Consider the following 121,896-nt stretch of genomic DNA (forward strand, 5'->3'; position numbering starts at 1 on the left):
CTAGATGTAAAAAATAGTTGCTTTGCGCCCTCTGCATGGCTTACAAATGTAAGGAAATGCAACGCTTTAGCGTCACAAGTATCATTAGAGCAGGGCAGGCAAAAACGAAACCAAAATGCGCAGCAGAATTTTCATATACAGACTGTTGAGAAAATAAACGCGCGCAGTAGAATGCTTCTCTCAGCTACACAAGTCGATTGTTCGAGTTCGAATATCGCACAGATATGACATTTTGTCGTGAGAATGTTTTATTCAACACCAGGTTTTCTTCTATAGCGTTACCAAACTGAAAAACAAATCAGGCTGTGCTCGCTTCTTGGGAGTCCCACAGTTTCACTTTGTGCTCCGGCGGCCACTAGGAAAGCGAAACAATCGTTTATCGCTTTATGTTTAGGTTTATAGGCTTTGACGTCCGAAATCAAGTCCGGCTATGCGGTACGCCATAATGGAAGGCTCCGGATAATTTCGACCACCTCGGGTTCTTTGAAGTGCACTGATATGGCATAGTGCACGGGCCTCGTAGCATTTCGCCTCCAGTGAAATGCGACCGCCGCGGCCGTTCTTTTTTTCTCGGCATTGGTTTTGTAGAGCCAGGTGAATTTTAATTTTTGAGGAAATAGAAGGCACAGTAACTGCCTAGCTCACTTCTAGGTGGACGTGGGTTGAGGGAAGGGAGGAAGGTGTGAATGAAAGGAGAGATGAAGCAGCTGTTGTGGAGGGTTCAGGAATAATTTCGACCACCTGCGGATCTTTAACGTGCTCTGAAATCGCACAGCACACGGGCACCTTTTTGCATTTCGCCTCCATCAAAACGCAGCCGCCGTCTGGCTGGGTTTGAAGCCAAGTACTCGGCTCAGCGCCGAGCATGATAACCACTGAACCAGTGCTATTCAGATGTGCCCACGAGGGCAGTAGTGAATGTTCATCGTGTAATGAATTTAATTTCAATAAATTTTAATAATACCCTCTCGGCGCATCAATTAACGAGTGTTTCTATTTTCTAGTCGCTTCCGGAGTACCAACCTCAACTGTAGGAAGCTAGCTCAGCCTGCTTTTCTTCAATGCGTTAGCATTAGAACAGTGCTGCGAACGAAAACCCGTCTGTCGGCTCGTATAGAGGCGGCGTGCACTGCATGCCCCGCAAGCTTTCGGTCGGCCCACGTGGCTCTTCCATGGCGTTAGGTGCTCGGCCACAGACGGACATGTGTAGTGCGTCCCAAGAGCCTTGTTGTGTTTTGTGCGCTGTAAAACTGATGCTAATGCGTTGCTGTTGCATGAATCCCATTGATCACACTTCATTCTTTTTATTTAATTTGGTGGAATTACAGTGAAACATGTGAATTATTCCAGTAGTGAAGCAAGGGGAAGGGGAGTCAGTAGAGGGAAAGGGAGAGGGGGCCTACATGCGCATTAGCCCAGGGCCCCCATTTTTCTTAATCCGGCCCTGCTCGTTGCCGCCAGAAGTGGGCGAACTTTTTGATAGCGTATACGAAGATGAAGACTTCATAGGTTTTAAGTACAAATAAAATGTTGTTATGGACATAATGCAGAGCAGTTTCGTTTTTTCTTTTTTTCTAAAACGTGGGCGGGTATAACGTGAGTGTTGCCATTTTCGATCGCTTAGCGTTGCTAAACAATTTGTCACAGGTACAGTGAATTTCGCGATGCTCGCGCAAGCGTGTTTCATTCTCACTAGCGTAACCGGTTAAATTGAGGTGCGTCTTATACACGGGTGCGTCTTATATACCAACTTTTTCAATGACAGCCTGCATATATGGCGGGTGCATCTTATACAAGGGTGCGTCTTATACACCGGAAAATACGGTACGTCTCCTCTTCACGTCCATTTCTTATGCCGCGTTCTTTGCCTTTTCCATTAAGTACAATGAACTAATTAGTTCAATAGCATATCATGGCAGATATTTCCTTCCGGCAGGTATCACAGAGAAAACAAAGCTTTCAATTTATTTCAGTCATTGTTTTCATTCTAAAAAATCTGGGTGATAAAAAGACATTAGAACATGCGGCGCGGAGAATGCCCGGTCTAGTGCAGTATGCGGCAGTTCGCGTTGCTTCGTCCCTTAACAACAAATTCAAAATATCGACTGTTTGCGTGCTTTGCTTTTCCTTGAATGTTTTGTGTTATTGCTGGAATGGAAACTTGGAAGAATATGAGCGCTTACAATTTCACAAAATGCTGTACAGTAATGCAACAAGCGCCTCAAGCTTAGCTCACATTACAAAAGGCAGATGTTTCAAAAACAAATGTCACGTGTGGCATAAGTGATGGACCGCTGATAAAGACTCCTCAAAACGCGATAACCCTACCCTCTTGTTTCGCTGCTACTGAAGCGCCTGAACACATAGAGTTTATGTGTTCCCACAGAATACCATTACGTCGAACAGCCCACAGCTTTTGTAACAGTTTTGAGAGAATAAGGCGTCCAAGAATGCGGTTTCTATGCTGTCATGTGGGTTTAAGGGCAAGAATTGCAGTTTGTATTAGAAGTATGACAATCCATGATTTGCAGCAAGCAGACCGAGAGTCATAGATCGTTGAAACCACGGACAGGCGTCAAATTTTAACGCTGCCTAGGCACCTCGAAGCTTCATAGCAGATGGAAGGTACAATCAGCAACGAATGAAACGCGAACAAGAAAACTGAAGTGCCAACAAAAAAGTAAGAACATATTAGCTCCTGGAGAGGAAATAGAAGCGAGGTTGACGACACTTCTAAATGACACTCATCGCGCCTTCGTAGTGAAATTATCCTTAGCTGGTATTGCGGAATTTGTGAAACAACCAATCACAACAAACAGAACTTTGTAATGGGGTCACAAGTGGGCTTTCACCCCGTGAGGAGGTTTTAGGGTTGCTTGACGGCGGAACGAGTCATTGGTCCGTCAATGCAATGGCTTGGTCCAGGACCCTTTTCCCGAGCAGTTCACCCCAGAAAAACCGAGCACCACAGGCCGGGGGAAATCTTGTACCCATTAGAAAAGCGGTGAGTACCCGGTGGCACTGGGGATCGAACCCAGCGCCTCCGGAATGCGAGGCGGATGCTCTACCACAAGACCATCGCTTTGTCGCGCTTGTCTGCGGCACAGACTTTGCGCTTATATGAGCACATGGTTTCCCGACACTGCAGTGACGTCGAAATGTCCCCACTAGCATACATAACCAATCCATCCCGAACAATGCACCCAATGCAATATCCGTCGCCGACATCCACAAGAAGGAAACCGCGGCTGTGAACGTGCGCCATCATGGCAACGAGAAAACGACAACGTGAACGCCAACCAAGCCAGCGTCGAGGAGAGTGGCCAGGCGAACCCCGTTACTGCTTCTAAAACGTGTCGAAAGAGGGCTTCTAGTGGTACAATACAGGCAGCTCTTGTGACGTATAGCAAAATCCGCCAGGGGTTGCGACAAGCACTTGTATACGTTTCAACGTACCCTCGAACGGAGCACGTTGAGACCGCAACAACGTAGGCACCCGACGTTTTGAGCAACTTGCGGTTGCAGAGGAGTGTGCCAGTAGCAATACAACGCAAAAAGAACTTCTTACAGCCAAGTTTTGGTTTGGTTTATTGGGGTTTAACGTCCCGAAGCAACTAAGGCTATGAGGGACGCCGTCGTGAAGGGCCCCGGAAATTTCGACCACCTGGGGTTCTTTAACGTGCACTGACATCGCACAGCACACGGGCCTCTAGAATTTCGCCTTCATCGAAATTCGGCCCCCGCGGCCGGGATCGAACCCGCGTCTTTCGGGTCAGCAGCCGAGCGCCGTGACCACTGAGCCACCGCGGCGGGGTCTTACAACCAAGTAAATGGCCTGCCATAGTGTTTTCTAATCTTGGTTATCAATCCACGAGCATAGCATCAATTGTAGCGACGACACATGCACGCGCAGTGCGATACTACATGTTCGCGCGTTTTCGGATTACGTTAAAGTTCTGTCGCGGTTAGAGTTTTCTCCATGCTTGGCTTACGGCAAACGTATAGGAGCAACGCAAGAAGCAGTCAAGACGCTCTTCTCTCCACGGCGAAAGTTTTACATTGGTGCGAACGACGACAGCAACAACGATAACAAACCAAACATTAAGAGCACATAACAAAAGCCGCCCTGATTTTTTTCTCCCAGAAGCATACGGCACGACGCAGGGGAGTCGTATAGCGCTCGAGCTGATCCGTATTTATGCTTTTTTCTTCTCCCTACATGTCTCGCTAACAGATGCACGTGCGTGTCATGCATGAACATCTTTACGAGACACACCGGTCACGACCGCCAGCCTCCGCGAATCAAGTTGGAGAGCCCGACCGCCAGACTGACCAATGGTCTTCTCCTCCGGTCGGCCCGGGGCGCCTGGGACACCTCAGGAGCCTCCCTGTCCAATAAAAAATTAGCGCCGGCGGGACCAGCGCTACGTCGGCAGCAGCCTTTGTTCGCGTCGCGGCAAGGAACGAGCGAGGAGCGGGTAAAAGATAGCGGACAATGTCTCGAAAAGCGTTCTGTGTCGTAACGTATATGGGTGCACGTGGAGCGGCTTGTCTGGAGTGGTTCCTTCGGCAGACCTGGCGGAGAATGAGGGGGCGGACAAGCGGCAGAGGGGAGGAGGTGAGGGAAGAGGTTGAGAGGGAGGCTCATAGAAGACCGCCAAAATATGCGCATCACAGCCGATGCATCAGCGAAAGGGGACGCATCTACATAATGAGCGGTGCTTTACGCGGTTGCATTACAACGTTTCGCAGGTGAAGGAACACGGGGGCCAAGAAGCTGAGGAGTGATGTTGGCGGCGGCGGCGTAGGGACGGGCCCAAATTACGATCTGACACCAGAGGGAGCTTGGCGGGGGTTTCGGAAGACGTGGCTGGCGCTGCACGCTTGGAGGGAGCTGGCTTGAACCAGCATCTGGCTCCTCGAAAGCTGATACGTTTCTCGTGACTGATGACTTGCAGCCTCAACAGGCCCCTTTTTTATTTACAGGCTATGGCTTTCTGCACCCGCCCCCATTTACATGTGGAGTTTTAGCTCTTTTCTTGTCTATTGCTATTTATACAAGGTGTAGTAAGAGTTCGGCACCTATACCCCATTCCCATCTGCCTCTCAGTAACCACCCAATCACCTTTATTTTGTGGTGTTAGCAAATTCCTATTAGATTAAATCCCCGGCTTCCAAACGGTACCTCACGACCAATTCCTTCTATTTTAAAACACTATACTTTGCTAGCTTGTTTGTGCTTCGTAGCAGCGAAAAAACAGGAAAAGGGGGTCTATATCGCATTGCCTTCTTGTCGTTCTGCGTCTTTTTCAGCGTTTTTTTTTTTTGGCGCTTCTGTAATCTATATACTCTTCGAATTTGATTCGCAACCGAAAAAAAAATTGAAATATCGCTGGTACTTAATTTTAGCTTAATCTCGTATGGTAATCGTATCAAATGGCTTGTTCAGCTGAGCCCTTTTAGCAGGAAGGAAAAAAAAAGTGGCAGATTTTTGTTTCGTGTGGGATATAGTTACACGAAATAACTGGCATGAAAGAGATTAAAGAAAACAGCGCTTACTGGTACACGAACTTGCCCCCCCCCCCCCCCTTTTTTCTTTTTGTTCTGTAAGCACTGCTCAGTGGAGTCGTTGAACGTCTCCAGTGCACATGCCGACTTCTCAAAACTCGCGTGCCCGCGTGTTCATACTGCTCCTGATGAAAAAATCTTTAGAATCCCTCTGATATCGACTTTCATTTCTTGAAATGCGGTGAAAATAAAACCGGTGGTGTACTAGGGTAAACGAGTAGATACTAACAGAAGCAATAACTAATACAAGGAGGCTAGGGTTGAGATGTAGTGGCAGTTTTCAGTTTCTTGAAATAACGTGGTCGTGACCCGTGGAAAGATGGAATAATCCGGACATCGAACAATTCACGTATCCCATGTCCGAATCGGCAATCAGCACTCGCATAGTTCAAGCCCGTGAGGTTGGCTTGTTTGCGATGTTGGGTAAATAGGAGTAAATGTTGTCAGTGAATGACGGGTCTAAGTAGTGAAATGAATGTAAATTTTGCACTAGGTAAAACGTTTTCTAATGGTGGTTTTAGGCCGGCTAACGGATGCTCAAAGTCAGTGGTCACACTGGTCGGATATCTGTCATACATTGGCTCAATGTTGGCCTTTACGATCCCTTGGCTGTATTACCCTACCTCAGCTGTTACACAGACGGGACATACGTTCTATAAAATTAGCAGCACAACAGACGGGACATCGAAGAAGACACATACCAGCGCTTCTTATTCAATGTGCCTTCTGTTGCGCTGTTCACTTTCTGCTAATTCATCATGTGTTTGGAGCGACACTGACTAGAGATTTGTAATACTTGTGCCAGCTGCTATATTCGCAGAACATTGGTAAAACTTGGCCCTACATTCGCTGTTACATACATAGCCGAACGTACAATTTCTTAGCGCTTCGTCGAACGCTTATAAAGAGCTGGAGTAGGTGCCAGTCTATACCAGGATCGGGACAATGTCCCTGCTATGTTATCGTGCTATTCGGGCTCTGTTCTGCTGCAAATCCGATGATGCTGATAATGCGCAGTTATGCTTACGGGTAGCTTTCACTTTAAACGTTATTTTTTTCTGAAGGGTTGGGGGTTCACCTGTGTTCAAACACTTTTTACGAGGGAAGGAAAGAAGAGTAATGTTGGAAATCTTGTTATTGTTCACGCAAATGATCTATAACGAAAATGGTAAGTTTGGCTGCTCTGCAAAAGACAAATCTTGCTTCACTGCAAAGCCTGCATCACCAGAAATTGCGAAACAGCCTATCTAATGCCTTGTCTCCGGTCTTTCCACCAGCCTCGCATGCACTGAAAACCGCGAAGCTGTCACTGCTGCTGACTATGTATACAAGATAAGTGCTGTTGTTTTCTGCGTAAAAACGTTGTCGATGACAAAAGAGCTTTGCATGGAGCTTGACAAGTTCATATACAGCGAAAATCGACGAAGAAATTTTAATGAAATGTCTGGAGGGTTCAACTTGCTGCATCACAGAATCCTATAGTGACGCCGAATCAAATGATTCCAGGTAAATTTTCCCTCCCTCCCTCTCTCACTCACTCACTCACTCACTCACTCACTCACTCACTCACTCACTCACTCACTCACTCACTCACTCACTCACTCACTCACTCACTCACTCAGTCACTCAGTCACTCAGTCACTCAGTCACTCAGTCACTCACTCACTCACTCACTCACTCACTCACTCACTCACTCACTCACTCACTCACTCACTCACTCACTCACTCACTCCCAGACTTTACACTGAATTTTTACCGCTGAATTTTCTCTCCGCCCTCACTCCCAGCATTTATACTCGATTTTTATTGGAACATTTCTATCGCTTATGAAGAAGAATGAGAGATGAAAACTTTAAGGAAAGCTTGACGTGCTTTCTCTTTCCATCGTGTGCGCAGTGCACACAGCAGGCAACGAAACATCTCCTCTCTGGGCTGTCACAAACCGGTTCAGGGAGCACATGCTACATCATGCTTGCGGCAGGTGCGCACAACAGTCCACCTGGCAATAAGGCGACGTCCAGGGAGCGCTTCTTGGAAAGGTCTATACAGCAGGTACAGGGTGAATCACACTTAGAGGGAACACGGTTCCGCATGGTGGCTCACACGCGGGGCACTATTGCGACCAAGCCGGTGGCAAACCCGTGCAGATGGACATGTGACACGAAGCACCATGTCGAGGTCCCTCTTTTCGTGCGTCACTCCGCAATGATTCATGAACGGGTTAGATGCAATGGCACTCCGCAGGTACGTGGCCACGCGGAGCCATGTTCCCTCTAAGTGTGATTGACCCTGTACATGCCACGAGAGAATGCATGCGTCTTATTCGTATTAAGAACCGCCCGTTCTTCGCAAATAAGCTGCATAATGATCGAAACTATACGAGCTCGAGAGTAAATAAATAGACAGTAAGTGAGTCATTCGAGTGTACTACATGCAAAAGTGCAAGTTTTTTAGCATAGCAGTCGTTTCTCTTTTTAGAGGGGAGAGAGGATCGACAATCATGTTTTGTTTCCTTGCACGTCGATGGGAACTTCTAGCAGGTGAAGAAGATGATCTGGATGGTACCACTGTGGAGGGGCTCGAATATTGATTTGGGACTTGGGCGGGAAGAGTAGCTGTAGAATTTAGGTACACTAGCCAGAAGCCATGTGAAGTTATCCATAGAATAAGAAGTTTAGCTGAATTTATTAATATTTATTTTCAAAACACCAACACTTTTCCCGCTCCTTTGATTCCAAAAAATCTCTTTCATTTTTTCCTTTCTCAGGAACACTGCCCTATTAGCGACGAACCAAGTCTGTGTCGTCGTGCACGGCAAGGTACAGGAGTTCAGCAGGCAGCCAAGGCTGTCACTTGTTTCGGAGCGTTAGCATGAAACACAAAGTCATTGAAGTGGGACCAGTGGATAGTAGCATTGGTACACAGATTGTGGCCACCTTATTGGCGTAGAATGTTCGAAGTGGTATCAAACGATTCAGTGCGTTACGTACGTAGCTTAAGATTACTAGTCTAATCAAAGCGTAGCTTTTCACAGGGATTCGCACCAATGACCTTTGGTTCCTTAAACCGTGCCTTCTTGAAACTTCAAACGTCCATTACGGCCAAACTAATCGACATAGGGCCTTCGAAGTGGTGCCAAACGATTTGTCTTCTTGCTCTGTATACGTTGAGACCAAAAAGTACATATCCAGATGTAACGAAAACTTTGTACCGGATATAGCGCAGGTGCCTAATAGCGCAATATTCGTTCGATATTGCTAACGCTCCATACTCATACGCTGCCATAGCGTTTTGCTCTTTTTAATTTGCAAATGGCGCCAGAAAAAAAAATAAAAGGACAGGGACTATAAAGGAATAAGCAAAAAATTAAAAGGAGTGGAGTTAAAAGTAATGGTCGGTTTCAAGGCAGGCTTGCAGGCCAGTTTGGAGCAGGTTAGTGCACAAACAGTCCTCCTAAACCAGAAATAAGAATCTGTCTCAGCACAAGCCAACTTATTGGAGACGCCGAGCACGTAGAGCTGAAGTCTAAGGGCAAGTCCTTAATACTCTAACTTGAATGATTTCATTTTTAAACTTGTTAGAGGTAACTTTCTTGGGCCTTGCAAAAAAAAAAAAAAAAAGGCCCTATACGATGACGAGAGGGCGCCTTTTAGACCTGTGTACAGTCTTTGTCAAAAGTAACCAGGCTCCATGGTTTGCTTCTCATTCGTATAACAGAACCCGCACGGCTTCCCTAAAGATCAAAAAGTTCTTTGAGGGTAAGAGCAGGGGTTCTTCTCACCAAACAGAGATTTAGAGCTTGAGGGCTGGCATAAGAGCTTTAATATACCACTCAGAAGAAAAACGTGCAGCCTGGTTACTTTGGAGAAAGACTGTACATGGTTGGCTCGATTGAGCCTTAGCTCGTATTGCTTCTGTTGATCAGCCTCAGAAAGTTGTTCACCAGCGTATCAACTTACGCTCAGCAGGGAAGCCAACTTAGTCCCCGAAGTTTATCTCCTTCGCGCACCTCTCCCGCAACGCACCCTTGCGCTCCGTCGCATTTAGGACAGGAGCCATGGGTGCCGCGCGGCAGAAACGGGCGGGAAAATTTCCGCGCGCTCACCGTGTAGCTTTGTGCGGCGCTTTCTCGCGCGCGAAGCCGTCACGGGGGCAGCACGCAAGCCACCGAGAGTGCGCGCGCGCGCATCCCTCATATAACACGCTCCCGGCTCCGGGTGTACATCCATGCCGGCGCCAAAGAATGCGCAGCAACAGCAGCAGCAGCGAGGCTTTCCTTTCTTTTTGTTTTTTCTTATTTGCGCGAGCTGTTACACGCTTGAGCGAGAACCCGCGCCTATGTAGGCAACGGTGTCAGGGGAAACTAGCCGCCGGCAAACGCACCAGGCAGCCACAAGCAGATAAACGAATGAAAGAAAAACGAAGTCATGTGGCAGCTTCTCTCAGGTACCATGGGAAGGGAGGAACAGAAAAACTGCGGGGGCGGTAGGATGCACAAATCAGGCGAACGCAGAAAAACACAGAAAAATAAAACTGGTAGCAAAGCACGTGGATGCTCCGGGAGCGCGGCAAAGTTGGCTAATGTGCTAAGGTTGCGTGGTGCCTGCCTGTAACATCTAAAACGCTCTAGCCCGCGCGTTATGTGCTCATGCTTCAGACATTTATACGCGAAGACCTATCTCTGTTTTTTTTTTTCGTTCTTTTTCATACTATGGTAACATGCATCTGAGCTCCCTCACATGCGTTGTGACGGACAGAATGTTACACGACCACTTTCCTCTGCAGCTGGACTATGACAGCAGAAAGCAACAAACAAACGAACAAACAAACAAACAAACAAACAAACAAACAAACAAACAAACAAACAAACAAACAAACAAACAAAAAGACAGAAAGACAGAAAGAAATTCGCCCGTGAAATCTAGATCTCAAACACGCAACCTGCAGAATGTTACGCGATCAGCATCGCCCATCTTTCAGCTCTAACTGCTTGCCTATTGAAGATATCCACGACAATAACGCCACATTGCGGCAGCGTATCGAAATGGTCCATGAGGGACTGGCTTATACGGAAATCCATGGCCTGAGTGGTTCCCTGGCACACTCGGACGCTGTTGTCAGTGTTTTGCGGTAAAAAAAAAGGTGCTGTTGTGTGGATGTTTGCACCGTAACGGGATAGCAGGGCTGGTAAGGGTCAACTCAACCGTCTGGTCCAGCGACGCAAAAAGAGCTTTAGAAACTGGAATTTTCTACTGTGCTGGGGAGAAGCTCGCAGGATTTTCGCGAACGTAAGGTGGCATGCTACTGATAAACGGAACGTAGATTATTTCCGTCTAAAAGCTAGCTTCATCATTGGTGCCGTAATAAGTGTCGTAATAAGTGCTGACACTGAACACGAGGCCGCGGGTTTTATTATGACCGCGGAGGCTGCAATACGATGCATGAGAGACAAGCACTGTTTTGTACGGATATTTCGTTGTAGTTAAAGAGAACCTAGACGCTATAGAGACTACCCGGGTGTCTTCAGCTACGACATCCTGATACACTTTAATATAATTGTACAGGCAAGCAACCGAGCACGCAGCTTTTGTCAGGCGCACGAAATCTATTTCTAGAAACATTAGTCGTGACTATAAGTGAATATGTAAATATCAGGCGTTCTTCGATAACAAACGTCCATGAACAGACTTGTCTAACGGGCGCATTTCAAGCGCCAACACTTTTCTGGATGACTGCCTTAATAATAAAGGCCCTCATTACAGCATACGTGCGTGATGTGGCACATTCTTATCCCATATCTATAGGCTGATGGGATTAAGAAGTTTGCGGGAATATGGTGGGTGCATTTGGCAAAGGAAAGGGTTTATTGGAGAGACATGGGAGAGGCCTTTGCCCTGCAGTGGGAGTAGTCAGGCTGATGAGGATGATGATTATGATAGGCTGATGTAAAAATTTCACTTGAATTCAGCCTCATTCTGTTTCCTTTTACTTTTGTTAGAATCAAGCGCCCTCGCTGTCATTGCAAGGAGTCACTCAGAGAGGAGTACAGTAAGGATCGAATAGAATCGGAGAGGAAGAATTGCTGCATCATACCGTCCTTACATCCATAGCATGCGTACCTTCCGCATGTTACGAGCATCCTCAGCGCTCAAAGCGCGGTTGTCACGGGAGGAGACCTCGTTCATCTCGCTTTTTTAGTGCACACCCGATTATAAATATATTTTCATCCTTAAAGTAGGCCGTAATTAATAAATTTCATGGGCACGGATTAGCACAAAAGGGAAGAGTTTATCAGAAGTCAAAACTAGAGCGACAGTGATTGCCAAACTTTTTGGAATGCAGTGTGCTATCAATACCGACGAACTTCTATTTGCCCCTGTGTCCCTTTAATAGTATCCACTTAAGGAAGAAGTGGTGTCCTTTGTGCACTCATCTTCAAACGTAACCACCTCTCATTGCACTGCGTTTATCGTTTCATATGAAATGGCGTTGAATTCACTACTTAAGAGATCATAAGCCCTTGCCGTAACGTTCACTGACTTGATGCATCAGGCATTTAGCAGCCGTCGAGTTAGCAACGGCTACTACCAAACAAATTCATTAAGAACGCCCTAAGAAGAACTTATAATAAGGAAGTAATTACTCATTGGCTGGTTTGGTGGTTTGATTTATGGGGTTTAACGTCCCAAAGCGACTAAGGCTATGAGAGACGCTGTAGTGGAGGGCTCCGGAAATTTCGACCACCTGGGGTTCTTTAACGTGCACTGACATCGCACAGTACACGGGCCTCTAGAATTTCTCCTCCAAAGAAATTCTAGCCGCCGCGGCCGGGATCGAACCCGCGTCTTTTGGGTCAGCAGCCGAGCACCATAACCGCTGAGCCACCGCGGCGGCAATTACTCATTGGCATTCATCCAAGCGCAGCCATACGGCTACAAAGAAAAGCTATACAGCGTCCACAGAAACTTGGTAGTTAAAGGAAAATGCGTCCTGGTCCGGGGTTCGAACCCGGGGCAGTAGCATTACTTACCGCGAGCTCGGGGGCGGTAGCAGAACAACCGCATTATGCTCATTATACATGCAAAGAATGACCACTTCCTTGATTTCGAATCTTCATGTTTGCCTTGCCTTTCGTTCCTCCTTAGCAACCAGTGTATAATACCAACTAAGCTATGCTGTCTTGTTAGTTATGCGCTTATTGCAGAAAGAGTGAATGTAACGGCGGTCGTAAAGGGGCAGACGCATTTGATTACAGAACCATGCCATTTGCAGTACAGCCTGTGTGATAAATATTCGACAAGGTTCTTTTCGAGAGTGAAACAAAGGGTTGTTAACAAGTAATAACAAGTAATCAGAATCAGCAAGTTAGGGCACTTTATTCTCAGTATACTGTTTTACAGCTTAATAAGCGGGCAGGAGCAGGACAGAACTCAAAGTTAGTAAACATCTTCGGTACGTTCGATTTTTTTTTTTTTAGGGTATATAGCACGGAATAAATTTGTTTTCACGTCAGTTGTCTTTGCATGCGTCCAAAAAATTAGTAGGAGACTTATGACAGCGTACAGTCCCGCATTTTAAGATGCGCTGACTCAACGTCTCATCTCCAACGATCGCGACGTTAGCATCCATATAGTAGGTCAAAAGGTGCGGAAATGCAACATTTCAAGCAATCGCGTTTGCAACCAAACTGTGCAGAAGAGTAGAGATCTGATCTAATTGATAAATGTCTGGAACGAAACGCCAGCTGAAAAAAAAAATTGAGTTTCGACTGCAGTTTCGTCTTCACCAAAGGTATGCTTTGGGCCAGTTGGTACGACATACTTGTAGAGAAAAACCGCGTCTTCAAACAGGACGAAGAGGAGAACTGCACAGCAACTGTCCTGTGCAATTCTCGTCTTCGTCCTGTTTGAAGTAGCGGTTTTTCCCTAAAAGCATTGTGTCTTCACCTTCAGCTTCACTTTCGGCGCCGCTTTTGCCGCAGCTTCAGGACGACATTCTCCCGAGTATGCCGCGAACAGTCAAAACGCGGACAGTAAACGAAGTCGCTTAGGATGGAGACCAGCCTTACAACTGCGCTTTAATACCAAACCACAACACTCTCGACATAAGGGATGGATCGCGAGAGAACTCTACCGTCGCGGTGTCGCAGTCTAAACATAGCACCACCACCGCCACCACCCCGTTCACAGAGGCCGCGCTGGAAACGGAAATTCGGTGTAGAGGTGCGAATTCCGTGTCGCCGAGAGCGCTCCGCGGGTCGCCCCACAGTGTCGTCGCCGGTACCCCATGCCGTTCGCGGGCCAGAGAAAGCCCGACACACAGAGTGGAAGAGAGAGAGAGAGAGTGAAAGAGAGCGATGTGCCGGCGGGATGCACTTTTCCCGCTGCGAGCGTCGTGGCACAGGTACGAACGCACATACGCACCGTTTCCGCCAGCCCGGGCGCCCTGGGGAATCTAGTTCATCCGCGCAGCCAGGTCCGCGGTGCGGGTGAAGTCAGGGCACCGTGCCTGCGCACGGGCGCCCGAGAGAGGGCGCGTTTCGACTCGCGGACGTCGTATATCAGCACGTGTCGCGCAATCGGCTTCGGCCGATCTCGGGAAGAACCAGTGCGCGATAGCGGTGGCTCCATAAATCTGACGCGCCAGGCGACGAAAAATCACGGCTAAACTGTTTCGAGAGTTATTACTTCCGGCCTGCGGGATGCGCAGTGTATACGTTGTTTGCGCAGAGGCCTCGACCAGCGGAGGGTGCTTATGATCTCTTCGTAGTAAACGGGAACCAACAAAACCGCTGTTGCAAAACGTTCGAGGATTATTACTGAATGTGAGCGTCAGGCGTTTCTAAACGGTACCTGACGTTATCATTAGTTGGCTTCAGCGGCGAGCGCCATCCATCACAATTTCGTCAGTAAATGTCAAAGTCAAGCTAGTTTACGTCACCTTTGCAAGTTAGGTAAACATGAATGAGGACCACAAACATTTTTATCTAATGCAAAAAGTAATTAATCTATTGCAGAAAAGCGCGTGGAGATGAACTATTGATCTCCATAGTTATACCCGCATTTGCGCGTCCTATGCTTCAGCCGTATTATGTCATGAAGGCTCACGGGCGTGAGCAGAAGCTTGATCATATCAAAAGAGCTACTACTGGGGCTAGTTGGAAATACATACTTAAAGGACTTAAAGGACATACTCGTCCTGTGTATTAGTCCTTTTTCCGTGGTTTTTAGCACTCACCAATTCCTTTAAGTTGATCATATCGCACAAAGGACACTATAATGTAATCACACCGTTGGCACTCGAATATTGCAAGCCGCAAACACTTCTTTCGCGTTTCAACACCAGCAGAGAGGCAATGAAAAATTTCTATTGCGCTGGTTTTGCACCGATAACTGACTCAGGCTTTCCGGCAAATGCAACTTGCGGGTCGTCAAGGGTGGTTCGGAACATAAAGTTTAGGTAAGTTAACATAACTGGAAGTGCAGAAGCTAGAAGATGCAGCATGATGCACGGAGCCTGAAATGAAATTAACAACTGTGTACGAGTGCTGAGGCTTTGACTTTCCTTTATTCATTAAAAATCACTTTCCAAATGGATGACAGCCAGCCAATTTTATCCTTCAGGAACGAAGTCCTTGACATGTGAGCAACACAGAATGTTTACAGTGCCAGGGTGCTTGTGTGAATGAAAGACAAATGGGCTAATACACAAGCCATAAACAGAAAAAGAAAAAACTTCGGAAAGAGAGGCTGTGGCCTATTACTTAGTAAGCAAAAACATGCTAAGAGTACAGTGCGCAGAGTCATTCTCGTATTCAGTCACCAGAACAATCCCCTCCACGGTCGCTCAAGTTCTCCCGCATCTCTGTATTAAAAGATCCTGAAACACAAAGCTTTGTCTCTGTTCAAATCCTTGACCTGATCTTCTTTTCGAAAGACATCGCCCAAGATCCGCAAGACAAAGCTGGACTACAAAGCTTCTTCAATGCACATCGCCCCATAGAAAAGCTATAAAATCCAAAACTTTTCACCGTTTGCCAGGGCAGATAAGTGACTGGAATAACCAAACATCAACCGCAGACAAAACGCCCACTTCTAAAAGCCCATCCGAAAAACATTCCTATGCCATCATCATCATCATAATCACCAGCATCATCATCACAACTATCTCATGCACTTTCACTGCAGGAAGAACTCAGTCCTCCCTCCTAAGGAACCATTCGTTATCTGCTCTCCAGATTAAATGGCCAGCCCATGGCCATTCCATCACCTTAATTTAGCCATTGAATAACATTGAGCCGAGTGCGTTGCTCAATGAATTGTCCTCTCTTCCCATTTCTTAACGTTACACGTATCAAATTCCATTTCCATAGCCCTCAGCGGTCTCCGCAATTCAGTTTAGAGCATTTTCGTCAAACTCCAAATTTCGTCACATATAAAGTGTCAAACGCGATTATAGATCCGCATAATTTGCCTGTACGTCCACGCTTGCATGCGCCCGTACGTTAACGTGTGTTTGTCCGTAGCTAGCGGGAAGTTAAGGTCGACGTATACTTTGCAATGGAAACAGACGCGACTCCAAGCACGCGGCGCGCCTCATTACACGTTCGCACATCGCAAAACAGCCGAGGTTGTAAGGAGTGCATAGATGGATATCAAGCCACTTAAAAGTACGTGTCGGCTTCCCACACGAACTCTCTAACCCCCCCCCCCCCCCCCCCCCCCCCGGTCCTCTCACCGCGAAACTCGCACCTTGAGAGAGTCAGTCAAAGCGGCATCGGCATCATCCCGCTATACACGCAGGACACGCACGCACACAGAGCTCGGTCGCCTGCACGAGGAACGCGCGTATCATAAAACCGTTGCATATGCAATCCGATAGCAGAGCGCGCCCTGGCGCCAAGCGCGCGCACACTCATCAAGTGCCCGTTCGGCGTTTGAATAATATCGGAATCCGGGGCATTATTCAAGAGAAAAAATCTCCAATTCGGACGCGCTGCCCGGGGGCACCGATGCAGCCTCCGCATGAATGTGCGTGGCGGCGTGCGCGGGGCGTGTGTGGAGAGCCCCCCGCCTTCTGCTTGTTCCCCTCACTGCAGTCAATTTATAAATTATTAAGCTCGCCATGTAACGCTTCTGCGGCGCGCCGACCCGGCCGCCCAGAGCAGACGCTGCCGCTTTTATGGCTGGTGCTTCGGCCGTGCGCTCGCTCGCTGCGGTGGCGAGTAGATACACTCTGTAATAGCGCACGCTATCCAAGCTTCCGCAAATGGATGGTGTGTGAAGTCTCGCTGGTGGATGATGGAGGCTCGACTGTGGCGCCCCGGCGGCTGTTGGTAGTGTGTTAGTGCGTGGCCGGTTGTGTGTTTCCGGGGCGACAGAACACGATGGATGCTTTGAGAAACTGTGATTGCTCAAACAAGGTGAGTGATATGCTTCCGAATCGTGACTTTCTGGGGGAGATGTAGTACTCTCCTTCGAGGGAATAGATAATTGTGCACGTGTTTATGTTGTCGCGGCCTTGACCTTTACGAAGTTTGCCTCTTGAAGTGGGGCAGGGTTTGGTAGATTAGTGGTGCTTTATGGTTGGTTTGTTTTGGTTTTTTGGGGTTTAAAGTCCCAAAGCGACTCAGGCTATGAGGGACGCCGTAGTGAAGGGCTCCGCAAATTTTGACCACCTGGGGTTACGTGCACTGACATCGCACAGCACACGGGCCTCTGGAATTTCGCCTCGATTCAAATTCAGCTGCCGCGGCCGGGATCGAACCCGCGTCTTTCGGGTCAGCAGCCGAGCGCCGTAACCACTGAGCCACCACGGCGGGGCTGGTGCTTTACGTGAGTGCACGGTTATGGGCAGGGTCAAAAGCTGACTGCATTAGGTTCATATGCTCATGTGACCCCCGCAATTAACTGGCGAAGGTTGTGTTTGCACGTGTGATGAGCGGTTATTTAACAACTGAACAGCGTGCACCGATGTTGATGCAGTCAGCTGATATGACTTCGAGAAGACTCAAAATACGCAGTGTGTAGGGAATTTCTGCCATTGGGGGTGCCGAACGCTGTTCTCGTGGTCGAGCAGGAAGAATTGAAAGGTCAGAGCTCCAGGAACATGTGGAGGCCAGTATATCGTCCCTCGGGTGCTGTCATTGCTCTCTATGTACAGGTATAACACTTATGTTTAGGCATAGCACCGACCAATGAAAAAGAAAGGAAGTGGCTAACGCTTTCATATCATCATTCAACACTGGTACTACTTTGCTTTGTAATGGTGATGATTTTAATAACTCTTTGTTAGCCTCGGTCTAGATTCGCAAGAGTTAATCGCTTGTCGTTGCCGAGCATCACTGTGAATCACAAAAGAGTCTAGGCACTCACTTTCGTGAGTATAAAAACGTGTTTTTACTGTTATTTCGAGCTTTACAAAAAAAAAAAATCTTCGGGGACAACTACTTTTGATGTTATTTTAAGTATAAAACAGTATTTTGGTTGTTTTTCGCAGATTTCTACTAATTGCTGCTGTATAATATCTGTTAAGTAAAGCAAAATGAAGGAGAAAGCTTGTACACGACCGGCTTGCACGAATACTTAGTATAATAATTTTCAACTAGGATTCTTTCCATTCTTGCTTGTGTATATGCTTCTGAAGCGAAGGAGAAGCGGCTTTCTTACACGTGTTTGGAGCGGGCCTAACCGCAGGCGCAGTTCAAGGAAATCCCACGAGTTTGACAACACTCTTACGCTGCACGGAATAGGACTGGTGAACACCGCGTGAATAACTTGCTTACTGAATTCACACATGCGCGAAATTGTACACTCATAAAGACTGCTCACGTTGTTCTATATGCCCGCTTTAGCCACAGACACGCCCGAAATCCGTAGCCTTTAATTCGTGTTGTTACTTTCAAGGGGCGTACACAGCAATACTTGACTATGATGATGATGATGGTTACCCACCAGCGCCATCTGGTGACGGCCCCTGTGCAGTCCTATAGAAACCTATCTTCGGCTTCAACGATCAATTGCATAGAAACCTTCGAGTTTTCTTCTATTTTGAAATTCATTTTTGGCCGTGGAGGCCCCAGCCTTTTTTGCGTTCGAAATAAAAGACACTTTATTGTTCGTAAAAGTCCGATAATTGATTTTATAGTTGTGCGTTGAGGCGCAAGCAAATAGCTTTGCTCTTTTGGTTTTAATTTCACCTTACTCGCTGCAAAACTCAGTATAAGATTGGTTTATACTTAAAGGCAACGGCTTCCTTACGAACAACGTCCAGCAGGTTTTCCCCCTTGAGTAGTAACTATCTCATTAAGCTATGTACTGCTAAAATTTCAGGCTCAAATGAAAGTTTCTAATGTCACCTCTTTCAGGAGAACATCTGTTCTCGCTATAGTACCCAGAAGCCGCGATAGCATGGGAAAAGAAATATGAAGCGACGGCAGAATAACCAACAACTTCTCCACACAGTCTAAGACGGCTTTGTTCAGACGCAAAGGCATCGGTTATATAAAGCTCAGCCTATATAAAAATCTAATGTATAGAGACTGAAGACACTGTGCAGACGCACTGACGTGGATTTCTTTGCAGTGCAATTTTTTATTGCGCTAGCTCTAAAAACCCCAATATCAGACTCCGCAGATGTTTGTTATGTGCGAAGCCTCTCGCAGATGGCCCACCTGATATGGTGGGAGGTGGCAACCACTTCGCCCTGTTGTGGAGAACCTCTTAGCCAGCTTTATGGCCAGCTATGCAAAACACGATGGCAGAACACTATGGCCGCGAGTGGGTTTCGAACCCACGGCGACACGGACAGATCACCTTCTCTGGCCACTGCATTAGACCACTACGTCATCGCCGCTGCCGAACACCCCACGTGTTTCACTACCAGACTCTCGCGCTGCGCTTTGGATGTCATCGGATGTGCTCTGGATGCGCAGTGGATCCAGAACACACTTCAATCTCACTGTCCTCTCAAACCGAGCCTCGAACCGAAACCGAATTGGGAACCGAAGTGGGAACCGAAGTGCAAGCTCACCTAATTCGCATGTGGCCTAACCACGCTAAATCATTCGTCATTTTCTTTCTTTTCCCTGGAAGTCAAAATGCCTCCTGCGTCGCATTTTCATCTCAATGCTTTCGTTCGGTTACGCACACTATAGGGTCGGGTATCCGTCCACGGACTCAGTTGGTTTCTACGTGATAAAACTGCAGAGTAGGCTTTGAGGCTGTCCCGTATCCAGAAATTTTGGACAAGCGTGTTTTTCAAGATAAATTGTTTATGAACGCAATTGACTCCTATATCGTAAGATTCCACTACAACAATAAATATATCCGCACATCTCCCGATCGGCAGGCGTGCATTTGTTTGCTATTAACGTTTCTGACATCGTCAAAAACATTCCCCATTGTTTTTTTCTTGTTATGGCAGTATTAACTACTCGATGCGAACGATTGACAAACATTAACAGGAAGACTTTCTGCGCAGTGGAAGAATGGACCATTATTTTCAATATTTCTAATAACAGCACCAGCCAATATTCCACAATTGCCTCACAATTACAACTGCTGTCCAAGAATCCTGGAATTGACACCATAGCAAAGGGCGCCGGATTAATTGCGACCAGCTGCATGGGGTTTATTAACACGCTCTTAAAAGTCAGCACAACAAGCAGAAGACATTAGGCGACACGCGCCCTTTGCTATGGTACGTCACTGAATTCCAAGCCTGCCGCAACAATATGAACCCATGCCGCACTACTACCGTAATGCAGTGAAGGTAGGGTGCCACTTCATTCAGCATACAGGCAGAATTGAGTTCTGCGTGCGATATAAATACGTAGTCTTTGCCAAATGTAACCAGGCTGCACGGTTAGCTTCTCGGTCGTATATTAAAGCTATTATGCCAGCCCCTAAGCTTCAAATCTGTGCTGTAAGGAGAAGTCCTGTCCTCACTTTCAAAGAATTTTCTTTATATTTAGGGAAGCGTTGAGGACTCCATTATATGAATGAGAAGCAAACCATGGAACCTGGTTATTTTTGGCAAAGACCAAAAGAAAAAAAAGACAGAGAGGAAAAAGACGAAGTAGAACATTGCACAGTTAAGCGCCAAAGACAGCACTGCGGGGGATTGGCCGCCTGTGTCTTGGCCAGTCCACCGCAGTGGGTACGCGCCATTATTTTGATGGTTTGGTTTGGTTTATGGGGTTTAACGTCCCAAAGCGACTAAGGCTATGAGAGACGCCGTAGTGGAGGGCTCCGGAAATTTCGACCACCTGGGGTTCTTCAACGTGCACTGACATCGCACAGTACACGGGCCTCGAATTTCTCCTCCAAAGAAATTCAACCGCCACGGCCGGGATCGAACCCGCGTCTTTCGGGACAGCAGCCGAACACAGCAGCCGAATAATGGGCGGCGGCCCATTATTTTGAGGACAACAACAGCAATAGGACAAAAGATACCGATATAACACAGCGCTGCGTTCTGTCATCCTCTCTTGTCCTGTCTTTCGCACTGTAACTATGGGAGATCGTCACCAACTCGCCCAACAGCTTGCTTTATAGAACATTGCGGGGATGAATGCTCTAACCCGGTTCTTTTTACCCCATATACAGCTTCATGCCATGAAGCCAGGCCCATTTTGCCTCATTTGTACCATGTGCATGGTTATATCGCTAATTTCTAAACTACACAAGAGTGACATTAGTGCTAAAAGCTAGACCGCTAAAAGCTAAAAGCTAGATAGTAATGAAGTGTTAAAAAATAAGCTACTTTCGAGTGATCACCGCCGACACCAGCAAAGGCGATGGAGCAGCTTATACTTTTGAAACAGACGGTACTTATAGGAGCATAAACTGATATCCGACGTTGGCCGGCGCGTGGATTTGTGTTCTGCGCATGCGCAACGGTGCAGAGCGCCAATTTATCGTTTCGCTTCCCGGCTCGTCTCGAAGCTCTTTAAAAGGTGATTTGGCTCCAATACATCTAAGAATGCAACCTGAAATGTAACGTACATCCCTAAGTAAATGGTAAATGATTTGGGCGCATGTGATTGCTGGTCAAAGAGGGGAAAATAGTGGCTGTGTCTCAACTCAGCTGAGCAAGGATATACAGAGCTAAAGCTCTGTTAAGCACGGTTAGACACGGTTTAGCTCTGGTTCATCTTCATTGTTTCAAGATTTCAGCGTGAGCAAATCATGTGATGTATCACGTGCCACAAGTGCAAGAGCGAGCGTGCAGAGCGGCGGTCGACGGCGGACGTGGCTGCCAAGCGCAAGATGAATCACGTGACACATCACATGCTACAACTGCCGAGGAGGAGCAGCCGGGAAGCAGCCAGCGCAGTGGCGGACGTGACTGCCAAGCGCGTAGCTGTGGCGACGACGAAGATGAAGGTCGAGGCACCTGCCACGAGCGATTTTGCACATGCGACGCGCCTCCCGTTAAAGGTCAAATCAAAGAGCCAGATGACCTTCAGGCTCAGCATGGGAGGAGTAGAGCTTTCGCTCTAGAAATGACGAGAGAAAAATTGATTTCGAGTGAGCGTTTATACAGCGACGTTTGCTCAAGAGCATCTCAGAATGCAACATAAGAGGTTACTCCATCAAAGGATAATTTATGAATAAAGTGCGTGTTTCTCGTGCTTCGTAAAAAAATAGCAGATGGTTTAGCATGGCTAAGTGCGGAATTGTATGCGGTCGCACTAGTTAGGGAGAGAGCTTAAGGTCCTAACGTGCTAAAGGCATTTGACCTAAAGGCCTTCTACCTAAAGCCCTTTACACAGAAGGAATTTACCATGAAGGTCTTCACCATAAAGCCTTGATCCTAGAGACCTTTGGCCGCCGCGGTGGCTCAGCGATTATGGCGCTCGGCTGGTGACCGGAAAGACGCGGGTTCGATCCCGGCCGCGGCGATCGAATTTCGATGGAGGCTAAATTATAGAGGCCCGTGCACTGTGCGCTCTCAGTGCACGTCAAAGAACCCCAGGCGGTCGAATTTTCCGGAGACCTTCACTACGGCGTCCCTCAAAGCCTGAGTTGCTTTGGGGCGTTGAACCAAACTAAATGCCTCTGGGTAAAGGCATGGGTAAATACCTAAAGGTAATCATCCAGGTGAAGGACTGCCAGGTGCACACACCTGCCGCCTGATTTGGGCCGTCTACTTTGTGGCAGGCGGTCCCCATCCCCACAACCCGGTGGGCAGGTGGGCTGCCTGCTACAAAGCAGGCTTTAGGGGCGTACGTACGTACAGACCTTGTCAAAAGTATACAGCCCAAGGGGTCTGCTTTAGAGGTCTGCAGCGCGACTCCTCTTGCATATCCAGGGACCGTAATTTCTCGAAGGCGGGAGAAACTTATGTTCTTGACCCTCACAAACTTAGGACTGTCAAATGTCCTAAAGACCTCCGCTACACGGCTTGGAAGCGAACTCCTTGGGCCATATATTTTTGACAAAGACTGTACATATGTATGCCCGAAATAGGAAAATGCGCCTAGCAATGCTCCCGCTTTAAAACAAAACAAAAAAAGCGGATTTTAACAGCTCTCTTATGCATTTGAAATCACAACAATAATTCATCGTTCCACAGAAGCGCCAGGAACAGAGGCTTTCCACTGTGATCAGATCCGTTCTCAGAAATATTCTCGAATTTTCGCGCATGGACAGAACAGAAGGACGCGCACTTGCAAATCTCTGGTTGAAAACATCATGCATGTTTGCCGATTCCTGTGGGATCTGTAGGTGCAAGTCAATGCTGATATTGCGAAAAAAAAAAAGAATTTCGTAGTCCAAAAAACTGCTGGCGACACAAGCTTTGTCCTCTGTACAACTAGTCATCACATGCCGTGCCACACGAACATGTGTTACATGCCAGTTAGTCAGCAGAATGTCTCGCGGTAACGAAATTTTCCCCTTAACGAAACCTTTTTCTGTTCGTGCAGATTTTCTGGGTGCGAGGTACATATTCAATCTTCCACTACTGTCAAGCAGTATGTTACGTTGCTCCTCAAGTGGTATAAAAGAAAAGGTAGGATTGCGCAAATGGTACAGGACAGGTGAAGGGTCCTGCGCCATTCGGGCAGTCCTACCTTTTATCTGGAGTGAATCAACTAACCCGCAAGAAAGCTCTGCTACCTCGTATAAAAGAATGTCGCTTGTCGCATATATTCTCAGACTCCGATTGCCTTTACAACGAACTCCATAGTTTCTCGGCGAAGTTGAAAACGGAAAGAAATCACAATACACGCAACTTTCCAATTAATCAACAAAGTCCATGTCAAAGTCTAGCAAATAATGTTGGACACTAGTTAAGAAATAAGGCAACAAATTATATTTGCAGTATTCCCAGCATTGCCCAACTACGAAATACGGCTGCAAATTATAAAACGATAACTTCATTTACGACAGCAACAAAAAAGAAGTCACAAAAAGGCTGTGGCGAAGAATTATGGCCTGCTCGTCCCGCGACACTGGGGCGGCAGATTCAAGCGACCGCCCACTTCGTCGCAACCGCGTAGGGCCGAACACACACGCATGCACACACACACAGCTCCGCAGTCGTACGCAGCCAGCCCCCTTCGGGGACGGAGGAATTCCGCCTAAAAGCGAAATGGCTGAGCAGCAAAAAGGACCCCCATCATTATGCATATATACGCGGCCGCGCGCAACTCTCGAGAAGCCAGACGCATCGGGAGAGGTGCAAGCGCTTCTTTCTTAGATTCTTCTTTCTTTTCCTCAAGTTTTCTTCGCAGTTTGCGAAGCTTATTCGTTCGTGCGAGCTTTCTCTCGTCTCTCTCTCTCTCTATCTTTCAGTCAAGCGCGAGCACTCGCATGTGTACAAGGGACGTGTGCAAAGACAGACAGACAGACACGAAAGCTCACGTACACTCACGAAGGAACACATACACACATACACACATACACGAGTGCACATAGAGGTACCTGAAGACGAAGCAGGCAGGCGGGAGGCGACACGGTGTGCGAACAGCAAGAGCCGACGGGTGAAGAGGAAAGAGGGGGAGAGCTGCTGCAAGAGGAGACGACGCCCAGTGCGACTCCACCCAAACGAGCAGCAGCGCCACGACAAATCGCCGAAAGATAGCGCGCGAGGCGGAGGCCGGACTGCCTTCCTCTCCCTCTCAGCTCTGCTCGCACGCGCTATGGACACGCGCAGAGAGCGGCCCAGGCCGGGGAGAGGGAGGGCCTGGAGCCGGCAGGTGAACCACCGGGCCGAACACGGAGCGGCGGCGGGCTCCGACACTTGTGCGACCTTCACAACCTTTGCCATCACTTGACTAGTTCGAGCAGGAGATGAAGGGTTCCGATATATAAAGTAAATAAACATAAGACGTCTACACCGTGGCTGAAGGCACGGGAAACACAGCAGAAAGACGTGCAAGTGCGCTCATCCCCGCTCAAGATTGAATCACGTTTTTTTCTTCCCCTCTAAGCAGGGGGGGCCTTACGATGAGAACCCTGGGATTTTGCTTATGTCAGATGTAGCATCGATAGGACAACCGCGGCTACCCCCCCCCCCCCCCCCCAATTAAAATTATTAGCGAAGTACTTTCATAACACATACATTCCAGAAGTGGCTACATAATCGATCGACCCCCCCCCCCCCCCCCCCCTCCAGTTTGTGCCCTAAATACCAGCTGTAAACTTCCTTATTTCGTCACCAAAGCACCTCCAGTTGCCGACCAGGACAAATGGTTAAGCGCGTCATATCCTGGCTGCATCACGCAGGACTTGGAGTTCCATTTTAAACCTTTTGTTGTCTCTGAACGCTGCTGATGAGGCATGTGGTTTTCGTAGAGCAAGCTGGCTTTTACAGCCACAGCATTAGTACGCAATCTTTCAACACAGGAATGACGATACCAAAGAAGCGCGACTTTCGGTATTAGCGAGTTGACGGGAACAACATGAGAAGCGGCGCTGTTGGACTGAAAAGGGCAATGCCGGACTATGGAATATGCAGCTCAACTCAGTAGAATGCACTTAAATCTTCAAGGGAGAAATAAGCCTCTCAGTGTTCGTTCAGGAACTATACGTTGCTCCGTGTCGTAGTTTAGGCTAAAAATAGATTCGCATGCTGATAAGACACGTGACAAACAACTGGTGTTAATACCGGTAAAGTAAAAATGATTGGTTTACATTTAATTATTTGTTATTTGTGTATCTAATTATGAATACTGTAAGTCTCCTCCAGGCCCATGCAGATTAAACAGGAACGAACCGATTTCCCACTGGACTGGGCGTTAATGAACGTTTGTCGCACAAAATATGTTGCGTTATGATGAAAAAGAGAAAAAGAAAACATTAAAAGAGTTCGACTTGTTTTTCAAGCATATCAGCGTTCTGAGAAATCCCATCCCCATTCCAATACCAATTCTACGCATAGATTGATTTTGTCTAGGGTGGAAAGCAGCTCAAAACCACATAAAGGACGCGCTGACTAACAACTGAAGTTTATTGCTCTGTTATTTCGGCAAATATGCAGAAAGCATCAAAAACAACAAGAATAAAGCCAGACAGCCAGACATCGGAAAGAGGAAGCAATCAGGAAAACTAGAGTCACCCAGCTCCCGATAGGCAACGCAACTCCTTTTCCAGAAGGGTTCTGGAAGGTGCATACTGACACAGTGGCCCTTTAGGCTCGCGATATTTGCGGCTTCAGTGATTTCGCGCGTGATTTTGTCACCGCACCTCCGCAGCACGCTTGTGTTCCTAGTATATCTTGATCGTAACATTCTTAGTAAAAGATTACCAGAACTACAATGTGACAGAGCGGATTTCAGGCCTTCTGGGCGTTCAATGCCGCGATTTTAAATGCACACCTAGGTTCAGTAACACAAGCGTAGTGCCCAGGTGCGGTGATAAAAACACGCGAGAGATCACTGACGCCGCAAAAATCGTGAGCCTGAAAGACCGCTGAGTCGATCAGTACAGCATCCATAGCCTTTCTGGGTAAAGATCGGGAGCTAGGTGACTCTAGTTGCCTTGATTGGTTATTGTTTTCGATGTCTGGCAATCGGGCCTTGTTCTTGTTGGTTTTGGTGCTTTCTGTATACTTTACGAGGTGTCAGAGGTGGGAGCATCTCGCATTTTCTTTCTGTGTCCTATGTGCGCTTTTGTGGTGTTTTCCGTCCTATGTGAATGACCAACTAGCTATAAATGTGTTACTCGACTGATTTTAGAAGTAGGAAGAGTTTCACACACGTGCAGTGCCCTGCTAAACTACAGTGTAGTATATATCTATGCAGAAGCCGTTGGAATTTTGTTTATTAACCGTAGAAGATTCGTTTCCATGCTACATACCTGTAATGAAGCCACATTTTAAAAGCACGCTGATTACAACCGCGCTTCAAAAGGGAAAGAAAGCTAAAATAACAGGAATAAATGGGAAGCCAAACATAAAGGGCTTGCCCTGCCCAATCACATAAATATAGAATAATTCGTCCGCTCATGGCAGGCAGCCCACATTCGCGTAAATGGAGAAACCAATACGCCGTACGCAGAGAGATCTAACCACGAGGTCATCACGAACGTGAATACGAAATGGAAGGAGAACTAGAGGGAGAAAGTAAAAGCACGGATATTACTGGAGAGCCCGTGTGGCCTGCCTACATTGGATCGACGCAGGAGCAATTAGGAGTATACAGCTGCACTGCGCACATCTGTCTTACATTAGGCCCCTTAAACAATAACACATGAGCCGGTGACATTTGGTCCGATATGGGCCCCCACTGAGGAACAGCAGGACTTTTTACATCGCACCAATTCAGGCAGCGTATATGTAAGCTACTTACATTTCCTCAACATCCAATAAGGCTTCGACTCTTGTCAACTGCACAAGCCCCAGCGAATACGGCCGACAGCGTTGAAGCCAACTAAAAAAACATTTATTGATACTCATGTGCAAAGGCAGCACTGGGATATGAGGCACGCCACCGCGAAAGGCTCCTGATCCCTTTTGACAATCTTCTATGTTTTGCTGTCCGCCGAAGTCTCAGTACACGGCCTACTTTGCACTTCGCCTCCATCCAAATGCAGCCGCCTAGGCCGGGATCGAACCCGCAACCTTGGCCCAAGCAGCCGGACGCCACAGCCACTGAGCCATCTCGTCGGCCCAGAAGAAGTACAAAGCGGAGCTCTAAAGCGTGAATCGCACGTGGTCCCGTAAACTTAACATTTCTCAAGCGTTCAGCGGCGCTATTGTACGACCGCGTGCGTCTATTCAGATGTGACAAAACCACGTTTGCACTGCGGTTCTGCGCAGAGAGGCAAAGCAAATGTAAAAAAAAATGTTCACCTTGCGCAAACCGTCGCACTGCCGCTACACGTCCGGCTCTCGGTTGGAAACTCTCCGTCAGGCGACATGAAACCATCGCAGGCACTGGGGTATGCATATCATTACAGGGAGTGGCAGGCGCGTGATTTCACACGCACATACACACTTTCGTTCTCTCTCAGACACACGCGCAGACTAGGATTCACGTTTCCTGCTAAGCATTCAGAGCGTCAGCAGAGCCGCAAATGAAACGGCATGAGGCGGAGATGGGAGACGAGGGGCATGGGATGGAAGGAGGGTGCGGAGAGGGGGGAGGGGTTCGGGGGCATCGGCGAGGACTGGCCCTGCTTGAGATTTCGGAGCACGCAGCCGGGGTGATTGGGTCGCCGTCATTAACGGTCAATTAGGCACTCTTTACCTTTGCTCGCGCGACCCGGACTGCTTGCACCGGTATGCCGATAATTGCTGCGCGACAGAGCTCATGTTTTCGTCATAATATATGTAGGCACAGCTTCGCGAATCGCTCTGACTGGCGCTGGCATGCCGACTCGGTTTTCTCTTTGTGTTTCTTTACCACGGACTCCGCGTTTTCTCGCCGTTATGTAAGGTGGGGTGGACAGAACGAACGTGTAATTAGGAAATAACGGTTACAGACTAATCAGACAGTTGGAGGACAGAATGATAAATTCGGCTCCGCACGTTCCAGACATTCAAACAGACGCTTCTTAATTATTGGTACACATATAAGAACCAAGAAGTGAATGCGAGTCTGGAGCAACGCTGGCTTGGTGGAGGCAGATATGAGCTTGTTAATATACAATGTATCGGTTTACTAGCCTGAGGGATCCGTACAAGGGTGTAACTATTCTTTCACACATAATTATAACTTCTCTACGTATATATATTCGAAACTTTTTTTCGTGAGATATTATTGTAATCTTCTCTAAAGTGTTTCAACCTTTGGGCTCAAGCAATTCAGATAAAGAACGGCAGGGAGGGACATGCACAGGGATTGAAGCGCAAATTCGTTTCACGCACTCTATAGGACGACTTTTGCCACAGCTCACGCCAAATTTCGCGCGTAGACAAGCTTCAATGATCTCCTACAAATCGGTAACGGAAATCCGCTTTGTTCTGTGAATTGTTAGGTGACTTTCATCACCGTAGTAGACGTATAAGATAACCAACAAAACCAAGCAAACGTTTCAAATAGGTATGTAAACCTACTCCAGTGGCCCGTTTGTGCACACGCATACACTATGGGATACGTATGTGGGTATACTGTGCGCATTTAAAAAATTAGAATTTGGCGTTTAACATCAAAATTAGTTGTTATAACGAGAGCTCTATAGAGCATGCATTTGAAACAATTGCATTCACGTTAGCTAACACTGGGGCACAGATACATGAGTTCATGGCTGCTGTTTATAATATAGTACAAAAGAGGAACACGTCCGCATCTGTAACTGTCCAAGTTAGATTATTCTGAATGCATGCTTGCATGCTCAGAAAAGGTCAGAGGCTGTAAGGTGAAGACGACTCCTTTAAATTGCCTGTGGCTTTCATTGCGGCTTTTTAAACTACCATGACTACAATGTGCAATCTTTCAAAAGTGCTGTGCAAGTCTAAGAACAAAAATAATACTTAATTGTGTTAAATTTATTGAAGAAGTGAACAACGCACTGTTAGAATAACTTCACATGCGTGACCCAGTAGCCGATTCAGAGGCAGAATCAACACTATCGGCCCAATAGTAGCCAAACGAAATAAGAAACCTTGTCTTCCCAGCATTCCCGTGGGAGATGAAGAGCTCTCGCATAGACGGTGGCTCCAAATTTAAATCTAGGTAATACTGAGAAGCTCTAAGCGACGCTGCAACTGACAAGCGCTCTGCGCTTATGCGCATACTCTCATCCAATTCCCCACTGCGGTCCTGCAAGGGACGCTCTCGGGGATATTGCTTAGAAACTGCGGAGCGGTACCTGGTCGTCTCACTATATGGTTTAAGGGGTTTAACGTCCCAAAGCGACTCAGGCTATGAGGGACTCGGCAGTGGAGGTTCCAGATAATTCGACCACCTGTGGTTCTTTTAACGTGCACTGACAGCGCACACAACATGAACCTCTAGCATTTCTCCTCCGTCGAAATGTGACCTCCACGGCCAGGATCGAACCGCGTCTTTCGGGACAGGGGGCCGAGCACCATAACCACTGAGCCTCACTATAGTCGTTCCACGTTGACAAAAGACAAACCTTTCCTTCCTTTTGTATGTTCCCTAAAAACTTCGATTCCCTGAAACTTAGGCAAAACTCATCTATTTGGTAAGTTGCGCTATTCCATCAATCACTCGCCGGGGGCACCTGTCTAATCGAAAAGTCGACCGTCGATACTGAAAAGCAAATCAAGACATTACGATGAAAGAGCGGGTGTTCAAGACAGCGAAAAAATTATCGCCGGCCAGTAGACTTACGCCCCTAATGTCGCACTGCGTACTATTCATAAGAGAAGGCGCACCCCTTCCCCATGGCTGCTAATAGGCAAAGGATGGCGGTTCTTTCCAGGAAACGACATTTAGGACATCAGTTGCGAAGAAACAGCTGCGAAGCCCCGTGATTATGCGTAGACCGAAGCCCGCTATTTCCCCTTAAATATGTGCTTTCTTTTTTGCTGTAACTCTTGTCATTTTTCTTCTTATTTTTCACTGAAACAAAGTTCTGAGCTTCTCACTTTTCGAGCGTGCTTGGAGAGCGAGTAACATCGATAGGTGCCGCTAACGACAGCTATCGATGACGCTGTGATATATAGCATACGTTCATTTAAGCTGTCCCCTGAACGTAAGATAATCGAACATCAAGAGTCAAAAGGTAAGCCTTATAAAACTGGATTATCTGTAAGGTGGCCAGTAGAACTCCGTCATGCAGTAGCCGCAGTTTTATAAAGGACGAGAATGCATATGCGCCTCTTCACGTTATTGAAGCTTGGCTATGTCCCGGTTTTGACCGGTTCCTTAAAGGACAACTGCACCTCTTTGAGAATTTCGTGATAATCAAGGATTCAAATCTATATAGTCTGCTGGTAAAGCATGTCAAGTGTTTTTGTATTAGCATTTAAAACAGTGACGTAATCAGCGATTGAATTTTGCGCTTCTCCACAAAGCAAAAAAGGAATGCGGGGAAGTTCATAGAGACGTCACGGAAGGTGTTATTCAAATTACCGCCGCTGTCAGCTGCACCCTGCCGTGCCTATAGCTGAATGCTGCCAAACAACGCTCGGCGGATTCTTCGGTGGCGCAGGTTTTTTTTCCTTCAAAGCTGGTGTTTATACGTTGGATATGTACAGATACCTTCAATGACGTCATCATGCATCCCCCACTTGGCGTTGTGCGCAGCGGAGAAGCTTGAAGGCCGTCACGATTTTAATCGGTGATTACGTCACCATTTCAAATTCTAGCCCAAAAGGCCTTCGCATGCTTTACCTCCAAGTTTCACACAGTCGGCCCTTTTAAGCTAGTCGATTTCTAAAAACTATGCAGTTGCCCTTTAATCGACATTACGCAATAACATCCGGAAACCACTGTGTTTTCTACAGGGAACATCAGACCCCTGCACTTTCGTTACAACATAACTGGTTACGTTTCATCGGTGTCCTGAAAACAATGCATGGAGCGGCTCCGATCTAGGGCTGGAGTTAGGTGAGGCAAACCTATACGCAGTCAGTGTAACTGGTGAAGAAGCTGTACCCATGTGTGTGAGAAAGCCGAGAACTGGCGACGATGGTATCCTCGCGTCCACCTCAGAGCCGCGCAACATACAACGTATGCTGGGAATTCCAGGGCATTGGCCACAGCCGATCAACCTGATATTACCGTGTTTCAGCCAAAGTCTTTAGAGCTCTCCCGGCGTCGGTGAACACGTAGAGTACCTTGACCAGACCTTTGATATATAGCCTGCGTCTTTGGACGTTCGCCAACACCGCTATCTGCAGAACAGTCCGACACCGGCACCTCAGGCGCCGCGATCGTCTCTAACTATGTCGTTCAAGGGAGGGCGGCGGGAGGAGTTCGTTCAAAGGATCTCGCTCTGGATCTTACGCAGAAAGCAGCCTGCCGGTACAGGCACTCTCGGGGCAGTCTGCGGCTCTGTGCAGTGCACAGCAGCACGCAGTGAGGTGCTGCGGAAAAAAAAAAAAAACCCGACGATACGGCTCGCGAACGCAAAGAACAGGGCGCAGCGAAGCAGCAGCTGACCGCCCCGCTGCCCGCTTGAAAGCCAATCGAAAGGCCACTTGAGGCACTAATGACCCCAAAGGACCACTGGCCGTCCAATCGTCCGCACAGTCGAAAAGCGTCGTGACTGGTCAGCGCTCGGATATTATTACGTCGACCATTAATCTGCGCCCGACGGATTTGACAAGACAGTGAGGAAGCGTGCGCGGTGAGCGCACGGCCAGCCTGCTTGCTTGCTTTCCACCGCCTAGCTTTCATTTTCTGCGTCTCTTCCTTTTGTTCCTGTGCCGACTCTTCAAAGTCGCGTACGCGCGGAGAGTAGCGGCGGCGGCGGCACTTAGGCCTAAGATGGCCGGTAATTGCCCCGCTTCAACTCGATTTCACTGGCAGTGAAACGAACACGTAATGCCGGGGGTCTCCGGACACCGGGCGCCGCGGCGCGCCGGGCGGGAGTCATTAATAACCCGCAAGATATCATTTGGACCACACCTTTTGGCAATGACATCTTGTCCCGATGAGTAATCGTTCTTGAATAGCCAACTAAGAATGTATAACAGCCGCGACGCGATCCATCTCCCGGGATTCGCGTGCGCTCTCATCCTAGCTCCGCGAGTCTGGGGCGCAGTGCGAGAGAGGAGCGCTAACAAACTGCACTCACGAATATCGCGGCTGCCGATCACGCCGACGGTCATCCACGCACGCTCGGTTCAGGGCTAGGCATTTCTGTGGGTATCCGTCACCGCAACATCAGTGCTTGCACGGCTTTCAAGAAGCGGGTTGTAATGAAGAGCTCACGGAGACAGAGCTTGGTCTTGCCGCGCGGATTTCAGAGAATTCAATTGCCTGCACGAGTAAGCTAAACTGGGCTAGTCGGAGCAATTGCATCTTCGAAAAACGTAGCGCGAAACACAAGACACAGGTAAGGTGAAGACAGGACACGAGCGCTCGTGTCCTGTCTTCACCTTACCTGTGTCTTGTGTTTCGCGCTACGTTTTTCGAAGATGCCTGCACGGAGGCGGCAGCGACTTCGTTGCAACTTCTCTCGGCGACGGCTAGGCAGTGACCCCATACTTAACTTAAGTTAGCCTACCTGGTCTCGCGAAGAGCGGTCTACAAAGTGTATGCCACACTATGGCTTCCTGGATTTTCGGATCAGCTGCATGCTTCCGGCGTTTCGTCACCGCAAATGTGGCAGTTAAGACCGGGAGGCATACCAAGCGCAGCAACACGTTGGAAGTGGCTAAACAGCATTCTCGACGGCAGTGACCTCCTCATTGCATTCTCAGAGAAACATATGGCTTAATTCTGTCTCCTTATTGAGCGTTATACAAAATTAAGCGCCGCACTTAGTGCAGTGACAAACAATTGCAATTAGACGTTGTTCGCAAATATTGTGATCATGGCCAAAGTGAAATCACAGCAGCTCATTTTACTTTCCCAACAGGATACACTGCTCTGTATCATGAACATCAAAATTTTTCGAATCGTTCTTTTACGTTCTTATTTTATATCACTGACGCAGGCTGTGATATGTACTTGCTATCATGTAAACATTGACGCTCGATGTTTTCTTCGAATCCTGGGTAACTTGGATCGCCTACATGCTTTGCTTTTCTCTTATTGTTTGTCTGCTCTCCTTACCCTTTTTCATCCTCTTCCTTCGTTTTGGCCACTATGTTTACCTGTACTTTTGGCAAACTAGCAATTAGACGAGTATGCGCTCTTACTAAATTCAATGTTTTGCACAGATCTGTTTTCTTCTTACATCTATTTGGTTGTCTGAAGGCAAGATAACCGCTGGTCATTTGGGGTAAAGGAGTGAATTCCAAGAGAAGGCAAGGCTGGCGGGGGGCGGCACAAAGTTAAGTGGGCGGGTGAGATCACGAATTTTGCGGGGACACGGTTGGCAAGGACAGGGTTAACTGGAGAGGTATGGAAGAGGCCTTTGCCCTGCAGTGGGCGTATTCAGCCTGGTGATGATGATGGTGATGATGATGATGATGATGATTTTTTATGGTCCGAGGGAATCTCGGGCCAAAAAGCGCCATGGCACAAAGTATTTCGTCTACTCAAAGTAGGTTTGGTTTGATTCTAGGGTTTCACGTAACAACGCGACTCAGGCTATGAGGGACGCTGTAGTAGAGGGCTCCGGATAATTTCGACCGCCTGGGGTTCTTCAACGTGCACTGACATCGCACAGTACACGGGCCTCTAGAATTTCGCCTCCATCGAAATGCGACGGCCGCGGCTGGGATCGAACACGCGTCTTTCGGGTGAGCAGCCGAGCACCATAACCACTCAGCCACCGCGGTGGCTCTACTACTAAGGTGGGATCGGGGGATAATTTCCCAAGCTTTTCAACCCATATAAGCCGAGCCCAAGGGCAAGGGACAGTTATACCCGTTGTATCATCGGTGGGTATCCGTATCCCCTGCAATGCGAGGCGGATGCTCAAACCACTAAGCGATCGCAGCCACTAAAATTAGTTATTCTGCAGACTAGCTAATTTTGGTTAATCTCCAGCAGGTCGGTCAGACAGCATATTTTCTGTATATTAGGTAAATTCTGCGCTCGATGTTATGCGACGTTACTCCCCGAGACAAGGTTGGGCTCAGTGCCTTCATGCCATGTTCTTCGCTGAAAGCAGTATTCGCTTGCTGAACATATAGCACAGCATATACTAACGTATGCTCGAATAGACAGAGGGTAAATGGAAGCAAAATGTCAGCCGCAACCCAATGGTCACACGAGAGGCCGTTACTCTTTGGCATCACCCGAAAAACACCCAGTAGGTTGATGCGCTTCAGACTATCCTTATCTCGCCTTAGCGGGTACGCAGCCAAGGGAACGAACATCACCGCAGCTGCACCATAGTTTTACTTGTACATAACCGAGCCGAAAGGGTTGCGCGCGCCTCGAACTCGGCTAGCAAGTCGTGCACGCGCTGGTGTCGTCGCGTCCTGTTTCGGTAGGAAAGCTGCCAGATATACGACTTGACCCCCGTGGGTCGCGAAAACGAAACTGCGTCGAAAACAGGAATAAAGAAAGAAAAAAATGGCAGAGAATACCGAGCTGAAAGCGCGCACGCTTTCTATTTCTTTCTCTTTCCTTTTTTTTACTAAGGGTCTCGACGCGTCGACGCGAAAGCCTTAGCGTGCGACAGCCGCTTTTCCAGCCACCGCGTGCTGCGGGGCTTCGTCGTCCAGACAGAAAAAGGTGAAATGCCAACTCGAAACGCACTCAAGATGGAATATTCACACCTCTGCACGGCAACACGCACAGACTCGCGCGCGCGCGCGCCCGCTCACATACATGTTCCATGTAGACGCCCGGTGTGGCACTGGGCTGGAAAAGCCTAATAAAAACAAAAATTACCCGAAAACAACAGCAACAAAAACGAAAGTTGCACACCGTAAAGGGGGAGGAGAGCGCGTGGAAGGAGGGGGGGGGGGGGGGGGGGGGTGAAGAGACACACCCTGACGAAAGCTTGCAAGGCGAAGTAGCAGGAAAGCAGCGAGCTTCTTGAAGAAGGAGCGTCGCGGGGAGGGCCAGCAGCGGTCGTCGTCGCCGCCGCAGAGGACACGGCTACAGGCGCGACGGCCTGGCACCGAGGCGGCGGCGCCGAGACGGGTGCATTCGTGTGAATCGACGACGACGCTGCTTGGCGTGTGAAAACCTGCGCCAACGACGCACAGCCTTAAAAACAGGCCGCGCGTTTCACCACCAACACCACTGCCAGTGACAGAGCTCGTGCAGCCACGTCAAAGCGGCGTCGGTCGCGGTAAAGCCTGGTAGCATCTTGTGCTGTTTTTCGGCTATTGCCATGTTTTTATTTCTCTCTTTGAGTTGCGTTTTCTTCGTTTGTTTTTCATTCTTTATGCTTAGAAAGCAATTTCATATTTTCCCTTCTTGGGCAGCTGCCGAGCAGCCAGCACACCATGGCGGGATCACGCCCTTATAACTACACAGCAAAAAAAAAAAAAAAAAGAACTGACTAAATATAAGAGGCATGAGAAGATCCTAAAGGTACGAAAAAGAGAGCCAAGCTGACGCACATCGTGTAGAGGTCAGTGCCAAAGCATGCCGACTTTCGCTGAGCATGTTGGAACCGCGATCTTTAATGTTCCCCCATGTGCGGTCGTTCGTTAGTTTACTTGCATACGGTCTCCACGGCTGCTGTCGCTCTCTTCACTGAATTCATTGACACCCATGTAAAAACAAACTGGATGTACAGTCGCGACCGAGACTACGTGCAACGTACAGGCAACGGTGCATGGGAGCGCGCTTCACGAGACACTGCGGACCTCGCTTTTCGTGTGGAGAATCGAACAGTGCTACTTATCTTATCCCATTACCACGCAAAAACCCTCAGTGCATGAACCGGATGCTGCTATCGTGTTGCAGGTTACACTGAATGCCACAGTACTTGCACGTGGTATCAGAAAACGGCGAAAAATTCGGCAAATGCAGCGGAGATAGAATTTGCACGAGGAATGTGCCTACTTAGAGCCTGTGATATAAGCACAGTAGTAGAACTTTTTGACGGGTTAGTTGGTACATTGTCTTGAAAGAATGTCGTACGCCAAAAAAGGACGAAACAGGAAGGAAAAAACACAGAACAGGAAAGAGGCGCAACTTCCAACTTTAATAACAGGAAAGGAAACCAGGCGCTCTTTTATAGCCGCTGAGCTGCATGAGGGTGCGTGAACTAAAAAACACAAATGCGGTGGTGGACGAGTGATAACAACACTACAACACAGCACAACAAGTCATAGGGAGGTCGCTATTACAAAAGGCATGTTGATAACTCATGCGAGCGTGAATGATAGCACAGGTTGAACGATTATGAATAAGGAACCTTATTCATACCATATTATTCATACCAGGTCATACCTTACCTGCATGGGTTTTCGCACAATTTGAAAAAAGTGGCTTCCAGGCACGGAGTGCGGCTGGTTTTTTCAGCCCCCTGCAAACTGGCAAGCATATGTCCGATGGTGTCAGGAAAGCGGGTCAAAAAGGCCTGCACTGTCAAACATCAAACAGTGTTCACAAAATGTACCACTAATGTGGTATACGAGATCCCTTTGACGTGTGGCAAAGTATATGTGGGGCAAACGGGACAGTGCTTCAATGAGCGTGCTCGACAGCACAATGTGACACTAAAAAGCAAGACGGGAAGCAATCTAGCTTTACATTGTAGCAGGTGTAAAGATTGTTTTCCGAAATTTCAAGAGACCAGGTTTCTAGCCAGGGCAAGAGAAAAAATCGAAAGAGAAGTCATTGAGGCTTTTTTATATTGATCAAAGAAAAGACAACTGCGTTAGCACGCCTTCGGTTCTCCTCACCAGAAACGAACTAGCTTTTTTGGACGGTTTTGTTTAGATGCCCTTTGCAAAGTCCGCCTGCTTCCTTCAATCGGTTTCATGATTGTTAATATCTTAGAGGTAGTTCTTATCCTTATTCATAATCGTTCAACCTGTGCTATCATTCACGCTCGCATGAGTTATCAACATGCCTTTTGTAATAGCGACCTCCCTATGACTTGTTGTGCTGTGTTGTAGTGTTGCTATCACTCGTCCACCACCGCATTTGTGTTTTTTAGTTCACGCACCCTCATGCAGCTCAGCGGCTATAAAAGAGCGCCTGGTTTCCTTTCCTGTTATTAAAGTTGGAAGTTGCGCCTCTTTCCTGTTCTGTGTTTTTTTTCCTTCCTGTTTCGTCCTTTTTTGGCGTACGACATTCTTTCAAGATATAAGTACACTTCGCAAGCTGCCGGTATGCTGCGCACATTATATTTATTTTTTTTTACGCCTGAGTTTGGTGCGCTGGCACACTCCTTGGTACACTATACCAACGTTCCAGCCAATGGCTTCGGCCGATTTTCACGAGGCTGCTGGCGCGACAATGCTGGGAATAGCAGATGAAAGGGTATAGTCTCCTCCCTGCATTGCCACGCTAGCGGGTTCATGAGAAGCGGCCGACGCCATTGCCTGGAAGGGGGGTCCTTTGACGGGGAAAAGCTGCTCCGTTCTGGAGTTGTGGTTTGGTTTGGTTTATGGGGTTTAACGTCCCAAAGCGACTAAGGCTATGAGAGACGCCGTAGTGGAGGGCTCCGGAAATTTCGACCACCTGGGGTTCTTTAACGTGCACTGACATCGCACAGTACACGGGCCTCTAGAATTTCTCCTCCAAAGAAATTCTAGCCGCCGCGGCCGGGATCGAACCCGCGTCTTTTGGGTCAGCAGACGAGCACCATAACCGCTGAGCCACCGCGGCGGCGTTCTGGAGTTGTAAGCGACTATACTTTTAAAGACTGGATGTAGCGCTATTAGGAAGTCCTTTCCTCGTGGTCTTCCTAATAAGCTACGTAAATTTTTTTTAAAAGAATGACCGACGAAACAGCCCAGCACAAAGTTTGACTGAAGTATCCGACTATAGCGCACTCTCCTTTATAAAAGGGTGTGCCCTAAAGGACAGCTTACACCGCTTTCTCTGCCATACAGGCATATTCGTGTATAGAGTGCAGAATCCTTGCAGTGAAGCTGCGCATGCCGTTTGGACCATCCGCACGAAAACAAGAGAAAGTCTGCAGGCTGCAAGCGAGACGCCGAAATAAACAGTGGTACTCAGAACGTGAGAAAGAACACATGTTTAACTTACGAAAGAGTCCTGCCTCGGGTCACGACGGCGTTCAGGTGGGCCGACAGAGAGAATCCAGCTCGTGCTCGGAGTGACCTCTCTTCAGCGGCGACGACGACCGCCCTCATTAGAAATTCTAACAAGCGGGCGCACTAATTGCTTAGGCGTTGCGAAGGGCCGACAACGTAATAAAACCTTCGATACGGTCGCAATTATTCAGCGCTAATGGAGCGAAACCGGTCTTTGTATACTGAAACACCCGACGAAACAGTTCTTGTTGTTGTGTGCGCGCAGGCGCCCCTGAAAGAGTCGCGTTTTATTTATTTATTTTTTACTTTTGCAATATAGCAACGACATCTTTACCTCAGACTGTCCCAACTTCCAGTAAAACGTTGCGATTCCGCAGGTATATGAGAAGCCTGCTCACACCGTGTTTAATTATTCATATCCGGGTACTAAAATTTAGTTTCAAGTGATAAATGCAGAAAAGCCAGTCGTAAACCGAGATCTAGACAGGCATTCAAAGAAGCAAGAAAAATTACAATAAATAAAAACTAAGTACATAATTAAGCATAAACCAGCCTCCTACCAAGCAGAAAGTGCCTTCCACTTGCTGATTTCTGTCCACGGATAGTAAGTAAGCTGTTAAGTTTCCGAAACTCAGCAGTTAATATCGCCAGTTAATATCGCCGGCTCGTTTCAGGCTCGAGGAAGGATTCCTTTATTTTACCTCAACCGCTGCAACCGTGAATAAGGTCAGAACAGTTGTACCGCTTTAAATGAGGATATCAAAACAGAAGCTTCCTGGAGTGACATGCAAAGAACGGCATTTATATAGTATTGATTATTCTTGCATGTTGCAGCGTGTGGTACCTCTCAGCGCTCCGTTTTAGGGCCTGTCTGGTTTTTGGTGTTTATTAATGACATTTTACACACGAGACAACAGCGCCTACGAAGACGAACAGAATAAAAGAACGACGCAGGGCAATGCAGGATAACGCTTGTCCTGCGCCGTTCTTCGGTTGTGATCGTCTTTGTAAGCTCCATTGTTTCCTGATTTAAGTAGTTTGCGACATATAGCCCAAACCGAAGCTTTTCTCAATTAAAGAAATTACTTAAAATTTTCTTTGTAAAGTTTATTTTCGAGCATATCATTTTGTCATACCGGGTGTTCCAGCGAAAACTAAGAAATTTTCAAAAACAGGCTTTTTGGGGAAAAATGACTTTTGCGGCATAATATTACCAGTGTTTGCGAACACGAGGAACTCGATGAATCATATTGAGTAGTAATGTGGTCAACTAATTTTTAATAATTGACTTACAATTAGTGGAGTTAGGCGCCTATCTGCAATTAGAGATTTGTAGCCGGTCGTTAGTAATAGCCTTATCAATTTTTATTTTTTCAAAAACGCGGTTACGCTTGGCGCTGTGGCTCGAAATGATTTGGCTTTTCGACTAGTTACGGGCATTGCAGGGATTGATTTGTCCGCATGCTTTCGAAAGCGCATGTATTTTCGCACGATGCAGCCAAATTTTGCTGAGCTACAGCGGCCAAGGTAATCGTGTTTTCAAAATTCTTAAAACTCATATGCCTGTGTACTAAACACCGGCTTCAAATCTCTAATTGAAACTAGGCGTCTACTCTAATAGTTAAAAATATTCATGGTTAAAAATTAGTTAACCACCTTACTAAAGACGATTCACAAGTTTTCAGGTGTCCGCCAAAACTGGTAATACTATGCCGCAGAAACCATAGTTTTGGTTGATTGGTTGGTTTATTGAAGTTTAAAGTCCCAAAGCGACTCGGGCTATGAGAGACACCGTAGTGAAGGGCTCCAGAAATTTCGACCACCTGGGATTCTTTAATGTGCACTGATATCGCACAGTAGACGAGCCTATAGAATTTTGCTTCCATCGAAATTAGGCCGCCGTGGCCGGGATCGAACCTGTTACTTTCGGGTCAGCAGCCGAGCGCCGTAACCACTGAGCCACCGCGGCGGGGCACAAGCCGTAGTCTTACCCCAGAAAGCCTATTTTCGAAAAATTTTTCGAAGTGTTCGCTGAAACAACCGGTACACCACAATACAAAGAACGCCTCAGACTCCTGTTACTCACATTTAAAGTTGGACACCTTATCAAGTTGCAGTTTGAAATGAAAGATGTTCCTGAGCTCAAATAAATGTGAATGTGCGTCTCTTACTCGTTTAGTTTGGTTTATCGGCTTTAACGTCCCAAAGCGACTCAGGCTATGAAAAACGCCGTAGTGAAGGGCTCCGGAAACTTCGGCCACCTGGGGTTCTTTAACGTGCACTGACATCGCACAGTACACGGGCCTATAGAATTTCGCCTCCATCGAAATTCGACCGCCGTGGCCGGGATCGAACCCGCATCTTTCGGGTCAACAGCCGAGCACCATAACAACTGAGCCACCGCGGCAGGTCGTCTCTCACTCGTAATTATAAATCAGTTATTGTCTGAATGAATGTTCGATTCCGTCCGAATGTCAGCCGCAGCTGAATCTAAATAAATGCCTTGAAGTTTATTTTTCATCTAATCTCATATTGAACACAACAGCTGAGCGTGTTCATTTCCCCTTGAGGCTTCGAGGACGTTACATTTTAATAAATGCAATTTCAGAACTGCTCCCTAAAAAGTGTACGAACTTTTATATGTTCTTAACATTCATGCAATACTCGAATATTATTGTGTCGTTTGCGGCCCACGATCTTCTAATTTGGCTTGCAGAACGGGCATAAAACCATGCTGCTTGATTTGCGTCTCGGGGTTATAATTCTGAGGTCATTACGTGACCTATGTGACCACGTGACATATGGCCCACCTGCCTCTTAGGTTGCTTCTTCGGGAATTTTTTTAGGATTATTCGATCGCGGTCAACGACGGCGAACAACGATGCCGGATTGTCTGTGACACGAGGTCCTTAACACTATTGTGCGAAAAAAAAAGAACAAGCAAGCACCATAAGAATATGCACTTGATATTGCTCGCAACCACCTATGGGGTCTGCTTCTTCACTTTGCCTTTGTTTTGTGTTTAAGGGTAGCTAAAATCGAACTCAGGGAAGAAAACTCACTTCCCGCGACGCGAAGCTTGCGCGCAAGCGTGGAGAACAGGTCTCCGTCGACGTCACGATCTCGTGAACAATCCCATAGCCGAACGTGTTTGCTTGGGAACGCCCAAAAGCTCTCAACACGTCGCTTATAGGAAAAAAACAACGAAATAAAAAAAATGCAGATACATACGCGACACGCTGGATGCGACTCATGTAGCATCTGTCCCACCCGTTGCTGTTGATATTGGAAATTGTTTGCAGCGCATTTTCTGTTCTTCCTCTTATAGGAGCCCCAAAAGGAGCCCATGTATTTTTTTTTTCTTCTTTATTTGTTCCTCAGACAGTGTCTAAGAGGAGGCCAAGGCTAAAAGGCTAAGAGCCTGACGAGGCCGTGGCCCCTTGTAGAAATTTTTGCCTAACCTCTGCCTAACCTTTGCCTAACCTAACCTCTGCGCTGTTGCATTTTCCTCTACATCTTTTTCATCCAATCTTCCTTCGGTAACATAACCTAACCACTAATGCAGACATGTGAGCTGTATACCATTATAAAGACGAGTGTTCTCTTCGCTGTTACTCAGGTAAGCTCAGCAGTGTAGACTTAATCTGCAGTGAAAGCCTGCATTTCTGCACCGACAATAAAATACATAAACGAAACGAGAAGCTCATATCGCATTTCATAGGACATTCGTGGACAAGCAAGTACTTGGACGGTCACTGGAATACGTCGAGGTTGCCGAGCTTTTGAATAGTATCCGCCCTCCCCGGCTCGCATCTGTTTGCACAACCTGCACACCTCTCATCTGATACCGCGGTGCACGATTCATCTTTTTCGTGGCCAATTAAGGGGCGTAAACAGACGCGATAAGCAGGAGGGCGCATTAGGTTACGCGTCCCTTCGGTCAGCAGTGCCGGCCCCCGTATGTGTGTGTATGTGAGTGCGTATGGGTGCTCGCGGTAGAGACGCGCTGGGGGCCCTGTTACGAGGGTAATTAATGAGGGCCTTTTTCAGATGACCCCGGGTCGCAAGTTCATAGCCCAGGAGGCGGTCGCAAATTTGAAAGGGGCCGGGCCGGCCGCCCCAGCGATTCGACTGGCTCATTAGGATTTATATACACCTCTTCTTATACGAGGGTCTCTCGAAGCGGCCGTCTTCATTAATAAGTGCTCACACCGCACGACTGGGACGTCCCTACGAAAGAAAATATGAGTGGACTCGTAGGTTAATTGTGCGCTATGACCGCTCTGCGGTTCATGAAATTTATATGTTCCGTTTCGCAGAGAGAGAAAGAGATGATGCTGACTCCTTCGCGCATCTTTTGTCTGCGCGTCGTCACCATTTCTAACTCTATACTTATATGAGCCGTGTAGCTGGGCAGGCCTTGTTTTCAAACTGCGCCCTTGACGCACATGATTCCAGTATAAATGACCGTGGGGTGCTGAATTAGAGCAAGAAGCCAACAAGAAAGCAGCCAGTTTGATCATGACTCAGCTTCCGCGACGTCGCATGCATGTTTTCGGCAGATTATACGAGTGCAGCTGTTTTTTTTTGTTTTTTTTTTCATCGCTATATACACAAGCACTTGCAACTTAATCACAGACGCGTGTCTTGCAGTTGCATGCATGCTCTTGAGTTCCCCGTGGTGTCGTGATTCAAACGTCGACGACATATCAACACATGAGTTTCAGGGAGACGACAACATCAACAACAATAACAACACGAGGGGCCCGTATCTTCCTTGCTTTCAGAACCGGCAGTGTCCACTTCATCTTTGGTACTTTTAAATTGCATGATTCCCTATCTCATTATCTCTCTCCAATCTATAAATTGTTGCTGGCAGATCAGTTCTCAGAGGAATTAAAGGCTTTTCTAACTTTGAACGGTGACCTCATTCCATGAGTGACATTTCATTGGAGCGGCATCGAACTTTCCTTTAAAACGCTTTTGTGATCGTTATTGGCAAATATCTTAACAAACGCAAGGAACGGAGAAAAAAAAAAGTCGTTTATTCGACTGGATGTAGATGAGCAACATTGTTCTTCAGTATGCTTTCACCTACGAAGCTTAACACGAATCCAAGCAGATAACAGTTCGCGTTTTGTTTCTCCGCATAACACTACAGTCTAGCGGGCGAGCACACTCATGGTTCCATCGTCGGGTTTCGTTGTCAATGTGATTTTTGTTTTTCTTTATGCCTCAATCATGCGCGTACGAGCTCATCACTCGTCGTGCGTCAATGGCAGAGAAGGCGCACGTCGCGGTTAACGTCATCTCAGTTAATTAATATATCAAGCATGGATTTGCACTGCACTTGCGTAAACGGGTCGCGAACGAAGCCCACTATTAGGGAGGAGCAAGTTTGCCCGCTAGGTTCCTTGTCGCTGGACAGCCGCCTTATCGTCGCGAGGGAACATACGACGTTCTCGTACTTTCCCGCCCGTTTCCACGCGTGGCGAGGAAACGCCACGACACGGTCGAGTCGTCTGGCGAAAAAGAAAAGCGCGCTGGAGTGGCTGTACCCATCACTCCATGGCGCGAATTCATCAATCAGAGGATGTGCCGTCAGACTGCTATCTCCAGTGACGGCCGCACCGAAGTCAGCCAAGCTGAAAGATCACCCCAGCCCCTCCCTACACCTCCACCCTCCCCCGCTTCCACTTCCCAATTAAATTGAATAATGCTGTCCGAACCCACTACGGCGAGACACCACCGAACCACAGCATAGCGCTCCAACCTGTTCTGTTCATCTAACAACAACTTTCTAGAAAAGAAAAGGCAATGTACCGCAGATAGCTGGAGGACAAAGTGGACGAAGTCTCTGATGATTGGTTTATTGGTTTGGTTTATGGGGTTTAACGTCCCAAAGCTACTAAGGATATGAGAGACGCTGTAGTGAAGGGCTCCGGAAATTTCGACCACCTGGGGTTCTTTAACGTGCACTGACATCGCACAGTACACGGGCCTTTAAAATTTTGCCTTCATCGAAATTCAGCCGCTGCGGCCGGGATCGAACCCGAGTCTTTCGGGCCAGCAGCCGAACGCCGTAACCACTTAGACACCGCGGCGGGTGAAGTCACGGCGGGTGAAGTCCAGCATTGTACTGAGTGCGTTGATTTGAAACAGAGCCTGCGACCAACCGTTCCTGGAGTTGCCGTTATGCCGCGAGTTGCTCTCTGAAGTGTGTCACTTACGGGGGCCATTATCGTCTGCACATGCAGTTACTGCCCACACGGGCCCGTGTCGGCCCTACATTGGAACGTGGGCAGGGACGTCGAAACAGTTCTTTTCCCGCCCCTGAAGAGGACGGCAGGTCTGCGAGTTTCATGTGTAACTTTACTCGCACGCCGAAAAATTCCTTGTTACTGTTTCCAAGCTCATGATTGTATATGCAGTCAAGTAAAGTTTAGCCATTTTACCATTAACGGATTAATTATTGCTAACACTGCAGTCTTTGGAGACATAGTCTCGCATAGGCCGTGGTATGGAGGTTTGATTCTTGAATTGGGCCGCACACGTCTTCGACTGCGAAGTTTGGAGGAAGGCTTTCTTTTGCAGAAATCTGGAATTCCACTTAAACATACAATGAGGACAGCTTCATGCAAATATTGGCCTTAGTAAAAATTAACTGGCTCTTTCTGGACATGATCACGTTTGTCCGACAGCAAAAGGGCCATTTGTATATGGCTGAGAAAATTGAATTGGGAGATTTTTCTGTCGCTCCATTCAAACTCATGAAGTCTACAGCGAAAAGGACTGGTTGCTATCGTTTCGAAGTCAATGGCGATGTAGACTAGCCTCCGAGATCCGCAGCAAAAATAGCTGTCGACGCAATCAGTTCACACGAAAAATGGGAGAGGGATGGCGAAAACTTCATTTCGTAGTTGTTTTTTTTTAGCTTTTCCTGCTTTATAATGGCTCTGTTTACGGTGACAGTAGTTCCTGTGGCTGGAACGCCTATAGAGCTTCTTAACAGTGCTCTTTTAACTATGGCATGGTACCAAAGTGGCACAACAAACATCTATACATATGAAGAAAAGGATTTGTACGTCGAATGAAAACATGTCAGCAGAGCTTACATGCATTTTGGAAATATAATCGCCCTGTATTTAATCCCGCTTCATTGGTAACATATGGTAGTAACTCAAGCTTTTTAACCATGTCCCCTGTGTTGCCAAAAATGTTGGTGGTGGTGGTTTTGTAAATGCACAAGTGGGATTAGCCTTACAGTTATCCGTCGGCAATTTCTCCGAGATCCTATAAAAACATCAATAGAGATCATGACACTCATCGTCGCTCTGCTCGGGAGCCCGCTATAGTACACGATGCGTGAGACGTTGTCCACAGGAACGCTCAATCTCCTGGGGTTTTCCAGGAGTGTCTCAACGCTCGGCAAAAACATGCGAGCATGTACAACGAAGTGGCTCACATCAGCCACAGTATCACAGTGTACAGACGTAGGTGAAGTGGCGCAGTGAACCTTGTACATCCATACCGGCGTATATATAGGCAGAGTTCGTGCGCAGTCGGTATACAAGAGAGTGGCTCCATCGTGCGACGAGCCTCGCCTACCGCAAGGGAGGCGAAATGATGGCAAGGGCTGAAAACTGTTGCACAACTAGCTGTCTAGCGATGTTCTGGTCCCTCAGGGACTTGCCTTCGTCTGGGCAAAGCGTTCATCATTGGCAGGGATTAAATAACCTTCACAATGCTACAATGTTTTGTTGTTGTCTGCTATTCCTTACTACTTCCACATCCATTACCCCTCAGTTCTCACTTATTTCTCTCTTCTTACGTGGTTCGCACCGGCAATGAAAAAAAAAAGGCGACTCGGTTCACAGGAGAGAAACGACAGAAGCGAACGGAAGCAGAGAGACAAGACGCCCATTTCGGATTTCCCCGAATAGCACAGGGAATTAGGTTCCCCCAGGGTTGTCGCAGCTATCGAGGAAGAAGGCTTGCGTGTCCACATGTCGGCACGGGGGACCAAACGGAATGACGACGTCCCTGCCATGTCGGACTCTGTACGTAGGCACGGGGTACAGGGCAGGACATGTGGAGAAACGAAAAAAAAGCAAAGGGAGAGAGTGAGCGAAGAGAGCGGGAGAGAGGTTGAGAGAGGCAGGAAAGAAGAAAAGAACCGAAGGCGGGCGCACTCAAGCCTCGCATCGTGGGTGACAAGAGGACGGTTGGACGCTCGTGTGTGGAAAATATGCGAAGTAAACGACATCAGCTGACAAGCGCGCGTAATTTATGATGGCCCGTAATGAACGAAAAGTGGACGCGCTGTCGGGACACAAACGACGCGACCCTCGGGCTCTTCCTGCCTCCTCCTCAGAGGCCGCGACGCGCGGGACACGAGTAGTTTTTTTTTTCTTTTTCTTTGTCTATCGTGTCGAGATAAGCATTTCATTTTCTTCTACTTCTTTCTTCTTCCACCTTTGCTCTGATGCTGAATGCCCTTGGCCACCTGAGATTCCTGCCTCGTGCATGCCTTCGTTTCTTCCTTTGTTATTTGTTTTTATCTGCCCGCAGTTCCCCAGCAGCAAAGCGTGGAGCCGCGATAGCAAATTTTCGCTCCTAATTTCCCAGTCACTTTCTTTCGTCACGGGGACCTGATTGCGCCCCTGCTACTGCTTCCCCCGCCATTTTTGGCGGAATGCAAGGGCGCCAGCATCTTCCGACAACAGTTTCTTTTCCGTCCTTACTGTGACCGACATGAAAAAGCGCATGTTTTCTTATTGATTAAGCGACTTCACTCGGGCTACGCTACCTACCAACTCGCCCAGGCTTCTGCTTTGGAATTACGCTACACTGTAGTGGGACTTGAGGCACAGACCACTTTCAAACCTAGATGCTTCGAGTGCAGCTCTGTGCCGCTCTCAGTCTTGTTCCGAATATACCTGAGACAAAAATACACCACGCGCGTTTGTTTTCCTGAAAAAAAAAAAAAAAGGGAAAGCATTATTTAAACTCGCAAAGCTTTCATCATTATTAGATCATGGAGGGTGCATTTCGTTTAGGTTTTGCGGTTGCGGATACAAATACCGTGTTTCTTGCATGGAAGGCTGAAGATGGTGTAAATCACCCCATCTCAAATGCGGCCGTCCCTCTGTACTCGCAACAATTTTGCAAATATTTCAGTACTCGTAACAACTTCGCAAAGCTTGCCCGACACGACATAGACATAGCACACGTGCCGTCCAGCAAGCTGGAACAGCAGCTTTGTTGTCGATTCATAACTGTTGTCGATTCATAACAAATTGTGTAGGTTGTGCAGATCGTGTAAGTGGCTCAGTGGTTATGGTGCTCGGCTACTGACCCGAAAGACACGGGTTCGATCCCGGCGGTGGCGGTCGCATTTCGACGGAAGCTAAAAGCTAGAAACCCGTGCACTGTGCGACGCCAGAACAGGTTAAGAACCCCAGGTGGTCGAACTTATCTGGAGCATCCCACTACGGCGTCCCTCATAGCCTGAGTCGCATTGGGACATTAAACCAAATAAACTAAGCCCTTGTGGAGGGAGACGGCTTCATACCTGTTGTTGTTAGTGGCTATTATTAATAAATGAAATAACAATGGAACGAAAAGGTATTGCTAGCTTCGGCGTCTGCCATAGAATTACCATCGTCTGCCAGCACCTGAGCTGCGGCTAGCGAAAATAAACTGACAGGGAGAGGACGGGAAGAGGGAAAGAAAGAGAGGAGCGATAGTAAGAAAGGATAGGCGTAGGGTGACAATATACACTATGCACAAAAACAGGATTTGTAAATACATATGGGGTACTGTGCAGCGCACGGCAGGAGTACTCGTTGCGCGGGCGTGCGAATTGCTAACATACCTGAGGCAGAAAGGGAATCTCTTGCGTGGCACATGGATGGCGGACCGGGACAGAGATCCGAGCTCGCACTTGCCGAGTAGGCTCCTAAAGCCTTAATCGGCGTATCTGCAAAGACAAGTGGAAGGCATGGATGCCGTACGGATGGTCAAGAGGTGTCCGACGGACACAATGTGTATTTCCTGTGCTATCGGGAGCAAAGGCGACGTACGCCATGCGAGCTTCGAATCACTTACTGTCACATTCCTGGTATCTTATCATATCAGGGTGATCAGGATGGGGAGGAGGAAGCGATGAAGGCGGCGCTTTTATTTGCAGCTATGTCAGTGTTCTCGGTTCAGCTTGTCGCGGTCCTCCTCCTTACAGTAAAGGCAGAAAATGTCGCTGCGATCAAGTCTAGACGAAGCACCCGACAGTGCAGTGCTTGTACCAGGAGTCAGCAGCATACGCGAAGCACGAAGAGAATATCTTGTGCGACGCATGAATGCCCCACCGACCGACTTGCTGGGTCGGCTACGTGATGACCATGTCCAGGGGCGATGCTTAGTTGGCATATCTGAAAAGACAAAAATAGAACATTTAGTACAGGCAACCATGTCGGTAGCATTTTTGAGGCGTCGGAGCCTGTACATTGGCGAAGAGCAAATGTGTGCTCTACCAAGTGAACTTCAACTAAGCTGCCTCACCTGCGATCCTTATAGCCATGACCTGGTATCGGTATGCAGCCTAAGGGGGTACCGCTTTCATCTGCAGCCATGAAAGTTTTCTCGTTTCGATAAGTTGCGGTCCTGCCTATCGAAAACGCAGAAAACTAGACGCTGTGACACAGTGTAGTCGAAGCACCCGACAATATAGTGCTTGCGGCGGGTGGCAGTAGTCACAGGGTGCATGAAATGAATCTTGCAGGTCACAGAACTACAATATCGGGCCAGATGACATCCTGCGCCGAAAGCACTAATACCGTTAGTTCAAGTATGAGAACGTGGGAGTCACCATATCTGCAAGAAAGAAAAAAAAGGGAGTCATACACGCAAGCCTACCCCAGTTGCACATATGCGCGCCACGGACGCCTTAAGCCGTGGTACTGAAAAAATTACAAGAAAAGCTAACCACTAACCTTGACTGCAGCAGAAACGCGATGTGCCGCAGACCGTAGGCAGCGTCCGTTGTTCGGTGCTGCTAGAAGAGGCTGGCGGAAATTTCCCGGCGCCGTTTACGGTCACAAAGCACATTTCCCTCGAGACCACATTTGCGCACAGGCTTTCGGGCTCTAATTTCTAAACCCCCTTGAGCAATCCATGACATATATGCAAATTCCTCCCTGGTTCAGTACCTACAGCTGACCTGCCTATATTGAGCTAAGCCTGAAGCTGTATACACAACGAATCCCAGCTCACCGTGATTCCGTAATAGACAAAAAACCCGATGGTGATGGTCCATGAAACCTTGACATCCTGCATGTTGCTTGCTTACTATTATCCAATGGCCTCGGAAACAGCGCGAGTGATCCTGAAATTCGGTCGAACATCCCAGAACGGGTTTCACAGAATTGTCACCCTCGCAGCGAGGTCTAGCCTCGCACTCACCTTCGATGCCGACGGCCTGGCTCGAAGGTGAAGTCCTCGGGAGTAGTCTGTCGATCGTGAGTAACGGCTTCTAGGCGTCTCCAGGGGACAGTTCAGAGAGCAACCCACTGGCAACAGGCACAAAGTCACATCCAGATGCCCAGCCACCTGTACAAAGAAAACGTACTACTCCTGGTTTGCACCAACGAAGAAAGAATGGCGGTCTCTGACAGACCGTCGCCTTTTCAACCCGCGATATTCGGCCTCTAACGCATGCGTGTTACTGTTGCCCACAGGACTCTTTTAAAGCGGTCTGGGCTGTTGACCCTACCAGTGATAGAAAATTTCACACATCATTTCGCCGCGCCGCTGCTTCCTTGGGCAGACAGCAGCGCGGCATCGCGATTCCTATTGCCACACTTTTTTTCATTTTGTTTTCGCTGTCTGCCACTTCCCCGGCTAGATAAAAAGATACCAACGCCTTCCTTGAGACGCGCACTGAGCTTCGTCTTGCATGCACATGCTAGAGCTTGGGCGACGGTTTTCCTTCCTCTTATCTCCTGCTGTTATACTAAGCGGACTGAAATATAGGAATCATTTACGTTCCCCATCGTCTTAATTAAAAAACCTAAGCGGCTCTAATATCCGCAGAATAAATGAAGCGCCTTCAACGACCGAATAGCTGAGTTTCTGGGGCAGTTATGCATTGGGCATCCAAGCAGCAAGACACAAACGTTTTTGTTTTGTTTTTTATTATCCTTCTGCGGCTCTAGGTTGGCCGCGCTGGGTGATGGTAGCTCTTCGTGCGCTTCTCTCATTTTTTGCTTGTTTGCTTATGCGAACGTCTATCCGACTAGTTCACTGTACTCAACGACGGCCAATGATTCTACGCCTCGGCTGTCAGCGATAGATAGTAGTCCCTGCGCTTCTAGTCAGGGAGCAGAAAACTCCTGTCTCATCCCAGAGCTCCCGATGACATTTGTACCATCTCCGGCTCAGAAGATATGGAGTACAATGGTGGACACAACGAGGTCGTGAAACGACGCCCCAAAAGAAAGCTCCGCAGGAGTTTTACGGCGCGCGGGCCTGAAACCACCGAGCGTCTCGGCAATATACCAGTTACAGTGGACAAGCATTTTCACGCACGATACTCTTATGTGTCTGCCGCGGCCGCAGAAAACGCATTCATTCAGAAGGCAAACTCCAACAGCATCTTTTAAGCAGCTGGTTCCTGTTCAAGGAGATCTACATCAATGGCACAGGAATGTCTTCGAAGTCTTGTACGCACTGAAGGCCGTATCAAGCTTCGGCAATATGGGGCGCCCACTATATAAGTACAACTGCAGCAGCGAGTTCCGAAGTCCACATGGACATTAATGACGGTGATCTACCGAAATTGTTATCAATTGTGCACATAACTGACATTCACTGCTCCGGAGGGTAGGTGCGTGTTTGGCTTATAGTTTATGAGGGTTTAAAGTCCCAAAATGACTCGGGCTATGAGAGACGACGTAGTGAAGAGCTCCAGAAACTTCGACCACTTGGGGTTCTTTAACGTGTGCTGACATCGCACAGACGTACGGACCTCTACAACTTCGCTTCCATTGAAATTCGACTGCCGTGGTTGGGATCATACCCACGCCTTTCGGGTCAGCATCCGAGTGCCATAACCACTGAGCTACCGCGGTGGCATTGCCATTCCTTTTTTATGGTCATTATACAGCATCGTTGGCATGTGATCGCCTCAAATAAAGTAAGGTTGGTTGGTTTATGGGGTTTAACGTCCCGAAGCGACTCAGGCTACGAGGGACGTCGAAGTGGGGGACTACGGATAATTTCGACCACGTGAGGTTCCTTAACGTGCACTAACACCGCACAATTCATGGGCCTCACGCATTTTGCCTCCATCGAAATGCGACTTCCACGGCCGGGATCGAACCCGCGTCTTTCGGGTCAGTAGCCCAGCCCCGTAACCACTGAGCCACCGCGGCGGCTTACATTCGTGTGAAAAGAATTGTTACACGACACCAGCCTAATTATGAAACATGGCGAACACTCGAAGAAATATACGACTAGGTGCAAGAAATGTTCCAAGCTACTTAGAGACATTTCTCTCAAGTGGAAGGCAAGTTGGGAACTTAGTCTTCGTTCGATGCCTTCGGAGTTAGGAAGACTGGCTCCAACGATAAAGAACTCGTGTAAAAAGACGTGTTTGTTCGCGCTCACTTTTCTGACTAGCTCTGGTATGCTCGTATACTGCAGTTCGATGTCACTGAGATATTAGAGGATCAAAACCTTAAAACAAAAAAGAAAATGGAAATAGTACTTAAGGCTTATTTTCTTGGCTCCTAGAGACAAAACGAGATTTAAAAATCCTTGTTAAGGGACTTTTCCTTCTAGCCTCATTTCATTTCGACTCCACAATGAGCGAACTGAAAGACAACTGCTAATGATACTGCGGTTAGCATTCCGACCTAGATAGCTTAAGCGCTTAACATGGGGGGAAATCTGGCACATCTGCAACGCAACAAATGATACTTAGCAAAGGAGAGACTGCTTCTTCTGCCCTCTGCTTCATTTCATCCGTGGATTTGTACCTATGGTAGGCTCAAAGGAACTCGTCGATTTCTTCTACATTTCTATCTTCTTACTTCGTATCGTCTGCTACGCTGCGGTCCCGAACCAACTCGCCTAACAAATTGTCACTGGAGATCCTTGCTCTTCGTGACTACATGTGTCCACTCATGCGGCGTGTAACAGCGCCATCACTATCGTCATTATGATAAAACTGATTATCATCACAATAATCCTTGGTATAATATCATCAGCATCATCATTATCATCATATCGTCATCATCATCATCATCATGACGTCCGGCAGGAGCAGCAGAAGCGGCGGTGGGGTCCGCGAGGGCCCGCGCGGGCGTCCGTCCGTCCGTGACGTACCGGCCTGAAACGAGCACCGACAGGTCCCTGGCGGCGTAGCCTGGTGGGCGTGATCAGGCCCGCGAGGTTACGCCGAGAGCATGAATTAATGGCGCGCGTGGAGCATCATTAGCCTCGCCAAAGCGCTGGGTCATCGGGATCGCCTCTCCGCGTCGTCAATGGCCGCCGCCAAGACGTGCGTGCGTGGCCCCATCCGCGTCTGCGTTGCGCAACACCGGGCGGCGGTGTCCGAGGAAAGCGCTCCCCGTCGGGTTCAGCCGAGTTCCTGAACCAGGATCGCCCGTGGTGTCCGCCAGAAAGATGAACGGAGCACGTACGCGTACTCTTCCGCATGCTTGGCACGGAGACGGTTTGGAGGGACATCGAAGCGTGCCTTCAATGATTACCGTTGTAAACTGAAAAGTAACTTGAATTAGACGCAACTAAATCCCGTCGACAGTGCTAGACTACTTTCATCTGATTATTGAACTCAAAAATAGACAAAACTCCTACGAGCTGCTCCACAAGATCCGCTGAGCTGCGTTACCTCTGTGCTTGAGTTCAGGGTGCTGCCCAGCATTTTCTTATAATGTGGCCATGCTTTGGCGGTGAGTGTGAAACATTTCTGCATAGTATGAGAAGGTAGAATGCACCAGTGTACAGTGTCGTAAGGGTTATTTGCTGTGATGATTCACGAACTCGGTGAGATACGCGGCAATAAAACATTCTTGAACTTTTTTAGAGGACACAGTTGTTTTGGGGCAGTGGTAGGAGGTGCATTTTTTTTTAAAGGTGACACAAAGTTGTAGCGATTCGCGTTAATGAAAAAGAAATAGTTCCCGCTTCTTTACTAGCAATGCTGCCACCACCGGCATCGGCCCTAGCGCGTTGACGTAATATCTTTAATGTCAGAACTTCTTGTGAGTTCCGATGCGGTCTGTAAAGAGTAAATGTTTCTTAGTTTCCTCGAGTGCCTTAAATGCTGCTTAGAAATATTAGGGCAAGAACATGAAAATTTATATTAACGGTTTGGAAGAAATTACATGCAACGATATTCCGGGACTTTAGTGAAGAAGCTATCTAAAAGCAGCGCCATCGAGTTTTTCTGAGACCTAATGAACGCAGGATTAGGCAAGTCATTGTAATTTTACGTATCGTACGATTCCACACTATGAAAAATTTTGGACGGCCTGTTTGATTTATGTCTGTACTTACTGTGTTTTTTGGATACTGAAGACTTGGGATCACTGGCCGGTACATTACCAGTTTAAAAATGGAAGGCTTCTCGTGATATGATTTTCGGGTATTACGGCGTAGGTATCTTCTGTCGGATAATATAACCAGCTCTTTTCACTTCCGTTTTTCTACAACTTTTTGTTTTTGTCTTGCTCCCCCGCTCTCCTTTTTTTTTATTGCCAGTAAATATTTAAGAAAAAAGACTAGCCGAGGTACTCTAAATCTCTGCGCAGTGCACTACGCAAAGCAAAAAAGAAAACTGAAATGAAATCAAATTCGTATCTCTTTCGACACCTGTTTTCCTCCAGAATACGCAATACGTACAACTGATCATCAGTTCCGGAAGTGCACCAGACTCACACTAACGCCCACAAATGTTGCCCCTAGAACAGCAAAGACCAACAGGTTCAATACACCATGTAACCGGACTGCTCCTGTAGTCAACCTTAGTCTTCCGTTGTTTTCTTTCTTTCGCCTCCCCTCATTTCACCCCTGACATTCCGAGCACGCCGACTTAACCGCCCCCAACCAAAAGCCGGATTCGGCTTAATGCGCAACCGTTAGCGCCTGCCTTCCTGCCGCGGCGAAGTCATCGCGGCGGTAGACCTCACTCGAAGCGCGGATGCCCGCTGCACTGTAGGAGGAGAAGAGTTTAGGGGAAGGGTGTCCTCTGGACGTGTTTCTGTCGATGGCCAGCCGAGGCCACAAGAGGTGGAGATGCCGCCCTCGCAGAAAAGACTCCACGTCTCTCCCCTTCCTCCCTCACCCTCACGGCTGTAGCAGCAGCCTGCGCTGGAGCCAATTACAAAAAGACGGACTCGGCGTGCCATATTTCATAGCTGCACAGAGCGCCAAACTGGCCGACCTAGAAGCCTCGCGTCCGCGGCTCAACGCGGTGCGCGCTTTGCCGCTGCTGTTTCTTGTTCTTCCTATATAGTGTTTCCGGGGTGCCTCAGCGCCACCGCCGCGGAGTCGGCGGCGCGCGGGTCACTCACGAGACCCGAGGTCGCATACAAACGCGAAGGTTGCGCCGCCGCCGGACTGGACCGAGCGGACCAAGCAGTGCCGAAGGTGAGCCGCAGGTTCGGGTGTGCTGTGGCGTGTGCCGCTTGTCCACACCAATTAGGGTTGCGTGAACACAACCGCGCGCCGCAGGCGGCGAGTCGTCAAGACAAGGAAAGAAAAGGGGGGGGGGGGGGGGGGGGGGCAACAAAACGTGCGCCACAGTGCACAGCCGCTTTGAGTTGCAGGAGCGAATAGCGCGTGGCTATGGTGCTGGTTGTTCTGGTTGGTAATGTAAAAAGGGCCTTGGAGAGCGTGTCAGATGCGAGGCGTCTGTGCAGTCTCCTAAAGAAGCGAGCCTGTGTAGGAGTGAAAAGAAGAGGAAAGACGCCAGGGCTATTATGTGAAAAGGATGATAGGTAAGAGATATCGTCCCTAATCGCTTGTACTCCGGCATGTTCCATAGGGGCTCTTGTTGCCTTATACTTGCTGGCGTCAATGGGAGTCGAAACGCGCGTCTCCTATTGGCTATTCGGCAAGCAGCGGTGTTGATGCAGAGTTGCGTGAGCTCATTGGGCACCTTACACTGCAAGCATAAGTATCCTAACGCATTAAAATCCTGCTTCTCAGAAGTAACCCCTACATGTGTGACCTTTATTTCTTGTACCCAGCCGGTCACAGACGGGCATCCAGGCCTCTTTCACATAAAAACTTGAGCACGACCTTTGTCACACACCACCAATCAGAACGTTTCACCCTGGCACCTAGAAGAGTTTCTTCAGAGAGAGGGCGAGAGTCCTGTTGTCTCACGGTCTCTTCCAGTGTTCTCCTCTCATCACTGTAGTTTGGGCACTCGCAAAGAAGGTGTCCAACCGTCCCTGGAATGTGGCACTGTATGCAATTCGGGCTAGTTTCTATTCCGATCTTCTGAAGGTATTGCCTGGTGCACTACCAATCGCTATTAACTACATGGTCTACAGAGTTTGCACGGTTTACATTTGTTTTTTCATGGAGCCCCTACTCCAGTATGTGTTAGTGACATGTGTCGGTGTGTGTGTTCAAGACATGAATTTCACGTGCGTCTACTCACCGCGATGCGAGTACCAGCCAGTGTATGTGTGTGGACCCCACCCATGAAACTCATTGCATTATGCCATCATCAACCTTCATTCGCACTTTCCCCTACCTCCCTTTCCCCTTTCCCCAGTGTGGAGCAGCAGGCCAGGCATGTTACCACTCTACTCCTTTTCATCTCATTAAACCTCGTCTCTCGCTCTATCTCTCTATCTCTTGTAATGCACACGCCTGGTGCCCACTTTTACTGCACACGTACGTTTATTTTCTTCATGAAAGTCTGCGACAGTGACTTTTTTGCATAAGAACGAAGTCATATTGTCCCGTGGACACCGGATGTATAGAGCTCACTATTGAATCTACTCTGCCTTCCTCATTCGTACCACCCCCCTCTCTTTCTTCCCCGGTGGGTCATCAGACCAGATGAGCGGTCCTCAGACATGCATAGAACCCCTCAACCCTTCTTCAAAATAAAGATCTCTCCCACTTAATTTCTTCCCGCCGAGCCCGTGATCACAAGAAATGGAGATGTGTAGTGATGGTATAGGCACGCATGTCCAGCCGGGGACAAAAATCTTGACCACGTGCTCCGTAAATGAATCCGATAGCTCTATATTAGCCGCCGGCAGGAGGCCACACTTGTGGGGGTGAAAGTCATAATCCTGTTTTTTCACCTCCACCTGTGGGGTGGTCTCCTGCCGGGGGCTAACTATAGAACTATCGGCTTCGTTTACGGAGCACGCGGACCAGAGACTTTTGTCCCCGACTGTACGAGGAATTTGAACGCACCGACCTATAAAGGTAGCAAAGAGTAAACTTGATGCTTACGCCACCGCCAGTACACAAAAACTTCCGTGCTGTAATTTTCTGGAGACAGCGCTGAGTAGCTGCTATACCGGAGAGACATGTCTCCCTCCCGCTACCAAGCTTCCGCCGTATGTATCTACAGCGATATCATGTTGAAGCGAACTGCTGAAGCAAGAAGCGTGTGCATAATTTAACGAGTTCGCGTGTTTCTCCCATACAAGAAGGCGCAAAAAAAAAAAAAAGAGCAAATTAAGCTCCAGGAAAGCACAGCACCATTGAGGAGCACATCGGTTACAATACAATACACTGCTGATAGAAAAAACAGGGTCAGCCATTTGATGAAGGCGTCGTCAGGTCAGCCGGGAAGGACATATTGAAACGAACACTCTGGTAATCTGGAGGGAAGAGTGCACGAAGGGAATTGTATAAAAAAGGATTTATTCTGGCAAATGTTCAATTAATGTCCAGAAGTCCTGGAGGGTATAGAGCTATATTTTTTATTACAATGAAGTGAAGGCTATATTGGAGCTAGGAGTACCAAGCGAGAACCCATCAGTTAATTTGTCTCAAATAGTGTTTTGCCCTTGCACGGCTGAACAAAGCTACCATTCCAGCATTTGCCCATCATTCCACTGTTCCATCGTGTGGCCACCATGCCACTTTTCCACTATCCATCCTGTCAGTACACGCACTACAGCAATTCACTATGATTGTGGTTTCCACCAAAAAAGCCATAGGCAGTATTTCTGAAAGGGTCACATTGCGGCATCCTCGAGCAGGCATGTTTACCAGCCTTGAATCGATCGGCGCGTATGCCACACGGTACGCGTTGCGTAACCTCCGAATTAGCCCTGAATCCTTGCATCGGCATCGGCTTATGAAAGAGAGCCCAAATCGCGCGGCATGCCCCGAGTTGTACCCCCGCACGGCCTCGATCGTGATAAAGGTCACCAACGGCGCGGCTTCCGAAATAAATGTTGCTCGCTTAAGCAGAAACGTACGAGGTGATGCACTGCTTCTAAAATAAGGCAAAAGGCTGAATGGGCACCTAAATGCTGCGGACGAGTAGCATACGTACCGACCGCGGAGCACTTATATCCTCGGCGTATCAATTTCATTCGCAACGCGGAACGCCATTCGCTGCGATCTCATAGCGTTATTTGCGCGCAATTACCGATCCGTAGGTGCGAATCATGCGCAGCGACCGGTATCTGAGGTCTTTCATAGCGAGCTTCGCGCCGCCTAGCGGTGGGGAAATGAGGTTATAAAGCCACAAGTCACGGCCAAAAGAAGGCATTCATCTTCGAGCAAATCATTCCAAGTGTGGCGCTACACAGGCGGGCCGAGCTTTGCTCCTGCGCGCACTAAATCTGCTGGGAAGCTCAAGCATGCATTCTCTTTAACTGCGCTGGAAACGGGTAAGGTTAAAAGGTGATCACGTAGTACCGAAACGGAACAACGAATCGCCTCGCCTCAGGAGCAATTCTCACTTTGCCCTGAATTCAGGACGACTGCTGACAACACTTATGTAGATAGTTCATAAGAATCACGCAATGAACCGTTCTAATACTACTCCGGAAAGTTGCTGGATGTGCCGTCTAGGTTGCGTGGCTTTTGTCAAGCTGCAAACATGTAGAGGAAGCAAAAGAGCGGTGTTCACTGCCAGTTCACTGTTCCCTGTCATTAAATCACTCTCCATGATCACCAGCCCATAGTTTTCAGAAAAACTGTTAAGGGAGTTTGACAGCAGCGTCGACCAAATACGTTCGTTTCGTAACGTCCTCGTCGCCAAATGTGTAGAAGGTATTCACCGCAACAACTGTTTACAGCTTTATGAGTGCACCCTCCGCGCCGCTTCACACCCAACGGTCGGCTGCATACCCGCCGCTAGTGTACAGTACATGCCGGGCTAAAACAAATCGCATCGAGGTATCATTACAGCCCAATCGGCGCTCACACACGCGCACACCGCTTGTCGCTGTCTCCCCGCACAAAGCGAGTGCCGCGTGCTCTGCCGACGACCAGCAGAAGGAAGAGAGGCGATGCTCGCGCCGGCGTCCCAGCGTGAGCCGCGCTGCCCTTAAATTTAATCAAGGGGTCGCCCCAATCGGCGTCGTGACCCACGTAATAGCCCCGTCTCGGCGCGGACCTAACGCTGCTTCTCCTCGCGCACGCCAGAGGCGAGCGCCCTTTTTCTCGCCGTTCGCAGACGAGCCAAGCCGCAGCAGCAGCAACAACAACAACACTAACAAAAGCAAGACAGCAAGGCCTCGTCATCGCTGCCAGCAGCACACAAGAAGAAGTACAACACTCGTAATACGCGCTCCGCGCGCTCCTTGTTCCTACAGTGCAAGACAAAAGAAGGACGGCCCAAACCGACTGCGGGGAGGGTGAAACGGGTCTGCGTTGGAGTCAAAGAGGAAAGCGCTGGGTAAACGCTGAGTATACGCACGCACGCACAAACATGAACTCGTGCAGAGCGCGGGCCGGAACAACTTCATGGTGTAACGTGACTATCACGACAGGTAGCGAAGATGTGTACGCGCCTCTCTTGAAGACCCAGCCCACTTCCCCTCCCTCCGTGCAACCCCCCCCCCCCCCCCCCCCCCCCCGCCTTCCTCCTCATGGTTTTCTTTTTTACTTTTCATCCCACAAACTGCCCTTGGGTCTTCTGGGCGTGCGTGCTGGTGCGTACGAGACGGAGAGCACGGCAAGGCACTTGCGTGCCATCCGTGGGAGTCCTCGGGTACCGCATCTACCTGGTATGCAACCTGCATGCACTGTATGTTTCATAGACTTAGTCAAAGCAGAGGAAGACAGACGACGCTGTTTTAAAGGGTCACTTAAGACAGCTTCATCCAATTTCTGTTTCTGGCAATAATGGATGGCTCTTTCTGGCTACGTTGGCAGGCATTTGTTACTGACAAGAGAAAATAGATATCAGTTGTTCCTCCCTCTCCTAGGCTCTAACCCATTACCTAAAAGGATACGCAATGACTGTTTGGAATTGAGTGTATAGCTTTATCTGCTCTTCTATAGGTAGTATACAGTGGTGCTCGGGCACGCCGCTGACCGCCATGTTTTTGTGCCCGTATCACGGGCGCAGCAGACGAACTCCTGCTCCGAAAGCGGGCTATCATCCCTAGTCGCATTTCAATTGCCGCTTGGTCTTTGCGTCCGCCGGAGATTCAGCTGGTAGTCGCCGCGCGCTTCAGCCCCAGAAAACCACGTCGTAAACGAACGGCGGCCAAGACAGCCAGTTGTGTGGCTGACAGTTCCTCGACCCGGTGTAAACGGGTGCAACGACGAAAAATAGTTGCGAGTTGATTTCCTCTCTAGAACCGAAGCTCGGAAATTTTTCGGCAACAGCGACACTTCCGTCAAACCGGTAAGCCGTCACGGCTTCTGCAGCTCATGTGCATACATATTATAGAAGCATGTTTTGAAAATAGCCGCTGATGATCAAGGGCTGTACGTGGGCAAGTCCTCCACGCACAACGCATGCGCATGGCTGGACTTTGGAAGCCTTGTTACCATACTGAAGCAGTTATTTTTCACACAGCAGTGATCACGTGACAGCTGATTATGACTGGCCAAGGAGGTTGCCGCGCCAGTTTGAGATTTTGCACGATCGCCCTGTCGCAAGCATGAATTTAAATCGTCCGTGGTAAAGAAATAAACGTCGCTTGGTTGGCCACGACTGGCAGCGCAAGCCTAAAGAGCCCATTTCTAGACTGAATACAGGAAGATATTAAATCATTCTTTAAACTTTCAGTAAATTTCAAGTAGCCATGCTGTGCACATTTGTGATGCACCTCATCCAAAACAGATGCAGGCCACCCGTAGATTCATGTATGAAGAAGCATGTTTACATTATATATGCGGTAGAGCTCAGAATTAAAAGCTTAGATACGCCGACCACAGTTATAAGCAATGGTCACCGCCGGCGCCGTAGGGAGTGGCCGAATCCCCGACCTCTTCTCCTCTCCTGTTTGACGGAAGAACTGATGTTACGGTTTGAGGAGCCGTAGGAGCGGGCCATTTTGACCGGCGTTCGTTTACGACGCGGTTTCGGGCGGCTATCGGGCGCTGCGACTACTGGTAGAATCTCCGGTGCATGCGGGTTATAAGCGGCGTTCCAAATGCGGTTCGCTTGCATTATAATAATTCATCTTCGAAATGCACCGCAAACATTGCGGTGGGTGGCGTCCCGCAGCAGCGCTGTGATGCGGCCGAATGACAGTGCATAGTATCTAATTAAAAACATACGGATTGGTAAGGTTCTGTCCTGCTGTCTTGGCTATCAGGGGCTGAAGTCTTCTTTGGCCGTAGTCGGTAGATTTAACCCGTTCCTTAAAAAATGGTCTATAGACAATCTATAGATTTCTTATAGACTCTATTGCCTTCCTATAGACATTTCTTTTTGTCTATTCATAGTCTATAGACTGTCTCTAGACAAAAGTCTACGAAAAGTGTATGGCCATAAATATATAGACTGTCAGACAGAAGTCTATAGACAGTATATAGACTGCCTACAAAATTTTTCTAGGGAGTCTCCTGCATTTGCTTAAGGCAAGCTAATTTAACTGAAATTTGTGTACAGTCTGCTATTCGTAATTTCATGCGTACTTCCCGGCTACAGATCTCCGACTGACCAGAGCACAAGTATCCGAAGCCCTTACCCCTTCCACAGCCCGCTCCTGTCGCTGCACCACTGACGTACGCCGACGCCCGGACGCAGGAGCCAGGCCGCTCACTTAATATTCACCTAAGTCACCTACCCGAGCGGCCTGTTGTCGACTGCCTGCAGAATTTTAAAACCCTCGGCACGTATAAGACAATCACCTGATCCGTTTCTCTCGTGGGTTGTTTATACATGTAGCACTGAACTGTCGTCGTCGTCTGCCTGTCTAGTTACTACTGGCCACAACAGCAACAGTACCAAGCAAATAATTGCCAGTAACAAGCCATTTTTGCGGCCGCCCGAACCGCCAAGCCTTTTTCGGCCGCCGTTCACCTTCGCTGAGTCATTAGCAACCCCTTCTTCGATGCGACGTTAACTACTCTAACGCTGCCAGTGAGGAAAACTGCGTGCCGAAGTTCTAAAGGCAAAGAACTGCATGCGCCCCCGTCATAGTATCGAAGGCCTTATTCCCTCCCGAAAATTTCCTCGGGGTTTCTGCAGAGGGCGCGTCCGCATCAGCACTTGTCGGCACCACCGCTGAGGTTTCTGCCTTGGACGCAAAACTTCGACTCTCCTTGAGTAAAGTGACGACACCACTTTCTGGATTCCCGCTGCGCATGGTAAGCACGGAGAATATCGAGTCATCAGTGGTGTGTACTGCTATCGTTATGATTCTTGGCCTTCTCTACGCAGTTGTATTCATCGCTTCTCATGACATCATCTTCTGTGGAGCTTCCTGTCCCGCCACGCTCCGGTCATCGATTGTGCTCCCACTGAGGTGGATTCCTCTGTCATCCGCGATTTCTCGACGGACTATGCCCTTCCAGTTCCTCCTAACAAAGCCGTCACTGTCGTAGATACAAGCCTTCCAGCATGCTTTTCCGCCATTGTGCCCCTCGCTTGTACCCCTGTTCGAGGCGTCATGTCACTTTTTTCGTCATCTCCAATCTCTCTCTATCGCAGATGTCTTACGATGGCTTATGCTGTGCTTCCTTCATTAACTGACCTAACCTGATCATTGTTTTCAACGCGTTTCCATGCCCTTCAGGTGAAAGTACTGGAAGCGTCCAAATAATCAATTCAATTCTTTGACGATTCCAGACTGACAATTCTCCACTCCTCGACATATGGATACTCTCAGCCCACCTACTGACTCGCTCGGCCCGTCGTCTATACAGATGTTTTCTTCATTCCATCGACGGAGATTTTCCTCCTACTCAACTCACTCAACTTGTCGCCCTTATATTTCACCACTTTCGCTGGCGAAGTAAAGCTTTTGCCACCACTGAAACATGGCGTGCACATGGACCTCGCGGAAAGTAGGCAAACATCATAAGCAGAACGCCTCACGTAGCTTATCAATTTCAGTGCATTTATATCGCAGTGATACTCAAACATCGGTGAGACATCAGCTGGGCCCTTAGGATTAGTGCGAGTACGAAGTCCAAGCAAGTTATCCAACACTGTCCCGTGGCTGGGAAGATTGGCATGCACGACGTCGTGGTCGAAACGACGGCGGCAGGATGTTGTGGCATTCAAACGAACTTTTATTGGGCGAACTTTACCATTAAAGAGCGACTCATCGGTGATGATAGAAGCAGGTGCATGCGGGGGTCATCAAAGATTACTACCTCCGCTCTCGGTCCACGCTAAATTTAAAGGTGAAGAAGGACTTTCCGATAAGCCACGGAAAGCTAGCATCGACAACAACATCGAACTTCTCAGAAACTGTTGCGCGCAGTTAGAATCTTTTCAGAAAAATGTGATCGCGCCTCGTGTAGCTAGCTAAATTATAAGGCCTTGGGCCACTGGCGATAAACAAAGACAACAATCAAAGAACAAATCAGCAAAAAACAGCGTTTCCCGGCAGTATCATCGTACGTAAACCTACGCCATCTTTGCCGTTACAATCATCAGCACCTTCGTCTTTGTCGTGAGGTGAGTTGGGACCGCAGCGAGGTAAAAGCTGCTCCATGAACACCTCTGTATAGCGTGGAGAAAACGGTGGCCCCCTGGACCGCTCTCTCTTGCCCGTTACACAGACTCTGATCGGCGGGCGGGTGCGTATACGTAGTCCCTCACAAGGCGGGTTCTTGGCTTTCCCGCGCGGCAAGAAAAGGTTTCGGGTGCAAGTTCGAGTCGTGTCCGGCCGATGGTCAGTGCGGAAGCACGGCAGACAGACGCCGCCGCCGCCGAGCGATTTGCCGCACGCGTTCGGGATGGAAGTTGGTCCGCCGGGGCATATCGATTGGCGGCGCACCGCCGCGGCAATTTGTTGCCTCCCTTTGAGAAGACGTGCGGCGCGGCACGGATGCTGGAGGAAAGAACGAATAGAGAAGGAAAACAGTGGTTCGCGGGGGTGAGAAAACACGCGCGTGACGACGCGGTTCTTACTTCTTTGAGCGCCGCGCGCTGGCGATCGAGGAGTACGTCTTGTAGGATGCCGTAGATGCGTGGTGCCGCGAATGGTTTGACCTCATCGACCGCCGCGCTGGGCCGGTGCATTACCGCGTGTTTCACGCGCGCACCCGGAGGGTGCTGAACAGAAGAGCCAGGTGGAAAAAAGCTTGTTCGCAGTTTCCCATCAGGTGGATCGCGAGTTCGAGTTTTGCCGGTTGCGGTGAAACGCCGATGCCACGACGAGGAAGCACGTTATTGGCGACGCCGAGGATATGACGGAAGGTATGGTAAAGTATCTGAGGTTTAACGTCCCTGTGCTGCACTTGGGCTATGATGGACACCATAGGGGATAGCTCCGGATTAATGGACATTTTAAACACCTGAGTATCTTTAACGTGCACTGACAATTTGCGACGTACGCGTGCCATCGTATTTCGCTTGCAGCGAAATGTGGCTGTAGCGGCCGGGATGCGATACCGCAGCCTTGGTCATCGAAAGCCGAACACCATAACCACCGATATAGGTATTTTGGCGAAAGCCTTAGGGAGACAATAGGGTATTTAAGAAGGATTATTACGATGAATTGACGTGCCGTGCGAACAAATCATTGTTGCCGGCAATCCTGACTAACACGCCCACGAGGCGCTGAGCGAGTAACGTTAACGCTGTTGGATGTCTTCGTTGGATCTTGTGTTGACTTTCCGCAAGCCTCAGTTGGGTTGCTGTACGTACACGGCCCGTGTGCGACAGCTCGAAATTAAGACTTATTTCGTTCTGACACTCACGAGCGCCTACGTACGCGCCCCCACGTACATATTTCAAGTATATCTTGAAACGTCGCCGCAACGTGGCCAAAAATGCCCACAGAAAAGGTCAATTAGATATCAGTAAAAAACACGGTGTATTCGAACCTTCAGGAAAGGCCTCAGAGAAAGGCCCGATTTCTTCAGAAGTAAGAGCATTGTTTCAGATCCTAAAGCCACCGCTTGGGGATGTCAAGTGAATCAGTAAAACCGACAACAGGGAGCCAGTCCTGAAAGAGCCATACTTGACGACATAGCTCAGATCGCAAAATCCTCCTGATTTGGTTTGGTCTATGGGGTTTAACGTCCCAAACGGACTCAGGCTATGAGGGTCACCGTAGTGGAGGGCTCCGGAAATTTCGACCGCCTGGGGTTCTTTAACGTGCACTGACATCGCACAGTACACGGGCCTCTAGAATTTCGCCTACATCGAAATTCGGCCGCGGCGGTCGAATTTCCACTACGTTTAGTCTCCACAACGTTTAGTCTCAAGACCACATGTGCTTCCTTCCCACCTCTGGATGGAAAACATGGAGGCGAAGGTAAAGGATTGTCGACGTTGGCAGTCGTCCACTGCCATCGCACAGAAACGTTGGGGTCTTCAGAATATCTCGACTCAGAAGTTAAGCGCAGCAGCTCAGTGGTGTCCCTCTCACTTTCATAAGAGAGATTTATTTCTGCTTCAGAACCTTACGAAACATCGACACATCTTCGTTTTCGGTCCGTTTCTCTTTTATTTTTCGACAGACTCGTACGTCCACGCGGTAACCGTCAACACCGCAAGCCATCGTATCAAGTTGTATGTTACAAGCACTGAAATTATTTACAGCCATTGCCGACGTGCCTAGCTCGTCTTCGGGTAGAGCACTGCAAACTCAGTGCAGAAACCCAGTTCACCTTCGGTGGTGGAAGGGTTAAGCGGGTCTACCTTGTACGTACAGCACCCACCTGCCTTGTCAAAGGCAGACCCACTTCCCTGTCTCACGGTTGCGGTACATCCACGCCCATGACAGGCGGACTCGGACGTCATCCGTCTAATATGGTGTTTCCTTTTATACGCTTCTTTCTTCTCCTTCTTTCGTTCAATTATCTGCATTCTTCCTCTCCCTTTCCCCACAGTGTTCGTCGCGCACTTTCCGGTAGCAGCTGCCGGCCTAGTCCTTCCATATGCCTGTGAATGCGCTGGCGCCATTCGTCTGAAAATTCTTTTGTTACTGCTAATTCAATTGCACTGAGCACAGCGCTGCCAAGGTACGACTCCGCAGATAGAATGAGCACCAAAATCGCTGTTTCGTCTTCAGTTGCGCCAATTACACTGACGACTGTGTGCGGTGTCGTACTCAAAATAGTTGTCCTCGGTCAGTTGCATGCACGTCGCAGCAACTTAGGGTCACCGACGCGAACAGTCCTGCAGCGGATCTGAAAGACTTGGCAGGGCAAAAAGCAGGCACGCGCCTTGCTCTCCTAGTTCCGCTTGGCGCCGGACGCAGTTAGCGCAGCGTTGCTCTCGAGCCGTTGCAAGCCCGAACCACTCGTGGTACGCGCACTCAGCGAGAGGAGAGAGAGCGCACAACAGTCAAGAGCCGGGGCTGCTGCTGGCGCTTCGTGTATGCGTGCAGCCTTCGCCGCCGCAGACACGACCTGGAGCAGGAAGGCGGTCGTTCATTAATTGCCATTAAAGGGGAGGACGGCTGGCCGCGCGCAGGGGAGGCGCCTATGAACCTTGCCGGCCGACGCTGCAGCCTTTTACGCACGCACGCACGCACGCACGCACGCACGCACGCACGCACGCACGCACGCACGCACGCGCGTACAAGAGATATGCGCCGAGCGTCGTGAGAGGCGTGCATATCTCCAACGCTCCCTGCTTCCACCCCGAGGTCTCCTTGCCACAGCCTTCTCACTACTGGGAGACGGCGAGCGTAGAATGTGTATACGACGCGGACGTCGGAATACGCCGCTGTGGAAAGCTATGCCTCGTATTACTAGGAAAAAAAGAAAAAGGAAGAAAATGGATTAGACTGTCATTCGTGTTGCTCCACTGAGAGGAGGCGTACGAGAGAGACAACTCTGCTAAGCGCCGTTAAGTTACTTATTTGCCTAATCGGTGGTTATGCATTCTTGCTGCCGAATTCAAAAATGAACGCAGAGAAAACGCGTGGAACAGCCGTATTCAGTATCTCGTTACTACTAGTGAACGCACCTGTTATTTATGACATTTTTGGAACAGTATCAGTCTACATGAAGGCTTTTCGAATCCGCTCGCAATACTAAAAAATGACAGCATTAGCCGTGATGGGCCGACACATTTCGAAGGAGATCCATGGCTCAATAGCAACTGCGATCGCACTCACAAGGTTGTCAGAAATGTGTAGTTTGGCATACTATTTATTTATTCGAGGTAGCACGTACTACACTCTTGCGTCTTCATACGAGACCTTGAATGGGCTAAAGTTTTTAATTAATAGGTTCTGATTCAACCACTGAGGTCCATTGGAGTTTGCAACTTCATTTACTTACAAATACTGCAGGTGGCAGCGCCGGCCAAACAAGAAAGAGTTACATTAAGTGCGGAAACAATAAATCACCGAAGAAATTCACATTATTTTCAGTTACATAAAAGAATTCCTCCGAGCAAGACTTGTGCGCTTATCGACTGATCTTCAGTCATCAATCAAAAGCTTCAGTTCAAGAGGTTTCGGCCTACGTGTGGGGGCCGAAACCTCTTGAACTGAAGCTTTTGATTAATTCCTTATAATAACGATCTATAGACAGTCTATGGACAGTCTATAAACTTCCTATAGACTATTACCTTCATGTAGATATCTCTTTCTGTATATTCATTGTCTATAGACTGACTACTAAACGTGTATGGCCATAAATCTATAGATTGTCTATAGACATGATAGCATTTGTATTGCCTATAGACTTCTCTAAGATTTGTCTGTAGACTTTATATACAGATGTCTCTACAGAGTCTATAGACTGCCTAAAAAAATTTTGTGAGGGGTACACAAAATCCTGTCTCGAAGTATATTTCTCCCCAGCAGCACAGGTAGCTCTCGAACTTTCGAAAACGCGCCTATAGCGCTCGGCAAGAGACAACGAGGAGCAAGCTTGTGGTGAACTCAAAATGCCCCGTGTCTAAGCCGTGGCGGTGCCAGTGCGTGAACATAGTCGACCCTAGTCGACCGTAGTCAAATGGTCACCAGAGAAGGGGCCGGCAAACAAAAGAATAAAACCAGTTGGCACCGAGGCTCCAAGCCCCACGCTTCGCCTCTGCTTTCTTCGCTTGTACCATCAATTGCTGATCCGGACGTGACCGCCATCGACCTGCAAAGTAACGTCGCCAGCCCACCAGTAGCCGTACAGTAGCAGTAGCTGTAGCAGTAGCTGTAGCAGTAGCTGTAGCAGTAGCTGTAGCAGTAGCTGTAGCAGTAGCTGTAGCTGTAGCAGTAGCTGTAGCTGTAGCAGTAGCTGTAGTAGCAGTTGGTTTATGGGGTTTAACGTCCCAAAGCGACTGAGGCTATGAGAGACGCCGTAGTGGAGGGCTCCGGAAATTTCGACCACCTGGGGTTCTTTAACGTGCACTGACATCGCACAGTACACGGGCCACTAGTAGTAGCAGTAGCAGCAGTAGCAGCAGTAGCAGCAGTAGCAGCAGTAGCAGCAGTAGCAGCAGTAGCAGCAGTAGCAGCAGTAGCAGCAGTAGCAGCAGTAGCAGCAGTAGCAGCAGTAGCAGCAGCAGCAGCAGTAGCAGCAGTAGCAGCAGTAGCAGCAGTAGCAGCAGTAGCAGCAGCAGTAGCAGCAGTAGCAGTAGCCCACCCCCCTATGATTTGCCCGAGCTGACGCGACCAGCACAGGCCGGCACGGACGTCGAACACAATCCATGCCACCACCATGCAACCATGGCCCTACAAGTTTACGCCACCTGTCTCCTCAAAAACTACAAATAGCACGACCGGAATTTTACCACATGCTCAGGGTGGGCATAACCCGACCGTCCGCTGGTCCTTGGGGGTCATCACTGCACATATGGGGCCGAAGTCTATAGCAGGAGACTGGCCACCCTGCGGGAACCTTCGAGCCCCAGTTGACCAGCCGTGCCTGACCGCTGTCCGGTACCTCATATCCGTGATGGCGCAGCCAGCCTACAGGGTGAATAAAGACGTCTCGAAGACGGCGATAGCAACGCACTTCGGCCTGTTCGAGTTCTTGCGCATGCCGTTCGGCCTTCGAAACTCCAAACGAGAATTCCAGCGCTTTACCAATATCGTTTTCGACGGGCTCGAATTCTGTTATGCGTATCTCGACGACCTTACTCCTCGCAACCAATTCAATGGACGAGCATGAGGCGCGTCTGTGATCCGCGTTTCAGCGAATGGCTGAGCATGGCATCATGGTGAACACGGAGGAGTACGAGTTTGATGACCAGAATCTGACCTTTCTTGGCCATGTTATTGCAAGCTCAGATATTAATCTTGCCCAGACAAGGTTAGAGCCGTCAGAATTCTCCACGACCCAACACTAAGCGCCAGCTCCGCGAGTTCCTTGGTATGGTAAGCTACTACCAACGCTTCGTCAAATTCTTTGTCATGACAGATCACAAGCCCCTCAAGTACGCCTCACGTTCCCTGAGTTCCCACAGCGCCGCTCACACAGCCCACGAACTGCGGCCGATGTCCTGAACACTCCCGAATTTCGGTTACACTGCACGTAATACCCCGGAAAGCAGAAAATTGGACAGTCGTGGCTGAGTTGGTAGAGCGCCGTACGCGGAATTCGGAGGTCATGGGTTCGGTTTCCATCGGTGGCATGTGGTTGTTTGTTCTCCTGCTTTGTAATCAATTATCTCTAAATAATTGTCCTATTAACCACTTAGTCATGACCACCACAAATTAAAAAGAGAACATTCCCTATGCTCCTCTCGGTTTCAGTGCCTGTTCGCTTCCGCTGTATAACACAGTTTACAGAATTTTTAAAAATAGGCTTTCTGCGGCATAGCATTGTCAGCGGTGAAGTACATCAGAATACAGCTAATGTGTGCTGACTAGGAGACTGGCTAACTACCTTTTTAACTCCTTATTTATCTCCTATTTAACTTGTGATAAGGGAGTAATTACTCATTGGCATCCACCCGAGCGCAGCCATACGGCTACAAAGGAAAGCTATACAGCTTTCTCAGAAACTTCGTAGTTAAAGAAAAATTCGCCCTGGTCCGGGGATCGAACCCAGGACCACCGCTTCACCAGAGCAGTCGCTCTACCAATTGAGCTAACCGGGACTTTTTTTGTGAAGGCAAGCTTACGGTAGGGCGAGAGAGAATTGATCAATAACTCGAAGTGGGAACAGGGCTGCGCTCGGGTGGATGCCAATGAGTAATTACTCCCTTATCACAAATCTACTCCACCTTGGGGGATTCCCCTAAAACATTTGACCTATTTAACTTATTTAACTAACTTTTTAAGGCTCCTTATTTATTGAAAGGCTTGCAGCCCACGGTAAGTAATATCTATATCAGTTTTTAGAATTTGGAAAAAATGGTTACCCTCGGCGCTGTGGACCAACAAATTCTGCCAACATCGCGCCAAAATGCACGCGCTTTCGAGAAGCTTGAAGGCAAAGCTACCTCTCCAGTGCACCTAACTCGTCGAAATAGACAACATTTGTTGGGCCACAGCGCCGAGGGTAATCGGGTTTTCAAACTTTTAGAAACTGGTATAAATAATACTTACGGTGAGCTACATGCCACACAATAATTAAGCAGCCTAGGATAATAGTTAAAAAGTTAACTATTCAGTATTAGCTAATCAGTCTGCTAGTTAGCGCGCCTTAGCTGTATTCTAATGTGCTATATCGCTGAAAATGCTCACATGGGGAAAGCCTTAGGAGAAACACCCTGTATATATAACCCTGAAGCAAAAATGTACGTGTTCCGGCACAGCCAGCATGTTTGTAAAGGTATAGGAAGTAATCCGGTCTAGGTAGGTTTTGTCAGATAACTTTTTTTTGTGAGCGTACAGACAATGAATACGCCCGCACATCTAGGTTTAGTCCCTGAAACGAACTTCATTCAACGTGTGCTCGTTCTCTTCATTTCAGCATGCACAGACTTGACCAAGAATTAAGTTTTCAAAGCAGGTCTTCACAAACGTCAGTCATCGTCTACACTAGACGATTATATGTCCTGATAACTTAATGCATATAGTAAGTTTTGTCTCTTTCTAGCAATGCGGTCAGAAATAACAGAGAGAGAAAGGAATTTTAATGAGGAAAAGGTGGAGAGGTCGGCCGGTGGTGGCATAGCCCTGGCCTGCTACTCCACAAAAATGATAACAGTGCTTTCAAAACGACAAGGACGTGGATCCGACTTCCACTGGAAAAATATCAGCCTCTAGGGAATCGGTCGACACTGAATTTTCACCGCTTCTGATACACATTACCACTTACAAGTAGCCAACAAGCCAATTTTTACTTTCACGACTCAGTTATGCAGGGCAAGTTCAGTACGAGCGCTGTAGCTGTGTTTGATCTAAACTTCTGTCTTCTTTCCACTGTAGCCTTTCATCTCTCATGACGTTTCGAGTCTCCCGGCAACAAGTTCCCTTACAACGCCATTACATCGCCGCTTGGAAACGGTTGCCGTGTATGGCAGGGGAAGACTGTCATTGATTGCACTGTGCCACCGGCATAGATGCCGCCGAATCGTGCTCGTATGAAGACATCGCGACCTACCTAAACCACGCCGCGCGACACGTGCACACCAATAGAAAACAAGTTTCGGAAAGACGCAATGCATCCACCACTGTTCGCCAGGAGAACACGAGTGTGTCCGGCTGAGCACCGACGTCGCCGCATGCGGCCCGTGTCATGCAGGGAGCAGTGGCTTCGCTCGGTGGCTGGAAAAGGGGGGGGGGGGGGGGGGGGGGGGGTTGCTCGCTCCGTCCGCCACTGCTGCGGGTACGAGTTGACAAATCGCGGCGAACGTCACGACAATATGCAAATGACTCCGGTGCAGAAGAGTCGCATGCAGTGAGCCCCTGCCTCTGCTCCGAGACCGCGACTCCCGGAGAAAAAAAGAACTGCAACAGGGAATCAGGTTTTTCGAGTCGGCAGGTTGCGAGCGAACTGGGCAGAGCACGGCAGGAGCATCGGGGCAGCAGGCGGTGACTGTAGGGCAAGGGCCACCAACTTTCTCCAGTTTCGAGCGTGTCCGCGTTTGTGGGTCCGCATTGCCTCCTTGTGTGGTGATCTTCGAGCGCGGAACGCCCGCACATAGTAGTTTTGATTGTTTCTTGTGGTCCATGTAAGCTTTCTTGTGCAAGCAAGCGCGGCTAAAAACATCGATCATTATTTCAAAAAAAGTGGCCGCTACGCAAGCATCTCTCGCGAAAACCCTGTTACTACCTGAGATGTTGAGCACTGTACTAAAATTGTGTATACGAAAGCTATCCCTCTAGCGTCCGAAGGCGTGTTCCGAAGGTACGAGTCATGAAGGAAAAACAACGCAGAAAACGACAGACAAGAACAAAGCTAGACACTTCTTTTGTGCCGTTTTTTCTCTGTCTTTGCATCATGAAGCCATACCAACTCGGCCAACTCAACGTTTTACGAAGGTAGGGGTATAGGCTTATTTGGTATACAGCGGGTGAAAAACTGCCGGAAACTTCAAGTTGGATCCAAGGCAGACGTGAGAACGAAAAACAAAACCATGACAACAAATAAAAGACATTTGTGCCGCCATATAGAGGAGAGGTCACGTACGGCGATTGATTAATCCACAAAGATTCCCCATGTCAACTATCTTTGTCCGTGTTCGAATGTACTCAGTTCCAAAGCGTCCTTGTTTAATTGCCGACGATTGCGGCGAGTTGGTACGACTTGTTGACTTGGGCAGCGCTGAAGAGGACAGTTTTTTTTGCACGAATGACTGATAAACACGCAGGACGAGAGCTTACTTGCAAGCGTTTATTTTCCGACCGGGTGAAGGTATTTTAGAGGAAAAAGGAATGGGAACACACAATGGCATTTTGTGTTTTTCCAACAGTCAAGAAAACCTCCCCGTCAATCAGACCACGTGATTACCCGCAAGTTGAAAGTAAGCGCTCGTTCCGTGTGTTTCTCTGCAATTCGTCAAAAAAAAAAAAACTGTTCTCTTCAGCGCTTTCTGATTTAACATGTCCCCTTGGCTACCAGTTTCTAATGCCTGCAGTCATGAATGGTCGCCTTCGTTCTCTGAGTAGGCGTTTGCATTGGAATGGTTGTTGGTCTTGGCTGTTTACACAGTGTCCAGGCTATAGTTATTCTGAGCGGGTCATTAAGATTCACGCTATGGTGCGTTTGAATTGCCGAGCTTATAAATCCGCCCTTTCATTGTACCGATATCTCATTTGCAAACTCGACGCGAGATTCATTGCATGTGTAGACGTCAGATATGATGAGAAAAGTGAGACAGAAATGCCCGTTTACGAATACATTTACGCCACATGCCTCTAAGCAACATGCAGTTTCTTTTTAACTATGTGGGTCGCAACACAGACACAACAGCAGAATCAGAGAGGATAAGCGCTGCAGTTTAAAATGAACACATACCAATTCGCTCACCCTCTTTAAATCTCTAGCCGTTTCATTCAATTGTGCTCAATCGACACTACCAAGAAGATGGCGTGCGAGTATTTCGTCGTAGCCCTTTTTTAACCTCGTGCATGGAAATTGAAATATATTTCCAGGTGCATTGAAACTACCGAAGCCAGTGTTAGCAAATTCTTGCAGAAATTAAACGCAGTTCATCGCTCTATATTTTCAGACTTGGAGAAGCATCACGCGATGCAATTCGAGCAGTGCACTCCACCCACAAAACATTTTAGTTTTTTTCTTTCCTTGGTTCTTTTCGCCACGATTCCGGTGACATCCACGCCAGTATTTTATACCGAGGCACTCGCGAAGCAAAACCCGGTAAGTGGTTCTCTCCACACGATATCAAGTGTGCGATGATAAAGCCGCTCCTTGTGTTGCTAACCACATCTGTACTACTACGAGCATCGGTATACGAAGACCGTGAGGAGGTGGAGAGACCCAACCCGGAGGGGTGGGGGTAGACAGTGCAACCACGGTAGGTCGCAGAGACGAATGACGTGTCGAACTGTGCAGCACCGCGAAGCCAGATAGGCGTGCCCGCGTCATGTTTAATGTATAGGTGCGAAAAAAGGCAGCGCTTGGATTTCCTATACGACACCGCCATAAATTCCCGAGCATCGCAGTTTTATTTTATTTTCCACTCTGCCTTTAATAACTTTGTTTTCTTGCTTTTCTGCTTTCTTTTTCGTTGCAGCCAAGACCAGTATCCTCGACAACCATGCCTGATAAGTCATCTTCCGACGCGGCCGGCAGGCGTGAAGTTGGAAGAGGAAGAAAAAGTGTATAAAAAAGAAAAAAACAACCCGAGAAGAAGAAACACCCACAAGACGAAGATGAAGAAGAAGTCACGGACTTGCTTTCCTTCACGCCATCGGGCGTCGCCACAGTCACTCTCGGACCCTTCTCCCTCTCGTCTCATCGCAGTCAGTTTTAGCGTTGCGTTAGCGGGTGTCCTCGCGCATGACGTGGTGAGAACTTGCTCTCCACAGCGACTTAAGGTCTTACTTTCACGAGCCTAGTTTTGTTATTGGTTTATCTCCGTATCTGAGATGTACGTCTCCGACGTGCAGAGAACGAGGGAGAGCTGTAAATGCTTGCGTTTCCGGCGACACCCCTGATCCGAACCGCCACCGCCTACGCTGCGCATCGGTGAGGGTGGGCTTTACCGTGCCGCCGGCGTTGCCCGAAAAAAAAAAGTGATCGGTGCGTTTCCGGTGCGAAGTACACGTCCCGTGTACGTCGCGAGACGTGGCCCATGTCCGCGCACTACCGGTTCGGTTCGCTGGCGCGGCAGCCATCTTTAAACAAACTCTGCCGTCTTAGCGCCGACTCTGCTTCGGTTTCTTTCGGGGATGAGTTCACTATACCCACCTAGGAGTTGCAAGGTCCTGTGAATTGAAAACGAATGTGCTTCCCCTTTTATAAAGATAGTGCTCATTGTGAAAGCTGTGGATGTTTAGTGACAATATAATCAGAGGCTGAACCCACAAAGGTGTTCGAACACCAGATTCATTTATGATTGGTCAACCATCGGCAGTCCTGGTGTGTCAGTTTGTGGCCAATGAGACACGAATGGCTCTTAGATACTAGCGACTTCCTGAACTCCACTCCTGAGTGTCTTTTTCCCGTTGCAGCTGCCGCACCTCAGCACAGCTTTTTTGAGACGAAGTACAAACATTTAGATTGCGTTGTTACCTCCTAATTTGATCAGTTATCTCTGAATGACCGAATTAAAGCTATCACTCTGCCTCACCTCAAGATTGCTCCTACGTAAGCGATGGCCAAGAGTTCAGGGGGCTAAGGTCCTATTGCCGTCAAATAATTCTATTTGTTATAACAGGGCCCCATATACTGGAAATGAAGCAGGTCAAGTTTTGGACTTCGTGCTTTGCCATGGTGCTGTTTACAGCGCTATGTAGACGCGAGCGCGAAAACAAACGAATATCACAACGTCCCGACACAGCTCCTACACTCTAAACAAGAATTCCCCTATATGGGAGCAAAGAGGGAGTAAAGTTGTCCTCTAGCGCACTCTCTTTTATAAAAAGGAGTTCGCTAAAGGACATCTTACTCTCTTCTTACTGCGTTCTATTTAGAGTATACAGATTCTTTGTCTGACAGTGTTACAGTGACCGCATCTGAATGCAAGAAGGAACAGCTGAGAGAACGAAAGAAGGAGCTATATCTTGAGAAGGAGTTGTTTTTTCTTTGTGTCAGAAAAGCAGCCCGCGAATACTCAGCAATGCGTCTCGTATTAGTGTAGCTTGAGCTTCACCTGTAAGTTCGTCCAATATTCTTACTTATTACTTGCATTACTTGCATGCATGTTCGTGTATTTTAGTGCCGTGATAATTTTTAGTGCGATAGTATTAGAGCTCTCGTCACACCAAAACCTGTCTGATGCCCGAGGTAAATTAGCTTATTGGTCGAGAGAGGTCACCTGGCCTTGTGACGTCATCACGACCGTACCACCGGGTTGTGGGCAACCTAGTTTATAGGCAGCAACCTAGATAGAGAATAGAAATAAAGCATAAAGAGAAGTGTTATTTGTGCATATGTCGGCACCATCACAGTATAGCAGATACCTGCTACTGCAGCTAGCAGTCCCAAATGGCGGTTGATGGACTAAAAACTGTAAACCATCTGACGCAGACACGCACAGAAGTTTCAACAAAAGCTGCGACAAATGTGAAATCTAATGTCGCTATTTGCTCGTTTCATACGAAATCGGTTGAAAAAATACATAAGGGCTCATATCAAGTTAGCCATAGTTCTTCAGTTCTATCGACATAATCACAAACGGTAGGCTTAAAAGAAAAACCCAGGGCTTAACTTACTGCTCTGAGGTGTCAAGAAATGCGTTTGAGGTGCGCCTGAACTTGGGTCGAACTGTGTGCAGTCAATAGAAATTCGGAACCAGACCAACCGATCCTCAACAATGACGGCACACAGAGACATTTGAACAAACCGACTTGCAAATCCTCATCGATAATTTACACGTATTTCTGGCTCTCACGCAAGTTCAGCGAACGGAGCAAACTCTGAATGAGACTTCGAAAAGATGCGTAGGATGTGGTCCTCCACTCTAAAGCTGCCTTAGTTTCGAGTGCTCGCCTTTAAACCAGAGACAATGAGTTTTCAGGGACGACTTCGCCCTAGTCACGGAAGGGCAGGAGGGGTAATAAAAAATCTACCCAAAAAGATTTGGCGCTCATGTACCTCTTGTGCTGTGAATGTTACTCGCAGGCAGCAACTGACATAAAGACGCATATTTTCATACGTAAATGATGAGAACAGTCCGAAGTCTTCTACTGGCAGACCGGATAAGCCCTTGAATTTTTTAAAGTTCGCACCGACTAGACGCTCATAAAAGTTTTGCTGCAGGTTCGTCTTTCAAAAAGTATATGCACCTGTTGCTAACGGCTCCGAGTTACACTTGATAGCGTTCGCAAAGTTTCTTAAACTTTCTATTCTGGCGAGCCAGCACGGCTGAATTATGTGAACCCAAGCCTGCGTGCGAAAGCTAAAATAAGAGCAGTGTAACGCGGACAGCAACGACAAACAGACCAGATGAACTGCACTCAAGCATTTAAAACGCAGGGTCGCAAACGCAACATACTTCTTTCTTGCAGATATGAAGTTCATTCTACGACAACCAGCCAGCTCAACAAGTCCAAGTCTCCTCCACGGTTCTCTGACGTCACTTCGCAGCACCGGAACTACTTCAGATCCTTACTTAAACCGAATTAGACTGAAGTGACAAACGAGCTTATTTCTTCGCATGCGTTTCGCCGTTTTCTTGTGCGAAACACTACGTTTTGTCTGAAGCCGTCTCAAGAGGCACTGAGCCGAAAGTTCGGACCGAAATTCCGCTACCACTTTAGACCACAGAGCCACAAGAAGCCTGAAAAATAAAAAAAAAAGATAAAAAAAGCTCTCACTGATCAGCGAACACTGCGTACCAGGGCATATTGACGAAGAACGAAGGAAGAAGTGAAGCCAAAAACTACAAAACAAATACAAGCGCCAGTATACATAATGTACAGACGAGCGGTCTGGTCAGAAACACATCTTGACGCCTTCCCGAACCTTTCCAAAAGTGGCCAGGAGGGTTCGCGAGGACGGACACGTGGGATGCGGGGTGGTAAAAAAGAAAAGGATGCAGCGGTCCTTCTTGCGGTCTAATCTACTTTGACTCACAAAGAGGCAAATGCGTCGGGGCGCAGCGCTCTCAAGGCGAAAGTGACGAGCGGCGGAGTTGGCCTGCGTCGCTCGCGGAACAAAGTGGCATAGAGAAAAATAAAGAAACTGCTCTTTGCAAATCTAACTCTCCATAGAGGTCTAAGCCTCCAGCGCGAGCGCGCCACGCGTATGGACGCAAGGGGCCCCGCAATAGCGACTGCGGTGACCCGTCTGTGGAAAAAAAAAGCACAAGAATTGAACGGCGCCGAAACATAAAAAGCGATGAAAACGACACTGCAAGGAAGTAAAAAAAAAAGAAGAGTGTGGGGGCTGTGGGCGGCGAAGTGGACTCCCAACCGCGCTGAAGAAGGAGCCAGCGGCGACTGCGGTGCTTTCGGTGGCGTGCATACACTATGCATGCGCCACATTTCCAATCCAAAGTGTTCGAGCGGTAAGGTTCAAAAAAGGGCCCCTCCGAGCCGCACGATGTCCCCTTCCGCCGTCGTTAAGAGAGCAGTTGGGAGGACAGCGATAACAAGAACGAAGGGGCGAGGTGAAGTCAGGGGGGAGGGGACGCATTGGACTTCGCGGTTTCCCATATTCGTGCCGCTGATCCTTATTCTTCGTTTTTTGTTCTATTTATTTCACTTACCGGTCCCGCAGACCCCAGCACGCGATGTGCGCTATGCCGCGTCGCTGAAAACACTATTCCTCAGCGGCGTGAATGGATGCATGTGTAAGTTAGTACCCCAGAGGTCGTCCCAATGTTCGGGGGCGCGGCTCAGCGTCGTTCTTTGTTCGCGACACACTCGCTCACTCACCGGCTGGCCAAGAAACGGAAGCGGTGGCGCTAAGATGGCACCGCCTTGGCGACAGATCGAGCCAGCCGAGACCAGTGGTATAGTAACACGCATGCCCCAAGAAGAATAGCAAAAGCAAAGACTACGTCCTCAGCCCTCGCACTTCAACGGTCGCACCCTCATCGTTCAGACCTGCACGGTCCTTAATGTAGTTTTGGAACTTGGGAATACTTTCGCCGCGTATGCATGCAAGGTGGAGAACTGGGAGTGACGACGAGACTGCTGGGGAACTCTCTTTGTGCCGGCCTCTGCTGCCGCCGCTCTGGACAGGAGGAGACCAGGGCGTCTGCGCTCTTACAGGAGCATCAAGAAACCAAGCCGCAAGAAGCCCAGCCAAGCTGAGTCGGGTTTGTGAAAGCAGCACGTGCTGGGGTCCCTTTGGGATTCGGATCTTCGGTGAGTGCCGGCTGGCTGCGCTGCCGTTAAAAAGGATGGGGTTCGAAGCCATCAGGATTCCCCAGGTGGGAACCTGTGGAGGGGTAGGCGTTGGTGCGTCGCTGATGTAGGGCCTAGACGTTGCATACGATTCGCAAGGAAAATCAGGTGGCACCTTCTCTAAGCAGCACGTGCTTTTGTTTTTGGACAACTTTTAGCCACCCTGCGCTGGCGCTGGAAAATTGAGCTGGTCGTTTTGCATGAAGACTGAGTGAGTATGCTTAGGCGTACCTGCATGCCACTCGATTTAAAATCTCTTCGAGAAGCTGAGACAAGCATAAAAAAGAGAAAGGAAATAGGGGCTAAAAAGTTTAAGCAAGTTTTAAGTTCGGATCATTTGACTTGTAGACCGGAACATTGTCTCGCGGAGTTAGAAACCACATTGGCCATGAAAGGCAGCGAGGAACGACAATTTGCCAGCGAAAAAAAAAAACAAAAAATGAAGTGCTGAGCGATGAACACTCTCACAGACGAGAGAGACCATCATTGGCTAGAATTCTAGCCGCCTTTCATGAAAACATGAAAGACAAAGGTTATGTGGAAGCTTCGAGATAAATTCTTGCGCACTCTTTGAGGCGACAGGCCTTACGTGAGCAAAGATTATTATGTTAGCCGAAGGGTGGCGTCTTTAAGGATGGAGTTCTGAAATACTGTAGACCCACGACTGCGCACAAGAGGAAAAACACAAATTAATCAAGCCTGATAACTTCTAAGCCATTCCCGCGGGAATGAAACTGTATTAAATGGCTTAAACTAGATGGTCAAAGTTAAGTACGTAATTCTCTGTTTTCTTTTTTTAGTAAACAGGAGATCCAGGCACCCATTAGCTTGGTTGGTGAAACATGCTCGTGGCGACATCCATACTGATTTTTGTTGTACTTTTTTTTTTCTTTGCGATAGACTCTCCGTAAAGCAGCGCCATTGCACAAACACGTGTATTTATCAGGACCAAGTCTTATTTTACGTGTTTCACATGCTCCTTCTGAGCTTAGCACACGGCATTCATGCTTCAAAGCCATAACAAAGCTGGCGGGATAATTAATGCACATATATTCGAAATTGTACCATAGTTAATACAGCAAATACAGTGGCTGCGACACCACTGTATTCTTCGCCAGAGTTCAGACAAGAGAATTAACTTCTGAACAACATCATCCTCTTGTGTTCACTCCAGAGCCGGGATAATGCAACACTTGTATTCCATTTGTTTTCATTCTAACATTCATTCATTAACTCGCGTTTCTACAAGCTCCCGTTAACGCGCAGCAGATGATAAAAAGTGGATTCAAATGTCGTGAAAACAATCGTTATATGAATCTAGTTCTCAGCTTTTTATAGTGAAAATGCTATACGGGCAACAAACGTCTCAAAAGTCAGACGTGTGCTGTTCGCATGCGACGTACGAGACAAAAAGAAGCTGTGCCCAAGAGGGCAGAGTGTTCGCGGTGGACTGCGAGCCTTTCGACGTGCGGAGGGCAAAACAAACTGGCCGAATGAAATCGTGATGGATCGCTTCGCCCACACGAAGGATGTGGGTTGGGCTCGCCCGTAGGCGCCATTGCTCGCAGAACAAACACTGGCGTCCTTTTCCACCCCACGCCCTCTATAACTTCGTTGACACGGTAGTTTTTGTTCTTCGAGATGCTCAGTGCAGTGATGTGAGCGTGCGCATTTCAGGGGGGCGTGCCAACTCCACAAGTTAATGAGCTGACGGAAAGAGGGGGGAAGGGGGCGGGTGAGACAAATATGAAAAGAAAGAACCAAGAGTAAATGTAACGCAACAGAACTTAGTGCAGTGTGCATCAGCAGGTTTCTTTGTCGGGCTGTGCGTGCGGCTTCACAAACGATGGGAGCATAAATGTGGTTTCATGCAGCTACTTAAATAAAATTCGTCACCGCTGGTGCGCAAGTGGAGAACAAAGCAAGTTTTGCTAAACTTCGTGCATTAACATCGTCGATAAGGTATGCGTTTTTATATTTCAAAGCCCTACCATCTCGAATATAAGAAGAGAAAAAAAATTATTTCAACTGAAGTAATTCATGGCTTTTTAACCGAGACAAGCTTCGCTTGAAACATCTGGAGCATTTGAAGACGTACCCACACATTTTTTCTCACCGAGTCGGGCTCATTCTGTAATTGCGTACATATTAAGCTAAATGTCACGTGACTTTGCTCTAAGGCTTAACGCATTGGAGACTTTCACCAGGAGATTGCGCTTCTTCACATTAGTAAAGACGCGATGGGAAGAAACTGTGCTGAAACCCAGTACAGTACACTTCGTTTAGGCAAAGAATACAATCCAGGCAAATATTTTTCACGTAAGAAATTGCGAAAAAAAGTTCTTATTGGACCGAGGACAGCAGTCTCCACACGGTTAATATCAAGTACCGTCGACTGCAGCTGCGATGCTTTGGTAACTGCAGCAACAATCGGGATCTATGAAGCATGGAAGTCCGCAACCTGCACCCCCTCATGCAGGCAAGTAGAAAACACACTACTGTTGACTAGTACCAGAACAACCTAAGACCAAACTTACAAGGTGAATTGAGACGAGTTATGTATCCTCCGTGGCTACATAACTCGCCAGGATATACATAGCGCGCCGAGCTCAATGGCACTGAACTAATCGTGCTGCACTTTGGCTAAGTCACGACCTGAGGGACTCTAAGTGCAATCCGTTTAACAGTAGCCCCTTCCAGCCAGCTTCCTGTCCCCCCCCCCCTTTACCTTTATTTGTGCGTGTGCGCGTGTGTGTATGCGTGCGTGTGTGCGTGCGTGTGTGCGTGCGTGTGTGTGCGTGCAAGCATGTATGAGTGCGTGTGTGCATGCGTAGGTGTGCGTGCGTGCGTGTGCGCACGCACGCATGCACGCACGCACGCACGCACGCACGCACGCAAGGTTTTATCTGCAAAGCGTTGAGAAGCGAAAGTGAAACTTGCTAGAATTACAGTTATCATAACTAGTCAAGCAATAGCACGGCTTGCAGCCCCTGGCCCCCCAAAATAAACCGTCGGTGTCTCGCACGATGTTCAGTCGAAGAAATTTCGATAAATTTAACGCCTTTGCAACGAGAACAACTACAAAGCGAGCAGGAATAATACAGCGTTGTCGAATGAACCATCAAAAACAAGATTGGCCACGCCGCTGATCGCGAACAAAGTTACATCCTCGGAAGCATCCGTAGTACCGCTTGGCGGTCTTATCCTTGTCCGACTAATAGAGAAGTAACAAGCCCGCTGACGACGACGAAGTGTACGCTTTGGAATGCACCCTTCCTTCTTTCTTTCTCTAGCTTTCTCCTTCTCTCTCTCCGAAGAGGGACAGCGGCCGGCGAACTGTCTCCGCGCAATGTGTGCTCTTTCCCACGCGTCTTGCGCAGCTGCGCCCCCGCGCCTCGCTCTGCTTAAGAGAGGACAGAAAAACAATACTAAAGACAAGAAACTGGGACTCCCGACCCGATCGGCGAAAATCCGCCCCAGCGTTACGCGCGCTCGCCGCGAACGAGTCCTCCTTCTATGTCGCGCCGAGCACTGCCGGCTATCTGTCATGACAGCGCGCGCGAGCTTCGAAAGCGAGCGATCCGGCGAGCGCGGGCAAGGTAGGTTGCGCGCACCACCACGGGTCGAAAGAAAGCGGTCTCCGCGAGACGAGACGACACGGCTCGCTGTTGTGTCGGCGAAGTCGTCGTCGTCGGTCCGAGGCTGCCGGGAGACCGAGCGACCGGCGCCTTGGGACGCATTCGACGTCCGTGTCGTCTCTCCCTGCTGCTGTAACACTGGCACACGCCGGCGGGCAACCCAGCTAGCTAGCTGGCAAGTCTGCGTGGACAAGAACAAACCACGCAGGAAGACCTTTGCTTTTTCTTTTTTTTTACCTGCCTATGGTGCACGTGGAAAAGAAAGTATAGAGAACGGGGAGGAGAGTGGGAAAGAGGGCAAGAAAGCGCTTCGACGATCTAACTGTCACGTTCCTGACAGTCGGACACGGCCGGAATGGATGGCCCTATCACGTTGGAATGTTCGTTTGCTACAGCGACGCTGTGCTGGCACCGGGGCGAGAAGGAGGGAGGGAGTGCACATCGCCCTCACCTGCGTCTTCTTTCCCTCTTCTCCTGAGTCTTCCTCTTGCTCTCGATTTCCTGGAACTTCTGAAGCACGTCCTCTCCTGTTGTTTCACGGAGCGTGTCCTCCATTCTTTGCTCGCCTTGTTAGAGCCCACTCACGAGGTTTTTCATCATCTTCTAGGAGCGCGCGGCGCGCGCCGATGTGGCCAACCCCGTCGAGCTTCACTTCGACGATCGCTTTCCTCCGTTTTGTTTCTTTCCACGTTCATCTCGAAGGCGAGAAGCAGAACGAGAGGGTAGTACGACCATTGGTTTGGTCCACGACCAGACATGTCTCGTCAGCTGCTCGAATCGAAAGCCGGTAGGGAGGACACGGTGAGAAAGGTAGTTGGGGCGAGCACAGTCGTCGGACTTGACTGGCACAGGGGGAGGATAGCTGTGCCCCCATCCTCTGCTCACCCCCCCCCCCCACCCCCCACCTCCGCCCTTCCAAACTTCCCCCCCCCCCCCCCCCCCCCCAATCTGTCCACCTTTGCCCGCGTTCCGCAGGTGGGCCGTTGGATTAAGACGTATCGGTGGCATGCTGCGGAATCGGCTTGCCTTGGCTTGCTCTGGCTCGCCTCGGCTCAGCTAAGCGCCGTTGTGCTCGGGCCGTGTAAGTGCGCTCTGCCTAATTGAAAAATGAGAAACGACCGGCGGCTGTGAGAGACAGCCTCGCTACGAAGGTTCTTAAAATGCCCGGACTCTCCTTTCCATCTTGCCGTGGCGCGTTCGCGCGTGCGCGCTTGCTTGCACTGCGTCGTCATCGGGCTCACCTTGCCTCGTCAGACACTGATTACGTGTCGATGTCTGGGCGTATACCCTGCGCTTCGCGCCAGCGAGCGCGCTGAGTTCTCCGGATGACGGCTCCTTTAGGAACTTTCACGGCGGACGCTGCTGCATGCTTCCGCTCGATAGTTATACAGCGTAAACGCCCACTGTCGACATCTTTCGGCCGAAATGATCGGTAGGCTAGCTCTCGAGTGTTCGTGGTTCGTCGATCTACCCCCAACCTCTTCCAGGGATGCGCACTTTTGACTGCAACCTCCAAGCGGGTCATGTCACTACTTTCGGTCGAATGCATCTTCGTATGCCTAGTTTCTGGCAGCCATGCATTTAATAGCATTTGTTTATGTGTTATTCGTTTATTCATTCGTTCTTTTACTTAGTTATTGTCCGTCCGTCCGTCCGTCCGTCCGTCCGTCCGTCCGTGCGTCCGTCCGTGCGTCCGTCCGTCCGTCCGTCCGTCCGTCCGTCCGTCCGTCCGTCCGTCCGTCCGTCCGTCCGTCCGTCCGTCCGTCCGTCCGTCCGTCCGTTCGTCCGTTCGTCCGTTCGTCCGTTCGTCCGTTCGTCCGTTCGTCCGTCCGTCCGTCCGTCCGTCCGTCCGTCCGTCCGTCCGTCCGTTCGTCCGTTCGTCCGTTCGTCCGTTCGTCCGTTCGTTCGTTCGTTCGTTCGTTCGTTCGTTCGTTCGTTCGTTCGTTCGTTCGTTCGTTCGTTCGTTCGTTCGTTCGTTCGTTCGTTCGTTATAGAAAGCGGGAGTGTCGCATATAAGATAAAAACCGAACGGAAGAAAGCCCCGAAGTCAATAAACCTGGAAATTTAGCGTATCAACCACACATGGCCACCAACAGGACAATGAAATGAAGACAACAAGACAATAAAATCCTACTACACCTTCACATGTTAGCACTTGATAGCAAGAAAAATATCTTTAAATGATAAGAAAGTGGGAAGCTTGTCTTTATTTTTTTCGCAGATTTCGTAAATTTCTGGGGCGCAAGAATAAAGTCGAGGTCTCGTAGCTTAATCAATATCCTTATTTCTCTATGTGTTAACTTCGTGGAGTAAGCGCCACCGGCACTTGCTCTTACTTTGTGCGATACCACTCTTGTGCCGCCGCGGTGGCTCAGTGGTTATGGTGCTCGGCTGCTGACCCGAAAGACGCGGGTTCGATCCCGGCTGCGGCGGCTAGAATTTCTTTGGAGGAGAAATTCTTGAGGCCCGTGTACTGTGCGATGTCAGTGCACGTTAAAGAACCCCAGGTGGTCGAAATTTCCGGAGCACTCAACTACGGCGTCTCTCATAGCCTTAGTCGCTTTGGGACGTTAAACACCACAAACCACCACCACCACTCTTCTTGTCAAAATGACAAGCCAAGGTGTAAGTGCCATACGCGTGTGTCCGGTTAAGCCCCAGAAATTATCTTCCTTTTTTTTTCTCCCTCTCGCACTGCATGGTCCAGCTGCTGTCTGTTCATCTGTGGTGCCTGAACACTTTCGGCAGTGTAACAGCCACAGAAGTGGCCTTTGTATCGCCAGCATGCACACTGATGTAATTCCTGTGAAAACAACTTTACAGTCAGTGACTGACAGGAGAATTTACTGTCAGCAGATGCGAGTTCTGCGTTGCGCCCGGTTTCGTGTGTTTCTTTCACCACTATGTGATATAGACACTGAGCGCAAATAAATAATTGTGTTAAGAATCACTTGTACTGGCACTACGGCACCGCCTTTGTTGAACACAGAACATTTCGTTGTATAGTAGTATGGTATTTGATGTGACTAAGTGTGTTGCAGTTAGGATCAAGAAGTTTTCTTCACAATTGGGTTGAGAAAAAAAGTACAAGCAACTCGGTATCCGCGCCTATAGCCACCTCAAAACAAAGCACATCGAGGCAGCACATCACCAGCGGGGAGCCAGGGCTGAGCGCTACACCAAGAAAACGTGCCAGTCCGTCTTGAGCTAATACACTTCTTCAAAATAAACAGTCATTCAAATGAAATGTTATTTTGTTTAAAAGACAGATTTACAACGCCGTTCCATCATGCGCGTTTCACAGAAGCTTTGCAGTCCAATAAAATCGAAAATGTCTAATGTCTAAGGGTTTATCGTTATACTACGGAGCAGCAAGGTAACGCAGAGTATGAGCAATCAAATTAATTCACTTCGTTAGGTCCGCTGTAGAACCTCCTGGAGCAGCATTCCGTCTTCACAATTGATGGAGCAGTAGTCAGTAGATTCTGTAATGTGGCAGAGACGGACACTAATGCAAAAAATGCACCCCTCCCTCCCCCCTTTTTAAGCATTTCTTTGCAGGCAAAGTCTCAGTGTCCAGCTTATAGAGGACCGTCTTGGTGCGCGGCTAATCTGATATTTTACGCACCCCTGCAAGCTTGTCAGGCCCTGGCAATCCGAGATACTATGAACGGTAAATGGGCGGACGGAAGAGCATTGAAATTAAGTCTTTGTACAACCATTTTCGGGGCACTGAAAATAAAAATCAATTGAAAAACGCGCTGTTGTAAAGAGCGCACAAAAGTAAACCTCATGAGTAAGGCTACAAAAACAAGGGCGGTCACAAAAATTAGAACAACGAATCAGAGCGGACAAAGCAATCATAAATTTGCCTGAAACAATTTGTGTACCAACAATCGCGTGTTAAGCGTGTTGACTAAATATGTAGCGGGAAACTATCAGCTTCACATAAAGATTGAATAAACCAAGCCCGCCAGCACCCGCAGGTCGGATAAAATAATGAAGTCTTGTGAGCACTGTTGTGAGCACATTACAGCCCAAATTTCTAACGCCGTATAAAAGAGGTAAATAGTCTAAAAAAGCTTTGAATATAAACACTAGTTCAATGAATATTCGGCAAAATATTGTATTTTTGTTGTTAGAAACATGCTACAGGTGGAAGTTCTACCGGATATTGATAGATCATGTGAGACATGCTTGAGCGGGGCGCTTAAGATCGGCATGCGATCTTTCCAATAGCTGCTTGTACGAGCTCAATGGGACGTCAAGGTACTTGGGCGGCACATATTATTACGGGGGGTTAGCCCAGCGGCAGACGGTACAGGCCAAAGTCAGAAGGCACACCGAGCTAAATCACTCCAGCACAAACTGCCACGTCCTCGTCGTCGTTCACTGCCGAACGTCCCAAAACAACGTCGTCTTCTCCTAGCAACTATGCACCGTAACACTATGTCCATGCGACACCAGCATATTAAGCTGTCGCAGACCCCCACAATTAAAACTACAGACAACAACTCTTAACTGTCCATCTGAGCGCCAGAAACTGAGCTAAACTGGTCAGTTAAGTGAACAACCTAATTCATGCTGGCTTTGTCTGTGCAGAAAAACACTTGATGTTGGGCCAGGTTTCCGTAACCTGGACGACGAGCTCGAGGTACTAATACCTAAAGCTTGTTGTCTGAAACCATCTTGTAGAGCAACATGCGACAAGGACAAAGAACGAGTGCACACACACAAAGCGCCGTGTGTGTGTCCACCCGTTCTATGTCCTTGTGTATTGCTCTACAAGATGGTTTTAGGTCAGATCAACCAGGCCCAAGTTTCTACCTCGTTGTCGTTGAACAGAACTAAACTCTGCATAATGATTCGGTACGGCGATTCTAAGTAAAGTGCGAACAGAAGGGGGACAATGGGCACCCTTATTACAGAGAAAACTGCAGCAAAGATGAACCATCGAACCAACATTGACACGTTCTAAGTAAGCAGTGAAAAGTTTGACTGACACGATCAGAGGCCTTCGCGAGGAGAATTGGAAACACCGCCAGTTGCTCCTGAGAGTCGCAGCAAAACTAAGTTTGTACGGGCAATACGTAAGTTTGTATGGAGCGGGCCCTGAAGCAGCATGTCTGACGAGGGCCATTGACAATACGCATTGAAAACTGTGGCTGGTTCGACAAGATCTTATACACAAAAAATCAGAAAGAAAATTTATAGGCGACATTAGATAGCGCAATGGGCCTAATATAATCCTGTAAAAATCAAAAATTTTCTTACCACAGTTTTTTTTTTTTTGGGGGGGGGGGGGGGGGGGGGGAGGGGGTTACAAAGTGACTTTTCATGAACCACAGCGACAAAAGTTCGATGTCAAGACTCGTCGTGAGTATATCAGACGACAAGAGCGACAAGAAGGCCTCGTAAAATTCTTCTGAAAGGTCATCAGGCCCAAGCGCCTCGAAGAGCGGCAACTAGTCATTGACTTCTTCTATTACTTCTAGAGTTAAAACGGCCACTTATTGTCGAGCACTCAGCTTCTGAAACGGGCTTTACGAGAAAGACAAAACGTGCTACGTCCTCAGCATCAACAGCATGAGAAGTTGTGGTAAAAGAAACGCTTAATATTTCCCGAATTCTGACAAATTCGTTTGTGCTTCTCACCAAGGCACCACGGCGCTAAAGTTCTAGTATGCACTTGGCAACCGCATGGTGGCGCTCATCAAACAAGGCCTGCAGAGTAGGTTGCTCAGAGCGCAAGGCGCAATTGGTCCGAGAGCGAACATGGGCAACCCCGTAGCATTCAGCATAAACTCGTAAAGCTGAACCTCCGCACTGGCAATCTCCTTTTAATACGAGACCACTACACTCAGATTCATAAAGGCTGCAAAGCTTCTTCAGTAACCAGGACGTTAACTAAGAAGTCCAGCAGATGGAAGAGCGTGTTTGAGTTGATCAACCACTTGAAGTGGGAACGGTGTTAATCCAATGTCTCCAGGGTAATCTCCCAAGGTGGAGTAGATTTGATGGATGCTAGCAGCCAGCTACCCTAGGAGGATTCCCTTAACACATTATACTTCCATCAATGGCCTTGGGATTTACACTGACCTTACACGAGGAAGCCAGAAAGCCTAACGCTGATAAGCATTCTCCTCCCAAACTGAAAAGCTTCGAGCTTCAATTTTGCGCTGCAGTAAGTTCTAAAGAGCACGTTTTTAGGCGAGTCGGTCGTACATACTTAAAGAAGGGAATTGCGCTAAAAAAGACACGGACGCCCGTCCATGTGCTTTCTCGTCCGTGTCTTTTTTAGCGCAATTCCTTTCTTTAAGTAAGTTCTAAGGCTTTGTGCGTTTACAACCCCGCCGAGCTGGGCGTCCCACAGGGTGGTGCTTCCAGTGGATAGCACTACGTATGAAATAAAATAAAAAATCTTCATAAAAGTCCCCTAGCTGCGGCGGGGCTTAGTATTTTTTACCTGAACTGGGGCGACTAATGTTTCAACGACATTTGTGTGTTAAAATTACGAAAACCGGCGAATATATCCTGATAAAGCAACTACATCGAAAAAAGTTGGATGGCTGGGGAGACCAAAACAAATGGGTAGACATAAACAAGCTAGGAGTTTCAATGACGAAACTGAGGCTGTATAAGTGATGCTCGATTTCGGTTTCGTTTAAATCTAGTCAGACGTGGAGCCTCACGTGGAAGCTTTTCATGCCGGCAGCGTAGTGAAGACCACAAAACGAGGGCTACTTTAGAGGCACCGAGGTTCGATTGAACCGCCAGGTGCAGCCATATGCCCACGCCATACATATAGAGGACAGGAAATAGTGAAATTGCGACCATTAGTAAGTTGTGCCTTCTTTGTGCCACCGCCACGCACTGCGTCGTGTGCCACGACCGAGCGCTTCCGAGCAACATCCCGTTCCAGGGACAGATGGCTGTCCACCGGAGATCGGGACGCCCCCATCGGGAAACCAAAATAAACCCAGCCTCACCGGAAAAGCAGCCCCGCTCCGCTCTTCGGGGTCTCAAACAAGGCGTGAAATCGCCGTCCCGGCTGGGGACCGGCACCCAACCTACACACACAGACATACGCGTGGTCAAGCCGTAGCCGCGGGGCAAAAGGAGAGGGGGTGGAAAGGGAGGAAAGCCACCCGGCTGGTCTGTACGTGGTGTACGGTTTACTCCTGTGCGTGGCCTGGAATAACGTGTCCACAGGCGCAGATACGTAGAGGGCACCTAGTTGCATTTAGTAATGTCGCTTCCGATGAAACAGTGACTCAGTAAGCTTAAGCGCCTGCCGTTTTCGGGTAACCCTGACAGCCGAATACTCATCACTAATATTGGCGTACCGCAGTTCGCCCTGTAGCTATCGATAGGGAGACGTGTCGAGTCCTACACAAAGGTGTTGCGTTGTTGTGTTGTGTTGGGTTTTATAGCACATAGGCAACTAAAGCTATCATGCGCCAAGCTCAAGGCATAACAAAAGTTTTCTGCAGAAGTTTATGAAATTTTAAAAATCATCAGTGGTATAGAAGGCCTAAAACGTTAGTTTGTACTACAGAGTGATGACAATGGAGAGAAATTTTGCAACTGACTACTAGTAAATAACTTTAAAGAGGGTCGGGTAACCTAAGGGACCAACCTTGACTGGGCAAGGATCTCGGGACTCCCAATGAACCAAATAAAGGCCTGAGCCTTCTTCTCGGGAGTGAGAAAGTGGCTGAGGTGTATCAAATTTCAAGCGAAGCAGTGGGTCAGAATTCAAAATTTCTCGACAAAACCCGCTTCTCTTAAAAAGCTAAAAACACAAAATATGTCAACAACTGCACGATTACCTAAGAGCATTGTTGGATGAAAAGAAAAGCATTCATTGTGAAATTGAGTAAAGTACTTTTTTCTTAGTTTTTCCAGTTTCTCGCAAAAGAATACAATCGCGCAAGAGAGTTTTAGCCTGGACATAAAGCGCTCGCTTCAGGTATAACTAAAAACAGTAAAGTTTCTACAAAATGCTTACTCCGTTCCTAGCGCTGCCGTTTCCATTGAAGTGTTGCTTGCGGCAACCCTACTTCAATTGTTCGTGAACTGCCCTTATGATGGTTTGTCCTTAACATTCCACAAGGTTATTCGTAACGGCAGAGTGCAAAAACTTTTTTAGTCACCATCGAACTGCGACTGCATGCACGCAAAGGTAGCCCTAACGACCGCAAGATCAAGAAGCGTGTAGCTTCCAACTCAGCAACGGCGCCGTCCATTTATAGCGAACTATCATTCACATCGAACATATTCGTGCTCCCAGAGGCTTGATCACAATGACGGTCTACTGAGTTGTGAATTTTGCCAAAAGCGCCTCGAAGTATCTCACTGTGCTCAACCCGGGGCAGACCTCAAAACGAGATCTGAAACAAGGAACGCCACATAATGCGAGTTAGTCCGAGTCGTCAGGAAAGAGCGAATCCGTCGGACGTTACGACGTTGTCACCCAGCGCGGCGTCGCTTGTCCCTCACGACACCTCTCCGGTGCGCGCCCAGCGAATCCTCACGTTGCGGGGTTGCGCCCGTTCGCCGTGCACTTCCTGGTGACGCGAGCGAGTGCGCGCGGCGCGTCGTCCGCTCGGTGTGCGCCGCGCCACAGCGACATGTCGCGATCGGTCGCAATCTGTCGCCGAGACGGTCTTCCGGCTTGTTACATCGGCACAGGCGACACGTGCAGCCGCGGACAGCCATGTGACTCGCTGGTTGATCGGCGACGACGAGGAGTGGCGTTCGGCAACTTCAAAGCTAACTTGTAATTTGAAACAAAAAGAAAGAGCGTTCTTGCCTGCGGATTGATCAGCACGCGGAATTTCGAGAATTCAGCACAGCTGCTCCCATTCTTCCTACGGCTGTCTATCTATCAGCCGTAGAGCTGTGCGTGCCGTGAAATTAAATACGATGTCCTGTCTGAGCTTTCCGTTCGCTACATCATCATCAACCTGTCTGCGCGGCTACTGCAGGACAAACGACTCTCCCATATCTCTCTAATTAACGCTGTCCTGTGCCAGCTGCGACCACCCTATTCCCGCAAACTTTTAAATCTCATCCACCCACCTAACTTTCTGCCCCCTGCTACGCTTGCCTTCCCTTGGAATCCGATCTGTTACCCTTAAGGACCATCGGTTTGTGTTGCCTTCGCATTACATGCCCTGCCCAAGCCCATTTCTTCCTCTTGATTCGACTAGGATGTCGTTAACTCGTGCTTGATCCCTGACCCACTCTACCCTCTTCCTATCTCTTTACGTTACACCTATCATTTTTCTTTCCATCGCTCGCTCCGTTGTCCTTAAGTTGAACTCTTTTCGTTAGCCTCCACGTTTCTCTATATACAGGGTGTGTAAAAACAGGGGCGACCAGAGTTTGAGGCTAGATTCTTCATTGGACAGCATAGAACGGAAATGTGCCCTTTATAAACCATGGAACAGCATCTGAAAGTTCTGAAAGTAAGATCTGAAAGTTCCGAGACGCTGTGATCTCTCTCAATATTCGCGACCATCAGACTTCCCCTTTGAAATGATCGTGCGCAATGTACGACCGCGATGTACTAAGAAATCGCAGGTTTCCTTGCACTTCGACTGCATTCTGGCGCTTTCATGCTGTTGCTGCGCTATTCTCTTCCGTTTCAACATCTCAACTAATAAAAAAAGAGCAGTGTTTAGCAGCGAAGGATAGGTGAAAGATGCAAAAAAAAAAAAAAAGTTATCCATCACGAAAGTGCTTTTTATGCTTACTTGATCTACTTTCTTTTCTGTTCTTACTTTTCTTGTCTTCTTTGCTTTCTTTTAGGACGAGTGCTTTAAAGAGCCACAAGTTAACACGCGTTTGCACTTAGGAACCGGACCTTCCGCGGCCTGCACTCAGTTCACTGCGAGTAGAAGTCCTCGTCAACCTAACCTTCCGCGGTACCTTAGAAGATTTGGCGTAAACAGGTCATGTGGTCTACGTAAATTTTTGCCTGCTATTGGCACGGACTCCAGAGAGGGTGTTTTCTGCCTCGAAATCACCCTATTATCGAACACCCCGAAAAAATAATTACTTATTTAACTGGCTCTGTTATAATGAGACTCTACTGCACCTCTGACGCAATGTATGGAATATGTACAATAGTATTAAGCGACTTGGGAGAAATATTTTTTTGGTATTTCGTTTCAGTAACATCTACCCATTAGACTACCAGGCCATTTTCCATTGCCTGGTGCTGAGTTTCTCTGGGCTGAACGGGTTGGAAAATCTGTCGTTGACCCTCCCTTGAGTAGAAAAACACCTTGTGCAATATCGCTCTTTGGACAGAACTGCCCTTGCGTCGTTCAAAACCGAATCTTCATCACCATCACAGATTATTTTTACACGAAGGCATATAATGAATCAGGCTTATTGTGAATATGTCGGCGAATGGTGTCGTAGGCAATGCTAACAACTACCGATTCTATGCAATACCGCTATCAGACATCGAGGCGACGAAAAAAAAACAGTACAAGAAGAAAAGCCATACTTTTTAGAAAAAAAAAAAAAGAGAAATCACGAAACATTCATTTCAACTACCAATAAAGGTACGGAGCTCAGGAAAAACCACTATCATTCCACATAACTCTGCGTATCGGTGTCCACGACGCGCTTACGAAACAGCGATTCGTCCCACACGCGCTCGCACAACCCCCGACCACGAAACGCGCGGCCGCAGAAGCTGAGCAGTGAAAAGCGAAAGTAGCGACCGTCATCAAAAACCTTCAAAGCGAAAACATAAAGCATCGAGCTAGACAGAACGAGGGCCGCGCGGCCAGCACAATGCGGTATTAGACGCGAGCGAGCCCAGGGGACAAGCAACAACCGCCACGGCGACCAACGGCGGAAGAAGACGCGGCCGGTGTCGCGCGGTGTCACCGAGCGCGCTGTCGTCTTTGTCGCGCTCCCTGTCCCCATCTCTCCCTCACTCTCTCTGTGTCCCCTGTCGATTGCGTCTTGTCCTATATTCGAATCACGCCGCACTCGTGCGACGCCGACAAACTCGGGCTGCGCTGGTGCACAATGCGCGGTCGCCTCGCTTTGCCGACGCATCAACGCCGCGGCGCGCACAGCGTCCAGGACGACCCGGCGGGGACGTGGAAAAAAGAAAAAATGAAGTGGCACAGAACGAGAAGAAGTTGGGTGTTTGAGGAAGGGCGAGAGGACAGTTATGTTGAACTTTATGTGGTTTTTCGAAACTGGAAAAGCGCCCAAAAATCACGAATGGAAGCGAAATAAGCAATATATATATATATATATATATATAGAAGTAAGCTAACAGTGAGGGATATAAAACCGTCACTCTAAGCACAAAGAAGTAAAAATGGAATAAGCTGTCGTCTAGCGCACTCTTTTTTAAAAAACAGTGCGCTAGAGGGCAGCTTATTCCCTTTTTACTACAACGCAACGCAGCGAGCTATGGAAAGAAAAGTGATAGGTGTAACGTTAAGAGACCGGAAGCGGGCAGAGTCGGTGAGGGAACAAACTCGGGTTAATGAAATCCTAGTCGAGACCAAGAGGAAGAAGTGGGCTTGGGCAGGGCATGTAATGCGTAGGCATTACATTACCGGTGGTCCTTAAGGGTAACGGAGTGGATTCCAAGAGAAGACAAACGTAGCAGGGGGCGGCAGAAAGTTAGGTGGGTGGATGAGATTAAGAAGTTTGCGGGGATACAGTGGCCTCAACTGGCAAATGACAGGGTTAATTGGAGAGGCATGGAAGAGCCCTTTCCCCTGCGGTGGGTGTAGTCAGGCTGATGATAATGGTGATGGTGTAGTCGACAAGCGTTTCTCTAAGTTCTAAGATTTCAGCAAAAATGAGAAACAGTGGCCGGAAGCAGAAAAAAACCAGCTTTCAAGGAAGAGGCTGCTAGAGAAGATTGGAAATACTCGCAGCTTAGCCAACTTTCAGTGCAGGCGAAGGTTTTTTTTTTAAAAATAAAATTGGAGTATTGGTCACTGCTGCGTTCATAAGAAAAAGTTTCACGACTATCATCCTCACTGTCTTTCAATAGTTAGAAATGTTTCTTCATATTCACGGGCACTTTTACTGAGCCAAAGGTTTATTGCTTTGCAAGCGCGTATTACTGTCACAAGCGTTAACAAGTTCAATGAACGAGAGAGGCTGTCGTCCGTTACTGACACGGTAAGCTATAATGGTCACTGACCATGGACAGCGACCCGTGAACTTCGTAAGCCATGATTCCTGACCAGACGGTACGCCGTCAAACCATCGGCTGCGGTAAGCTTTAGTTCGAGAATTCTAGCTGCGCTTTGATGTCCGCCGAGAGAAGGGCGTGCATTTGAACACCGTAAAACCTACCAGTCGTGTACAAAGGGCGGATTTATGAGGAACGCATAGAGGTTTCTTAAGAAGGAGATGGAGTTCCCCTTCTCTTAAATCCGGCTCTGGATGTGCGCCGTTTGCAGAGGGTTACCCAAGCCTTTCCTTTTTTTTTTTCCTGTACTGCCTCAAAATTGACTGAAATCTATTGCCGAAGCTTCTTTTGCGTTTGTGAATGACGCAACCACGAAAAGCCCGCGCAGTTGCTTGACGCGCGGTATCCTTCGAATGCCACCGCTCGCGGCAGGCGTATGTTTCTGGATTAAAACGTGTTTGGTTTGGTTGGTTTGGTTTATGGGGTTTAACGTCCCAAAGCGACTAAGGCTATGAGAGACGCCGTAGTGGAGGGCTCCGGAAATTTCGACCACCTGGGGTTCTTTAACGTGCACTGACATCGCACAGTACACGGGCCTCTAGAATTTCTCCTCCAAAGAAATTCCAGCCGCCGCGGCCGGGATCGAACCCGCGTCTTTCGGGTCAGCAGCCGAGCACCATAACCGCTGAGCCACCGCGGCGGCGATTAAAACGTGTATCCATATATTGAATTGAATTGAATTGAATTGAGTTTATTTCCGTTCGAAACAACGGAGGGGGCTCGAACAAAAAGTGAATCAAGTCCACTTGATTACGTTCGAGCCCCCTTTACATGGCATTTGGTGAGGACAAAATTTTAGTATAACAACAGATACATTTACAGATTGCAGAATAGAACAAAAAATGTTAGTTATGCACAGAAAATCTTACAAAATAATTTACACAATGCCAATATGCAATTCTAAGTGCAAGGTTTATAGAAATAAGCACGTATAAAAATAATATCGGGGAACAAGGCAAAAGAAGTATTAATTACACAGAACAAGCTCGACAAAACAATTCACACAGTGAAATTATACAATTGTAGAATATGTACAAAGCAAGTTAGGAAATAAAATAACGATGAAAGTATTTATTGCACCGCAGCATCCTAATACAATAAGGCAATGAGAATGATGACATCAGTTAAAAGTGGACAGTATTGTTTGTGAAAGTGTTAATGCATTCAGCGGCTTGATTATATTTTTGTAAGGAAAGCCTTTACCTTGGAAATGTTAGTGCGGTTGATGTCAATTTGATTGTAGTGAAGTGTGTTTAGTAAAGTTGGAAGTGAGTGGCGCAACATTTGTTGTCCTAGCTTTGTCCGGGAAAAAGGAATTTCCCAAGGCTGTGAAAATCGCAAGTCACGGCAACTTGTTGACTTCCTTATTTGTGCTATTGCATTAAATTCTTCCTGGTTATTTCGGAGTTGTTGTTTGTATTTTTTTTTTGCCAATATCTGTGAGTATAAGCAATGCACACTTGTTATCTTAAGCTGAGTAAAATATTCTTCTGTATGTGCTTGTCGATCGGCCCCTACAATATGACGAACGGACTTTTTCTGCAGTATATGTATGCGATTTAGATTAGTTGAGGTTGTTGTACCCCATACAAGAAAGCAATAGTTTATATGAGAACATATTAATGCATTGTATATGTGTAGTTTCACGGCTTGCGGTAAGAACAAGTGAAATTTTGCCAAAATGCCAACTGATTTAGACATCTTTGTTAAAATATAATTGACATGGTTGTCCCATGACATGTTTTTGTGCAGATATACTCCTAACGTTTTAATTGTGTCTACTACTTGTATTGCCTCTGATCCTAATGTAATATCAAAAGTGTGCGGTATCTGAAACTGCCTGGGCGAAAAAATGACGGCTTTATATAGACCGTACGTGCGCCTTCCGATGGTTAGCCAGATCTCTCTGGGGATAGTGTGGTACGTCCGGCTTAGCGTCCCGAGTTCGCACGTGGCTAATGAGGAACGCCGTAGTAGGGGACTCTGAATTAATTTTGGCCAGATGGGGATCTTCAACGTGCGCTGACGTCGCACTAAACAGAGCTCATTCACCACCATTGAAATACGACTAACAGTGTTGGGATTCGCTCTCGCTGCCTTCAACTAAACAGCCGAACTCCATCGCAAAGTCAATAAAAATAAAAAAGTAAATTCCTTCAGCTGTGTGTAAGTTTGGTGCTTGACTCCGTTAAAGAAGATTCGCTTAGAAAAAAAAATAGAAAAAAGCATTCAGGCTTAGTCAAAACGAGCCTTAAAGAATTGGAAAAGAAGAGTGGGCGGACGACTGACTGATAGTCCAGGAAGATGGCATCACGCTCCAAGACAAAGTTTTATGGCCGACCAAACAAACAAACAAAAAATAACTGCAGACAGAGTTGGCGAAAATTTTGAAGTGCGAGAAGAGTAGCCGGGAGACGGTAGAGGGGGCACAGGCTTGTGGTGATGACGTCAGTGGCGAGACAACAGGAGATGGGGCTGAGCAACTGTGCGGAGTGCCCAAGGCAAGGCGGACGGACAACTGCGGGCCGCTGAAAAGCGTGATGCTGCAATGGTGGGTCGTGAGCGGACTGCTCGATCCACTTAGGAGCACCGGACAATCCGGCGCAGGTACAGCGAAGCCGTGGCGTGCCGGCGCCAAACTCAATTTAAAGCAATCACGGCTGCCCACCGCGGTTGCCTGGCCTTGCACGCCGACTCCCCGGCTCGGAGTTCCGAATGGAACGCACTTTCCTCTTGTTTGACTTCGCAGTTTCTTTAAAGTACGTATAGATTCGCATTTTCAACGTCTTCACTTTCCGAGCCCAATCAATACATAGTCCTAGAGCGAAATTTTCGCAAGCAAAAAAAGTGCTGATGACAGAGAACGGTCTCATGCTTCGGGGAAAACTTCCTTTTCTGAATCTGGCTGTCAAGTGTCTTCGTGAGATAGTGAGGTAAACGGTGCATTTGAAGCCTTGGAGTGATCTCATAATGAGCATCTGCACCACTAATGTTTCTGTTTGGAACTAAATTCTATGTCACTGCAGTTCACGGTGCAGTTAAAGTTAGTGAACTATTTGTGTTAACAGTAAAAACTAGTTACATATAGGCCATATTTTACTCCTTTGTACAAGAGGAGAAACCTGCTTTCTCCTCTGTGTGTGTGGGTGTTTTTTTTTTTTTGTCTTTTGCTCGACATGTGTGAAATTAAGAAAGAGGGTGGGCATTTAGGACATTCAGTTATAGAAAGGAATGTTGTCTACTTTCACGAAGAAGTCCGCAAACAGAGCCTATCTTATGGCTGTTTATTGTTTGCTATTTAAAAGACAGATGCGCTGTTCTCAGCGCAAGTCCGTATCCCTGAGGAAGCGTAAGCTTACAGAAGCCATCGCTGGGAACGTCCACACGCGACATCGCAATCGAAAGAGAAAAGAATTGGCTTTGCTCTAGTGACGACTCAATGGCTTTGAAAGCTTCGGATTGTTTCGAATCGTTTCGGCTTGATTACTCTCTAGTACCTGGCAGGAACGAAGAAATGTGTCCGTGTTGTTATGTGAACACGCAGTGACTCAGCTTTGACCACGAAATGGAAATACTGCATGTGAAATACGAATACATGCACGTAGGCCCACGCATGCTGACCCATCATCCTCCTTTCCACGCACACAAACACAGAAGCACCCACAGAAACGGGAGTACACAAACTCCTCACAACGTTGCCCGCGACCACGCCGAAATAGCGCTTCATTCCGGATATTTAAAATAGAGCGCTTTGGGGGGTGGGAGGTTCGGAACAAGCGTATTTATTCATACTAAGTACTATGGACGCCGACTGACGTTGCTGAAGCAAAACAGGATGTGGCTAAATTGAGGGCAGCGAGTGAAGGGGTTCAGAAGAGGCTGTGCGCTTGACTCGCTTTGCATAGAGCTAATCGCGAATGCGCATATACGTGAAAAGCCTGCCCAACCACAATGAACTTCAGGTCATGTTTTGAAAACGGTCTCCGAGCGTCAATGTCGCGAATATGGTTTCGGGATACCATTCACGTTGTGCGATTCTCGGTGGCGTTGAGTTTCCATGGGAAAAATCATAGATGCGTATAGTTTTGGTTGTGTCCCGTAAATGTAAGATATACAAGTGTTTTGGAGCAATTATACTGCCTTGTGCGAGTGCGCAGTGACACAGCAATCCAACTGTAAGCCACGTTAAGCTTATTGCTGACATGAGCTAGTTATGAAGTACGGTAAACTATTGTATCTACGACAGTTGTGTCAGACTATATGCCCCTAAACAATGTCCAGCAAATCGACAGCCATCATAACCGATATAATTTGGACTGAAAAAGGTCACTGCTCGCCGAAGTTGCCTCATCAGAACAGCACTCAGCAGCTGAGATTACCTTTTATCTTTAATGTTCATGAACGCCTGTGTGACGACTACATCAAAACACTATTTCTGAAAAAGCTCATGCCTCCGATTCACTCGGTACATTTAGGATTACAAAATATTTTTTTCTGCGTGAACTTTTGCCTTCTGTTCAACCAGAAATTTACGGAAAAAGGACAAAGTTTCGATCCGCAGCTTAACACTTCATCCTTCTCTACTCACCATCAAGAACAGTGGTCGCTTCTTGACCACGTACAAGCATGCTGAAGAGCAATCCGCCAAAGATGCTGAATAAAAACGGCCTAGCAGAGAAGCCATTGCACTTCCTGGCAAATAAATTAATTGATATCATTTTTAAGCTCCTATATGGTACTATTTTTAACCTGTGCGAAACACATGACCTCCTAGCAATACTAAACAAATATATACAGACTGAGGGCTTTAATGGAAAAAATTGTATTCTCAGTGCATTTATGATCTATGAATATCGATTGTTTGTCGTTACGCTTCTACTTTTCTTTAAATGGTTTCCAATTGATTGTTTGGTACCTTTATTTCTTTAAGATAACTGTCAATAGCCTGAATTATTTTCTCCTCTTTGTCTTTATTATTGTTTTCTCTTTAAACTTCCACTGTTTATTTTTTTCGCTTATATGTACCTTTCAGCGCAAGAGACCATACAGTTCTTTTCTGGAAAATAAAGTTGCACTGCATTTTATTATAAATTTTGTTCTACGCTGCACTTCTGTTCAGTATTTCTGCAGTGCTTCCCGTCGGTCGTGTACGCCGCTCACTTTCGTGGGTTGCGGGACCAGTCGAACTGGTTCCATGCAGCTTTAACCCCGCATACGTCACAATATTGCGTACAAGTGCTGTACTTGAAAGAAATGAACTTAAACTCAGCATGGTGCCACTAAACCTGAAAAGTGAGACTGCATGAGCAATATTCAATCCTGGGGAAACAATTCCAGCGAAAACAAAAAAATATAGAGTATGTAAGCTATATATACAGGGTGTCCCAGCTAAATGTAACCAAACTTTTAAAAAATGCGAAGTGTCCTAGTCCAGTAAAACCAACTCAGAGTTGTTCATAGTCACGTGGCCTAGTCTTGAGTATTTCTTTCGCTCTTCAAAGTTAATTAATTAGTTAAGTTTAATTAGCTAACTTCTTAATTATTCACTTCAGGAAGAAAGTGTCAATGCAAAAGTTTTAGATCACCTCTAAAAACCGCTAGTAGTGCTATTTCCGTCAAGTTACGATTTACGTAGCTTCATTTATTGGCCTTAGAAGAAAGTTGTCACGTGACCAGCTGCTCGCTCACTTCTCTGCCCCAGTGTGCACCCAAAGTCTCATCGAGGAGAGGACTTCAGAAAAAATGGATTTTATTCTTTAAGGCGCGTCTTGGGACGTTGAAGTGGCACAGTTGTCATGTGGAAGCTTTTTCTTATTGTGCGGGTTATGGTTAAAGGCCGGTAAAAAAACTACTATACGTAAGTATTACTTTGCTGCAAATGTCTCAGTAAGCTGTTTCTCAAAGCGATCTACAACTTTTCGATTGACACTTTGTTCCTCAAGTCAATAATTAAAAAGTTAGTTAATTAAGCTTCACTAATTATTCAACCTTGAAGAACGAAAAAAATACTGCAGACTAGGTCACGCGACTCTAAACAACCCTCATTTGGATTCACACGGCTAGGACACCACGTGTTTTTTAAAAGCTTGGTTACATTTAGCTGGGACACCCTGTATATGTATGTATGTGTGTGTGTATGTGTGTATGTGTGTGTGTGTGTGTGTGTGTGTGTGTGTGTGTATGTGTATGTGTGTGTGTGTGTATGTGTGTGTATGTGTGTGTATGTGTGTATGTGTGTGTGTGTGTGTGTGTGTGTGTGTGTGTGTGTGTGTGTGTGTGTGTGTGTGTGTGTGCGCGCGTGCGTGCGTGCGTGCGTGCGTGTGTGTGTGTGTGTGTGTGTGTAAGCTATAAGTTCAGCGATCTTCCTTCATCCTGTGCAAACTTCCTGTGTTTTTACTCAGCTCTAAGAAAATTAAACAGTCTGTAAAATGACGATGTTGACTTTTGTTGCCTTGGAAGAAGAAACCGATGTTAATGTTATGGAAGGACTGTAGTGGCACATTCCCTGTCAACTTTGCTGCAATGTGGTGAAGGCTATCCTCAAGTGCGAAGGCCGAAACTAACGAGACCAGCAGATCGAATACATGTATAAATATATTTTGTGAGATGAGTCTCATGACCTGCCCTAAATAATTTACACCGGATTTGTGTCACATGTACGAATCGATTCCTCTGAATGCACAGAGGGTGAACGAGGTTAAATGGCCCGAAGTCACACATTGGCTATGAGGTACGGTGTAATGGAGGATTCCTGGTTTTCGTTGGTCGCATGGGGTTCCTTAGCGTGCACTGACATCGCAAGGTATACAACCATATTTTCAATTTATCTTCATCGAAATGCTGCCGCCACGGGTGGGATTCGAACCAACAACCTTGGATACAGCAGCCGAACACAAAGCGTGGTCACAAAGGGTGTGGTTGTCATCAGCGGAAGCATCGCCATATAAAATGAGGATTCGCGATCGGTGTACATGCGTAGATGACCTCTGGAAGATATTAGTAGTGGACAAAAATATTTACGAGCTCAGAACGTATTGTAATTAATTTAGTATTGAAGAACTTGCGGATGAAAAACTGGAAGGTACGGTACCACACGAGATATACATCAACTTGATGAAACTGGTTTAGGCCCTACGCATGACCTGTGCGAGCTACTATTATGCTTGGCAAGGAATGATGACGAAAGATTTAAGCGTGCCTTTAGTTGGCAATCTGGAAAGAGAGCGCGTAGATGCTTCTTCATGCAGGATTGCTCACGTGATCACTCATGTCAGCCTCCGCACCCGGTTAAGTGGCGACGTATAACAGCAGCATTTCTCAGTTGAAACTGAAACCGATGACAACTATGCAATAGTGATTTAGAATCATAACCACTGAGTCAGTACGTGGCCATAAAGCGGAAAAATTATGCATCAAAAAATTTTGTTCCTGACCAGGACTCAGTTCGGACTCAGCTAGTGAAACACGTATGAGGGGTCCTCAAAGATTAGTCGCACATTCAACGCGTTTCTAGTACACCTGAGCATACAAGCGAGCGCAGATTCAAAGTTAATAGAACGAGAACCCCTTTGCAATTAACTCAAGGAGCTCTGGTTTATTTACATCACTGGCAAAATAACCTGTGTTATAAAATAATGATCGCAAGATGGAATGCTGCTCACTACACTTGCACGTCATCAGTTTCGAATCAGCAGTTTCAATAACCGCAAATGATGTCTCATTCATCATTCATGAGTGTTGGCCTGATTCACCATCATGCAGTTGTTTCCATCCACTTTCTAAGTGGTCACAATGGCATTAGGCAATTTTTTGTTCCTACCTTATTTCACTTGTAAGGAACCCAATGTCAGAAAACTGGTGTGAGATTGCTTGATGTAGAGCTGTCCAAAGCTATAGATTTACCTGCCTGCGACACATGTGTGTAATGAATTTAGCCTCTTTTTCTGTTTGCCACCTCACTGATCGCCATCAATCTCTGCCAGGAGGCAGCCAAACACTCGCTATAAGCGACCAGCTCTTTACCAAAGCGCTAACGGTAAGGTGGAGAGATCGGGATGACAGGCGCGGACGTAGATCAGATCTTCGAGCAACGCTCTTCGACCGTCCAAGAAGAAGCAAAAGCTGAGGCTACGCAAGAAAGAATGAACGCTTTCACTGTTTCGGTAATCGCTCCATATAAGCTTCCCATTCCCCCGCTAGTCAGCACCGCAACCTGGGCAAGGCAACACTTTTGTTATTGTGCGCTTCAGTCCGCAGCAAAGCTAAAAAGTTGTGAAAGCACAACACATACATGTAGGGTAAGAGAGGGAGTAAAAACCTAAACGCGGCAACAGATAGGGCCATGGTTTTTCTTCCTTTCTATCCACGGACAAGGAGATGACACCAAAGAGCCATTGTGTATGGGAAGGCCGACCGATCTTCCTTCACAATTCCCGCGCCTTGAACTCCTTCCGTTCTGCAACGTTTATATTGTGCGCAGACGCGGTTCCACGTGAAAACGGCACACTAAAAAGAAAAAAAGGGTGGGGGGGAGGGAGGGGGGGGGTAGACCCCAGCGGGTGACTGGGTATACGCTCGCCCTCACCACTGGTCTGAGTGGGAGTTTGGATGGCAAGAGGTGAGGGGGGCAAAGCGCCCCACGCGCAAGAGCGAGGACCAGACGGTCTATAGCGCATCCTTTAATCCTTCATTCCCGATTCGGCTGTTTGCTTCTTGTTTCACGGCTGCCGATGGCGTGAGATCCCAGAGAAAAGGAAGACCGACAGGCCGCCGTGACGAAGACGACCAAGAAGAAGAATAGGAAGGAGAGAGCGTTGTTCTGCCGACGCCGGCCGAGGAGCCAGAGTTTGCTTATCTGGACAACGAGCAGGGCGTCGGTGGGCCCAGTTCCGAGCTCGGGGCCGAGTCCCGGAGGCAGCAGCAGAGGCGGCAAGAGGAGTTCTCCTTCCGGAGCAGGGGTGGGCGGCCATTGAGGCCCGAAATCTTTGGCTCCCGTGCTGCGTCGCCTGACAGGCTTGGTGACCGATGGGCGCGCATTCATCAAAGTCTTGCCCGGGCCCCGTTTCCCCGCCGACGACGGCGGGTGGGCCGCGCTGCGTGTCGAAACGCTCCAATGGGAAAGACACTGGCGTTTCCGCCCAGGACGGCGTCGAGCCGGCCCGTCCCGGGGCGTCGGGTTTCGCGACACCAGTCGCTCCGCTATGTTTTTTTTCTTTCCTCTCGATTCGCCGTGACGTGTGATTATGCCCCCCTCCCCTCCTGACGCGAGCAGCTACAGCGACGTGACGAACGCGCGCGTGCCAACAACTGCGCTGCCGTGTCCCACCATGAACTGGTTTCACGAGTGAACGCCACGAGGGTTGCGCCGCGCCCTCGTCGGAAACCTGGTATGTGTGTATAGGCATATGCCAGCTGGAAGAGCCCGAAGGACGTGTCGGTATAGTGAGGGCAACTAGCTGTAGGCTTTGTTGTATTTAAACCACGAACACCGTCGCCAAACCTTGATCATTGGGCCTGTTGGAGATAGTCGCGATCAGACATGGCAGTTATTGACTTGGTTGGTTGGTTTATGGGGTTTAACGTCCCAAAGCGACTGAGGCTATGAGAGACGCCGTAGTGAAGGGCTCCGGAAATTTCGACCACCTGGGGTTCTTTAACGTGCACTGACATCGCACAGTACACGGGCCTCTAGAATTTCTCCTCCAAAGAAATTCCAGCCGCCGCGGCCGGAATCGAACCCGCGTCTTTCGGGTCAGCAGCCGAGCACCATAACCGCTGAGCCACCGCGGCGGCAGTTATTGACTTACTTTGATGAAATTACACTAATTATTTACTTTTAGTAATCAGTGATGTAATGAATTACTTCTTGTCCTGATAACTTGGTGATGAAATGAATTGCTTCAATGAAGTAATTTCGCAGCAAAAGTGATTACTTTATTTTAAAATTACTTTCATTAAAATGTACCACTGCTCTTTGGCTCGGCGAATTTTTTTTTTCTCGCATGCCGAGTAGAGCACCTCGTAAGCAGGAACAACGTGAGGCAAGCCTGGGCCATCGCAAAGTATCGGCGTGTCGACACAGAAGTGAGCAGCACTATGCGTCAGACACCGCCGCGGTCCTCTGCAGCCTCGTCGCTGCCTGCGGGTATTCGGCAAGTAGGCAAGTGCACGCGCCGCGAGCATCCCCCAAGCAGCAGGATGTAAGGTGGCGATCTATCGGCAGATGGCGCACACCGGAGTTTAAAATTAGTCAGGAGTGCGCAGAGGCATTCACTGTGGAGACTGCATGGTTACGCTCGTTGCCACGGGGCGCCTGGAGGAGCAGGCGGAAATACGCATGGCGCGAACATTACCCAGCGCAAGCTGCTGAGGTCAATTCCTGGAACTACCGAAGAAATAAATCCCCTGCTTCGGAGGCTTCGAACGGTGAAGAGTAAACGGCTCCGGGCAGCAAGGCATCGGGTTCGCCGCTCGTTACTGTCTTGAGCGCGGTGAAACTGTAGCGTGCCAGCCTTCTTTTTTCGTTACTCTCTTGACGCTGTCTTAACTTTGTAATGGCCCTTGCCACCGAAAAGAGGAGTTTCGGTTCGGTTCGGTTTATCGGGTATTACGTCCCAAAGCGACTCCGGTAATGAGGGACGCCGTAGTGGAGATCTCCAGATAATTCAGACCACATGAGGTTCTTTAACGTGCACTGACCTCGCACAACAGACGGGCCTAAAGCATTTCACCTCCATAGAAATGCGACCGCCGCGTTCGGGATCGAACCCGCGTATTTAAGGTCAGCAGCAGAGCACCATAACCACTGCGCCACCTTGGCGGCTGAAAGAAGAGAGATGAAGGAATATTTGGCTGGCCCAGAATTCGGCGGCAAGACCAAAGTATGTGCGCCGCGTCTGGAGAGAGGTTGGTGTTTAATTCTTTTGCTTTGTTTGCTTTTGTTTTTTATATGCATGACAACCTAAAAGTAATTGAAGAGTAATTTGGATTGCTTTTTTGTATTACGTTTGCATAACACATAGAATATATTTGGCCTGCAGGGCTAAAGAAACTTGCCTTTCTGAAGCGACGTTTACATACGGCTGGCTGACAGGAACACCAGGCTTGAAGCATACCATATCCTCGTGCGTCCTTCACTGGAATACGCATCAATAATTTCTCATCCCTATCAAATCACCCGAGTAGATCGCCTTGAAGCCGTCTAAAAATAAAGCAGCTCCATTCATCTTGTAATCCTACACGCGATTTCAAAGCGTTCCATCTCTGAAGGACACGCTCAACATGCCGTCGGTTTCAATGCGCAAGAAACTCCCTAGAGCATCTTTTTTTTTTTTTTTCACACACTGCATCACAGTAACACGTCATTTTCCCAGTCGCATATTTTACAACCGTTTCATAGCTCCAAACGCATAGATAACGCCTGAAAAATTAACCCTATCTTCACCCGGACGGAAAAGTACAAGAATTCGCCTTTAACCTCACCAATAAACAAATTAAATGGGTTACCCGCCAGGATCTCCACTATGGCACAGTCTCCGTCATTTAATTCTGCATTACTAATTTATCTAGAATCCCAGCACTTCCAGTAACATAGTTTACTTTGTCAGTCGAGTCATTCAAAATCGATGTTTTCTTTTTCGCTTTTCTTTGTTTTTGTGGTGCTTTGTAAGAATTTTTAGTTTGTAATGATGTTTCTCGACTTTTATCTGATTGCTTCATTAACCATCTGCTGTGATTTTTTTTCTTTTGTTTGTGAAAGACTCGTGCCTCCCCCTATGTAATACCCCCGAGTGAGCCCTTTCGGTCATCATCAACACCGGCCTAACTACGTCCACTGCAGGGCAAAAGCCTCTCCCATTTCTCCAATTGACCCTTGAGGCACTGAAAAAAATTAATGAAAGTAAACAAACAAATAATTGCAATGTAATGTCATTACTTTTGGGGAGCAGTAATTGCTAGTGCAGTTTAATTACCTTCGCGCGATTTCTAGTAAAGTAATCAGCAATTCAGTTTAATTACATTTCAAAAGTAGTATTGCAATTGCCATATATGGTGGCGGTGAGTGAGCGAGCGCCACAATACGCGACATGAATGACATACAACATTATAGGAGGCTCAAAATGTGGAGGGCACGGGACTCTTCGTTTAGTCCTCCACTGTAACGTTTATTAGAGGTATTTGATCTTTCCGCTATTAATTGATCATTGGAAGCCAACCGGCAGGGGAGGTTATATGCATTCGAAGGTGGTACAATGTGGCATCTTTTATTGCGTGTGCGCATTTTCTAGAAGGTTGCATTAAAGCTCTGGGAAAAAAAACAACAACCTAGAAGCAGGAAATACAGCCCAGCCCAGCAGATCGCTAGCAGGAGTGCGGATGCAATGCAAGAGGTTTAGAATTTGTGAGCTACGATGTATTCACGTAGTGAAGACTTCGACTGGCTTCGTTGCATTCCGCGAAGAGGCTGCGCTGGAGCTCGAGAGAAAGTGCACTGTTTCCTGCGGGAGTCCTCCCCAGCTGCCCGCATACCCGACCTTCAAGACAGCCTGGGCCGTTCACCGCTTTTTTAACTGAGGTCATATGGGACCTCCGCAGATGTTGGAATGGAGCTACGTACTTCAGCCTGTTTTTAGACAGTGATCGATAGCTCTGCAGGACGCGGTATGCCGAGTTCATATCCAGCAGATTTCATTTCTTGGGAGGCCAAGAAGAGAGTGAGAATAATGTTTACAACCTGCGATCAGAAATGCGAAGTAACAAAGTTGATATGGATTCTATGTTTCTCTAACCCAACTACAACTGCAGCGAAGGGACACTCATGTTCATCGATAGGCGCGAAAAAGCATGCACAGCACTCCATGTTTTGCAAGTTAACCTCACCTGTAGCTTGCAACAAACTCATAATCAGCCACTTCAAAGCTAAAACGTTCTTCATTACCAGAAATTCGGGCTAGAGCTTTTAGCCCAGCTGCAGCGGTAGCATTTCGATGGAGGCGAAGTGCTAGAGGCCCGTGTACTGTGTGGGATGTCAGTGCACGTTAAATAACCCCAGGTGGTCGAAATTTTTGGAGCCCTTCACTACGACGTCCATCATAGCCTGAGTCGCTTTGGGACCTTAAACCTCATAAACTAAAGTAAACTAAACTAAGAACTTCTAGTTCCCTACGCTACCAGCATGTGGCCCATTACCTTGAACACTAAAAAGTAGCTCGTTGACATCATCCGTGACGTAACAAAAAAGGATTATGACCGAGTAGCTGCCATTAAAGGTCGCTAGCTAGGCTTAGCAGCACTGGCTGGGCGCTGTTTTGGATTCCTCGAAATGATTCAGCCGTGCAATCCGTTAGATGTTATAACGCTTGAAACAATGAGAAGGCCGGAGGCGCTAATGTTTCAAACAAGTAAGACGCGGCGCTTTCTTTTGTTATTGATGGCTAAACCGCGAAAGGCACACGCGGCTTTTTATAACCTCAACACGGGGGTATAACTGTCACGTGACTCTGCAAGCAATGAGACTGCTATTCAGGAGGCATAAAAGAAGGCGCATGAGGGAATCTATTGTGTGTTGCCATGTTATCCAGGCGGAGGTCTCGACCGGCATGGGAAAGGGGGCAGTTCGGAGGAAGGTTTCATGCTTTATTTGTTAAAGATATTTTGTGACACTCAACGAACTACACCAAATCGTGATGATGGCAGCCAGATACTTTTTCTTGCTACTTGTACCAGTGGTGACAGAGCACCATCTAGAACTGCGTTATGCTTTAGAGGGACACTGCAAATAGAAAGCGGCCTGCACCGAAGGGGTACGGCGTTCTGATCACAAAGAGACCACTAGCTCTGATCGAAAGCGCAGCTTTTAAAAGAAATTGGTGGAGGACACAAGCTCCGCCTTAACTATATGACACGATAGCTTGATACGTTAAGGCCCATATATGTAGAATTGGTCATTCTCTAATTAACTTTCATAGACCCCAGGGAGTCCTCATACTACTCCTGGCGCAGTGACGCAGCGCTTAAGCGGTGCACCACTGCCCTGCGACGGCAGTGCTGCCACCGGTGGGGCTTGCGCGATTCAGGTTGCTTTCCCCAGGCAACCTCTAGCTGTCAATCATCAACTAAACTGCCACCTTCCATAACGTGCAGTTTGCTCACAATCCACTGGGCAGGTTGTGATGACGTCACAAGGTCACGTGACCTAGGTGGCCCACCTGCCTCCTAGCTTGCTTCTATGGGGATTTTTTGCGGATTTTTTTTTCGCTCACGGAAAACAATGACGACAGCAAAGCCGGATTTTCTGCGGCACGAGCTCCTTAACGCTATCGCGTTAAAATGTACAAAATAAAAAAATAAATAGAGCTGCCACCCCCCCCCCCCCCCCCCCCGCATTAGCCATTTTATCAGTAAAATACATGTGTCGATACAGATTTTCGGACGCGGATTCTAAGTACTACCTCGCACCTCCAGTATCTTCAATGCGGTGGCAACCGGTCCTTTCAGTAAGGACATCACAGGTTTGACACGACTGGCGGGAATACTTTTAAAGCCAATTTTCTTAACTGTAAATTGGTCCTTTGCTGCCGGACAAAAGCCACATAGCCAGAAAGAGTCAGATAATCATTTTTTTTTTTTTACTGGAATCAATATTTGGATGGAGTTAATATTTCTTTAATTCGACATTTACCTAAAGTGTAACCTCCCCAGTATAAAATCAGAATCAAATGTTTTATTGATAGTCAACAGTTTTACATTATACGTTTTATAAAGAATGGACCTCATAACTGAGCACAGGAGTTGTGGGAGCAGTTCGTAAATTAAACAGAGTGAATACATCCAGAATGATCCTTACAGATACAAAATGAATACAAAAAAGAGTAGACGAAACATGAAAACAATAACAAACTGGACAACAATGAGAAAATTTTTGGTATTGTTTTGTTATTAGGCTTAGGATTGAAGTTGGTTGGTTTGGTTTATGGGGTGCAACGTCCCAAAGCGACTCTGGCTATGGAGACGCCGTAGTGAAGGGGTCCGGAAATTTCGACCACGTAGGGTTCTTTAAAGTGCACTCACATCGCGCAGTACACTGGCCTCTAGAATTTCGCCTCCATCGAAATTCGACCGCGTCTTTCGGGGCAGCAACCGAGCGCCATAACCACTAAGCCACCGCGGCGGCTTAGCATTGAAGTGTTTGAATTGTTGCTTGTAAGAACGAAACGTCGCGTCTGACGCAACAGCCGGCGATAACTTTTCCAGAACTTTGTAGCAAAAAATGAAAATAAGAATTGTCCGTAATTTGTTTGAATGGATGGTTACGAAGGCGGGGAATTTTCTTTTATATCTTAAGGGTTGTATCGTGAGTACGCGCATGCCACTACCAAAATGTTTCGAACACATTCCAATACTGTCCAGCATTGTTTTCGTTGTTAACCGCATATTTTTTGACGGAAGAACTGCTTTTAGTAATTTTTAATTTATAACCGCTGCGAGAGATTTCTTGAAGTTTTGTCTGTGGTAAAATACAATTCTCCTCTGGTATCTGTCGTTACAAATATGCGAGTATCATCTGCATAAAGAATAAGCTCCTCATCAAGTATGCAGGGAGAAAGATCATTAATGCTGATTAAAAATATAAATGGCAGAGAGAACGTTCTGGAACTCTGTTAATTATCGTTAGTAGAGAAGTTATATGCAGATTCGATAGCAGTTACGATTGCTCACGAATGTATAGCTGTGTTTTCAGATATTCTACAGTAGTTCCTCAGGTCCCATCGTTTTCAAGTTATGATAATATTTCGTGGTTAAGTAGGCCAGATGTTTTCGTTAAATTAATGAAAATGTACACTGATATTTGTTCATCATCTGCTTCGTTTTGCATTTCCAATTATGTTGAAAATATATATATGCCAGCAGCTGTTTCAACCACACAAAAAGAACCAATGGCCAAGACTACAACTGTTTCTCAAGTGCTCCGAGTGCCTCACGTCGACCCAAGGCTGCCGATCACTGCGCCTTCGACGGCACAGCTGCAGACGCATGCTCATTGTTTCTAAGAGCAGCGGAGGAGACGGACGCTGTGGCTGACTGCGATAGGACAAAGGCTCACCGGTTAGTGCACCTGCAGCTGCCCGTCTTGAGAGTAGCCCCAGGCCACATCTAATCACTCGTCCGAAAGCAACGCTGCTCAGTCTGGACTGAAGTAAGCTGCGTCGAGTCTTCTTAATTATCTCCCGTTACTCCTCTGAGAGTTCCAGTTCTTGCCACATGCTCACTGCAATACATCTAGGTGCAAGGGATAGGACCGTGCCAAAGTTTGGCGCGCAACAACATAAATCTCGGTCGAAACACCAGAATCTTGCCCAAAATAGGGCACGCTTTTCTCTATTATTGTAGTATTTTTTTAATTATTGTAGTATTTTTCTGTATTATTGTAGTACTTTTCTGTAGCACTGCAGTACTTTCTTTAGTTCTGTCGCTACAACAAGGAAAATCACAAAAGTACAGAAAAAGTCTGTTTTTGCGACCAAAACTTCTGTTACTACAAGTTCATGTCCAAGAATACCACGAACAATCTGCTGTGACTACGGAAAGTCCCTGTTGTGTTTTTTTCATTCGGTTAGTGTGAATAAGCTATCCCGTCAAATAAATGATTGACTGGCTAGCCTTAATCATTGAGTTAAAATTGTGCACAGTTCAGTGGTGTATAGTTCAAGAAGCAAAAGCTTTCTCTAGGTATAAGAGGCCAATGGTGTGACGAGGTGACCTGTTCAATATATGCGATTCGTTATTATAATGCGTAAGCATTAGAACGGTTATGTAAAGGAAAACCCGGCGCCCGATGGACGTCCGACAGACCGTGCAGCAGAAAAAGAAATTACCTATACTTCTGGCCAAGAGTCGGATTCGAACCTGCAGTGGGGCGAACAGGTCAGCGGCGCTTGCCGCTTTTAGACCACTCAGCCGTCGCCGCATACCCGTGCTGTACTTTTGAAATCGTCTTCATCCATTTTCATTCATACACGATACTCTTATCCGGGCACGATACAATCCAAACACAAGAGCAAGCGGCCACTTTTACGGGTTCGAAAGCCTGTCCGGTTTGAAGCCTACGCTTAATGGTACTTGGCAAAACTCTTAATCTAGTTTGACACCTCATTTCAACAAATTGGACAATATACCAAATCATTTTAAAAATTGGAATACATTATAAGTAAGCTTCCTGCCCGCGTGGAAAACTACCAGCTTCTCGCGCTGTGGCGCTAGCTGGTGCAACTGGGTACAGAGGACGCCACAAATCACTGGCAAACGCGCTAGTTTGCGCGACTGCGCAAAGAGGGCACCACGAGTAAATGCGCTCACGAAATCGCAGCCCGCTTGCTAACGCATCACCCCCCTCATCAATCGCTTTTATCAGGCGTGAATTTTTTATTCGCTCCTGACTAGTGCTCAAAAACCGCGTTTATGGCGTTTACGACGGATAAATTTGTTTATGACGGATGATTTATGGCGAATAAAGATTGTACAGTCAGTTGCGTTAATATTTACTGTGGTGGGCATGGTTCGATGAGCCGTGTTACTTCATTTTTCTCAACTTTTAACAGTTGAATTGGCAATAACTTCCAAGCATATGTTCCTGCGTGTAACCGAGACGTTCAGCAACGACTTGCTAACTTGGCACGGTTTCAAGCATGGGCAAGCTAGGCTGCCAGGTTTTGCTATTATTATAATAAAGAAACCAGTTACGCTCCCAACATATGCCGCAGACTTTACTTTGCGTCCAATTTCATTTTTGAAGTCGTCAGCTCTGCGAGCGCTGGTATAATTTGCGTATCTTCTAGTGGCTTTGTTGAACTAGCAAGCTTCCAACTGTATGAAGCTTTTCAGGCCTGGCGGAGTCAGTCCTAATGGCAAGGCGAGATCAGAAGATGCTGGCGGCGGTCAGGGATGATGTGCTGTTCACTGAGTAGACGAATCTGTTCCTTCAGAAATATATATCCCGCATTTGCTGCGCCTGTACCACGAATCTGCGATGAATTTTGTAAAAGCAGTCCAGTGAGCTTCACTCCCAAGATCTATCTGCTTACTGGGCGATACATACCAGACAGGAGATAAACAGGCGATGAAGAAGTCGTACAACAGCGTTGTAACCTAACAGCGCGAAAGGCGACAGACAAAAAGAGAGCGCTGACCCTCAACTGAAAATTTTTTCGTGGCACTTCAGCTGAGAGCCAGTGCTGTGTCCCGCACTTCCCTTGTTGTCGCATGACGTATTTCTCTCTATTGACTTGGAACGATGCAATAGCACCGGTTTTGCAGTGTGTACAAACTTTCCTCTGGTCAGGTGCTCGGCTACTCTGGAGTCGATGCTTGAGTAAATGTGTCTTCGACCTCACCTCGGGCAATCCGAACACGTTATTCATAGAGTTCTGTGACATGTTGCCCTTTAGCAACCAAGCAGAGGCAGAGGCAGGACCAAGTCGCCTTACTGTTGCTTCGTAAGTGGAGCAGCAGAACCAATGCTTGTTCTGCCCGCTCCTCTTCACTTGCACTATGTGTTCCTCCAAGTTGCTCTGCACACCACAGTCTCAAAATTCAGAACGAGCTGACTTTGGAGCCTACCCTATTCAGATATTCTCATACACGCAGGTTCCGCAGGACCATGGCCCGCCTGTGGTTGGTGGCACTCCTCATGACCGCCTTGGGTGTCTCCTGCACCATAGCATACTCGTTCCACAAGTCGTTTGCGGCCAGCGCCTTTCAGTCGATGAAGACCGGTCCCGGAGGAGTCCTTGAGGGCCGACAAGGCTACCTGGACTCTACGGGCAGAAGCCGTTCTGTACGTTACACGGTCGGAAGAGACGGCAGGGTTCAGGTCAGGGACGACCCTTCTGGTCGGGCTCTCCTGAGCAACATGGCACAAAGGGCCCTGCAGCGGAATCCTTTCTCCTTCAGGTAAGAACCGACCCAACGAGCGCAAATAGGCAAGGAAGAGAGTCGGCCCATGCTCCTTTGCTCAAAATGGCCCCTAAACTCTCTTGTCAGGGATTTCTTGGGGTTTTTCTAAGTCCGAGTTATCTTACGCGGCTTCTATTGATTAAGACACGAGTTCTGTAGCATCAGTCATGATAAAATATCAGCCTTGGCCCTTCTTGTGACACGACAGCACTGAATTCAAATTTTTATTTTCAACTTTTTTTTATTTGGACAATAATACCGCGTTTCGTATTACTCACAAAAGGCAATCTCAGGGTTCTATAACCCTAAGAAGATAGTGCGTTTATGACAGTATCGTCAAGAGAGGAGATACATCTAAAAGACACATCATGATGATGAATGACCAGTCATGCATAGTTTCCGCGCTGTACGTGTTGCAGAAGTCTACCCGAGTGCCTCCTGCTGTACTAATAATGTAAAAATGGCAAGTAAACCTTAACTGAAGGCGAAGAACCCGCACCTTTGATCAAAGTAGCCTACGGACTCAGGAACTTTTTTTTGGTCTCATGAGTGTGACGTTTGGTCACGACCACTGCAAGGAATGCAGGCTATCCTTATTTGGCTTCAGATGCGTTGGTAAAACAATACATCTCCGTTTCCACACATATAGAAAGCAAGGTCACGCATCATATGGGGTGGAAAATTAAGTTGCAACGTGTTAGCGTCTGTAAGTACACATAAGGCCACCTCCCTGAGAGCGTCCCGAGTTTTAACGCCACAATTTACGCCATCCGAGGCTTTTTCACTTTCCGTGCCACTATTAACCACCAGAGGGCTCAGTAACCTTGAAGGCAACGATTCTCGCACAAAATTACGCCATGCTAAAAAAGACTCCGCTGTAAAATTTTCCCGGGTTAACTGTCCGACGCTTCGAAAAATCATAACGCTTAACTTTACCTCAGTCACTCTGAACGACAAATAAAGAAATTTGTATTTTTCTTTTTCATTACAGGTCGCTGCCCGACTTACCAGCCTTACCCAGCTTTAACGATGACTTCCTCGACTTCGGGTTCGGCCGTTTCTGAGGCTTCCGCCGCGGCTTTATCTGCGACTACAACGTTACTTCCTATTCCTGTAGCACTGCGTCTTCGCGCAGCCCGCACTATCATTCGTATTGTATAAGAATCTCTCATATTGCGAGCAGTGAGGAAATTTCACGTGCTAATCTGCGCCTTGCATTCAGCGTGGTTGCAAACGATAAGAAATTATCACGCTTGTTTTGCTGTCACTAAACAATAAAAGCAAAGAAGAATAAGTCCCTGGTTATAATTTGATTTGTTAGTACTTTGAGAATCGTGCTGCATGAATGATGGGGAAGAAAACGCGCTGTACCGCTTGGGCTACGTTGAGAGCCGGCTCAGTGGAGATATAGTAGTACTGTCCGCGTCACGCTTGTGCACAGCGCTCGAATGGTGCTCTGCCTTGCAATGAAAGTGGCCTTTGAACACCGCTTTCAGATTCTTCAGGCAACGATTGGGTGGAGATATAGAGCCACACTCACGTGCAAGCAACGTGGGCACGAACATTGTGTCCGAAAGCCCCAGGCTGCTGTCAACTAGCAGTTTTTTTTTTCTTTTTGTAACATGGCCCTCTGTGCTCGCTCGAGTATTCTGCAAAGTGGTGAAGCCGACAATACTTGTGGTTCGTGGCATGAGGAAAAATTTCAGTGCAAGATGCTCATTGCCTAACATCGTGATCCACAAGGTATCCCATACTGCACCACACTATTTTAAAGAAAGGCTACTTCGATAATGCACTTGGAGCTCTATAGATTTTATCTAATTTTCAGTTCCCTTCCGGCCAGTATCCACACGGGCATATCTCATAAAGTTTCTTTTTACTTTTTGTCTACACGATTGGTTATTACAGACGGCGTTATTACAGTGCCCGTGTAATGAAGGCCCGACTGTAATTTCCTTTACCTGAATCGGGCAATCCCAAACACTGACTTGACAGCCTCACTACTTTCAAGCACTTCGTTCATATTCGACTAACGTGTGGCGAACGGACGGTTTTAGATGCGGATTGTTGAACGTTTCGTCGGATTCCTTCAGGTTCTTCTGATTCAGCACAAGTCTTTGCTATTCTAGTAGACAGATGCAACCTAGAATCCGCTAACCGTTTGATTAACCGCTCGGCTCGGACAACAACATAGAAAAAAATTCAGGTGTACGTTAATAATTAACCATGTTACCTTTTAACTAGCTTCGCCATTCGCGCCTTACCTGCAAGGAGAACAAAACAGGTTCACATGTGTTCTAAAAATTCCCTGACCAACGCACTAGAGACAGGAGCGCGGCCACACGAGTATGTTGGTGAAACAACTGCGTTAAATATGCCTGCACAGGCTGGTCAGCACTAACATGATTTATATTCCGTATCCTACACAAGGTAGATCAATTGGTGGTCAATGTCCCATAGGGCACCAGCGAGACGACAGAGCAAGGCACGAGTTTCGTAACGCTACCTGGGAGTAGAGGTGAATTAAAGGCAGAAAAAAAAATAATCTGACGTCATGATCAAGTTTTTGGCGCGCATTTTGAACGCTTTTTTTTTTATTTTTCGCTCTATATCAGCGACACAAGACAAACCTAAGGGCGACGAAGATAGCCGGAAGAAAAACGCCACCGTTACCCTTAAGCCCCGCAACACTAAAGTATCGCCGGTGACTCGCGGAAAAGCAATGTACCGTCAACGTCAAACAAAAAAAAAAACAAAAAAAAAACCGGCGAACAAGATAACGCGAGCGCGAAAACGCAGAAGTATTAACTCTTGGATAGGAAATTCAAACCGGGTTCGTTACCAGTAGAAAAAAAAAAAAAGCTGTTATCACGCCTTAGAAGCGAAACTCAACTGTGTTACTTCGGCAGTTTCCTTGAACTAAGAACATGACATACTTTGAGCGATTCAGCTTTTTGTTCTCGTTTCATAAGACGCTGACAGAAGTGAATGTAAGCGAAAACGCGAAAAGTTTAAAGGGCATTGTTTAAAGGGCACGAGCGAAAGTATAAACGTCTACAAATTACGTCCTTCGGCATATGCGTGTTTTATTGCGACTGCAGCGTCGGTGATGGCGAACACCGAAGCATGAGGGACAGACCGCTAGATATATAACTCCCTTTCTAGTGAGCCCTTTTAAAACGACCCCATTAAACACTACAAGTTAAAAGTGACTTCAGCGCTTAATACATACAAGTAAAACTATCGGCCACACGCGAATCCGCGAGCAATAACTTCTTGAGCACATTCAGGCAACGCTGCCATGTTAATGCGACGCAAAAACCGAAGCGCGCAACGAAGGGAACGGACGGAGACGGAGGATTTTACTGCGGAATGCGGCGCAAGACCTGAGAGCAAAAACTTTGCGATCACTACGGCGACCCGCATTGGAGCAATGCGAAAGCGAAACGTCCGCATGCTATACCGACGTCCGTGGCTGTTCTGTCATCCATGTACTATATCGACGTCCAAGGCTATTTTGACATGTAAGTGCATTTTTTCGCGTTTAATTAACTAATCATACCTGATCAACCAAATTTTTCCCACGGCAACATTTTATCGCACACTATCAGTCACAATAGCACTTGAACATATTTATCTTCAGAGAAGGACGTAATCGTGCGGTCAAAATTTGCGGACACTTTTTGCGGACGCGACAGAGCCATATAATGCTCGCACATTAATAGAACCTCACCTTCAGGGTTAAACACCAAAGCGACGCAGTGAGAAGCCGGTCGTGCAGGTGTGCATACACAGAACAAGCCGCAACTTGCAGCGACGACCACGGCAGGCTAAACTGAGCACTGACGCAGCATCGTTGGACTGTCCGAGAAGGCGCAGTTCTCAGCGTGTGTTCACCACCTTCGCCTTGCTGTCACTACGAGCTGAATCACTACCAGCGCAACGAAATGCGAGAATGTTTGACGCAGACAACCCACACAGACACTTGCAAAAAAAGCAACACGACAACAAAGTGGTAGCGCTAAACCGCCGTCACTACATCCCTGCACGTGAAAAGGTTTCCGCACGGACCATGTTTCACACAGGCGCTGTTCCTGCGCTAAGCGGGCTGGCGGGTCAACAAGACCGTGAGAGGGAGCTAAAAACAAGCTAAAATTCTAGTACTACAAACAAATTTCGCGCATCTTTTTTTATATAAATAAGAAAAAAAACAATCTCAATTATTTACATATACAATAGTAATACTTTACTTTTGTTTTTTACGCTATAAAGTAGCTTTCAGTTGCCCTCTAGTTCGCTATAATTAATCTTTATCGCGAGGGGTCCTTCCAATCGCACTCTTAGTTGATGTCTCTGGCAGTAGGTTCTAACAGGCGTTTGGTCTCGTCTAGCACAAGTTGATGGACTTTGTCCTGCATATAACGAAACTACAGGGACTGCAAGCGATTCTTAGGTCACCGTACATCCAAGAGCTCACTACAGTCTCTTAGGTAGGAAATTTCTAAACCGGCTGTGCGCCCTGTGAAGTACGTGCATCCGCAAGTAAACCCTCTTCACACATGCACTCTATGTGTGTTTATTAGCAGGACAGATCTGCATTACAGAGGTGACCTTAATATTTCCAGCAATAAACCTGTTTCGTCTCTTTTTCGAAAACGTTTGCTTCTGTGCCTTCACTGGCCCCAGGTGATCTCAACGAGCCTGCAGAACAACGCTCGTTGCATTGCAACGTCCTTTGGCCCCTCCGATACAATGCACACTCAGTATATGAGAGCCGTTATAGTTTCTAGGCAACTGGTAACGATCACATGACTAGTAAAAACAGCTTAGCGTATTCTTAGTATTTTTCACGGTACAACAGCAAGGATCACGCAGCGCTTGGAACGCGCATGCATGTATACGATTTAGTATATAACTACAACAAAGCTGCCAAAGTAGCGGTGATTGCTATCGTCTGCAATGTATAGCAACTAAAATATTAACGTTTACAACCTTCTTTTCAGATGAAAAATTACTAATTAGTTGCTTAATCATATGACGAAGGCCTTCACGACATTAACGACCTTGTTCTTTGACAGCGAAGCAGAACGGGTAAAAAGAAAAACACTGCGAAGAAAAATTTGTCGGGGCTTGTTGTTACATCATTGCTGCTCTCCTTGCTCGATGAGTACAAAACACCTGATGTGTACGCTCTCGTTCATGTTCTCTTGTTTTGTTGTAATACAAAACACACCTTTGCGTTGTTGAAGAGGCCGGGAGCGCACCTTGGTACAAATTTAAGCTCAGTGAGTTAGTAGTGCCTGGTTCGGGTGATGCACCACGTGCGGAGTTTTCTTATTAATTCTCAGGAGTGGACTTCTGCCTAACAGAAGATTCATACTCTCACATTACGATCCCAACTTTCACAGGCTCCTTTCTAAAATGTGGATCCACTACAAGACTACAAGACGCCCCCGGGAAACTTTTGTGGCGTCTAGGATCACTTCATGCCTCTCCCCAACGCAAGAAAGTAGGGAAAAAAACGCGAAAGCTCCCTCCGGCCGTTAGAATAGAAAGATTGAAAATTATTGCCAACCTCGATTTCGCTGCTGTCGTCACCTCTTGTCTGCCCTTTTTTTTTTTTTTTTTTGTTGAAAGGCGGGTCTTCCATTGATGTAACTTTCTCTCCAGTGGGGGACCAACTTGGGGGGTCGAGGAGAGCGTCTTTTGGGGGAGAAACCTTTCCACGCATGCGTGGCGATGAAGAGGAAGTGCGATCGGCGCCCCTTTTTCTTCGCTGCTCTCCCTCCGTTGGCAAAGAGTGCGGAGGCTCCCGGCTATCCTCCCGCTATCGCCGATGTCATCTTGACGAGAGAGTCCTGACGGAGATTGATGCCGCCGCGTGAGCCACGGAGGTGCCGACCCTCGTTGTGCTGCTCCTGCGACCTCGTTCACGCTCCATTACAATTCTTTTATTATTTCGTGCTACACAATGAGAAGGCAACAAAGAAACTTTAATTAGACGTTTCACGCGCTTTCACGACTATTCCAGTCACCATGTTTTTTTTATTTTTCTTTCACAGCAGCCTTCACGCGGTTTCTTTTATTTTCTTGGTCGTATCACCTTCACGTCCCCTGCCCGTTTAAAATTTTCCTTTCAGAGCTTCAATGGCGAAGTAACGGAACACCGTGACGTCGGCGTGATTCGCTTTTCAGCTTGCTTTTCGGCTCGCTTTTCGGCGCACAGATATGAAGTGCCCCGTTTTTTCCAGCAGGTTTTGCAATGATTTGAATTGAGAATAGCAGAGATCGAGCTCATTCCAAGAACCTCCTGCCTTACATGCGAAGAATACTTTCACACTTTCAACTAAATTCGCTTGAAGGACGCGAAACGGTAGAGCGTGATGCCCGAAAGATGCGTAATCTTGGGACGGCCTTCACAGGGCCTAGCAGTCATTTGTAGAATTTTGCTTCTACGCTCTTCTGTTGACGCCAACCTCGATAGCTACGAGTTTTGTAGGCGTTCACAGCGAGAAGTAACCGATGGATATAGCCCAGAAGCAATGCATCCCTTTCGAGCGAAAATGTCGAGAAAGCGACTTAAATAAAGCAAATGTATAAACCGTGGAACAGGACGCACACCTACGCCAAATTCGGCCGCATATTAACGAGCAGTCACAGTGTTTTAACGAGTCTAACGTTCAGCTCTTGAGCTCCAGGTTGCGGGTTCGAATCCCGACCACGACGACCGCTTAACAACCAAACTGTATCGATAATGTGCACGCTTTCCGCTTTCTAATACGAAGTTGTGCAGTCGTCAACTGAAGAAACGCAATAATGTGACCGTCACTTTCAGTGAATTCTGCGGCGTTTTGTTGACTGCACCCGTAAATTCCTAAGCCTTTGTTCAGCTTTTATCTAAAAGTACCTCTTTCAGCGAGAGCCCTCTTAGTGTAGGCGCCACGAACACAGACACCAAATCCATTTGAGGCCGCACGCATGGAGCATTATCACGTTTGATCCGTTCACAACTGCACTTTGAAAAACCGACTGATGTAGTTCAAGAAAATAACTGAAAGATGATCAACACACCGGATGTCAGCAAAGTGTGCAGAGGTCAGCGTCGCTCGACCAGCCTTCCGTCTTTCTGAGGAACTTAAACGACTCGAGGGATGCTTACAAGGTGGAAAACACGGCACGCCAAATATGGTCCTTAAAGTGCCACTGCAGCATATCAACCACCCAGAAGACGTGACACTGGTAGCGTAGCGCATTCGTCTACGAAACGCATAGTCCCTGACAGGACAAGCCTGCCGGCCGTATCTCACGGCGACTGCATCCTCACCTCACTGCCGTCGAGACTCGCTCTTTCTTTTTACTGCATGCAGTGTCCACCAAGATAGCCACGTCCCTAAACACGCCAAGCAACGTAAAGCTGTCGCAAAGATTTCTAGGCAGAAAGATCCTTCCAGAGAGCGTGACGTTTTTGGTAGCTATACTGGACTAGGACTGCAAGCGCAGTGACTTGCCAGTACTGCACCCCCCCCCCCCCCCCGGCCTCTCACCCCAGAAAAATAAAGTGAAAAGTCAGACATGAAGTCGGGAGCCGTTTCTTTCTGGACAGCACTGTATTTGCCGTGACTGCGCATCTGACACGACGGACTCGTCGTACATCGTCGTCGCTCTGACCAGAAGCAGCTGACCTCCACCGTGCCTTTACACAGCGCCCAGGGGTTAAATGCGAAACTTTGCCTGCCGCGACTATCTGCGCAGTGTTTCTTCCTGGCGAGAGCAATATGGGGCTGGATTCAGCGGCCTTGAATGCGGCCGACCGGAGGGTAATCTCCCC

At 47.8% G+C, this 121,896-nt stretch overlaps 1 protein-coding gene across 4 annotated transcripts; it reads left to right on the forward strand.

Annotated features, from left to right (window-relative positions):
- The first annotated feature begins 16,746 nt into the window (after positions 1-16,746).
- Positions 16,747-115,453, forward strand: LOC149358824 (uncharacterized). 4 transcript variants are annotated; one of them, XM_089568924.1, is made up of 3 exons: positions 16,747-16,990; positions 113,760-114,065; positions 115,060-115,453. In XM_089568924.1, the coding sequence occupies exons 2-3, from the start codon at positions 113,773-113,775 to the stop codon at positions 115,130-115,132; spliced, it is 366 nt and encodes a 121-aa protein (XP_089425050.1). In that variant the 5' UTR covers positions 16,747-16,990; positions 113,760-113,772; the 3' UTR covers positions 115,133-115,453. The 4 variants fall into 4 exon arrangements, with proteins under 4 accessions (XP_089425050.1, XP_089425051.1, XP_089425052.1 ...); XM_089568925.1 differs by lacking the exon at positions 16,747-16,990 and adding an exon at positions 104,410-104,503; XM_089568926.1 differs by lacking the exon at positions 16,747-16,990 and adding an exon at positions 111,034-111,221.
- Positions 115,454-121,896: the final 6,443 nt, after the last annotated feature.

The sequence above is a fragment of the Amblyomma mixtum genome, chromosome 2 (assembly GCF_055824585.1).
Source record: "Amblyomma mixtum isolate Tamu chromosome 2, ASM5582458v1, whole genome shotgun sequence".
NCBI lineage: Eukaryota > Metazoa > Arthropoda > Arachnida > Ixodida > Ixodidae > Amblyomma > Amblyomma mixtum.

Excerpts from the sequence above, each read along its gene's own strand:
- LOC149358824 (XM_089568924.1), top strand. The coding sequence starts at position 113,773 with ATGGCCCGCCTGTGGTTGGTGGCACTCCTCATGACCGCCTTGGGTGTC. Across the intron at positions 114,066-115,059 it reads CGGAATCCTTTCTCCTTCAG|GTCGCTGCCCGACTTACCAG; the intron begins GTAAGAACCGAC and ends TTTTCATTACAG.